The 115792-nt window shown below is 43.3% G+C and overlaps 6 protein-coding genes and 1 pseudogene across 15 annotated transcripts; 1 reads left to right on the forward strand and 6 right to left on the reverse strand.

Moving 5' to 3' along the window:
- Positions 1-9100: 9100 nt before the first annotated feature.
- LOC112220948 (E3 ubiquitin-protein ligase RNF38) lies at positions 9101-17092 on the reverse strand. The gene is given in 13 exon segments (XM_024382947.2): positions 9101-9911; positions 10102-10201; positions 10322-10525; positions 10752-10855; positions 11014-11175; positions 11327-11515; positions 11696-11836; positions 11982-12100; positions 12103-12359; positions 12516-12727; positions 12842-12891; positions 15511-16089; positions 16728-17092. Coding segments are annotated over 12 exon segments (1869 nt in total). The 5' UTR covers positions 15779-16089; positions 16728-17092; the 3' UTR covers positions 9101-9848.
- A 10255-nt stretch (positions 17093-27347) lies between these two features.
- Positions 27348-43527, forward strand: LOC112220951 (signal-transducing adaptor protein 1). 4 transcript variants are annotated; one of them, XM_024382957.2, is made up of 11 exons: positions 27419-27440; positions 27661-27725; positions 41102-41173; positions 41274-41390; positions 41519-41575; positions 41728-41900; positions 41993-42124; positions 42328-42397; positions 42588-42690; positions 42817-42993; positions 43106-43527. In XM_024382957.2, the coding sequence occupies exons 3-11, from the start codon at positions 41162-41164 to the stop codon at positions 43129-43131; spliced, it is 867 nt and encodes a 288-aa protein (XP_024238725.1). In that variant the 5' UTR covers positions 27419-27440; positions 27661-27725; positions 41102-41161; the 3' UTR covers positions 43132-43527. The 4 variants fall into 4 exon arrangements, with proteins under 4 accessions (XP_024238723.1, XP_024238725.1, XP_024238724.1 ...); XM_024382956.2 differs by having other exon boundaries at positions 27422-27440; positions 27661-27730; XM_024382955.2 differs by lacking the exon at positions 27661-27725 and having other exon boundaries at positions 27348-27440.
- ankrd13d (ankyrin repeat domain 13 family, member D) lies at positions 43526-53320 on the reverse strand. The gene is made up of 16 exons (XM_024382952.2): positions 52211-53320; positions 51934-52069; positions 47830-47954; positions 47679-47724; positions 47398-47541; positions 47126-47315; positions 46924-46990; positions 46717-46798; positions 46574-46635; positions 46333-46463; positions 46031-46188; positions 45731-45844; positions 44894-45066; positions 44680-44768; positions 44336-44569; positions 43526-44127 (listed from the first exon to the last, which is right to left on the reverse strand). The coding sequence occupies exons 1-16, from the start codon at positions 52292-52294 to the stop codon at positions 44064-44066; spliced, it is 1899 nt and encodes a 632-aa protein (XP_024238720.1). The 5' UTR covers positions 52295-53320; the 3' UTR covers positions 43526-44063.
- A 134-nt stretch (positions 53321-53454) lies between these two features.
- Positions 53455-65241, reverse strand: kdm2ab (lysine (K)-specific demethylase 2Ab). Of its 2 annotated transcripts, none has more exons than XM_024382949.2 (23): positions 65056-65241; positions 64175-64213; positions 61635-61773; positions 61361-61439; positions 61160-61206; positions 60864-61042; positions 60622-60728; positions 60340-60433; positions 59978-60131; positions 59772-59887; positions 59421-59547; positions 59036-59346; positions 58430-58507; positions 58037-58288; positions 57817-57957; positions 57507-57596; positions 57117-57359; positions 56961-56993; positions 55798-56855; positions 55515-55678; positions 55263-55409; positions 54813-55028; positions 53455-54687 (listed from the first exon to the last, which is right to left on the reverse strand). In XM_024382949.2, exons 2-23 carry the CDS (start codon positions 64208-64210, stop codon positions 54506-54508), a joined length of 3993 nt encoding a protein of 1330 aa, XP_024238717.1. In that variant the 5' UTR covers positions 64211-64213; positions 65056-65241; the 3' UTR covers positions 53455-54505. The 2 variants fall into 2 exon arrangements, with proteins under 2 accessions (XP_024238717.1, XP_024238718.1); XM_024382950.2 differs by having other exon boundaries at positions 65011-65241.
- An 847-nt stretch (positions 65242-66088) lies between these two features.
- stx3a (syntaxin 3A) lies at positions 66089-86524 on the reverse strand. 5 transcript variants are annotated; one of them, XM_024382962.2, is made up of 11 exons: positions 86125-86523; positions 76318-76392; positions 76126-76225; positions 75948-76022; positions 75772-75842; positions 75536-75644; positions 75371-75444; positions 75174-75308; positions 74008-74118; positions 66911-67001; positions 66090-66798 (listed from the first exon to the last, which is right to left on the reverse strand). In XM_024382962.2, the coding sequence occupies exons 1-10, from the start codon at positions 86152-86154 to the stop codon at positions 66924-66926; spliced, it is 858 nt and encodes a 285-aa protein (XP_024238730.1). In that variant the 5' UTR covers positions 86155-86523; the 3' UTR covers positions 66090-66798; positions 66911-66923. The 5 variants fall into 5 exon arrangements, with proteins under 5 accessions (XP_024238729.1, XP_024238730.1, XP_024238727.1 ...); XM_024382959.2 differs by lacking the exons at positions 66090-66798; positions 66911-67001; positions 74008-74118 and adding exons at positions 71629-72617; positions 73280-73398; positions 74456-74566 and having other exon boundaries at positions 86125-86519; XM_024382961.2 differs by having other exon boundaries at positions 66089-67001.
- An 8862-nt stretch (positions 86525-95386) lies between these two features.
- Positions 95387-100059, reverse strand: ran (RAN, member RAS oncogene family). 2 transcript variants are annotated; one of them, XM_024382963.2, is made up of 7 exons: positions 99940-100059; positions 99002-99068; positions 98792-98876; positions 98236-98361; positions 96276-96463; positions 95930-96100; positions 95387-95762 (listed from the first exon to the last, which is right to left on the reverse strand). In XM_024382963.2, the coding sequence occupies exons 2-7, from the start codon at positions 99032-99034 to the stop codon at positions 95718-95720; spliced, it is 648 nt and encodes a 215-aa protein (XP_024238731.1). In that variant the 5' UTR covers positions 99035-99068; positions 99940-100059; the 3' UTR covers positions 95387-95717. The 2 variants fall into 2 exon arrangements, with proteins under 2 accessions (XP_024238731.1, XP_024238732.1); XM_024382964.2 differs by lacking the exon at positions 99940-100059 and adding an exon at positions 99417-99495.
- Positions 100060-100350: 291 nt separating this feature from the next.
- Positions 100351-105075, reverse strand: LOC112220524 (annotated as a pseudogene).
- Between the last annotated feature and the right edge of the window lie 10717 nt (positions 105076-115792).

The raw sequence follows: 115792 nt of genomic DNA on the forward strand, positions 1-115792 counted from the left end.
CCCTCTGTGGAGGGAGGGGGTGCAGAGGAGGACTGAGGGGTGCAGAGGGGGGGGGGGGTGAGAGGGAAGCAGAGGGGATCATAGAAGGGTGGGGTGAGTTTAGAATGCGGCTTCAATACCCTCCCTCAGAAAACACTGGAGGCGAGACATTGCCTGTATGCCAGCTGACCAATCATATCAGTCACTGTCAGAGGAAGTGGTCACGAAGCAAAGGGTACGGACAACACAAACACACTGTGAAATAATAACATACACTTCTATACCGTCTTAAACACAGTGTGCAATGAGTAAGATGCCACAAATAACAAACACACAATACAGAATCCTCACAAATAACACACACACAATACAGAATCCTCACAAATAACACACACACAATACAGAATCCTCACAAATAACACACACACAATACAGAATCCTCACAAATAACACACACACACAATACAGAATCCTCACAAATAACACACACACAATCAGAATCCTCACAAATAACACACACACAATACAGAATCCTCACAAATAACACACACACAATACAGAATCCTCACAAATAACACACACACAATACAGAATCCTCACAAATAACACACACACACAATCAAAATCCTCACAAATAACACACACACAATACAGAATCCTCACAAATAACACACACACAATACAGAATCCTCACAAATAACACACACACAATACAGAATCCTCACAAATAACACACACACAATACAGAATCCTCACAAATAACACACACACACACAATACAGAATCCTCACAAATAACACACACACACAATACAGAATCCTCACAAATAACACACACACACACAATACAGAATCCTCACAAAAACGCACATGGTGAATAACAAAAAATAAAAATCACAAACCGCACGCACCCACACTCACAAAAACATGAAATGCACAACGATACAAAAGGAGAATAGGATTAGGAGAGCGAGTGAGAGAAAACAAAACCATCCCAGGACTGTTATCATTCTCCAGAAATACACATTCATCCAGTCATCAGAGGGATTGTACTGCTGTTTTGCACAGAAGTAACAGACTAAAGTGTTGAGACAAAGCGGTAAAACCAAACAGGAACAAAGAAAAGCCGAGCTGGACCCATTGTGGATCCCAGGGGGAAGCTGGTGCATCATACCTCTGTACTCGTTCTCATTCTGGGGAGGTGGAGGTAGCACAAATATCTCTCCCAGACACTTTGGGTTTGTTCAGGATTCACACCATGCCTGAGAATGGAGACATCTTATCTTGTGGTAAAATATTCATAATAATGTTATATGGACACAACCTAAAAAAAACACAGTCCCCTACAGGCCCCCGCAGGCCCCCACAGTCCCCTACAGGCACCATGTGATAAGCTATATTTTTTTAAATTTTGCCTTGCTCCCTTCTGCTGCAGCAAAATGCATCAAATTGAAACTTCTCCTAACTTTCCTTCTCCCCTGTGCTTCTCCTTTCTTGCTCTCTGCTTGCTCCCTCTACAAACACACACACACACATACTCACCTCATGTCCTGGGGGTAACAGTGATGGCTTGTGACAGCTCAGAACATGATGACATGGACAGCAGTCACAGAGCATCCAGTGGGGGAAATCCCCCTGAAATAAATATTGCACACACACGGTGAGATACACACACACTCACTGTGACACTAACTCACACACACATCATACACCCCTCACTCTGGGAGATGAACACACAGCTAAGACAGGCAGGGAATGAAGCATCATAGACCATAGACCACCATAGACCATGAAGCACCATAGACCTGCCCCACTGACGGATGTACTGTTAACTCTGAAACTGGTGTGTGTGTGTGTGTGTGTGTGTGTGTGTGTGTGTGTGTGTGTGTGTGTGTGTGTGTGTGTGTGTGTGTGTGTGTGTGTGTGTGTGTGTGTGTGTGTGTGCGTGCGTGCGTGCGTGCGTGCGTGTGTGTGCGTGCGTGTGTGTGTGTGTGTGTGTGTGTGTGTGCATAACAATACTTCTGGGGATCAGAAGACCTCACAAGAATAGTAAACAAACAAAAATTTGACCAAATGGGGACATTTTGTTGGTCCCCACAAGGTCAAATGTTATTTCTAGGAGCTTTAGGGTTAAGGTTAGAATTAGTGTTAGGATCAGAATTAGGTTTAGGGTTAGAAACTAGGGTTAGTTTTAGGGTTAGGTTAGGTTAGGTTAGGTTTTTGGGTTAACTTTATAGTTAGGATATGGGTTAGGGTTAGGGTTAAGGTTAGGTTTTTGGGTTAAGGTTAGGTTTTTGGGTTAAGGTTAGGGTTAGGGTACAGGTTAGGGTTAGGGTTAGACTTAGGGGTTAAGGAAAATAGGATTTTGAATGGGACTGAATTGTATGTCCCCACAAGGTTGTATGAATTGTATGTCCCCACACACAACTGCACAAGACTGTGTCTTGTCTCTGAAAGCACGAACCACCGCATTTAACCATGGCAAGGTGACTGGGAATATGGCAGAATACAGAGTAGTTATTACCTCTGCATTTAACCATGGCAAGGTGACTGGGAATATGGCAGAATACAGAGTAGTTATTACCTCTGCATTTAACCATGGCAAGGTGACTGGGAATATGGCAGAATACAGAGTAGTTATTACCTCCGCAAGGCAATCAAACAGGCAAAACGTCAGTATCCAGACAAAGTGGAGTCGCAATTCAACGGCTCAGACACGAGACGTATGTGGCAGGGAAAACCAGTCACGTCACGGACACTGACGTCTTGCTTCCAAATAACACAGTGCCACCGACGCGGCCAGCTACCAAGGACTGTGGGCTCTCCTTCTCCGTGGCCGACGTGAGTAAGACATTTAAACGTGTTAACCCCAGACGGCGTCCCTAGCCACGTCCTCAGAGCATGCCAGACCAGCTGGCTGGTGTGTTTACGGACATATTCAATCTCTCCCTATCCCAGTCTGCAGGGGCCCATACGCTTTACGATGACCAGCATTGTTCCTGTACCCAAGAATGCAGGTAACTGAACTAAATGACTATCGCCCCGTAGCACTCACTTCTGTCATCATGAAGTGTTTTGAGAGACTAGTCAAGGATCATATCACCTCCACCTTACCTGTCAACCTAGACCCACTTCATTTTGCGTACCGCCCCAATCGGTCCACAGACGATGCAATTGCCATCACATTGCCCACTGCCCTAACCCATCTGGACAAGAGGAATACCTATGCAAGAATGCAGTTTATTGACTACAGCTCAGCATTCAACACCATAGTACCCTCCAAGCTAATCATTAAGCTCGAGGCCCTGGGTCTGAACCGCGCCCTGTGCTAATTGGGTCCTGGACTTCCTGACGGGTGGCCCCCAGGTGGTGAAGGTAGGAAACAACATCTCCACTTTGCTGATCCTCAAAACTGGGGCCCCACAAGGGTGCGTGCTTAGCCCCTTTCTGTACTCCCTGTTCACCTATGACTGAGTGGCCATGTATGCCTCCAACTCAATCATCAAGTTTGCAGACGACACAACAGTAGTGGGCTTAATTACCAACAACAATGAGGCAGCCTACAGGGAGGAGGTGAGGGCTCTGGGATTGTGGTGTCAGGAAAATAACCTCTCACTCAATGTCAGCAAAACAAAGGAGATGGTCGTGGACTTCAGGAAACAGCAGAGGGAGCACCCCCCATCCACATCGACGGGACAGTAGTGGTGAAGGTGGAAAGTTTTAAGTTCCTCACGTACATATCACTGACGAATTGAAATGGTCCACCCACACAGACAGTGTGGGGAAGAAGGCGCAACAGCTCCTCTTCAACCTCAGGAGGCTGAAGAAATTTGTCTTGTCACCTAAAACCCTCACAAACTTTTACAGATGCACAATCAAGAGCATCCTGTTGGCCTGTATCACCGCCTGGTACAGCAACTGCACCGCCCACAACCGCAGGGCTCTCCAGAGGGTATTGCAGTCTGCACAATGCATCACTGGGGGCAAACTTCCTCCCCTCCAGGACAGATCAAGGACAACAACCACCCCAGCCACTGCCTGTTCACCCCGCTATCATCCAGAAGGCAAGGTCAGTAAAGGTGCATCATAACTGGGACCAAAAGACTGAAAAACAGCTTCTATCTCAAGGCCATCAGACTGTTAAATAGCCATCACTAGCACAGAGAGGCTGCTGCCTACACATAGACTTGAAATCATTGGCCACTTTAATAAATGGAACACTTGTCACTTTAATAATGTCAGTTTAATAATGTCACTTTAATAATGTTTACATATCTTGCATTACTCATCTCATATGTATATACTGTATTCTATACTATCTATTGCATCTTAGCCTTTGCCGCTCTGAAATTGCTCATCCATATATTTATATTTTATTATTCCATTTCTTTACTTAGATGTGTATGTATTAGGTACTTGTTATGGAATTGTTAGATATTACTTGTTAGATACTACTGCACTGTCGAAACTAGAACCACAAGCATTTCGCTACACTCACAATAACATCTGCTAAACACGTGTATGTGACCAATAACATTGTATGTGTGTGGGTGTGCATGCATGTAAGTGAATCGGGCAGAGCTTGGCGCTTCCTCTACTTTCTAAAGAGGCAGGATGGAGATTCCCTGTACACTATCAACCTGGGACACTGCAGACAGAGGCACACACACTCACACACGCACACACACACACACACACACAATGAAGGCAGTAGGATGCATAAAGGAGAAAAATAAAACCGAAGAAGGGAGACAGAATGAGAAGGATGGAGAGAGTTGAATGGAGAGAGGTAAGAGGGATATAAGAGAGATAGAGAGAGAAAGGAGGAACACATCCGTTTGTCTAGCGTGACATGAACCATGAGTCATAGACCCACTCAGTGACATGCCATCCTCAGTGCACCCCTAACAGTGCCAGAGGGTCTGCCCTAAAGGGTACTGTGACATCATACCACGTGCATCACGCCCATAAATCCAGCATGACATCACCAGTGACAGTATTTACTTTTAATCAACATTTAGATTCTTTGGGAAAGACGGCTGCACATGCACACAAGCATGAACACATACGCATGCACACCAGTGGAGACTTCAGAGGGGAGGACGGCTCATAATAATGGCTAAAATGGAGTGTAATGGCTGGAATGGAGTAAATGGAATGGGATCAAACACATGAAAACCCTCAAAAATGTATTTGATTCTCCATTCCGGCCATTATTATGAGCCGTCCTCCCCTCAGCAGCCTCCACTGATGCACACACACACACACACTCATTCACTCCTACATTTACACACACAACCAAATCTAGAACATGACATAGACAGAACGACAGGAAAAGTGTTTGTGTGAGGGACTAGCCGAGGAATCCAAGGTCATTCCGTTCATGTGTCTTCATATGGTGGTATGCCACCAATCAGGAAACAGCTAGAGGACATACAGCAAATCAGTGAACAGCTTGAGGAGAGCCAACCAACCAAAATCTTATGAGGAGGATCGGTAATTGGAAGCTGCATGTTGTAAGTTAATGTTGATTTCTCTATGTGTAACACAGAGATAATGTATCTGTGATAATGCTGCAACGGGGCAGTAGTTTGAAGGACAAAGTGACAACGTTTGAAGGTCTGGTCTGCACTGTTATTTGTGTCTATGTCTGTCAATGTGTTGATCTGTGTCTGAGTAACAGAGAGATAGAGTGCTTCTGTCCCCAACCAAGGAGGGCCTACAGCAGTACCTAGATCTTCTGCATAGATTCTGTCAGACCTGGGCCCTGACCGTAAATCTCAGTAAGACAACAATAATGGTGTTCCAAAGAAAGGTCCAGCTGCCAGGACCACAAATTCCATCTAGACACCGTTGCCCTAGAGCACACAAAAAACTGTACATATCTCGGCCTAAACATCAGCACCACGGGTAACTTCCACAAAGCTATGAACGATCTGAGAGACGAGACAAGAAGGGCTTTCTATGCCATCAAAAGAAACATAAAATTCAACATACCAATTAGGATCTGGCTAAAAATACTTGAATCCGTTCTAGAACCCATTGTCCTTTATGGTTGTGAGGTCTGGGGTCCGCTCACCAACCAAGAGTTCACAAAACGGGACAAACACCAAATTAAGACTCTGCATGCAGAATTCTGCAAAGAATATCCTCTGTGTACAACATGAAACACCAAATAATGCATACAGAGGAAAATTAGGCCAACACCCTCTAATTTTTAAAATCCAGAAAAGAGACATTAAATTCTACAACCACCAAAAAGGAAGCGATTCCCAAACCTTCCATAACAAAGTCATCCCCTACAGAGAGATGAACCTGGAGAAGAGTTCCGTAAGCAAGCTGGTCCTGGTGCTCTGTTCACAAACACTAACACACCCCACAGAGCCCCAGGACAGCAACACAATTAGACCCAAACAAATCATGAGAAAACAAAAATATAATTACTTGACACATTGGAAAGAATTTAAAAAACAAAGCAAACTAGAATGCTATTAGGCCCTAAACAGAGAGTACACAGTGGCAGAATACCTGACCACTGTGACTGACCCAAACTTAAGGAAAGCTTTGACTATGTACAGACTCAGTGAGCATAGCCTTGCGATTGAGAAAGGCCGCCATAGGCAGAACTGGCTCTCAAGGAAAGACAGGCTATGTGCACACTGCCCTCAAAAGGAGGTGGAAACTAAGCAGAGCTTCTAACCTCCTGCCAAATGTATGACGATATGAGAGACACCTATTTCCCTCAGATTACACAGACCCACAAAGACTATTAAAACAAATCCAATTTTGATAAACTCCCATATCTACTGGGTGAAATACCACAGTGTTCAATCACAGCAGCAATATTTGTGACCTGTTGCCACAAGGGCAACCAGTGAAGAACAAACACCATCGTAAATACAACCTATTTTTACGTTTATTTTCCCTTTTGTACTTTAACTATCTGCACATAATTGCAACACTGTATATAGACATATGACATTTGAAATGTCTTTATTCTTTTGGAACTTTTGTGAGTGTAATGTTTACTGTTCATTATTTATTGTTTATTTCACTTTTGTTTATTATCTATTTCACTTGCTTTGGCAATGTAAACATATGTTTCCCTTGCCTATAAAGCTGCCTTAAATTCCAAATGAATTGAGAGACAGACACTGAGATATAAGCACGGAGAGTGACACACAGAGAATGTGAAACCGTGCTCAGTGAATGCATTCGGCTTTAACTGGAGAGACAGTTTAGGCAGAAATCCCATATCTCTTCCATCTCATTACTCTGTGAGGGCTGGAGGATGGTTTGGACGGGAGGATGTAGGGATGGGTAGTGGTAACAGCGGAGGGAGGAGGGATGGAAGGGTATTTAGGGTGAAGGGCGTGGGAAGGGTTGCATCTCCTCTGCTTATTGTTCTGAGTCATCAAAGTCGGGCCAAAAGGCCTCCGATTCCATTAAACATGAACTCAGATTCACTCTCCTTTTGTCTCTCTTGCTGTCACACACACTCTCTCTCCCTTTGCTGTTTTGTAAGAAACTGTTTCTTATACCGTTGTATAATTGGTGAAAGTTAATTAAAGATAGTTGATAGAATGCTAATTCATCTTTAGACCTGCTCCTGCTCAGAGCGGAGTTGCATTCCTCCGTTTTAAGAAATAAACCTGCAGTTACCGTTGACTATTTGTCTCTCCATCCTCTACCCCTCTTTTACCGACCACTCCCCCCCTCTCTCGTTCTCCTTCTGCACATCCCACGACACACACAAGTCAAATGCAACGGTCTCCTGTGTCCAGTGTGTATGTGTTTAGATCCGTCTGCAGAGTTCCAGATGACCCCTGACAGTGTCTGTGACAGACAGAGGTGTGGATCCGTGTCAGGGTGTCTCAGAGGAAGGCTTCTCTTCCACAACAGGCCAATAGAGACTATATGCTAAACGGATCTCATTCACTCTCCATGCATCAGGCTACTTAGAGCCAGGGCATTCAGCTTGGAATAATAACCTCTCCCTCTTTAGCTGGTGAGTGGTCATGAATCATCAAATGCGATACGAAGAAAGGATAGTGAAACAAAATGAGAGGAAGCAAGGGTAGAGTAAGGGAAATGCCCAAAAGAGGGAGAATAGAGAGAGCAGAAGAGAACAATAAAATGAAAGAGTATAAGGAGTCAAATGTGAGTAATCCTGTATGGTTACATTACGCAGGTCAGAGGTCACATTGCCTGGAGACAGCCTGGTGAAAGGCTCACCATGAACAGACAACCCCTTCCATGTGATGGAGCTAACAGCCGTGCACTAGGCAACAGGCCAGACGCACGGCTATGTCGATGCTCCATATGGGGTCAGAGTAGACTAGCATAAGTGGGTCACCGGCCAGGGTAAACAAGTTAATGTGTTGATCATTGCATATATCATAGGTCAGACTGTGGAAAAATGTGTTGGTTAAAAAAAAAAGTGTTAAACACATCATATGCTGCCTTGTAGAACCGGTTCATTGTCTTTTGGGACTCATTTTATTATTTTGATCAAGTGCCTAGTCCTTAACCAAACCCTAATCTCTACCCTTAAACAATCTGAAAGAACTGGATGGTTGTGTCATCTGATTCTCATAGCCTGCGTTTACACAGGGAGCACAATTGTAATATTTTTTTCCCCAAATGGCAAAAGAACACATCGGGTTGGTCAAAAGACAAATAATTGAGCAAGAGATCAGAATTGGTCTCTCTGTGTAAAACACATCCTTCTGGCTTCCATCTGTACCCAGGAGTGAACCTTATAAGGATATAAGGAGAGGAAGCTTCTTTGAAACAGTGAGAGCCATTCCTCCCTCTCTAAAATAAACCACCATGCCTTAGAAAGAACTGTGACACCACCCTATGGCGGTTTGCAGTTATTACAGTTTTAAAAGGTGCAAATAAACAAAGCCAGCCACCAACTGAGAAGAAACACACCGGAAAGATTAACGGCTGAAAGTAGCAGGTGGCCGCGGCGTGCGAGCGATCACCTGGTGGGTGTTAACGAACACATGTAGTAGCGACAGGAAATTGATGGATCATGTTCTGTGGAGAGGCGATAGGATTGCCTGAGGGTGGGTGTCCTATACTCTGGTGCGTTTCCTCGACATGAAACAGACAGATCAGTGTACAATGTCTTTTATTAACGAACCACCACCTAAAGTCTAAACACATCCAGAACACAAATCAATTGAGCACAATCAAACCTAACTGCACCACAGCTCATAATACAAAAAAAAAAAAAACCTGTACAAAATGTGATTTAAAAAGTTAATGTCAAGCCTTTTATTTGGTATACAGATATTCATATATTTATACAGTATATATATTTATATATATATATGTGCCACTGCAGTCAGACAAACTGATCATATTTAATAAGGAACAAAAATAAAGAGAAATAGAATTAGAGAAACTTCAGAGGAATACAGTGAAACATGTTGTCGTGGTAACAATGAGCAACAGGAATGACGAGGTAAACAGCCAGGCAGAGAAACTGAACAAAAACAAACAGAAGTTCTACAGAGAGGCAGCGGAGTGGCATGGACCTTCACGTGTCAACTACATGGAGAGGTCCGTGTGGACACCCAAGTCTAAACACACACACGATCAGAAACACTAAAATACAGTATCATACACACACACTCATCGCTGGTCCATACCAACGCCAGGAATCATACAGATAGACACGTTCCTGCGCACACACTACACACACACAGCAGCTGAAGGACATTCAGAGCTAGAGAGATGCAATGGGTGTGTGCTGGACCAGTGGGAATGGAGTATAAAGAGAGGACAGAAGGGCAAGAGCGCTAAAGGAGAGATGGAGGGCAGTGCTACAAGTGTCAGCGTGGTTGTGCCCCCTGCTGGTCACTCCGAGTCTCGCTGGACCTCGGAGGCATCAGCCCTACAGATGGGACACGTCCTGTTAGCCTGGAGAGAGACAACCAGAGGGAGGGAGAGTGACAATGGCAGTTAACCCGCAGGGATGACTTGCTCATTACAGGGAAACAACTCCAGATTTGAGGGAACTAAGAATGAAGACGTTTCACAGCATCTAGGAAAGTACGTTTGCCAACTAGTTGATCCTGAATTGTGAAATACTGGAGCGAGAGAAACTCACCCTGAGCCACTTGTCCACACACTTCCCATGGAACTCGTGACTGCAGGGTAGAACCCGCAGCAGCTGACGAGACTCAAAGTCACTCATACACACCACACACCTGCAAATCAACAGTACATTGTGTTATTACAACAGAAACGCCAACACCAACAGTATGATCCGATTGATAAATGCGGAGGATAATATCCTCATATTCCATTCTGATAGGGGATGTACTCACAGAGTCTGTTCTGATTGGTGGTTGTTGGGGTTGAACCTATAGGAAGGCAGCTGTTCAATGTCTCCCTTGGTCAGTCCTCTGAGTTTGGCCTCTCCAAGACGCTCAGCCAGGTTGAGAAGGGCCTCATAGTTCTCCACCTCTCCGTCATCTACGTCCAGCTCCAGGCTGATGGCAGGGCCTGTTGGCTGGACTGGCAGCATGGAGCTGACAGAGGGAGAGAAACCCACTTACGTACAGACACTGTGTGCCTACACAGCGCATTAGAACTGAGGAGAGTGGCAGATACATGCTGTACATGAAAGCTCAGCAGTATTTACACAAATATGCTGTGCCACAAGGGTAGGTTTCTTCCACACAATATGGCAGCGTCTCCAGATTCTCTAAACTACAACTCCCATGATGTCGAGCTAGAAGCGGATGGTGGACTTACAGGAAGTAAGGCAGGAAACTGGGGTGGTAAGGCGAGGGTGGCAGTGGCTGCTGGGAGCGGTAGCGTCGTCCTGGGATACGTCGTGGCATGAAGCTGGGATACGACTGAGAGAAGATATGTGGCATCGTCAACATCGCTGGCAATACCAGATTTTAAAATAAAGCCAACAGCCTTTTAAAATGGCTTAAAAGATAATGATGCAACCATCACCCTGATGTGTGATAAAGGTGGTTTGAAGAGAATGGCAGAGAGAGACACTCACCACTCCAAAGAACTCCTGGGGCAGTGGATCATGGGAAAGGAAGTGGAGCTGTGTGGAGTGGGGGGGCAGGCCGGGGTGGCCTGCGGGGGGGTAGTGGAGACCCGCCCCTAAGGACAAGTGTTCCCCCAACAGCTCCACGTCATTCTCTATCCTCTGTAATGGCTAGGAGGGAGGGAGAGAGAAGGGGGGGGGTTGATTACATGAGAGCAAGTGGAGCTACCCAAATAGTTAAATGATTACCTACAACTTCAACTACTAACTGAAATACTGCTTTAAGTCGCTAATGGAGGTTCAAATTGCTAATGCCACTCACCGATCTGGCCTGCTGTGTGGGGTAGGGTCCAAACTGTCCTGGCTGGGGGAGGTGAGGGGGATGGTGGGGGAGGTGAGGGGGATGGTGGGACAGGTGGGGAGGGGGCAGGAGAAAGGTGGGGTCACTGGACAGCAGGGAGGGGAATGGGTAGGGCATGGGAAGGTGCTGCACAGAGCATGTCTGCAGAACCTGAGACCGAGATGGAGCCATTTAAAATACACGATTCTATTACAATATAGATGACAGATAATGACGCATTATGTACACATAAAAATACATGCTGATGGAAAACGGAGGGAATTAGACCCATATGAAGTAGGCATACCGTGCGAACTATATCAGACAAACAGACAGGGTAGTTGAACTCACCGATGGAGGAACACTGCAGACAGGGTAGTGTTGTCCACTGAAGACCACCGAGCATGCTGGGAGCTGCGGGGGGGCAGAGCGGGGAGACAGGCCGGGGGGTGCGCCAGGGGGAGAGACCGGATACGACACCTGAGAAGAACCCTGGGAGCAGAAGTCAAAAGGTCAGAATTCAAACCACCACGTCACCCGAACGCCCACATAGAAGGATAAAGATGCCTCTAATCACATTCAATAATGTTTGATTGGCAACTATAGAAACAAAATGGCTTCTTGTTTCCCCACTGACCTGGTCATGAAGGTCCAGCACCACACTGCTCTGCTGCTGAGGGGGGTGCTGGGGGTGGGCGGCAGGGTGCATCAGCCTGGGGGACAGGTTAGGAGGGTGGTGGAGGGGGCGTGGGGATAGGTTGGGGGGTGGTAGGGGCGCTCCTCTGGCCCCGGGGGTTGCTGGTTGTAGGGGTAACTCTGAGGGGGGACGGGGTGGCGGTAGTTCTCATCCTGAGGCCCTGCTGAGAGGCCGTGGTGGGGGTGAGAATGATGATGGTGCGGGTTGTGGTGATGGTGGTGGTAGTGGTGATGATGATGTTGTTGTTGGGGGTGAGAGTTGTGATGAGGGTGGGAGGTGAGACGGTCACGGCGGCCACGCTGGCGTCTCATTGGAGGACTGGGGAGAGAGGACACTTGACATTATTACATCACAATTTATACCAAACATCCTCATCCTATCACAACAGATAATGCCCCAAGGAAAAATTACTACACACGGATTCTGTGTCATTGACACACACACACACACACACACACACACACACATACATACCTGCGGCGGTTGCGAACAGGAGTGTGGCATCGCTCTGGCAGGTAGTGGGGGTGTGGCCTGCGACTGGGTGGGGGTGTGGCCCAGGTAGTGGGGGTGTGGGGTAGCTCCCAGGGACGAATGGGAGAGGATGGGGTGGAGGGAGGGGCAGAGCTCAGATCTAACATAGACTGCTGGGAAAGACGCTGTCGCTTTGGGCTAGGACTGTCCTCCATCTATAGATGAGACAGCGAGAGAGATAAGGGAGTAGAAAGACAGCATGGTGTTAAATAAGGCTACAGCATTCCTACTGCTGTGTTGGTACAACAGGGAGAGGTTAATATCCTCACCTTGTCCCGCTCATCACTGCAGATGTTATCAGGGTGGAAGTGCAGGACACCTACAGGCCACAGAGAATAACAGGAGGGTCAAGCCAGGCTATAGGCCCCACAAAACCTCAAAGCTCAGACTTGGGTGGGCCTGGCTAACAGGTAAACACCAGTAGTCATGCTCCTTTAAACCATGTCTGCAAGTACCATTTGTAGAGAAAGTAGCAGCCCAAATTGTGTCTACAAATATGCACGTATTATAGCTGGATAAAGTCTGCTCGGTCTAGGGCAGGGTTTCCCCAAACTCATGTTTTTTTTCTAGCACTACACAGATGCTTCAAATCTACACGTTTTGATAATTTGAATCAGCTGCGTAGTGCTAGGGGAAAAAACAAAAAGTGTACCCCTTGGGGACCCGAGGATGAGTATGGGAAACTGGTGTAGGGCTTCAAATTGCCTGGTTCAGTGTCTGCCACTGACAAGAGGGAGAACCACTCTAAGACGTAACAATAATCTTGCTGTTCTCAAATATAAAAACTACCCCCTCTGCTGCCTCAATCTTACACAGACACAATCCCCTCCAATCGCCAACAGGCAGAGATGCCCTTGAACTGTGCGGATGGAGTTTGCTTTAAAACAGTCCTCTGAAAACACCTCCCTCCCCAGCCTCCCATCTCCAAACTAGCCCCCTCCCTTCCTCAGTCGCTTCAGAAACAACAGATCTGAGAGCAATCCCATCGCTCCTCTCTGCTGCTCTGTGAAGTCAGGGGAGAGTGACAGCTCAAAGACGCCCCGCCAGCAGAACAGAACAGAGCAGCCAGGCGACTGGCGCTCAGCTCCGACAGGGAGGGACAGAGATCCAGACATTGGGCTGGGTGAGGATTGCCAGGTTATAAGGCGTAGTCCTAGAATCTGGGCCTCAGCACAGAGCCAGCAGCTGCATACAACCCTGGTTCCAGGATTGAGCCACTAGTCTAAGCTGCTCTTCCACGAGCCCAAAACAGAGTTTATCTGTTTGAGCTCAGAGAGGGAAAGAAACCGTGGACAAATGCACAGACATATTTTCAACACCTCCAAATCCAGTCCTAACACATTCCCCTGAAAGTGATGTTCAGAGGCGTGACATGCTGAGAGCTCTGCTCACAGAACACACAAATGGAAAATCACACACAGGGTATTCAAGTAGAGGCCTCTGCAGCTGCTTAGAGCAGGGAGTGTGTGTGCCACACAAGCATGTTCAAAAGTGTGCGTATGCGCAAGTGTTATTTTCGGTCTGGATGGCAAACATGCTATTACAAAAGCTCTCCATTAAAAGCTTGCATTCATAGGCCTTTCTGCCTCTAGGGAATCCACTCTGTTATAACTGTAACCTGTTTCTTCAGAGGTTAGTGGAAGCCACGATAGACTACTGGGTAAACACAGACTGACGTCACTGTTGAAAGCATGACCGAGTAACCATTACTGTTTGAACATGCCATTATGGCTCACATGGGAAACTCTTCAGTGTGTGTTCCATCCCACCATAGGTGGCAGTATTCTCATAGCTCATTGACATCTGCCTCAGTGGTTGGCGATATCCAGATATTCATAGTCATACCATTTCTGTACCACACCAGTGTATATGGTATTACCGAATGTGCACACAAGGGGCGCCATTTAAAAAAAATATGAAATGCAAATGCAGGCACAAAAGAATTTAGGCAACAGGGATGTTGATCCAGGTGGTGGTTGAATGTCTCTGCTGTAACCAAGAAGCTTGATCTAGACATCTAGCCACTTCGCTAACAAACTAAATGCATAGCTGGAACCCTGAGCTGGATATCATCTGACACGTCTTAGATTTCTTATATAATTACTGAAAATATAAAACGCAACAAGTAACAATGTCAAATACTTTGCTGAGTTAGAGTTCATAAGGAAATCAGTCAATTGAAATATATTAATTAGGCCCTAATCTATGGATTGCACATGCCTGGGCATGGATGCAGGCATGGGTGGGCCTGGGAGGACATAGGCCCACCCACTGGGGGTAAAACATGGGACCAACACTTTACATTGAACAAAAATATAAAACGCAACATAAGCAGTATTATGAAATACCCTGGTGTACAGTATATCTCCCAGGCCTACTGCCTCAGACGTATATTACTACAACATAGAAATTGTGTAGCACAAAACATGAGTATTTTCTTTTCTGGAAAACAATTTAGGTTATCAAGCCATAACACACATTCTGCACACCTCCATATGCTAATTTGCCTTGTCCACAACTGTCCTGTCCAGCTCCCTCACTCACCATTTGTTCAAAGCTCCCTTAAATGCTCTGAGAAGGTGGCATGAGCAATCTTTCAATAACTGAAATGTGTTCATGTTGTTTGGAAATCTAAGCAATTTATAGGTTAGGGAGACTGGATGGATGGGCCATTCACATAAGCAGTGAGGAAACTACTATCTGAGTCACAGCCCATTCCTTGCATAGCCACCTGACTACAGACAACACTGGAGGTTCAAATATGGTTGTTGGCATCTTATCTTTTTAGACAAAAGGCTAGAACATTGCACTGACGAGGAGGAAGACTGCACTGTTTACATGTCAAGCCTGGCACATGCTAAATCACAAAAGGTACACTAATGTATGCACGGGGTGTGCTACATCTAGATTCGTATGGAAAGGGAGCCTTGAAGCTTACCGGTGCCGGGGTGTCTGTGTGCTCCGTGGGAAGGGTGGCGTTGGGCCCCACCGGACAGGTAGTTCCCCTGGGTGTGCTGGTTCTCCGAATAGCTACCGCGCGCTCCGTGCGGAACCCAGCCGGGGTTGTTCTGTTGAGGGTAATTCACCCCGATCCCTCCGCTGGCATTCATCATGTTCCCATTGTTGATTGTGTTATTGCCGTTGCCACCACCGTTCATGCCATAATGAAAGAAACCTGAACGTGACCGAGTCCTCGGCGGATCCATGGCTGAAGGAGGCGGTGGTAGGTGGGCGTAATGGAGGTATATCTGGGAGAGATGGTTTGCCGTAGCCTCCCTCTCGCCTGGCCGCCACTCCTTGCTATCTTCCTAATCGGCCTGTTCTAGAGAGTATCTTCTTTCGCATGAACCGCTTGGTTTGGGGCGTAGGTAAAACGGAAAGCGGAGGGTGTACGAGTAGTCCTCTACTGTCGTTCGTACACCATCAGCAGCGATGGGTATTTCCTGTCAGCTCTCCCCTCTGCCGGTGTTGCGCGTCACTGTCAGTCAACACTCCAAAAACGGCTTTATTTGTATCCCTAGAGGTCGATTTGGTATGTTAGTTTGTTCTGTCATTGCAATACACCGTGTGCAATCGAAATAAAACAAACAATACAGATAGGTACATTATAACAAAAACTTTAGTGAATGTATCTGGGCTGTACCCCTTCGGGTGTTTTCTATTGTCTCATCAGCTATGAATCTTGGTTGGCGACTAACGTTACTGGCTTTCTACTTTTCCTGGTGAAATGGCACGCAAGCTAGCCAGAGTTCACATTCAGTTAGCTAGTTAGAGTATTTGCTAGTTTGATAACGTTAACACACAGCTGGCGTTGTAATAATATTAACTGTCGCTAGCTAGCCAACAAACTTAGCTTGCTGCTGTTTAGCATATTATAGCTAGCTGGATCGCGGGCTAGCTTACGTAAGCTAACAAAACCACGGTTCAGAAGTGCTAAATTCCTACATAAAACCTTCCTGTAATATTTATCTGATTCTACATTACTAACTACGCTTTGTTACTACTAACATTTTAACTCAACCCGTCGTTAACGAATTTATTGCTAACATGAAAGCTATCTTGGCTAGCAGGAGGAAAACAATTTCGCTGCCGACATTACCAAGCCTTACAGAGAGTTAGCAAGAATGTCTGCTCATTGGCATGCATGCTGCTAACCTTTTTAGACGATGTTGGTTGATCCGAGATAGGCGCGGTCGAATGCCTTTCTTGATCTTCAAATAATGTTGTTCTTCATACGATTTAAATCCCCACCACGAAATGTACATTCACGGCTGAAGCTAGTGGTGTTTTCTCTGGAGATGTCAGTGGGGAGCGTAAACGGAGATCAATCATTGGGATTTTCAGATCTCTGGTCAGACTGATCTAATCGAGTACATAAATCTCTGACGTTACATTGTGCAAAAATCCTCAAAGACATACCAGACCTAGAATATATTTATCAGTGCATATGTTTTATTTCAAACCAGTGGTGTCTTTTTCAGGACATATTGTTGATTATCCCGATAACAAAAGATCACTGCATTGATTCGCTTTGTCTGGTAAACGACTGGGAAGAATCAACCTAATTAATAATTCAGTAGTCTTGTTTCAGTACTAAGGAATTGGGTTTGGTATCAGCCAGTCAAAAGTTTGGACACACCTACTTTAAGGCTTTTTCTTTATTTTTGCTATTTTCTACATTGTAGAATAGTAAAGACATCAAAACTATGAAATAACACATATGGAATCATGTAGAAAGAAAAAAAGTGTTAAACAAATCAAAATATATTTTATATTTGAGATTCTTCAAAGTAGCCACCCTTTGCCTTGACAGATTTGCACACTCTTGGCATTCTCTCAACCAGCGTCATGAGGTAGTCACCTGGAATGCATTTCAATTAACAGGTGTGCCTTGTTAAGTCAATGTGTGGAATTTCTTTCCTTCTTAATGCATTTGAGCCAATCAGTTGTGTTGTGATAATGTAGGGGTGGTATACAGAAGATAGCCCTATTTGGTAAAATACCATATTATGGCAAGCTTTGCACACTCTTCACATTCTCTCAACCAGCTTCACCTGGAATTATTTTCAACATTCTTGTAGGAGTTCCCAGATATGTATATTTATTATGGATCCCCATTAGCTCTTCCTGGGGTCTGGCTAAATTAAGGCAGTTATACAATTACAATACATTCATTACAGAATTCACAACACACTAAGTGTATACCCTCAGGCCCATACTCCACATCGCAAAATCCATGTGTATGTGCGTGTATGTTATTGTTACGTACACCTCTAGGAAGAGGGAACGCAACACTCTGCTACAACTCAACTCCCCCTGGAGTGAAAGAGGTATGGGACTGTAGGTGCGAGTAAGGATGACAAAGGCAGACAATGATACTGTTTACAGGGAATTTATTCCGTCACACAGTAATTTTGGGGAAAGGGGGCTGGACGGAACCAAATCAAAGAAATTAAGTGTCAAAGCCCCCTCTCATACCTTACCTGCCTACCCACTACTTACCTATCTTAGCACCACCTGGTGCGCTAACCAAAATACAGGGGGTGGTCCGCCCAGGTCTTACCTAGTGTGTATAGACAGTAAATATTACGGGTTATGTATGCCCACAGGCCTCTTGCCTAAGCACTCCCTAGGTGCCTTCCCTTTCCCCCCTGGGAACAAAAACAGAATAACAAGAATTTAAATAATCAAAACACTGTGTCCTATTTACACACAGGAAATACTAACCTCTCTCTCTTTGCAACAACCAACATAGGACATACAAATCAGCTCTCTCAACAACAACCAACTCAGGACACACTCATCTCCTTTCTGAACAACAGAACACTGGCTTATATAGATTCAGAAAGAGTTGGTAATTGAAGACAGCTGCATCCTCTGATGAGAGGGCGGGGTCAGCTCCAATTTGCCATGGAGTCGACAAATCAGTTGCTTGGGGGATTTCAGGAAGCCATTTCCTGAAATACATACATACAAATACACAAACCACGACACAGAAACTGTGAAACGTAACAATTATCATGTGTTTGTATGCATGTGTCTGTGCCTATGTTTGTGTTACTTCACAGTCCCACTGTTCTGTGGTTTTTACATCTAATTCTTCTGCTTGCATCAGTTACCTGATGTAGAATAGTGTTCCATGTAGTCATGACTCAATGAAGTACTGTGCACCTCCCATAGTCTGTTCTGGACTTGGGGACTGTGAAGAGACCTCTGTTGGAATGTCTTGTGGGGTATGCATGGGTGTCCGAGCTGTGTGCTAGTATTTTAAACAGATAACTTGGTACCTTCAGCTTGCCAACAATTCTTACAAAAACAAGTAATGAGGAAGTCAATCTCTCTTCCACTTTGAGCAATGAGAGATTGACATGCATGTCATTAATGTTAGCTCTCTGTGTACTTTTAAGGGCCAGCAGTTCTGCCATGTTCTGAGCCAACCGCAATTTTCCCAAGTCCCTCTTTGCACCTGACCACCCGACTGAACAGTAATCCAGGTGCGACAAAACCAGGGCCTGTAGGACCTGCCTTGTTGATAGTGTTGTTAAGAAGGCAGACAGCGCTTTATTATGGACATACTTCTCCCCATCTTAGCTACTGTTGTATCAATATGTTTTGACCATGACAGTTTACAATCCAGGGTTACTCTAAACAGTTTAGTCACCTCAATTTGCTCAATGTCTACATTATTCATTATGATATGTAGTTGAGGTTTAGGGTTTAGTGAATAATTTGTCCAAAATACAATGCTTTTACTTTTGGAAATATTTAGGACTAACTTATTCCTTGCTACCCATTCCGGAACTAACTGCAGCTCTTTGTTAAGTGTTTTCGTCATTTCAACTGCTGTAGTAGCTGACATAGTGTTGAGTCATCAGCATACATAGACACAATGGCCTTACTCAAAGCCAGTGGCATGTCATTAAAGATTGAAAAAAGCAAGGGGCCTAAACAGCTACCCTGGGGAATTCCTGCTTCTACCTGGATGATGTTTGAGAGGTTTCCATTAAAGAACACCCTCTGTGTTCTGTTAGACAAGTAACTCTTTATCCACATTATAGCAGGGGGGTGTAAAGCCATAACACATACGTTTTTACAGCTGCAGACTATGACTGATAATGTCAAAACCTGCACTGAAGTCTAACAAGACAGCCCCAGCAATCATTTTATCATCAATTTCTCTCAGCCAAACATCAGTCATTTGTGTAAGTGCCATGCTTGTTGAGTGTCATTCCCTATATGTGTGCTGAAAGTCTGTGTTGAGCACTTGTTGGCTGCTTTTCCTTCACTCTAAGGTCCATCTCATCCCAAACCATCTCAATTGGGTTGAGCGCTGATGATTGTGGAGGTCTGGTCATCTGATACAGCACTACATCACTCTCCTTCTTGGTAAAATATCCCTTACACAGCCTGGAGGTGTGTTGGGTCATTGTCCTGTTGAAAAACAAATGATAGTCCCACTAAGAGCTAACCATATGGGATGGTGTATTCCTTCAGAATGCTGGTTAAGTGTGCCTTGAATTCTAAATAAATCACAGACAGTGTCACCAGTAAAGCACCATCACACCTCCTCCTCCATGCTTCACAGTGGGAACCACATATGCAGAGATCATCTGTTCACCTACTCTGTGATATCTCACAAAAACATGGCGGTTAGGACTCATTAGACCAAAGGACAGATTTCCACCGGTTTAATGTCCATTGTTCATGTTTCTAGGCCCAAGCAAGTAACTTCTTCTTATTAGAGTCCTTTAGTAGTGGTTTCTTTGCTGCAATTTGACCATGAAGGCCTGATTCACGCAGTCTCTTCTGAACAGTTGATGTTAGATGTGTCTGTTACTTGAACTCTGTGAAGCATTTATTTGGGCTACAATTTCTGAGACTGGTAACTCTAATGAACTTATCCTCTGCAGCAGAGGTAACTCTGGGTCTTCCTTTCATGTGGGTTTCCTCATGAGAGCCAGTTTCATCATAGTGCTTGTTGGTTTTTGCGACTGCACCTGTTAATTGAAATGTATTCCAGAATCCCCATGAAGCTGGTTGAGAGAATGCCAAGAGTGTGCAAAGTTGTCATTAAGGCAAAGGGTGGCTACTTGGAAGAATCTCAAATATAAAATATATTTTGATTTGTTTAACACTTTTTTGCTTACTACATGATTCAATGTGTTATTTCATAGTTTTGATGTCTTCACTTTTATTATACAATGTAGAAAACAACACAAATGAAGAAAAACCCTTGAATGAGTAGGTGTGTCCAAACTTTTGATTGATACTATATATATATATATATAATATATATGGCCTATCATATATATCAAACATAAAGATATAAATATATATATATATATATATATATATATATCATATAAAAAATATATATATATATATATATATATATATATATATACAGTGCCTTGCGAAAGTATTCGGCCCCCTTGAACTTTGCGACCTTTTGCCACATTTCAGGCATCAAACATAAAGATATAAAACTGTATTTTTTGATATCTTTGAAGAATCAACAACAAGTGGGACACAATAACCATGTGTATGTGACAAATAAAATTTGATTTGATTTGATTTGATTTGAGGTCGCAAAGTTTAAGGGGGCCGAATACTTTCGCAAGGCACTGTATATATATTTTTTTTATGATAGGCCATAGGCCTGTGAAATAAAACATAATCATATCTGTTATACTAATCTATAATGAGCCTTGGCTGATCAGTGGGCAACGGCCGCCCCCTCCACCAAGATGGGGCAGCCCGATTTTATGATGGGCTGAGCAACAGTCATGTAAACTCACGTTCAAAATCAAACGCGGCATCAGCAAAGAGACCTTCTCCGACTGTCATCAGTTACGCAGCCAAGATCATGGATCTTAAAAAACGTAAAGCGTGCCTATAAACATAGAAATAACACATTCTATATTGTTACCTCAATCAAAAGTGTACAACATTGGGCAGCTAAAACCATGATTTGGTAAACCAGTAAGTGCATTATTCTCATGATTCCTGTAATGAAAGTGTGTGCCTGCTGCTGTAATGAGCGAACCACTCTCCTCTCCCCCATGCGCTCAAGAGAAAAATGTGTTCTGATTGTATATAATTCAAATATGCAATTGTGGGAAAAAACACGGCTTTGGAGGCATCGTCCACTTGTCGCTGTTGAAGAGGAGGGACTTAGCTTCATGTAGGTATTACACTGAACAAAAATATAAACAGAATATGTAAAGTGTTGGTCTCATATTTCATGAGCTGAAATGAAAAATCCCAGAAATGTTCCATATGCACAAAAATATAATTTCTCTCAAATTGTGCACACATTTGTTTACATCCCTGTTAGTGAGCATTTCTCCTTTGCCAAGATAATCATCCACCTGATAGGTGTGGAATATCAAGAAGCTCATTAAACAGCATGATCCTTACACAGGTGCACCTTGTGCTGGGGACAATTAAAGCACACTCTAAAATGTGCAGTTTTGTCACACAACAACACAATGCCACAGATGTCTCAAGTTTTGAGGGAGCATGCAATTGGCATGCTGACTGCAGGAATGTCCACTAGAGTTGTTGCCTGAGAATTGAATGTTAATTTCTCTACCATTAGCTGCCTCCAACGTTGTTTTAGAGAATTTGACAGTACATCCAACCGGCCTCACAACCACAGGAGTAACCACGCCAGCCCAGGACCTCAACAACCGGCTTCTTCACCTGTGGGATCGTCTGGGTGCTGAGGAGTATTTGTATCTGTAATAAAGCCCTTATGTGGGGAAAAACTGTCTCCACAGTGAGTAGGCCTGACTGCCAAGTGCCAAGTCATTGAAATCCATAAATTATGGCCTAAATTATTTATTTCAATTGACTGATTTCTTCATCTGAACTGTGACTCAGCAAAATCTTTGAAATTGCATGTTGCGTTTATATTTCTCAGTGTATTTCTCAACTCTCAATTTTCAGCTCAATAGCAACTATTTTACAACCAATATATTTGATAAGGCTGTGAGATATGGAGCGACGCACGTGCAAAATGCTTACTGGCCATTGCGAGACATATTTGTTTCCATGTGTAGTAGCCTACAACTGCAAGTTCTTTTTTTAGGACATTACATTTACTGTTGGATGATTACATGGCTACTAGAACTGGATAATTTTTGTTGCCATATTTTTTTTTTTAAGAAACTCAGCAAAAAAAGAAACATCCTCTCACTGTCAACTGCGTTCATTTTCATCAAACTTAACATGTTTAAATATTTGTATGAACATCACAAGATTCAACAACTGAGATATAAACTGAACAAGTTCCACAGACATGTGACTAACAGAAATTGAATAATGTGTCCCTGAACAAAGGTGGAGGGTCAAAAGTAATAGCCCTCTCCCTCTGATCCAACAGGTCCCAGACATGCCCAATGGGAGTAAGATCCAGGCTCTTTGCTGGCCATGGCAGAACACTGACATTCCTGTCTTGCAGGAAATCACGCACAGAAAGAGCAGTATGCCTGCTGGCATTGTCATGCTGGAGTGTCATGTCAGGATGAGCCTGCAGGAAGGGTACCACATGAGGGAGGAGGATGTCTTCCCTGTAACTCACAGTGATTGATTGATTGATAGATTGCCTGCAATGACAACAAGCTCAGTCTGATGATGCTGTGACACACCGCCCCAGACCATGACGGACCCTCCACCTCAAAATCGATCCTGCTCCAGAGTACAGGCCTCGGTGTAACGCTCATTCCTTCGACAATAAACGTGAATATGACCATCACCCCTGGTGAGACAAAACCGCAACTTGTCAGAGAAGAGCACTTTTTGCAAGTCCTGTCTGGTCCAGCGACGGTGGGTTTGTGCCCATAGGCGACGTTGTTGCCGGTGATGTCTGGTGAGGACCTGCCTTACAACAGGCCTACAAGCCCTCAGTCGAGCCTCTCTCAGCCTATTGCGGACAGTCTGAGCACTGATGGAGGGATTGTGCGTTCCTGGTGAAACTCGGGCAGTTGTTGTTGCCATCCTGTACCTGTCCCGCAGGTGTGATGTTCGGATGTACCGATCTTGTGCAGGTGTTGTTACACGTGGTCTGCCACTGTGAGGACGATCAGCTATCTGTCCTGTCTCCCTGTAGCGCTGTCTTAGGCGTCTCACAGTACAGACAATTTATTGCCCTGGCCATATCTGCAGTCCTCATGCCTCCTTGCAGCATGCCTAAGGCACGTTCACGCAGATGAGCAGGGACCCTGGGCATCTTTCTTTTGGTGTTTTTCAGAGTCAGTAGAAAGGCCTCTTTAGTGTCCTAAGTTTTCATAACTGTGACCTCAATTGCATACCGTCTGTAAGCTGTTAGTAGTGTCTTAGCGACCGTTCCACAGGTGCATGTTCATTAATTGTTTATGGATCTGTAACGGCTGTCCTCTTCATCTGAGGAGGAGTAGGAAGGATCGGACCAATATGTAGCTTGGTATTCATTAAACTCATTAAACTCTTAACACTAAGACCAAAATAACAAAAATAGACCAACACAAAACAGTTCTGTCTGCTGCAGGCACAGAGACAGAAAACAACTACCCACACCCATAGTGGGAAAACAGGCTGCCTAAGTATGGTTCCCAATCAGAAACAACGATTGACAGCTGCCTCTGATTGGGAAGCATACCAGGCCTAAACATAGAAAGCCAACACCTAGACATACAACATAGAATACCCACCCACATCACACCCTGACCAAACGAAAAATCGAAACATACAAAGCAATCTAGGGTCAGGGCATGACAGGATCATTGAACAAGCATGGGAAACAGTGTTTAAACCCTTAACAATGAAGATCTGTGAAGTTATTTGGATTTTTACTAATTATCTTTGAAAAACAGGGTACTGAAAAAGGGACGTTTGTTTTTTTGCTGAGTTTATTCAGAACCCGTGACTTTTTCCACATTATGTTACAGTCTTATTCTAAAATTGATTAAATTGTTTTTTTTCTTCATCAATCTACATACAATACCCCATAATGACAAAGCAAAAACAGGTTTTTCAAAATCTTTGCCAATTAATATTTTAAAAAACAAGCTTGGCACATCTGTATTTGGGAAGTTCTCCCATTCTTTTCAGGTCTCTCCAGAGATGTTCGATCAAGTCTGGGCTCTGGCTGGACCACTCAAGGATATTCAGAGACTTGTCCTGAAGCCAATCCTGTGTTGTCTTGGCTGTGTGCTTAAGGTCGTTGTCCTGTTGGAAGGTGAACCTTCGTCCCAGTCTGAGGTCCTGAGAGCTCTAGAGCAGGTTTTCATCAAGGATCTCTCTGTACTTTGCTCCGTTCATCTTTCCCTCGATCCTGACTAGTCTCCCAGTCCCTTCCTCACAGCATGATGCTGCCAACACCATGCTTCACCGTAAGCATGGTGCCAGGTTTCCTCCAGATGTGACACTTGGCATTCAGACCAGTGAGTTCAATCTTGGTTTCATCAGACCAGAGAATCTTGTTTCTCATGGTCAGAGTCCTTTAGGTGCCTTTTGGCAAACTCCAAGTGGGCTGTCATGTGCCTTTTACTGAGGAGTGGCTTCTGTCTGGCCACTCTACCATAAAGGCCTGCTTGGTGTTGTGTTGCAGAGATGGTTGTCCTTTTGGAAGGTTCTCCCATTTCCATAGAGGAACTCTGGAGCTCTGTCAGAGTGACCATCGGGTTCTTAGTCACCTCCCTGACCAAGGCCCTTCTCCCCCGATTGATCAGTTTGGCCGAGCGGCCAGCTCTAAGATGAGTGGTTCCAAACTTCTTCCATTTAAGAATGATGGAGGCCACTGTGTTCTTGGGGACCTGCAATGCTGCAACATTTTTTGGTACCCTTTCCCAGATCTGTGCCTTGACACAATCCTGTCTCAGAACTCTACGGACAATTCCTTCGACCTCATGGCTTGGTTTTTGCACTGACATGCACTGTCAGCTGTGGGACCTTACATAGACAGGTTTGTGCCTTTCCAAATCAGGTCCAATCAAATTAATTTACCACATGTGGACTCAAACCAAGTCATAGAAACATCTCAAGGATGATCAATGGAAACAGGATGCACCTGAGCTCAATTTCGAATCTCATAGTAAACAGTCTGAATACTTATGTAAATAAGGTATTTCAGTTTTTTGTAGTGTAGAAAATAGTAAAAATAGTAAATATAAACAAAAACCTGTGAATGAGTAGGTGTCCAAACTTTTGACTGGTACTGTATATATTTATTTATTTACACCTTTCAAAATCTTCCTTGACCCAAATTTTGGTCAGTAGTGGAGAATCGCTGGATTAAAGCATTCTGTGGGCTACTTTTCATGTTAGGATACCTCAAATCAAATCAAATCAAATTGCATTTGTCACATACACATGGTTAGCAGATGTTAATGCGAGTGTAGCGAAATGCTTGTGCTTCTAGTTCCGACAATGCAGTAATAACCAACAAGTAATCTAACTAACAATTCCAAAACTACTGTCTTATACACAGTGTAAGGGGATAAAGAATATGTACATAAGGATATATGAATGAGTGATGGTACAGAGCAGCATAGGCAAGATACAGTAGATGGTATCGAGTACAGTATATACATATGAGATGAGTATGTAAACAAAGTGGCATAGTTAAAGTGGCTAGTGATACATGTATTACATAAGGATGCAGTCGATGATATAGAGTACAGTATATACGTATGCATATGAGATGAATAATGTAGGGTAAGTAACATTATATAAGGTAGCATTGTTTAAAGTGGCTAGTGATATATTTACATCATTTCCCATCAATTCCCATTATTAAAGTGGCTGGAGTTGAGTCAGTGTCAGTGTCAGTGTGTTGGCAGCAGCCACTCAATGTTAGTGGTGGCTGTTTAACAGTCTGATGGCCTTGAGATAGAAGCTGTTTTTCAGTCTCTCGGTCCCAGCTTTGATGCACCTGTACTGACCTCGCCTTCTGGATGATAGCGGGGTGAACAGGCAGTGGCTCGGGTGGTTGATGTCCTTGATGATCTTTATGGCCTTCCTGTAACATCGGGTGGTGTAGGTGTCCTGGAGGGCAGGTAGTTTGCCCCCGGTGATGCGTTGTGCAGACCTCACTACCCTCTGGAGAGCCTTACGGTTGTGGGCGGAGCAGTTGCCATACCAGGCGGTGATACAGCCCGCCAGGATGCTCTCGATTGTGCATCTGTAGAAGTTTGTGAGTGCTTTTGGTGACAGCCAAATTTCTTCAGCCTCCTGAGGTTGAAGAGGCGCTGCTGCGCCTTCTTCACGATGCTGTCTGTGTGAGTGGACCAATTCAGTTTGTCTGTGATGTGTATGCCGAGGAACTTAAAACTTGCTACCCTCTCCACTACTGTTCCATCGATGTGGATCGGGGGGTGTTCCCTCTGCTGTTTCCTGAAGTCCACAATCATCTCCTTAGTTTTGTTGACGTTGAGTGTGAGGTTATTTTCCTGACACCACACTCCGAGGGCCTTCACCTCCTCCCTGTAGGCCGTCTCGTCGTTGTTGGTAATCAAGCCTACCACTGTTGTGTCGTCCGCAAACTTGATGATTGAGTTGGAGGCGTGCGTGGCCACGCAGTCGTGGGTGAACCTCACGTAGGCCTACCCTCCAAATTCAGAATGTAAACAATACCACAAACATACACAAGGACATTGAATATAAAATATGTAGCATTGCATAACCAAGCAAAAACCTGTAAGAGGCAAGACATGATAAACTCCACACACAAACATATCAGCCACAATAGTGAGGAGGCAAACCACCACAACACCCATAGGGGGAGCCAAAGGATCTGGAGGAGCAGGGAGAGTAGAGACACGAGTGTCCAGATCACTCTTGGCAGAAAGAGACCATCATGCTGGGTAACCTTGAAGAGAAACAAAGGTAGGATTCTGGAACAACCAAGACATACTTCCATTCTTTTGTTATTTTCGTTCTCTCTGAACCCAACACACACAGTGTAACACAACAACAAAAAAGGTGTTTTATACTGCTCTGGACTGAATGTGGTATGTGGCTGGAGAGGGGACCAAACCTGGTTTGGGATGTCTGAAGGGTGGATTTCCAGCTGCATCTGATAATCTTCATCTGCGATCTTCCAAAGGGAGTACACTTTTACTGGGGAAAGAGTAAGAAGAACAGATTGAAGAGCACAGTCAGTACAGGAAAGTAAAGTAAAGGAAATTTATTGAGTTATTTCCTGTGTGGGAGTGGCCTGTGTGCGCCTTTGTGTATGTGTGTGTGTGTGTGTTTAGGATTTAAGCAGATTCCAAGTCAACCTAATACAGGGACGGGCAACTTTTATGAGGGTGCAATCATGTCATTTTCATGAGAAGGGAATGCAAAATGCAATAATTATTTAATAACTTTGTCCAATCAACGCTGCAATACTTAAGTTACAAATGTTTAACAAGCATTACAATGTATTATTCTAGACATGATCAGAGGGAGAGAGAAAGCATAGCGTGAAAGGCCACGCCCTCCTGAGGAGGAGAGCGACAGAAAGAGAGAGAGTATATCTCACCAGTGTCAGGAGCCAAATAGAAAGAGACAATTAATCTACGAGCATTTTATAGGCATCTGATCTGTTTGGATTCAAAATCTGACTTGTTGACTAATGGCATTACTACTGAGTTAATCCGTTTTGCATGGGCTGCATCTCAATCGGTGGAAAATGGCAGAGCTACAGCACTGCTTGTCAGACTAGGAGACATCACAAAAATCGGTCTTCTCGCGAAAAAGTATGTAGCATCTGACCGGTTTGGCCTACAAAACTAATATAATTCTATGGAAAGATGAGACTCTCACGAACAAGATGATCTTCTCCGTTTTGCTCCACGTCCCCCACAAGCCCCACGGGAATTGTCGGTACCGCCAATGTGCCAACTTCTGTCTGTAGCGTCTGAACCGTTTGGGCTACCAACTACACTGAACTAAAATATAAACACAACATGGAAAGTGTTGGTCCCATGTTTCATGAGCTGAAATGAAATCTCAGAAATGTTTTATACGCACAAAAAGCTTATTTATGTCAAATTTGTGCACAAATGTGTTTACATCCTTGTTGCGCAGGTGCACCTTGTGCTGGGAACAATAAAGGGCCAGTTTAAAATGTCCAGTTTTGTCACACAACACAATACCACAGATGTCTCAGGTTGAGGGAGCGTGCAATTGTCATGCTGACTGCAAGAATGTCCACCAGAGCTATTGCCAGAGAATTTCATGTTAATATCTCTACCATCATTTTAGAGAATTTGGCAGTACGACCAACCGGACTCACAATCGCAGACCACATGTAACCACTCCAGCCCAGAAACCTCCACATCCAGCTTCTTCATCTGGGGAATGGTCTGAGATCAGCCACCCGGACAGCTGATGAAACTGTGGGATTGCTCTACCAAAACATTTCTGCACAAACTGTCAGAAACCGTCTCATGGAAGCTCATCTGCGTGCTCGTCGTCCTCACCAGGGTCTTGACCTGACTGCAGTTTGGCGTCATAATCTACTTCAGTAGGCAAAAGTTCACCTTCAATGGCCACTGGCAACTGTACCAGGCAGATGGCATTGTGTGGGCGAGAGGTTTGCTGATATCAACGTTGTGAACAGAGTGCCCCATGGTGGCGGTGGGGTTATGGTATGGACAGGCTTAACCTACGAACAACAAACACAATTGTATTTTATCAATGGCAATTTGAATGCACAGAAATACAGGGATGAGCCCCTGAGGCCCATTGTCGTGCCATTCATCCGCCGCCGCCACCACCTCATGTTTCAGCATGATAATACATGTCACAAGGAAATGTACACAACACCTGGAAGCTGAAAATGTCCCAATTCCTCCATGGCCTGCATACTCACCAGACATGTTACGGATAGAGCATGTTTGGGGCGTTATTTTGTTTTTCCTATCTATATATTTATATGACCAAAATTATATGGACACCTGCTCGTCGAACATCTCATTCCAAAGTCATATGCATTAATATGGAGTTGGTCCCCCCTTTGCTGCTATAACAACCTCCACTCTTCTGGGAAGGCTTACCACTAGATGTTGGAACATTGCTGCCGGGACTTGCATCCATTCAGCCATAAGAGCATTAGTGAGGTTGGGCGCTGATGTTCGTCGAATAGGCCTGGCTCGCAGTCGACGTTCCAATTCATCCCAAAGGTGTTCGATGGGGTTGAGGTCAGGGCTCTGTGCAAGCCACAGAGCCCTGACTAAGGGGCCTAGCCCAAGTTGTTTCACACCGATCTCGACAAACCATTTCTGTTTGGACCCCGCTTTGTGTACGGGGGAATTGTCATGCTGAAACAGGATAGGGCCTTCCCCAAACTGTTGTCACAAAGTTGGAAGCACAGAATTGTCTAGAATGTCATTGTATGCAGCAACGTTAAGATTTCCCTGCACTGGAACTAAAGGGCCTAGCCCGAACCATGAAAAACAGCCCCAGACCATTGTTCCTCCTCCACCAAACATTACAGTTGGCACCATGCATTGAGGCAGGTAGCGTTCTTCTGGCATTCGTCAAACCCAGATTTGTCTGTCGGACTGCCAAGCCTGACGCTTGGCATTGCGCATTGTGATCTTAGGCTTTTGCGCGGCTGCTCGGCCATGGAAACCCATTTCATGAAGCTACTAGCTTCAGCACTCGCCTGTCCCGTTCTGTGATCTTGTGTGGCCTACCACATTGTGGCCAAGCCGTTGTTGCTCCTAGATGTTTCCACTTCACAATAACAGCACTTACAGTTGACGAGGGCAGCTCTAGCAGGGTGAAAATTGTACGAAAAATTGTACGAATGACAGTGCTATATTGAAAGTCACTGAGCTCTTCAATAAGGCCATTCTACTGCCAATGTTTGTGTATGGAGATTACATGGCTGTGTGCTCGATGTTATACACCTGTCAGCAATGGGTGTGGCTGAAATAGCCAAATCCACTCATTGGAAGGGGTATCCATATACTTTTGTATATATAGTGTCTCCCCTTGATATGAGACACTTCAAAACCTTATTCTTTATGATTACAATTTTTTTACTTGCGGTTTTGCCATTAATTAAGGTGTTATTCAATTACATTTTTTATATATTTTATTTTATACCTACAGGTGTCCTAAAATTACAAATAAAATCACTAAATGATACACGGTATGGCCATTTAAAAACAATTCCAAATGTTAGTTTAGTAGAACCCCCCTCACAAAGGCTAGACAGTGTGGCTAGACGGTATGGCTAGACGGTACACTGTCCCTCTCTCAGCACATATCAAAGCTGCAGGCTAAAGTTAAATCTAATCTATCTTGGTTTCCTCTATCGTAATCGCTACTCTTTCACCCCAGCTGCCAAACTAACCCTGATTCAGATGACCATCCTACCCGTGCTAGATTACGGAGACATAATTTATAGATCGGCAGGTAAGGGTGCTCTCGGAGTGCCTAGACGTTCTTTACCATTCGGCCATCAGATTTGCCACCAATGCTCCTTAGAGTACACATCACTGCACTCTACACTCCTCTGTAAACTGGTCATCTCTGTATACCTGTCGCAAGACCCTCTGGTTGATGCTTATTTATTAAACCCTCTAAGGACTCAGTCCTACCTGTCTGAGATATCTACTGCAGCCCTCATCCGCAACATACAACCCCCATTCTGCCAGTCACATTCTGCTAAAGGTCCCCAAAGCATACACATCCTTGGGTCGCTCTTCTTTTCAGTTTGCTGCAGCTAGCGACTGGAATGAGCTGCAACAAGCACTCAAACTGGACAGTTTTATCTCCATCTCTTCATTCAAAGACTCAATCATGGACACTCTGACTGACAGTTGTGTCTGCTTTGTGTGATGCACACACTGTACATAGGTTTTTCTATTTTCTATTTTTTTTCTTTTCTATTGTGTTATTGACTCGACGTTTGTTTATGTGTAACTCTGTGTTGTTGTTTTTGTCGCACTGCTTTGCTTTATCTTGGCCAGGTCGCAGTTGTAAATGAGAACTTGTTCTCAACTGGCTTACCTGGTTAAATTAAGGTTTAAGAAAATTAAAAATAAATAACTTTAGACTTTTCGGGGTTAACTTCCAATCAGATACAGTTTCAGACCTACAGGATGTAAAGACAACAGGACCTCTGCTACCCAGACGTGTGACAAAAATGGATGTTGGAGAGATAATGCAGCATTCCTGAGACAACACAAAGGAAAACCTTCCATACAGTTGATAAGAGTCACTTCGGAGGTTGGGCACAGTACCTAGTCATGTGAAGGGGGCAGTTGTGCCAGTTCCAGGTCTAAAGTGCTAAAGGACGCCCTAGTACCTCGAGGTTCTACTTTACACACTCTGTAAATCACTGCACTGCTTCCTCATTCCCTAAGTTCAACCAGCCTTATACTGACCAAGGACTGAGGGAGAGAGAAAACGATAAGCTAAGTCAATGACTCACACAGACAGATAAAACAACACTAAAAGTTCTGAGGTAATTAGATCAAGTGGTGGACAGAGCCACAGGGATCTGGATCTATATGTATAGTGGTTTAAACTTAAGTCGAACTTAAAGTTTATGTGAACTGAACTGGGCTAAACAACACAGAGTTGAGCTAAGCAGGACCAGGACAAAGTGGAAACATGACAGCAACCACTAGACAGGTTTACAAGAGGAGGGAGACCATCACAGCCCTTCCTCTGTATTACTCAGGACAGCTGCTGAAGAAATACACTGGAGAGAAGGTAACGAACAGGACACAGAGAATGGGGGATAGGCCAATAAGGACTGGCAGAGAGAAAATTACAGAGTGACCCTTACAAAAATAAAGTCAAAAAATCAATATATTTAACATCACGTAATACATGTAAATGCAATTAGCATTTTTGTAATGCCTGACAATATTCCTGAAATGCATGGCTATGGCATCTAGTCTACCTGGTGGCCAAAGTGGTTCCTAATGCAGCTTCTTCAATTACTCTTTACGTATTGATCAATGGAGATATGAATTTAAATGTTTTATTTAACCTTTATTTAACTATGCAATTCAGTTAAGAACAAAAATCTTATTTACAATGAGGCTCCCAGAAAGCAAAAGGCTTCCTGCGGGTACGGGTGTCACGCCCTGACCTTAGAGAGACGTTTTATTTCTCTATTTGGTTAGGTCAGGGTGTGATTTGGGGTGGGCATTCTATGTTATCTGTTTCTTTGTTTTTGCCCGAGTGTGGTTCCCAATCAGAGGCAGCTGTCCATCGTTGTCTCGGATTGGGAATCATACTTAGGCAGTCCTTTTTCCCTCTTTCATTTGTAGGATCTTATTTTTGCATTGGTTGTTATTTTGCCTTGCAGAACGTCACGTTCCTATTTTGTTTTGTTGTTGTCGGTGTTCATTATAAAATAAATAGAATGAACATGTACCACGCTGCGCTTTGGTCCACTTCTTCCCTTGATGATCGTGACAACGGGGGCTTGGATTAAAAAGAAAAAAGAAATAAAAAATATAGGACAAAACACACATCACAACAAGAGAGACTCTACAACACTACATAAAAAGAGACCTAAGACAACAACATAGCATGGCAGCAACACATGAAAACACAGCATGGTAGCAACACAACACGACAACAACATGGTAGCAACACAACATGTCAGCAGCACAACATGGTAGCAGCACAAAAATAATGTACAAACATTATTGGGCACATACAACAATACATCACACAAAGCAGCCACAACCTTCAGTAAGAGTGTCCATGATTAAGTCGTTGAATGAAGAGATTGAGATAAAACTGTCCAGTTTGAGTGTTTGTTGCAGCTCGTTCCTGCGCTAGCTGCAGCGAACTGAAAAGAGGAGCGACCCAGGGATGTGTGTGCTTTGGGGACCTTTAGCAGAATGTGACTGGCAGAACAGGTGTTGTATGTGGAAGATGAGGGCTGCAGTAGGTATCTTAGATAGGGGGGAATGAGGCCTAAGAGTATTTTATAAATAAGCATCAACCAGTGGAGATAATTGTTTTGCCCGCCAAACAAAACTTTGGCAGTGATATAATTTAAATTGTAAATTTTGGGGGGGAGATTTCAACTAATTTTAGGCTGTTTAAAAAATATACATAAAAATATATTTTTATGGATTTAAACATGAACTATACATTGTACAACACTTCACAAAAAAGTGCCTTCAGAAAGTATTCACACCAGTTGACTTTTTCCACATTTTTCTTTGTTACGAATTGGGATTAAAATGGATTTGATTGTTTGTTTTTTCAACGATATACACAAAGTACTCTGTCAAAGTGGAAGAAAAAATATTTTGAAAAAGATGAATGAAAAATAAAACACAAATATATGCTGATTAGATAACTATTCAACCCCCTCGGTTAATACATGCAAGATCACCTTTTGCCAGCGATTACAGAAAAAAAAAGAGTCTTTTTGAGTAAGTCTCCAGAGCTTTGCACACCTGGATTGTACAATACTTGCCAATTATCATTTTTTACACTCTTCAGGCTCTATCAAGATGATTGTTGATCATTACTAGACAGCCATTTTCAAGTCTTTCCATAGATTTTCAAGCCGATTTAAGTCCGAACTGTAACTAGGCCACACAGGAACATTTAATGCCGTCTTGGTAGGCAACTCCAGTGTATATTTGGCCCTGAATTGAACTTCTTGTCCTGCTGAAAGGTGAATTGGTCTCCCAGTGCTGGAAAGCATACTGAACCAGGTTTTCCTCTAGAATTTTGCATGTGCTTAGCTCTATTCCGTTTCTTTTCATCAACAACAAAAAACTCCCTAGTCCTTGCCGATGACGAGCATATCCATAACATGATGCAGCCACCACCATCCTTGAAAATATGAAGACTGATACTCAGTGATGTGTTGTGTTGGTTTTGTCCTAAACAACACTTTCTATTCAGGACAAAAAGTTAATTTCTTTGACAATTTTTTGGCAGTATTACTTTAGTGCCTTATTGCAAACAGGATGCATGTTTTGGAACATTTTTATTCTGTACAGACTTCCTCCTTTTCACTCTGTTAATTAGGTTAGTATTGTTGAGTAGCTACAATATGGTTGAGCCATCCTCAGTTTTCTCTTATCACGGCCATTAAACTCTGTAACTGTTTTAAAGTCACCATTGGCCTCATGGTGAAATCACTGAGCGGTTTCCTTCCTCTCCGGCAACTGAGTTAGGAAGGACACCTGTATCTTTGTAGTGACTGGGTGTATTGATAAACCATCCAAAGTGTAATTAATAACTTCACCATGCTCAACTGGATATTCAGTGTCTGTTTTTTATACCCATTTACCAATAGGTGCCTTCTTCTTTGCAAAGCATTGGAAAACCTCCCTGGTCTTTCTGGTGAATCTGTGCTTGAAATTCACTACACGGCTGATGTGTGGGGTACAGAGATGCGGCAATGATTTAAAAATATATATGAATCGATATTATTGCACACAGAGGCTGTAACACAACAAAGTGTGGAAAAAGTTAAGGGGTGCGAATACTTTCTGAAGGCTCTGTATTTCAAAGTGTAGGTCTAGGTTTTGTGCATCCAATGAGCGGTATGATACGGCTCTACAGTGTTGGGTAGCAGTGTTATGGTGCGTTAGTAACCAAGTGAGAAGTGGGAATTTACCACATCTGGGAAAAATCCACTTGGGCGGCCCTCCAGGTGGTAATTACTAGTTAAATCAGCCATGAATCCTCATGACAGGGAGAATGGAAGGTTGTTGTGTATTACAGGGAGGGGCAATTGAATGCAAGTTTCACAAAAAAAAGTAAACATTTCTAGCCTGTCTATCTATGCGTGACAGGTCACACATCCTGAGTGTTATGCTGTACCTGCTCAGTTTTTCCCCACAAAACACCAGAAAATGGCCTAAAAGAGTAGAACCAGCTCACCTGGTTTTATACTATGATTTCACTATTAGATGTTCAATGTTTCTTTTAAAATAAATGTTTAAAAAGGAATAGTTTCACCATATTAAAATGAGAGTTCAGTTCACATAACATAACAGGGTTGACCTTCAAATGAGGGACAGAAGTAAATTAATCATTAATCACATAATCTTTCATAAATAACTTTGTCAAAGCAACAAAATAACTAGGGTTATACAGTGATGGTGAAAACTTGGACACACATATTCATTCAAGGGTTTTTCTTTATTCTTACTATTTTCTACATTGTGACTACATCGATACTATGAAATAACGCATATGGAATCATGTAGTAACCAAAAATGTGTTAAGCAAATTAAAATAATTTTTATCTTTGAGACTCTTCAAAGTAGCCACCCTTTGCCTTGATGACAACTTTACACATTCTTGGCATTCTCTCAACCAGCTTCACCTGGAACGCTTTTGAAACAGTTTTGAAGGAGTTCCCACGTATGCTTTTTTCACCTTTATTTAACAAGGTAGGCTAGTTGAGAACAAGTTCTCATTTACAACTGCAACCTGGCCAAGATAAAGCAAAGCAGTTCGACACATACAACAACACAGATTTACACATGGAATAAACAAACATGCAGACAATAATACAGTAGAAAAAGTCTATATACAGTGTGTGCAAATAAGGTAAGATAAGGGAGTTAAGGCAAAAAATAGGCCATGGTGGCGAAGTAATTACAATATAGCAATTAAACACTGGAGTGATAGATGTGCAAAAGATGAATGTGCAAGTAGAGATACTGGGGTGTAAAGGAGCTAGATAAATAAATAAAAATACAGTATGGGGATGTGGTAGTTGGATGGGCTATTTACAGATGGGCTATGTACAGGTGCAGTGATCTGTGAGCTGCTCTGACAGCTGGTGCTTAAAGCTAGTGAGGGAGATAAGAGTCTCCAGCTTCAGTGATTTTTGCAGTTTGTTCCAGTCATTTGCAGTGGAGAACTGGAAGGACTGGTGGCCAAAGGAAGAATCGGCTTTGGGGGTGACCAGTGAAATATATCTGCTGGAGCGCGTGCTACGGGTGGGTGCTGCTATGGTGACCAGTGAGCTGAGAAAAGGTGGGGCTTTACCTAGCAGAGACCTGTAGATGACCTGGAGCCAGTGGGTTTGGCGACGAGTAAGAAGCGAGGGCCAGCCAACGAGAGCGTACAGGTCGCAGTGGTGATTAGTGTATGGGGCTTTGGTGACAAAACGGATGGCACTGTGATAGACTGCATCCAGTTTGTTGAGTAGAGTGTCGGAGGCTATTTTGTAAATGACATCGCCGAAATCGAGGATCGGTAGGATGGTCAGTTTTACGATGGTATGTTTGGCAGCATGAGTGAAGGATGCTTTGTTGCGAATTAGGAAGCCAATTCTAGATTTAATTTTGGATTGGAGATGCTTAATGTGAGTCTGGAAGGAGAGTTTACAGTCTAATCAGACACCTAGGTATTTGTAGTTGTCCACATATTCTATGTCAGAACTGTCCAAAGTAGTGATGCTGGACGGGCGGGCAGCGATCAGTTGAAGAGCATGCATTTCGTTTAACTTGCAATTAAGAGCAGTTGGAGGCCACGGAAGGAGAGCTGTATGGCATTGAAGCTCATCTGGAGGTCAGTTAACACAGTGTCCAAAGAAGGGCCAGGTGTATACAGAATGGTGTCATTTGCATAGAGGTGGATCAGAGAATCACCAGCAGCAAGAGCGACATCATTGATGTATACAGAGAAAAGTGTCGGCCCAAGAATTGAACCCTGTGGCACCCCCATAGAGACTGCCAGAGGTCCGGACAACAGGCCCTCCGATTTGACACACTGAACTCTATCAGAGAAGTAGTTGGTAAACCAGGCGAGGCAGTCATCTGAGAAACCAAGGCTGTTGAGCCTGCCGATAAGAATGTGGTGATTGACAGAGTCGAAAGCCTTGGCCAGGTTGATGAATACGGTTGCACAGTACTGTCTATTATCAATGGTGGTTATGATATCGTTTAGGACCTTGAGCGTGGCTGAGGTACACCCATGACCCATAGATACAGGTCTGTAGCAGTTTGGGTCTAGAGTGTCTCCCCCTTTGAAGAGGGGGATGACCGCAACAGCTTTCCAATCTCAGACGATACGAAAGAGAGATTGAACAGGTTAGTAATAGGGGTTGCAACAATTTTGTCAGATAATTTTAGAAAGAGAAGGTCCAGATTGTCTAGCCCGGCTAATTTGTAGGGGTCCAGATTTTGCAGCTCTTTCAGAACATCAGCTATCTGGATTTGGGTGAAGGAAAAATGGGGGAGGCTTGGGAAAGATGCTGTGGGGGGTGCAGGTCTGTTGACCGGGGTAGGGGTAACCAGGTGGAAAGCATGGCCAGCCGTTGAAAAATGCTTATTGAAATTCTCAATTATAATGGATTTATCAGTGGTGACAGTGTTGCCTAGCCTCAGTGCAGTGGGCAGCTAGGAGGAGGTGTTCTTATTCTTCATGGACATTAATGTCCCAGAACTTTTTTGAGTTTGTGCTAGAGGATGTAAATTTCTGTTTGCAAAATATAGTCTTAGCTTTCCTAACTGCCTGTGTACTGTATATTGGTTCCTAACTTCTCTGAAAAGATAATGCTAATGAAGTACGCCACAGGATGTTTTTGTGCTGGTCAAGGGCAGTCAGGTCTGGAGTGAACCAAGGGCTATATCTGTTCCTGGTTCCTGTTCCTGGTTCTACATTTTTTGAATGGGGCATACTTATTTAAGATGGTAAGGAAGGCACTTTTAAAGAATAACCAGGCGTCCTCTACTGACGGGATGAGGTCAATATCCTTCCAGGACACCCGGAAGGAAAGGCCTGCTCGCTGAAGTGTTTTAGGGAGCGTTTGACAGTGCTGAGCCCTTGTTGGCTGCCTTTCCTTTACTCTGCGGTCTAGCTCATCCCAAACCATCTCAATTGGGTTGAGGTTGGGTGATTGTGGAAGGCAGGTCATCTGATGCAGCACCATCACTCTCCTTCTTGGTCAAATAGCCCTTACACAGCCTGGAGATGTGTTGGGTCATTGTCCTGTTGAAAAACAAATGGTAATCCCACTAAGCGGAAACCAGATGTGATGGCGTATCGCTGCTGAATGCTGTGGTACCCTTGTTAAGTGTGCCTTGAATTCTAAATAAATCACAGACAGTGTCACCAGCAAAGCACCCCCACACCATCACACCTCCTCCTCCATGCTTCCCGGTGTGAACCACACATGCCGAGATCATCCATTCACCTACTCTGCATCTCAAAAAGACACAATGGTTGGAACCAAAAAATCTAAAATTTGGACTCATCAGACCAAATGACAGATTTCCACCGGTCTAATGTCCATTGCTTGTGTTTCTTGACCCAAGCAAGTCTCTTCTTATTATTGGTGTCCTTTAGTAGTGGTTTCTTTTCAGCAATTCGACCATGAAGGCCTGATTCACTCACTCTTCTGAACAGTTAATGTTGAGATGTGTCTGTTACTTGAACACTGTGATTCTGAATATAGACTTTTTTTTCTACTGTGTTATTAACTGTATGTTTGTTTATTCCATGTGTAACTCTGTGTTGTTGTTTGTGTCGCACTGCTTTGCTTTATCTTGGCCAGGTCGCAGTTGTAAATGAGAGCTTGTTCTCAACTATCTTACCTTGTTAAATAAAGGTGAAATAAAAAATAAATAAAAATAAAAGCATTTATTTGGACTGCAATCTGAGTTGCAGTTAACTCTAATGAACGTATCCTCTGTAGCAGAGGTAACTCTGGGTCTTTCCTGTGGCGGTCCCCGTGAGAGCCAGTTTCATCATAGCGCTTGATGGTTTTTGCGACTGCACTTGAAGAAACTTCTTGAAAGTTCTTGAAATGTTCCTGAATGACTGACCTTGATGTCTTAAAGTAATGATGGACTATCCTTTCTCTTTGATTATTTGAGCTGTTCTTGCCATAATATGGACTTGGTCTTTCACCAAATAAGGCTATCTTCTGTACCCCACCCCTACCTTGTCACAACACAGCTGATTAGCTCAAATGCATAAAAGAAGGAAATCAATTCCACAAATTAACTTTTAAACTTCTTAGGGCTGAAATCCCGTTAACGATATCGATATGACAACAGCCAGTGAGAGTACAGGGCGTCCAATTCAAAACAACAGAACTCTCATAATTAAAATTCCTCAAACATACAAGTACCTTATACCATTTTAAAGGTAATCTTGTTGTTAATCCCACCACAATGTCTGATTTCAAATAGGCTTTACAGCGAAAGCACCACAAACAATTGTTAGGTCAGAGCCAAGCCACAGAAAAACACAGCCATTTTTCCAGCCAAAGATAGGAGTCACAAAAAAGCAGAAATAGAGATAAAATTAATCACTAACCTTTGATGATCTTCATCAGATGACACTCATAGGACTTCATGTTACACAATACATGTATGTTTTGTTTGATAAAGTTCATATTTAAAAAAATCTCAGTATACATTGGGCGCTTTATGTTCAGTAGTTCCAAAAACATCCAGTGATTGTTGAGTGAAAATACAAGTGTTCTGCATGGAATTAAATATATACTTCTCCTTAATGCAACCGCTGTGTCAGATTTCAAAAAAGCTTTACGGAAAAAGCAAACCATGCAATTATCTGAGTACGGCGCTCCAACAACAAATACATATATCCGTCATGTTGGAGTCAACAGAAGTCAGAAATAACATTATAAATATTCAGTTACCTTTGATGATCTTCGTCAGAATGCACTCCCAGTTCCACAATAAATGTTTGATTTGTTCGATAATGTCCATCATTTACGCCCAAATAGCTACTTTTGTTAGCGCGTTTGGTAAACAAATCAAAACTCACGAAGCGCATTCACTAGTTGCAGACAAAATTTCAAAAATCTTCAGAAAAGCAAAGGAACGTGAGATACCTCTCATGTGAAATGTGTGTAACCAGCATGTGACTGCTGGCAGACCTCTGACTCATTCAGCCCCCCTTCATAGTAGAAGCATCAATCAAGTTTCTAAAGATGGTTGACATCTAGTGGAAGCCTTAGGAAGTGCAAGATGACCAATATCCCACTGCATCTTCTATAGGGGCTAAGTTGAAAATCGACCAACCTCAGATTTCCCACTTCCTGGTTGGACTTTTTCTCAGGTTTTTGCCTGCCATATGAGTTCTGTTATACTCACAGACATAATTCAAACAGTTGAAGAAACTTCAGTGTTTTCTATCCATATATACTAATAATATGCATATATTAGCAACTGGGACTTGAGGAGCAGGCAGTTTACTCTGGGGACCTCAGTCATACTGCCCCCCAGCCATAAGAAGTGTTTAACAAGACACACCTGTTAATTGAAATGCATTCAAGGTGACTACCTTCTGAAGCTGGTTGAGAGAATGCCAAGAGCGTACAAAGCTGTCATAAACACAAAGGGTGGCTACTTTGAAGAATCTCAAAGATAAAATATATTTTGATTTGTTTAACACTTTTTTTGGTTACAATTTCACAGTATTGATGTCTTCAGTATTATTCTACAATGTAGAACCTTTTGACTGGTAAAGTATACTTATCAAAGTAAATCAATTCATTTGGGCATGTTTCTGCAAGTGTAGAGCAATGGACTTCATGTTGACTCTGGTTTGGCCTTTTCCAGGAATTTAAGAACTTTTATGCAGAGCTCCGTGGATCAACACTCTTTCTGTACACAGACGAGATGCATGACACAGTAAGAGAATAGCTGCACTCATCTAATCTCTTGGTTGTATTGTATCAAGTTTTTTAATCTATCTATGGCTTGACTAATCAGATACGTAATTCCCTATCAGTACTCAGAGAAACTGGACCTTCAGATGTGGAAGTCGATGTCGATGGATTCTCCTTATCAAAACAACAGGTCAACCATCTACACTCTCACCCTGACCAATGAGGAAGTGCAGCTAAAGGTCGTTTATGTTACATTCAGTCAAGTTATTACCAATCCTAATCAGAACGTGTTACTGGCAAATAGCCATAAAGTGGTTGCACAATCCTGCAGATTTACGAGACAGGTATCTGTTGATATCTGATCTAGGTGGATAACCCCAACACAGGAGAGGAGTGGAGAGGCTTCATCATGACTGTGGCCACTGTATGTAACACACATACACATTGGGCTGTCAGGGTTGAATACTCATTCTGACTCATTTTCCTGAGAGTTAAGTAAGAACAGAGAACTTGTAGATTAAACTAAAGAGCAAAGTAAATATAAGCTTGCAATTTCTTTGACGATGTGCCCTGTAGAAGGAGATCCCCAGTAAACTGCAGCTGCTCCCAGGTCAGATGCTGAGGCTGGAAGAGGTTCTGTCTGAGGAGAAGAAGAGACAGGCCCCACCTCCTCCCCTACCTTACACCACCTACCATATCCATCCCTCCTCAGACGACACATATGACGATGCCATCTCTGGAATCCCCCTGTGAGAATTGCCATGTTTCTATTCATTATTTTGATACAAAATGTATTTCTATCTCGTCTCCTCTCACCCTCCTTTTCTTCTCCTCTCTCCAGCTGTTTCTTTCCTGTGTCTCGACAGAAGGCAGAGAAGATGTTGAAGGAGAACACAGAGTACGGCAGCATCATTCTCCGCCCCTCGACTGACAACACTAACTACGCCATCACCTTGAGACAGGACTACCCCAGGTCTTGAACTTAAACATCTCACCCCTGACCTTTAACCCTGAACTCCAACACCCTGTAACTTACAGGCCTCAAGTTTCTCCCCCCTTCACTAAACAAGCCTTTATTGACAACAGCACCCTAGTCCTATCATACAACAGTGTCTCTGGCTGAGGGAGTAGAGAGGAACCGAGTACTCTTGAGATTTACCAGACTCTATCTTTCAGTGGCCCAGTGATGAAGAACTACAAAGTGCTTTCCATAGACACAGGCTTCGTCATTGAACTAGATGCCCCGGTGAGTCCTGCTCTGGCAGCCTGATTCCTGTACTGAATGTCTGACTCTCATCCCATCAAAATGGGCTCAAAACACAGCACGGATATGAGACGACACTCTGTATATGCTTAGTGTCTTGACAGCCCTTCAAGTTTGTCCGATATCTGCTTTTGATAGGAGGTAACATCCTAATGTCTGTCCGTTTCATCAGGTGACTGTCCCTTCCCTGGGGGCAGTGCTAGATCACTTCCTGAAGGCAACAGAGTTCCGTCTGCACCCATACCTGGTTCCCCAGACCTACGACACCTGCATTGGTGAGAGAGCGTCACAACACCACAAATAAGTTGACTCACCACTGAAGGCTAAGCTTATCCCCATAACAATCATATCATTACTGCTGTATCGTACAAGGTGTGTAACTTGTGACCTGTGCCAATCAGATTTGCCACTCGCATTGCCCTGTTTTCCACCCAAACCGGTCCCCCGGGCGAGAGTGGCACCGATGATCCACACAAAGTCCCCGAAAGGGAGCACCCCTCCCTCCTTTCCCAAACTCCCAATCAAAGACACAGATACAGGAAAAGAATATCAAGACGCAGATGAACTATTAAACCCAGGTGTGTGGGTCACAATCAACTTCAGAGCATCAGTGTGTTTACAATAGACGTGGGTGCAGTCTCAGGCTTGTAAGTTCTCTTCAGTCCGTCTACTCTGTTTTCGTCTCTCCAGACCCCAGACCTGAAGACCTGAATTAGGAGCTCCGCACAGCAGTACCGAAAGGGGATGAAACAGACCTACACAGGGGAACAGTTTTCACACACTACACACAAATCACACACACACACAGTGCAACAACGTCACGAATGAACACACTTGATCTATAGCATCTAGCAAGTTTTTATTTCTCTGTGGTTTTGTACCCAAATGTCACGTTGGCGAGGAAACAACCTGTCGATCATCCTTGTAAAGATGTGAACACTATAGTAAATGCACTTTTTTTTTTGAGCTCATGCTTGGCTCCAGTTAAAAATTTGCCAATGAGATGTAGATTTGAAATAATACAATGGTGCATAAAGATTACTACTGGCCTAGATATCTGAATTGTCCGCTTCTGACCTTTGCACACACAGAAATAAACTACCACACAAATGCTTCAGGATACATTTATTTTCCAAGTCACACGCAGGAGTCAACCAGCATAATATATTTTTTATCAATAATCTTATATATCAGTATTTTATAAATCATATCACTATTATCAGTTTGTATCATAGGTGAAAGGTTAAAGGACTTATCACTCAATGACAGCTGGGTTGTGAAAAATAAAGCAAAATAAAAGTGTTCTCTCCATCCATTCAGGGCCTGAAGAGCGCTCTTACAGCAGCACTGCTAGTTTGACCATCTTTCCCTCCCAGTACCCCTCATCTCTCAAAAAAAACCTTCCCACTGGTGACAGCAAATACAGCAGGTGCCCACTGGTGATTGGAAAGTAGTTTCCACCATATTGCTTTTACCCACCTTGAGGCCAGTACCATCTCTACCTCCCTCCCTGCAGTCTGGTCCCATACTCTAATGCCCCATTATTAAGACATCATAAATTAAAACTAAATAATAATAATTTAACATTGCAGGATAAAAAAACTAAAACAATAAGTTAACATGTTTGTTCCCCAATCAAGACACGTGGCTACTTCTCTAAAAGTGACAGCTGAAGGATCCTTTCCAGCTCATCCTCTTCCTCCTGCCTCACCCTGTAACAGGAAACAGAATTAAGTCATTAGATCCCAGAAACTGGCAATCAAGCTCCCCAAATCCTTTCCTCATCCATCCTTATAATCCCACTCTGCATGGCTGTGTTCAAATACTCTAGAACGGGTTCCTCTCCTCATCCCTTTGCTTGGTCAGAAAACAATGGATGATCAGAGAAAGAAACCCTACAAGCACTCATCCCTCTCACACCTGTCCATCTCTTCCTGTTCCCTGCACGAGAGGTCCATGGCGATGCGTAGCTGCTCGTCAAAGCTGTTTCCCCCGGGAAATGGCCTCGGCAACCGCGGCTCAGCCACTGAGCTGTAGGAGGGAGGGGAGTAGGCTCCGGGGTGCGACGGCGAGACTGACAGGGGAGGGGCAGGATCTGCAGGCTCTCCTTCCTTACCACCAGCCAATGAGATCGACAGGGACTCCTGGATGGCCCTATCAGAGAGAGGTAGCGGGATGACGGTTTAAAAGCTAATGCCAGAGAGTGAAAGCCTTATAATATATTATCCGACATGAACAAGTTGAAAAGGATGGACGCTTCTCACCTCTCCAGCTGAGAGTCATCCTCATACAGGGGTGACTGTATTTGCCCAGAAACAGGACGACTGTTAGTCAGAGCCTCCCATATAGTCACCTACAGAGAGATAGATTTTACTGAACTTCCGTGGCAATCGTAATGAAAACCTAAAGCTGATAAATATTTAATTTGTGGATCAATGACTTCTATTAAGAGTAAACCATGATTATTTCCTGTCTCACCTGGTCGCTCTCTGTCCCTGCGTCCAATAGGCTCTGCTGGATGGCAAACTGCAGCAAGTTATCATCCTCATCTCTCATTGGCTCGCTGCGGCCCGGACCAAGCGTGGTGTAGTCTGGGGGTGGTTCAAATACGGAGGGGTCCACCTCGCAGTTAAATGGATGCAGGGCCTGCCCTGGGAGCAGAGGGACAGGGAGATACGTTTCCACACCTTTTTTCTCGAGCAACGTGCACCTTTTGGTAACACGATACCTCACCCATCCAGACTCCCAAATAGCAACATTCACAAGGGGGCAACAGAAGTTCTTGTTGTCTTCTCATTTGTTGTGAAAGCAAAAGAAGAGTCTTGTCTTCCCTAGCTAGCAATTTGGCTAAACACTGCAAGATAGCTAGCCTTTTAGCTTCCCACATTGTTTCACATGGCATTTGATTTAATAATAAATCTGATTGACCTGGCAAATACTCTCAAAACTTGCCGGTGTAACCTACAACATTATCGAAATGTCATATGCTGCTCCTATGTATTCACTCAGCTAAAAATAGAATGTCGTGTTTTGGTCACAGAGAAAATAGTTATTACTTCTAAACAAAATACATTCTAATTAAGGCTACAATGTTGTTTGGTTAATTGTCTGAACAGTTGCTGAGATTATATACACAACACTTCCCCCATGGCTATGCAAGGAATGGGGCACAGGACTACGTAGAATATCGGTGCGCACTACAAGGAGCTGCCCCTTTTGGGGACGAAAAACGTCACTTTGACACTGCACTACACTCCGTAGGGTCCGTCTCCGTAGGGTATAAATAGCCCTTTAGTATGTGTTGCGTGTGGTTACCAGCCTCGGGGGCCTCCTCAGGTGTGTGTACAGTAACCGAGCTGACAGGCTCATCACAGCCACACAGGTTACTGAAGGTCACTCTGGCATTCAACACATGGAACAGAGGGATCTCTGAGAAAGAGAGAGAGAGAAAGGGGAGATCTTCAAACTCTTGTCACTTTGTTTAAGCTTAAATTGTAAAGCATGTCCTTTTTCTTCTGATAGCACCTGCTCCTCTCCATGTCTTCTCTTTGGGTCTCTGTTTCAGATCCTGCCTAGAAGGTAGGGACTAGGGGTCAGTTTGGGATTAAGCCTCACCTATTTTGACCGGGAAGCCGGGGGGCAGGCTCAGAGTGATGAAGTCACGTAGTTTGGCAAAATGGGCGTTGGAGATGGCCATGAGGTCAATGATGGGCGTGACCTGCTCAGCCAATGACAGAGGGTGAGCCTCACTCAACCACAGATGGGCCTTAAACCTAAAGAGAGAGAGAGACAGAGAGAGCAAGAGAGAAAAATAAAGACACTTGCATTAAACATGGCAGTGATCTTGTGCTTCTCCAAGCTTGACTGTGCGTTGCTACGGTGATCCCGGCTATCTGTTGCCATGGCAACAGTGGTACCTCTGGACTTTGCTGGTGAGCTCCACGGGGCGTCCGATGTCTCGCTCATTGAGTTGGAACTCTGGGTCAAAGTATTCCTCAGCGGTGATGGCTGTGGGGTTATGGGGGCTGGCACACTGAGAAACATTACTCTGAGAGACATGGGAAGAGAGACATCATTGACCACATCCAGTCAGTCAGTCCATCAAAGCATCTATCCACCACATATAATATGAGGTGGAGGTATCTTTCTGAAACTCACCCCATTAGGAGCAGTATGCTGCTCAGCTATCCCCAGGAAGGACTGAAGCGGAGTCTTGGTGCCTGGGAGGACAGGAGGGATTGAACCATGCTGTGCCTGTACATACACTATGACCAAATAAAACATAAGTGTTCTGTGTGTACCTTTGCTCTTTGACTTGTCCTGGTCCGACAGGTGCTCTGTTCTTGATCGAGTCACCAGCTCTACATTAGTGGCGCTGTACACCTGAAAACAAACCAAAGGGAAAAAAACATGATTCAATAAAAATAAAAAATGTTTGTTTTTTTAAAGGCCAAGAAACACTTTCTATTAGAAACATTTTTTAAGTCCAATGGTGCCTCTGGGCTCACCTTTGCTTCGTAGCCACTGACTGCCTCACTCTTCTCAGAGCGCCAGCCCCAAATGCCAGACTTGTTCCTGTGCAGCAAAGAGCAGGAGAGAAGAATTAGAAGACAGACCAGGTAGGTGAGTATGTTGTGTGTGAAGTAGCTACCTTTCGAAGGCGAAGTTGAGTGTGTTGAGGTGTGTGAAGACGATGCGTGTGTGGGTTACCTCTCGAAGGCGATGTTGCGTGTGTTGAGGTGTGTGGAGACGATAGGGGAGGTGAGTCTCTGGGCAGTGTTCTCCTGGGTGGGCAGCATGGCAGCCAGGAGAGACGGAGCGTCCCGCAGGGAGAGAGACAGAGGCTCTGTGTACACCACCTGCTTGTCATGGTCCACCTCCATCACCACAGCGCCATTCTCTATAGAAACACACATTACCATGGAGACAACACACATTCACAATTCAAACACTCTATGGGGACCATACCACCAGTGTTATACCTTCGCCCTTAAAGATGTAGCTGCGACGGCCCTTGAGCCAGGTCATGTGCTCAAATCCCAGTAGAGTGGTGTCCACCCGCAGACACGAGCCACTCTTCCACACGCGGTACACATCACTGGGACACACCTTGGAGACCAGGGGGACTGAGAGTTTGGGGGGGGGTTAACCACCATAAACACTTCAGTGCATCACAGTGACAGTATAACTGGGAGCTGTTCATCTGGTGCTGAAACCGACCACAGTGAGCAGATATGAGCCCTTCACGATCACACACACTCACCCCAACTGGTGAACTCCCATTTCATCTCCACGTAAAAATCCCGGGCCTGAAAGAGGTGACACAGCATCGTGAGTTTCAGATATGTGATTGACAGGTGTGCTACCGGTGTTTGTTATATGGCTGAAGCGAAGGCTGCAAAGCGTTACCTTACCCGTCTTAGCTTGCTCAGCAGTTCTGGGATGCCGGCCAGTCTCTCTGTGGCTCGCTTGAAGTCTCTATACTGCAGCACCAGCTGACAAAGCTCAGGGTCACCTGTGCTCACTGCCTCCTGCAAAACTGGACATCGACATGCCATCAAACCACACACAGTGCCTATAGAAAGTCTGCACTCAATTGAAATTCTCTCACATTTTGTTACATTACAAAGTGGGAGTGAAATATTTTAATTGTCATGTTTTGTCATTGACCTACACAAAATACGCCATAATAACAAAGTGAAAATACATTTGACAAAATTATAAAAATGTTATAAAATAATTAGTTGCACAAGTATTCACCCGCTTTGTTTTGGGAAGTTGAGCCGCACACAGACGCAATAATGTAACAACGTTTCGACAGCCAAGCGGTCTTCATCAGGGTATAATGACTAACACGGTGGGTCACTCGTTTATGTCGAGTTTGAAAGCCCTTGCTCCCTTTGGTCTCAACGTAGAGTTTGATCTGAAGTCCTTCTTTCGCTATCCATTGTAAATAATGTTTGTAGGCCTACGTAGCCACATTGGATAGGATCATAGATACATTCATGCTTTTTTCCCCGTTCTATCTATATATATATATATATATATATATCTGTAAATCGACCAATGAAGTCAAGCCACAGCTGGCCATGATTACAGACACCTGTGTGTGTACTTTCAAACTCTATATCAATTAGTGACCCGCAATGTTTGTCATTATACCACGATGTAGACAGCGTGTCTGTCGAAACATTATTAAATTACGTCTGAGCTCCGAGAGTGTGAGGCTCTCCTTTTCATTTTCAAGTGTTCTACTCCGCTAGCCAGCACCTTGACAAACCAGGTGTGAGTTTTAACCGCCTCCAGATTGAACACAGAAGTCAAATTTGGCATAACAAATCAGATAAATTACATGGAAGAAATAAGAGTTGGCATGATTTTTCAATGACTACCCCCTTCCTCTGTCGTCCATACATACAGTGCCTTCAGAAAGTTGTCACACCCCTAGACTTTATCCACATTTTGTTGTCAGACTGAATTTAAAATTGATTACATTTAGATTGTGTGTCAATGGCCTACACACAATAACCTATAATAACAGTGGAATTTTGTTTTTAGTAATATCTTAATAATGAAAAGGCAAAATATCTTGAATCAATAAGTATTCAATCCGTTTGTTACGGTACGCCTAAATAAGTTCAGGAGTAAAAATGTGCTTAAAAAGCCACATAAGTTACATGGACTCACTCAGTGCAATAATAGTGTTTAACATGATTTTTGAATGACTACCTCATCTCTTTACCCCACAAGTAAAATGATCTTTAAGTTCCTTCAGGCGAACAGTGAATTTCAAACACAAATTCAACCAAAGACCAGGGAGGTTTTCCAATGCCTCGCAAAGGGCGCCTATTGATAAATGGGTAAAAAAGACATTGAATATCCCTTTGAGCATGGTGTAGTTATTAATTACACTTTGGTGTATCATTACACCCAGTCACTACAAAGCTACAGGGGTCCTTCCTAACTCAGTTGCCGGAGAGGAAGGAAATCGCTCAGGGATTTCACCATGAGGCCAATGGCGACTTTAAAACAGTTACAGAGTTGAATGGCTGTTACAGGAGAAAATTGAGGATGGATCAACATTGTAGTTACTCCACAATACTAAGCTAAAAGACGGCATGAAAGCATGGAAGCCTGTATAGAATAACAAATATTCCAAAACATGCATCCTGTTTGCAATAAGGCACTAAAGTAAAACTGCAAATTATGTAGCAAGGAAATTAACTTTATGTCCTGAATACAAAAGTGATATGTTTGGGGCAAATCCAACACAACATTACCGAGTACCACTCTTCACATTTTCAAGCATGGTGGTGGCTGTATCATGTTATGGGTATGCTTGTCATCAGCATAGACTAGGGAGTTTTTTAGGATAGAAAGAAACGGAAGAGCTTAGCACAGTCAAAATCCTAGAGGAAAACCTGGTTCAACTGCAGTCTGCTTTCCAACAGACACAGAGACAAAGTCACCTTTCAGCAGGAAAATAACCTAAAACAAGGCCAAATAGTGGTTTGAGCGTTGGGTCGGTAACCGAAAGGTTGCTGGATCGAATCCCCGAGCTGACAAGGTAAAAATATGTCGTTCTGCCCGAGCAAGGCAGTTAACTCACTGTTCTCTGGGAGCCGAAGACGCGGATGTCGATTAAGGCAGCCCCCCGTACCTCTCTAATTCAGAGGGGTTGGGTTAAATGTGGAAGACACATTTCAATTGAAGGCATTCAGTTGTACAGCTGACTAAGTATCCCCCTTTCCCTTATATACATTGGAGTTTCTTACCAAGACGACATTGAATGTTCCTTTAGTGGGCTCATTACAGTTTTGACCTTAATTTCCTTAAAATCGATGGCAAGACTTGAAAATGGTATTGAACAACAACCAACTTGACACAGCTTGAAGAATTTTTTAAAGAATAAATGTGCAAATATTGCACAATACAATTGTGCAAAGCACTTATGAGATGTACCCAAGAAGACACCAAAGGTGTTTCTAACATGTATTGACTCGGGTGGGGTGAATACTAATCTAATCAAGGTTTACAATGCATTTGGAAAGTTTTCAGACCTTTTACCACATTTTGTTACGTTACAGCCTTATTCTAAAACAGATCAATTAAAAAATGTTTCCTCATCAATCTACACAAAATACCTCATAATGACGTAGTAAAAACAGGTTTAAATTTTTGCAAATGTATATAAATAACATTTACATAAGTATTCAGACTCTTTACTCAGTTGACAGTTCATGTCAGCTCAAAAACCAAGCCATGAGGTTGAAGGAATTGTTCGTAGAGCTCCGAGACAGGATTGTGTTGAGGCACAGATCTGCAGCATTGAAGGTCCCCAAGAAAACAGTGGCCTCCATCATTCTTAAATGGAGGAAGTTTTGGAACCACCAACACTCTTCCTAGAGCTGGCAGCCTGGCCAAACTGAGCAATCGGGGGACAAGGGCCTAGGTCAGGGAGGTGACCAAGAACCCGATGGTCACTCTGACAGAGCTCCAGAGTTCCTCTGTGGAGATGGGAAAACCTTCCAGAAGGACAAAGATCCTGCAGCACTCCACCAATCAGACCTCTAAAGTAGTGGCAAGACGGAAGCCACTGCTCAGTAAAAAACACATGACAGCTAGCTTAGAGTTTTCCAAAAGGCACCTAAAGGACTCTGACCATGAGAAACAAGTTTCTCTAGTCTGATGAACCCAAGACTGAACTCTTAACCTGAATGCCAAGCATCACGTCTGGAGGAAACCTGGCACCATCCCTATGTTGAGCCATGGTAGTGTTCGCATCATGCTGTGGCAATGTTTTTCAGCAGCAGGGATTGGGAGACTCGTCAGGATTGAGGGAAAGAGAAACAGAGCAAAATAAAAAGTGATCCTTGATGAAAACCTGCTCCAGAGCGCACATGGACATCAGACTGGGGCGAAGGTTCACCTTTCAACAGGACAAAGACCTTAAGCTCACAGCCAAGACAACACAGAAGTGGCTTCGGGACAAGTCTCTGAATGTCCTTGAGTGGCCCAGCCAGGGCCTGGACTTGAATCTGATCGAACATCTCAGGAAAGACCTGAAAATAGCTGTGCAGCAACGCTCCCCATCCAACCTGACAGAGTTTAAGAGGATTTGCAGAGAAGAGTGGGAGAAACTCCACCATAACGATAAAGCTGGGTATTGTGTGTAGATTGATGAGGGGGGGAAACTATTTAATCAATTTTAGAATAAGGCTGTAACATAACAAAATGTGGAAAAGGTCAAGGGGTCTGAATACTTTCCGAATGCTCCGTATTAGAGTTTTATTCTTCATTAATCTTAACATTTTTAAAAAATCCAGAGTTGTGTGTAGGTAGATCCTTGACAAAACAAATGAAAAATGCATTTGAATTCCACTTTGTAACTTATGAAAATGTTCAAGGGGGTGTGGACTTTCTAGAGGCACTGTATCCTTCAAAAACTGTACAGCAATATGTTTTAGGAAACAGGTGATTTGTATTCTTCCCATTCATTCCTCTGTGTATCCACTCACCAGTCCAGCTCTGAGCGTTGCAGTGCGTTGGGTCTGCGGAGTGTCTGAGCAGCACACGGGTTGATTCCAGGTGGCCCAGACACACAGCCAGCTCTAGCGGGGTGCGCCCCCGCGGGTCCAAGCGATCCACATTCTCCTGTGGAAGAACAGCACTGGTGTGTCATGAAAGCTGGGGCGCGCCTTCTGAGCGGTGCGGTATGGGACGCAAAGCTGTCAAACTCAAAACGTGAACGGTTGAAAAGAGAGAAACGTATGTTGCTACCCCAGGTTGACCTACCTCGTTTTTTTGTAGTTGCCGTTCAAGCTCAAGGTATTGGTTGTTCCAAACCAGAAAATGAAAAGGAAACGCCTCTTGAGCCATTGTTTATCAAATGTAGCCAGCAACTTGCTATACAGCTTTCACCGTTTCTCTTCCAGCAGCAGCAAAAATGTTCTCTCTCAAGAGACGTGTGAGGACGCGTGCACAAACAATTCCCGCAAGGTAGCAAGATTATACTTTATAAAACTGGTAAATATTTAGCAAAGTAATTAGCAATAGGATAGGAGTAGGTGCCGATTAAAATACATAGGAAAGGAAAGCCAGGAAAGCGGCTAACTGGCTAATAACATATGACAGCACTTATTTTCCATTCTATCTTGCTTGTTAGCTAGCTGGTTAACATTGAACTAACCATGTCCATTTCTAGTCTAGCAATGCCGTTTGTTTGTAACAAACGACGGTATCATGTCCTGCTGATGTGCTAACAAGCAAACAAGTCCATATCGTCACCCACTCGCTTTCGCGATGGGTTTTTTTCTGATCCTGTGCAGTCAAAATAATAGACCGAGATACGGCCTATTTCGAATACACATCCAGGTCACTCGAGTATATAACACGTCCGATGATAGCGATGTCAATTCGGATGCTGTCAATATACCTTGTCGGTGTTCATATTCCAATCACTAACATTCTGGAAACAACAAACCACTATTGCACAGTCCGGTATTCTTAACAATAACGGACTGCAGCAGCTGAGACAATATACACACCCCAGTTTGCATTATTTATTTATATTTCACGTCATTTTCAGCGTCGCTTTAGTTCCAGGTTATTGCTTGCAGCTGGAGTGGGTGAGGAAGGAAGGGCGCGTAATGCATGTTGCCATACAATCATTGATGGGTAAACAACTGTTCTATCCCCACTTCTAATGCCAGATGTCAAGTAGAGTTGTGGGGCAATGGTGAGAATCTCCAGCTGATGACCACGGGCTCTTTGCGCCCAATAAAAAAATAAAAATAAAAAAAGGTATTACATGTACACAGCGAATCACCTGACACCGTAACAAAAGCCTGCACAACCTGTAGATAAGATCCCAAGGATCAGATTTGTAAAACACTGGGCTAAGACAAGAAGCCGAGTACCATATTACTCAAGTATTCTTTATCAATTAACCAATTGTGAAATTAGGTTCTGCAGAGTGCACATTTGTGGTCCCGTTCTCACAATCTCAGCACTCAAACAACCCAAAAAACACATACATCTGGAACAGTTAACCTTTAATTTTCTCTTTTTAATTTATTTAATAACAAATTAAGTGAAAAAGCTTCTGAAAATAATTACAATGCTACAGGATTTTTTTTTGTCATCTAACAGAGGGAAACACATTTACACAAAAGTATATATTTATATTATTTTTTAGATGTGGCAAGGTGGGAAGGAAAAGAAGGATCCCTCAGAAGCACTAGACCGAAGGGTAACAGGACAGAATAATGACAGCAAATATTACATTTATACACTGAGTCTTATCAAGTAAAAATAAACTGTAAAGGGAACTCACATTTTATCCATGGGAAACAGAAAATGCATCAAAGTAGGCTGAAGGGTATTTCCTAGAATAGAGACGGTTGTCATAGATTGATATTTGTACAAAACAGGGAGTTTTGGGAGTGATAGCACCTGAATTCTAACGGTTGTTTGAGATCGCGCCATTTACCCTGTCTCCGCCCCTTCCACCCCATTTCATTCATACCCCGTCCTTATTTAGGAGTGGTCTGGTCACCATGTCGATTGCCCTCGCACCTTCCCCGAATCCCTTGTCTGCGCCCCTCTGTCTCAGGGTGGGGCGACCTGACCAGAGTACACCTGGAGGAGTTAGTTAGTCCAGAGCCAACACCTTTGGTTAAAGACAGCCTTAGAACTCCCAGGGTGAAGAGAAGAACCCAATCTGGGATGACTGACCCACCCCACAATCTCCTGCCACCCTCACAAGAACCCGTCTAACCTCTCCCCTCCACATATCATGGAATTCACTTCCCACCCCAACTAAATCATGCAGCGTAGGCACCTAAACTCAAACTCCTGAGTCTCTTGTCTGGTTTAGTAAAATATATATATATATATACACACACACACACGCAACTGGAAAGAAATCCTGCTCCCACTAAGTGCGCAGTAACTAAGTGCTTTCCATTCCTGCTCCCTTCAGAGGCAGCAGGTGCTTTTAAGCCTCCCTGTCCTACAGTCTTTTCTCTTGTCACACAGATGTCCCCAACCTCTCCCTGTATCCCCTGTCCCAGACAGAGGAGGCAGGCTCTAGGATATCCTCTGGATCAGTTTGTCTTCAGATAGGCAGTAGAGGGTGTTGACAGACAGCTCAGAGATGAAGGCCTCGCAGGCTTTGCGGGACACACTCTTGCATTCCCGCAGGTCCAGCAGGGAGAGGCAGGAAAGCCGGCGGAGGTACCGCAGACACGAGTCTGTCAGCTTACTGCAGCCTGGGAGATAGAGAGACCGGGGCTCAACACTAACAACAACTCAATATCAAGTACTAGTCACAATTGTGTGTGCACACTGCTCCAAGTCTCAGCTATGGCTGTGTATGCGTGAGTCAAAGTCTTACCCCCCAGGTTGAGCTCGGTGAGTGTGTTGCGTGTGGAGGAGCCCACAGCAGTGAGCAGGTTGATGGACTGGTCAGTGAGGGCTCCACAGTGGGACAGGTCCAGACGGGTCAGCAGGGGCATGTGTCTGATCACCAGCCTCAGAGTAGAGTCACTGATCTCCAGCCCCGCCAGACGGAAAGACTGCATGTTCCTCAGCTGACTGCGGTTATCACAACCTAGAGAGAGATGGGGTAAACAGGAATTAGGGTGAGAAGAGGGGGGGAGAGGCAGAGGAGAAAGAGAGGTGACAGGAGGAAGACGGTGGAAGGGAAAAAAATTGAAAATATCTGTCTGATGTGGACTCCAGCGGGACGCAGCTAATTCATTTGGTATGACAAGGGATTTATCCAAACAGTATTTAACTCAAAACAGAAAACGGTGGAGGAAAGGAGCAGGATGTGTTGTCTCACCTGGTGGGTTGAGCAGGTCCCTGATCTGTCCGTCTTTGATCCCGTCGGCCCATCGAAGGTCCAGCGTGCGCAGGAGGGGGCAACCGGGCGAGCTAAGAGCCGAAATTGAAGACCAGGAACAGCCAGACAACATGAGATCCTTCAACCCTGTGTCGGAGAGAGAATAAGTTACATCTCCAGAGTGAGTAGTTGTCCAACTGTGTGAGGGCATGTTTGGTGGCATGACTGTGTGTGTGTGTGTATTGTGTGTACCAGGCAGGCGGTTGATGAGCCAGGTGAGTTGTTTCTTGGAGATGGAGGTCCAGGAGAGGTCCAGGGTGACTGGTTGGCGTTTGATGATACCTGACAGAGCTTGAGGACTGATGGATTTAGACACGCTCAGATCGACCCGCATCCACAGCCTCTTATCCAAGCTCCTACACAAGAACACACACGTTTTAATTGGTTATCAAGCTCCTATACACTCTTGTGCATGCAGACACATTCATAGTGTGTGTGTGTATAAAATGCATTCTAAATAGTTTTTGTCTCTTACCATTTGTGCCAGTTCTTGCAGACGGCCATGCAGACACAGAGCTCGGCACGAGTCAGGTAACGGAAGACAGATACCCACACCTCCCTCTCACAGCCCGGCTCGCTCCCTCCATTCGCAACTTCCCTCCCCCCATCCTGTAAAGCCGACAGAGGGAGGCGTAGAGGAGGAACAGGAGAGGAGGAGGAAGCACTGTTGTCTGTTCTCTCTGCTCTGCCTGGCCTCATTCTCCTCTCGTCTGGATGAGAGCCCCGTGTGTGTGTGTCTGAGTGCGAGGGTGCAGCGTAGGGGTCTGGGGCGTGGTTCCTGAGGGGTGGTCGGGCCAAGTTCTTGCGTTGGATGCAACTCTGGCCGGGAGGGGCAGGGCGGGGGGCGACTGCAGCCTCCAGTTTCGGGACAATGGCCCCCGGATCACGTTTGGCCCTCGACGGCTGTAGGGTTACTGTGAGATACGAGCCCTTCATGAGCTCGTCGCTAAGGTCCGACACTACGAGGACTGGTGGCTCCATCTGTGCCTGTCCTCCTTCCCCCCCGTCTTCATCCATCTCTTCTCCATTTTGGTTGGACTCCTCACTCTGTTCCTCTTCCTCATCTTCTTTGGCTGCTCCTCTTCCTCGTCTCTGTGGTCGGTTCTCTTTGTTCCGTCTGGCCCGCACGCCGTTCTCCCTCTCCTCATCACTACCACTACTACTACTACTACTGCTACTGCTGCTGGTGCTGCTGCTGCTACTACTGCTGCTATCACTCTCTTCCTCTGCTCCTCCGTGTCTCTGTCCTCTTCTTCCTCTCCCTGCTGCTCCTCCTCTGAGCCGTACTCCTCTCCCACTCCCTCGCTCCCTGTTCCCCTCTCCCCTGCCTGCAGGGGCCAGGCTGATGGAGGGTTGGTGGGGCTGAAGGCGAGCCCCTGTAGGGGAGCGGTAAGGGGAGCCTCTGAAGGACCCACGGCCCCGGGACAGTCTGCCAACAGGGGAGCGGAGGCGAGAGGACACCCCTCTCTGGAGGTGGGCTAGACCCTGGGAGCACAGGAGCTTAGGAGAACGCTCCAGAGACAACGTCTGCTTCTGTAGAGGATAATGGGTAAATGGATTAAACAGTGCTTTGGTTTGAATAATCATGCACTGGTTTGGAGAATTACTGTGCTTTAAAATAGGACTGCATGTGCTTACCGATTGTAAGATTTTGCTGCGCTCCAGTTTGATCTGCAACAAAGAGTAGAAAGAGATTTAAGAGATTACTTTGTGGTGAGGAATGATTGTACAATAGATGTAGAGCTTTAACACAGACCTCTAACCAAAAAGCACTCTAGCAACCCCCCCCCTCACCCTCTTCCTGAGTCGTAGCTCCAGCGCTCCGGCTCTCTTCCTGTTTTGTTGTTGCTGCAGTAACAGCCTCTGAGAGGGAGGGGGCACTCTCCGCTGGGACAGAGAGGATGTCAGGGGGGGTCTGCCACGTCGTCCCTTCCTCACCCCACTGCCTGCCTCCCCATCTCCTATCCCCTCTCGGTGGGCATGATTTGACGTAGAGAGAGAACCTGTAGACGCCATGCTGTCCTCACTGCTGGACGACTGAGACCGAGAGGGAGAGTGAGACAGGGGGCATCATCATGATCACTAAACGGGTATCAATAGAGTAGATGGGTATTGTCTTATAGGGACATAGAGGAAGAGTGAGACAGACTGAGAAATGGAGAGGAAGAGGAAGAATTGGGGTACCTCCGATGAAGAGCCTTCTTTGCCCTGGTAACATTTGGGACACTCCCAGCAGCTGGGCAGGTCCTTGTTGATCCTGCCCTCCCCAGGAACCTGAGAGAGAATTAACAACAGTTATAACACCTGCCATACACACAGAGGACTATTATATACAGCCATAACACCTCAAATCATCACATCACCGCCATTTGAGTTTTGTGGGATACATACATTGTTAAGAAAATGTGTAATGGAAGTATGTTGCACAAGAAGGATTTTCCATGTGGATTGTAGTACAGCTATACATGTATCTGCTAGTGCGAGGCCTGGTCACCTTGATGCAGTCAGGGTGGGCGATCTGAGCACAGTTGGAGCATTCCATGAGGGTTGTGGAGGAGGGGCTTTCATCTGAACACTCCTGTTTCCCCTGGCCCGCTCCACACAGAGCACAGACCGCTGAGTTAGGCAGGCCAGGCTGGAGACGGAGAGAGACCAGGGTCAATATACTACACACACCTCTCTCTGCGTAGGAAGGCACTGCACTGGCTACTCACAGCGAGACACTGCCTCATCATGCAGCCCTTCTTCATACGCCCGGGTCCTCCGAACCTCCTCATATCTTTGCAGAAGTTGCATTCGCCGCACTCCTTCCTCTGGCAGGCTGCACAGTGTTTGCAGCGCACGCGCCTCCGTCTCAGAGCCGAGATAGAGGTGGGCTTGGCAGGGCGCGGGACCACGGCCTTGTGGGGCATGGCGATACGAGGACGGTATACCACTGAGGGGGGAGGGGGCTGGTACCACGAGGGCTGTGGAGGGGGAGAGGAGACTGGAAAGTTAGTCTGTCTCTGTGTTGTTGAGACCTTGACTCTGGTGAGTAAATGTATGACACCTGTATGTTAGGTGGATATTTGAATGTGTGTATGAGAGGCATGTGCTCTCTGGCTCACCCTCTTGGGCCACTTGACAATGGGCTTTCCGGTATAAGACAGCTTGGGGTCATCGTTGCAGTGTTCCTCCAGAAGAGCCTGAAAACAGCAGAACATTAGCCATGTCAGGATCATGTCTCACTGTATCACAACCAGCCATGACCGGGAGTCCCATAGGATGGCGCACAATTGGCCCAGTGTCGTCCGGGTTAGGGGAGGGTTTGGCCGTCATTGTAAAATAAGAATTTATTCTTAACTGACTTGCCTAGTTAAATAAAAAAACATGCAAGACTTGACTGAGCAGATTACAAATGGATGCAGACAGTTGGATACTAATAGGTACCATTCCAAAATCTACAGTAGCATACCATTTAGAATTAAGCTATTGGCCATGCACGGGAAGTTGTATGCTAGTGTGGATATTGAAACGTAGCCAGAGACTGATGTAAATAGCTAGTGCAGCCATAGACACATCCTGTGTAGCTCAGTTGCAACCTCAGGATCATGGGTTTGATTCCTGCTGGGGCTAACCATACAATGTATGCATGCACTACTGAAAGTGGCTATAGATGAAAGCAACTGCTAAATAATATATTATTATATTGTAGACGCGTGTATTGTACCCACCCGTATGTCATGGAGAAGGGCGGGGGCATTACGGATGCCTGCGGGGACACACTTTTTGTGGGTCGGCAGCTCCTCCAGCTTCCCCAGCAGGTTCCACAGCCCCTCCAGCTCCAGGGGAGTCAGGTTTACTCTCACCCCCGGCTTAGTGACACCAGGAAGGGGGAAGGAATCGTCATCAGACTCTTCCATTTGGACCTTGGTCTCACTTTCCTCCTCCTTTTCTTCCTTATCATCGTCTCCCTCTTTCTTTTCCTCTGTGCCATTTTTCACATGGCCGTTGAGTTTGTTCTCCGAGTCTTCACGGGTCAGACCTGACAGAAGGATAAACTCAGAGGAATTAATATTGAGAGAAAAGATAAGGAGGGGAAACAAATGGTGTACTCACCAACACCAAGTGAGTGCTTCTGGAAGTCGGGGGTGAGGTGGGAGGTGTTGGTCAGGCAGTAGAGGTATCTTTCCAACACGTACCAGCACATCTCGTAGTAGAAGGGGTATCGGAACTTAGCCGGGACCTGGAGAGGGGACAAGGACAGCAGTACACATGAGATATTGGAAGTCAACCATTAATTTTCCCCCTAATCAAGTAGTACTCATCCAAACTCATAGATCTGCAATACAGTAGTGCATTTCCATACGGTAGTGCGTTACCATACGGTACAGTAGTGTGTTACCATACGGTACAGTAGTGTGTTACAGTACGGTAGTGTTACAGTGTGCAGTAGGGTACAGTACTCACTCGTGTGCGGTCCTCAATGTTGTAGATGTTGAGCTGCATGGGGATGTTGAAGCTGTGGAGGAAGTTTCCTCCAAACACCAGTGTGTCCTCGGGGGTGTACACAGCATGGATCCAGCCTAGGCAGTTGGGGAGGTTAGATTATGTTTGTGTTGGAATGTCTGTGTCCGGGTGTGTCTGATGGTACGTCTCAATGTGTGTGTACATACCGGAGGGGATCATGAAGGTGTATCCCTGCTTCAGTTCTATCCTCTGACAGTCCTGGGCCTTGTCCCCGAGGAAAATGTCTCCCTGTTTCCCTGACAACACCCAGTTCTCATACAGCTCCAAGTTCTGGGGTGTGGGCGGGATAAGCCAAAACACCTACAGGAGGTCAGAGGTCAGGGTTGAAGAGAGAGATAGACAAAGATAGAATAAAATACTAAATTGGCTTATGTCTGAAACCTTCATAACTCTAGAATGTGCTGATAATGGCAGCCATCTTGGTCAGGGATAAATTATGTTCTATTGAATTCTGTGGTGATTCAAATGTGACACATCAAGGATCTACTTCTCCTGGGTGTTGTCTCACCTTTCCCCCCCGCAGGATGTGGTACCAGACCGACGTACCGCCAAAGTCAACGTGGAAGTCTGTGAAGCAGCCCTGAACACTCATCAGACAGTACCTGAAAGAGAGAGATAGAGGGAAGAAAATACATCTTTACATCCAACATCAACCAGCACTGAAACAATGTAATAAAGATATTATATTCAATCAACTCATGCTTCCACCCACAAACCCTGCATGGGGTAGAATTAATCAGTGTGGTTGAGTACATGAGGAAGGAAGGCCATGTAAAGGCACGGGTCTCACTTCTGCACTTTGGGATACTGCATTTCTATTATGGAGTTGGTTGAGTCTCTCTGTCTCTCCTTTAGGTGCCTTGGCCACATGTTGTCCACCCAGTCTATCAAATCCACCTGGGGAGAAAAGGTCAGTAAAGACATACATCACTGGCTGTCCAGGGCTCTGTGGAAGTGATAGCCCAGCGTTTACAATGGTCAGACTCCCAAGCTTGCCATGTGATAGTTTGGTGTTATGTGTGTATATCTTACCGAGGCGGGTCGTTTCACCAGGTTCTCCAGCTTGGTGTGACTGAACTCCAGGCTGATGACGTTATAGAGCTTATCTCGCTCCGAGGGCGGCGTCTCGTAGTACCGCCGCCATTGGGCCATGGACATCTCGATGCCCTTCTGAGTGGTCACGTCCATAACATCAACCATCCTCCGACTGCCTATGAGAGAGGGAGACAGGCAAGGGGCAGGGAATATTGTTCACAGGGGCTGCAGCACTGTTAAATCAGTTGAAATCAGCAACTGTGAGTTCATAGTGTTCATAGTTTGGACCTTACCTACAAACAGCTTGACATCACTCACACTGAAATCAGAGTCTGGCATCCTGAAAGAATGAGAGCGAGAGGGCGTAAGAGCGAAAGAGAGAGGTTATTAAATACATCTGGAAAATCAGAGTGAACCAACTGTTATATTTCTATCCAGGCACAGATATGCAGTGAGGAAGGTCGGTTAGATAATTAGAAAGAAGCGTAACCTACTCTAAGCCAAGGCCATCTTTTTTCTCAAAGACGATAGGGTCTCTCAGCCCCTCCCTCTGGATGTACTCGAATGTGAAGTCTGCAGAGAAACACGTTATAGACAATGCAGGGTAGGCACACCAAGAGTAATCAAAAAAATAGAATACACCATAATTAGGGACATGATTTTTTTGCCAGATAAAAAAAAAAACATTTTTCCAGATCAAGATCATCACAACATAAGAGAAACATGGTTAATGCCTCTAAGGGATATTACAGCGTGGTTTGACCCGACCTTTTCCATCCATGTGTTTAACCAGGTAAGAGTTGAACCTGTCACTCTGCAGCTTCTCATCCAGGTCAAACGTCCTCTTCCCTTCAATCTCATCGTCCGAGATCCCGTCATCCTGGTAGCGCCGCCGCGTCCCTGTACGCTAGTGACACAAGGCAGAAACTCAACTTGTTGTATCATTTTGAATGAGTTTTCTCCTGAGACCATGCATATGTAAAATCTGGCAGTTTTTTGACCGTTCACTCTTCGGTCTGCATGGTCAATGCAGCAGATGCAACGATATGCAGGGCTTTTTTTCTGGATCAAAAAGGGGCTTAGGTGGTGGGCGAGCAATGGGCCCAATCAGTCCAGCTGGACTTTAGAGACAATTTTAGAGGTCCCCATCTTGGCAGTGTAGAGACATTTTTAATACTTATGCAAATGTCCTTAAATTCTACAAATTTCTCCATGTAACAGATAAATTGTTTCAGTTTTAAAGTGAATTTCCTGTATTATACACATTTTGCCATAGAGCTGAGAGAACATCTTGCAGTTTTTAAGCTAATATTCTGCAATTGTAAATATGTCACTGAAGCTGAGAGAACTTAGCTGTTTTTAAGCTAATTTCCAGCAATTCTATGCATGTGGCCATGGCTAATGCTGTGTTATTTTGCTGTGTTATAATGTTCAAACATTATTCAAACGAGACAACATTCCATTATTATCTATAATTCTATGGATTGTTTTTAATGACAGCAGATGTTATTTTGTTAAAACATAATAACAAACATACTGCTAAATGAATTGTTTTGGTAAGTTTCGATTCTCCCCGACTTTCCTAGCTTTTATTTAGCTGATTGTTCATTTCTCAAAGGTGATATTATTTAAAAATATAAAATCCCTGATATGACGACAACATCGATGCTGCTTTCCACTCTGTACTTAATATAAATCCAAACGTTCTATAATTACACTATTAGTTTGTGTATCTTTCTGTCTCCAAGCAGCTAGTTGACCTTTTCTTAGCAAGTTGTGACTAAAATAAAATGTGTTAGCTAGCTAATAAATTTAGAGCCAGTCAGAGCAAACATAGCTAGCTAATACACCCGATACCAGTGCTGGTGTAGGCCTATATCAGCATGTTGTTTGTACAACAGTATCTTCTAAATCTGATACGAATAAGTGAAGAGAAAACATTTAATGTAGCCAAAGATTATAGGGTACCCACCCCTCTGGTAAACACTTTGGTTCCTACCCTGTCACAATTACACCTCCATAGAGATCCTGATAGTATTATAATTCTTAATCATACAAATGCCTCCCTGGCTTTTTCATTTTTTGTCAAACACTGTATTCGAAGTGCCCACTATTACATTCTAACTATAGAATTAGAATAATCCTTCTATTTCCATGATTTCAACAGTTCACCCAAGTGTTTTGATTTAAACAGCAATTGCAATATTTGGTTAAAAATAAGGCCTCATTTATTTATTTTTTGCCCATATCATGCAGCCCAACATGGCAGTGTGGAAATTAACTTAAATGAGATCAACTTTTGGTTGAAGTTTGATTGAACAGCATAACCCAATCAGAATGGTGAAAGCCCCATTGAATTGATGTGTTAATTACAATGTATGTGTTGCCAACCTAAGTAGGGTCATGCACAACTCCAAGCACATTTTGAACTTTTATTATTCAAAAACATTTTTTTTAACGTGTAACATTGTGATATTTTTTGCCCATATCACCCAGCCCTATATAGATTCATAACAGAAAGATTTGCAGATGAGTCATTCGGTCACTTAATGGTCCATGTGGGCATCACAGGAGGGGCTTATCCTACTATGACCCCATTCCCCCTATGCTCTCATAGTTTGGCTTGACAGATGGGTCCAGCACAACAACCCCATTCACACCCCCCCCAACCATATCTCTACTCAAAACACCAGGCATGCGGTTTCCTAATCAGCTGGACTGATCCATTCTCATATATTGATTTAACCACAGTTTGAAAGACACAAGACAACATTCCATTATTATCTATAATTCTACGGATTGTTTTTAATGACAGCAGATAAAACAAAATCACACCCCTTAGAATGGCCTAATGGTTCTACAAAGGATAGCTGTGTCTGTGGGTTGTCACAATTGAATACATGTCCTTGGCCCTTGGGGTTTTATGCTGGGAATCTGGATAAGCACTTTGTGACAACTGCGGACGTAAAAAGGATTTATAAAATACATTTTACTGAATGATGTCCTCTGCTCTAAATTAGTCACTGCACGAGGACAAAAAAGTTAAACGTAATGTAAGGTACACGAGTAGGACAACACTAGTGAACTTGAACCTACTGACACACATTCAGTATTTCGTCATGCCAACAAATAAGCAAACACTATCTATTGATTGAGCTCGTTAACGATGCAAATGTGGTTTTGATTAAGGAAACTATCATTTTCTTATTGTACACTTGCAAAATAGTGCAACTTGGCCAACTCCAGAAGTATATTGGTTAAGTTAGTATGCCTAAACATATCTGGTAAAACGAACGTTAGCTACTTACCAAGCGCTTGCTGTAACGAGGGTTTTGGTCTTCCATAACCTAGGTATGCAATGAGACAGGTTTAGGAATATGAAGATAAAATACCGGTAAGAGTTCTGGCACTTGGATTGACAGTTTGCCAGATAATATAGGACCAATAATGATATAGTTCTATAGTTGGCGACAAAATGATCGATGAATAGCGTAACTCCTAACTAGCTGGTTATCAGCTACTAACGTTCATTTGGCTACATTGCTAATATAGGCTAGCTAGGGTTTTTGTATTTCACTAGGCAAGTCAGTTAAAAACAAATTCTTATTTACAATGACGGCCTACTGGGTACCAGTGGGTTAACTGCCTTGTTCAAGGGCAGAACGACATATGTTTACCTTGTCAGCTCAGGGATTCGATCCAGCAAACTTTAGGTAACTGGCTCAAAGCACTAACCTACCTAACCCTAGGAACAACCGATAACGTTGATAGCCAACTAACGTTATTCTTTTACCTAAAACAGCAAAAATATTTAGCAACAAATTCGAATTTTATTTGCAACAAAACCAGTGAGTTCGATGGTTGTGCTTGGCTTATGGTACAGAACTGACCGACTTGCAGCAGACGTTGTTGTTATCTGGCTAGCTAGAGTGAATCTTAGCTGCCAGAACGTTGCTGGCTAACGTTAACTAGCTAACTTTGGCGAATACATGCGTGTGTCTGGTTGTCTCCTGTTCAAACGCAATAGCCATGTTACGCTACATTTATGTGGGGCATTTCTTTAAAATATGTACAATAACTAGCGACTTCATTCACGGAACGTTAGCACGCTAGCTAGCTACCGTTAGCTAGCCATGTAACTTACATTATCTAGCTTACTATTGGGAAAATGCTATTATTTTCACTGTACCACTGAAATAACTCCTGGGGTTGTTGTGGTCTATACGTTGTCCTGTAGAACTGCTTTTATGGGTTATCCTTGAAGTTGGTATCCATTTTATATAATTTTAGCTGTGTAGTTTGTTATCCGTGTTATTGTGCGATAAGTTAAAGCGATCGCTTCGGGACGCCATTTTCATCTGAGCACAAAACACACAGGGCGGATTCTATTAATCTGAGCGGCTAAGCACCGTCTATGGCCGGTGACGTCAACGGGCAAAAGCGGTGAGGGAGGAGCGCAACTCAACTCGAACAGTAATCTGAGCTGCTCGGTCATGTTGTCAACCAGGCAGCATGGTGCTTCGTTCAGAAACATACCACATCTCCTTTCCATTAAATATATGTTAGAATGTTGTTTGGGAAAGATGATAAAGCGTTTTTATCTAAATCAATCCTACTCATTACTCCCCGTCCTAATTATACGTGACGTTTATTTTGAGACGGTTTTGAACGGGGCTGCTGGTTTATGCCCGGTTCCAAAACGAATGGAATCAACGTTCATCCATTCAAAACGTCTACCCTGACGCCCGGGACAAATTAATCGAATCCCCTCACACGCACACCCCTTCCCGATCGAGAACGATCCGCCTCCAATTTACACTGACCTCCAATAGTAAATTGATAAATCAACATACGAATGTTGTAATTGGGCAAACGTTATGTAATTCCGTGAAGCAGGAGGAGACCACGTGGTGTGTAAACCTATGGCCGTAGAGACCACTGACGTAGGCAAAACATCTATTCGCTGGAGTGTCCAAATTGGGTCAACAAAAGAGCCTATCATCAGACCGGTATGGGGAACAATTTACGTACATAAACCAATCATATCGGACTCGAACTATATTGAGACTGAAGACTCCCAGTAAAGACCGAATGATTCAAGGACAAGGGGACAATAGTTGTCCCATTCAACTCGTCTGAATAGCACCTGCCAACGGAAAAAAGCCATATTATTTCAGATGAGTACAAAGAGAGAATCAAAGACAAAGACGAGAGGCGCACTAATACGATGCACACACAATATTTTATTACGTAACAGATTTTACTAGGCTGACCCACAACCACACTGACTGAAACCCCTCATCACCGAAAATACCATCACTAACAATTCAGCACAATACATGACACAGCATACCGTGAAAAATTGTATGACTAACAACAACATACAACCTTATGAAACAAATACACATTCAATAAAAGACATGCCTGGGGAAATTAAGGATTTTGACGATGAATCACGGCTATAACTGTATTTATAACTTGGAATTTGGTGCTAAAATATAATCTATATTTTATTATGCACATATTTCATTGATACCTTTAATTGCATCATTGATACCTTTAACCAAATATACCCCCAACATATTTTGCATACAGATGATACTCTTACAACGTCCTACTGTCATGGCCAGGGGCGGAAATCTCAGTTCATAGGTCTACGGGATTTTCATTTGAGTCCTAGGATGGAATATCACACTGACCCTATGTCATCAGAATGAGAAATTGAAGCAGTGAGCTAAATAAATACACATTTAAAAAAACAATAAGACATTTTACTACAGGAAGAGGACAGAGAGAACCAGGTCAGGGAGCATGGGAGGCGGAGTTAAGTAAAGGTTATTTTTACATTTATTTTTCGATTTCGAGTAATAAGGAAGAAACAGACACCAGTCAAAAAGGTTCTATGGGAAACGCAGGCCATTCTTCTATTCATCTGAAAGCAAGGGAAAGGAAAAATGAAAAAAGTGGAAACAGAGTTTTCCATTGATAGTCATGTGGACCATAATCTAAATGATGCTAGATGGATAACCATGTGTGTCCTTTACCTGTTGTAAACCTCTATGAGAAGAAACTATACAAATAGGAAAACCCAACGATCCCGATAATGGCACAGCACAATGTGATCATCATCTTCTTCTGTAGATCAAAAAAACCAACAGAGCAAAAGAAGTGAGAAAAAAAGAAAAAAAAAGAGGATAGGAACCCATCATAGCACAGTTAAAATATAACAGAACGGATTGCTGGTCCCTATTGGACTTAATCAAAAACACTTATGAAGTATTTACCAAATTCGTTATGTACAACCTACAGTATGCACTACCGGTCAAAAGTTTGAGAACACCTACTCATTCAAGGGTTTATCTTTATTTTTACTATTTTCTACATTGTAGAATAATAGTGAAGACATCAAAACTGTGAAATAACACTTATGGAATCATGTAGTAACCAAAAAAAGTGTTCAACAAATATTTTATATTTGAGATTCTTCAAATAGCCACACTTTGCCTTGATGACAGCTTTGCACACTCTTAGCATTCTCTCAACCAGCTTCACGAGGTAGTCACCTGGAATGCATTTCAATTAACAGGTGTGCCTTCTTAAAAGTTCATTTGTGGAATTTCTTTCCTTAATGCATTTGAGCCAATCAGTTGTGTTGTAACAAGTTAGGGGGGTATACAGAAGGTAGCCATACTTGGTACCTTCTGTATACCCCCCGTTTTCTCAAATAAGCAAAGAGAAACGACAGTCCATCATTACTAACACAAAGGTCAGTCAATGTGGAACATTTCTAGAACTTTGAAAGTTTCTTCAAGTGCAGTCGGAAAAACCATCAAGCACTATGATTAAACTGGCTCTCATGAGGACCGCCACAGGAATGGAAGACCCAGAGTTACCTCTGCTGCAGAGGATAAGTTCATTAGAGTTACAAGCCTCAGAAATTGCAGCCCAAATAAATGCTTCACCGAGTTCAATTAACAGACACATCTCAACATCAACTGTTCAGAGGACACTGTGTGAATCAGACCATGGTCAAATTGCTGCAAAGAAACCACTACTAAAGGATACTAATAAGAGACTTGCTTGGGCCAAGAAACACAAGCAATGGACATTAGACTGGTGGAAATTTGTCCTTTGGTCTGGAGTCCAAATTGGAGATTTTTGGCTCCAATCGCCGTGTCTTTGTGAGACGCGGTGTGGGTGAACGGATGATCTCCGCATGTATATTTCCCACCGTTAAGCATGGAGGAGGTGTTATGGTGTGGGGGTGCTTTGCTGGTGACACGGTCTGCGATTTATTTAGAATTCAAGGGACACTTAACCAGCATGGCTACCACAGCATTCTGCAGCAATACGCCATCACATCTGGTTTGGGCTTAGCGGGACTATAATTTGTTTTTCAACAGGACAATGACCCAACACACCTCCAGGCTGTGTAAGGGATATTTTACCAAGAAGGAGAGTGATGTATCAGATGACAAGACCTCCACAATCACCCGACCTCAACCAAATTGAGATGGTTTGGGATGAGTCTGACCACAGAGTGAAGGAAAAGCAGCCAACAAGTGCTCAGCATATGTGGGAACTCCTTCAAGACTGTTGGAAAAGCATTCCAGGTGAAGCTGGTTGTGAGAATGCCAAGAGTGTGCAAAGCTGTCATCAAGGCAAAGGCTGGCTATTATAAGATTCTCAAATATAAAATATATTTTGATTTGTTTAACACTTCTTTGGTTAATACATGTCTTCACTATAATTCTACAACACAAAAATAAAGTAAAACCCTTGAATGAGTAGGTGTTCTAAAACTTTTGACCGGTAGTGTATCATTTTGAAAATGTGAAATTTTATCATCAGTAATAGACATTCTGTGCAAAACAAGGTAGATAGGACTGTAAACATCTCATCAAAACTCCAATGGAAGGAGACAGTAACCCATAGGAGGATGACATACGAAGGACCATGTTAACATGGGAGAGCAGGGGGAGGGTGTGTGTCTGGGTCAGTATGGCCTGTTTTTTGTGTGTGTGTGTGAGAGAGTGAGAGAGTGAGACAGAGAGACAGAGAGAGACACACACATACCTGCTCTTGATTGCTTCGATCACGTGGACTGGGATATGTTCCGCATTGCGTCAACGAATACGCTGATTCGGTGAGCGAGTTTATTAGCAAGTGCATCGGACATGTCGTAGCCACAGCAACTATTAAAACATTCCCAAACCAGAAACCGTGGATTGATGGCAGCATTCGCGCGAAACTGAAAGCGCGAACCACTGCTTTTAATCAGGGCAAGGTGACCGGAAACATGACCGAATACAAACAGTGTAGCTATTCCCTCTGCAAGGCAATCAAACCAGCTAAGCATCAGTATAGAGACAAAGTAGAGTCGCAATTCAATGGCTCAGACACAAGAGGTATGTGGCAGGGTCCACAGTCAATCACGGATTACAAAAAGAAAAACAGCCCCGTCGCGGACCAGGATGTCTTGCTCCCAGGCAGACTAAACTTCTTTGCTCGCTTTGAGGACAATACAGTGCCACTGACGCGGCCCGCTACCAAAACCTGCCGGACTCTCTTTTACTGCAGCCGACGTGAGTAAAACATTTAAACGTGTTAACCCTCGCAAGGCTGCAGGCCCAGACGGCATCCCCAGCCGCTTCCTCAGAGCATGCGCAGACCAGCTGGCTGGCGTTTACGGACATATTCAATCATGCCTTATCCCAGTCTGCTGTTCCCACATGCTTCAAGAGGGCCACCATTGTTCCTGTACCCAAGAAAACTAAGGTAACTGAGCTAAACGACTACCGCCCCCGTAGCACTCACTTCCGTCATCATGAAGTGCTTTGAGAGACTAGTCAAGGACCATATCACCTCCACCCTACCTGACACCCTAGACCCACTACAATTTGCTTACCGCCCCCAATAGGTCCACAGACGACGCAATCGCAACCACACTGCCCTAACCCATTTGGACAAGAGGAATACCTATGTGAGAATGCTGTTCATCGACTACAGCTCAGCATTTAACACCATAGTACCCTCCAAAATCATCATCAAGCTCAAGACCCTGGGTCTCGACCTCGCCTTGTGCAACTGGGTACTGGACTTCCTGACGGGCCGCCCCCAGGTGGTGAGGGTAGGTAACAACATCTCCACCCCGCTGATCCTCAACACTGGGGCATCACAAGGGTGCGTTCTGAGCCCTGTCCTGCACTCCCTGTTCACCCACGACTGCATGGCCATGCACGCCTCCAACTCAATCATCAAGTTTTCAGACGACACTACAATGGTAGGCTTGATTACCAACAACGAGGAGACGGCCTACAGGAAGGATGTGAGGGCCCTCGGAGTGTGGTGTCAGGAAAATAACCCCACAATCAACAAAACAAAGGAGTTGATTGTGGACTTCAGGAAACAGCAGAGGGAGCACCCCCCTATCCACATCGACGGGACAGTAGAGGGTAGTAAGTTTTAAGTTCCTCGGCGTACACATCACGGACAAACTGAATTGGTCCACCCACAAAGACAGCGTGGTGAAGAAGGCGCAGCAGCGCCTCTTCAACCTCAGGAGGCTGAAGAAATTCAGCTTGTCACCAAAACACTCAAACTTTTACAGATGCACAATCGAGAGCATCCTGTCAGGCTGTATCACCGCCTGGTACGGCAACTGCTTCGCCCACAACCGTAAGGCTAGTGGGTAGTGAGGTCTGCACAACGCATCACCGGGGGCAAACTACCTGCCCTCCAGGACACCTACACCACCAATGTCACAGGAAGGCCATAAAGATCATCAAGGACATCAACCACCCGAGCCACTGCCTGTTCACCCCGCCATCATCCAGAAGGCGAGGTCAGTACAGGTGCATCAAAGCAGGGACCGAGAGACTGAAAAACAGCTTCTATCTCAAGGCCATCAGACTGTTTAACAGCCACCACTAACATTGAGTGGCTGCTGCCAACATACTGACTCAACTCCAGCCACTTTAATAATGTAAAAATTGATGAAAAATGTATCACTAGCCACTTTAAATAATGCCACTTCATATGTTTACATACCCTACATGACTCATTTCATATGTATATACTGTACCCGATACCATCTACTGCATCTTGCCTATGCCGTTCTGTACCATCACTAATTCATATATTTTTTATGTACATATTCTTCATTCCTTTACACTTGTGTGTATAAGGTAGTTGTTGTGAAATTATTAGGTTAGATTACTCGTTAGTTATTACTGCATTGTCGGAACTAGAAGCACAAGCATTTTGCTACACTCGTATTAACATCTGCTAACCATGTGTATGTGACAAATCAAATTTAATTTGACTTCACAGTACCTTTAACCCAGACTCTAGGTTAGGGTTCCCCAACTAGCAGCTCCCTGGCCAAATTTGGCCTGCGGGTGATTTTATTTGGCCCCCAATGTTCAGAGAAAAAAAAACCTTACATTCCATTTGCAGTCTACAAATTATGTTACTGCTCCATGACCATCCACTCAAGAAAAACAGCCCACAGCTAATTCTAGTTGATGATCCCTGCTCTAGGTGCAGCCATTGCTGTAAGAGATCTCATTCGCCACTTGCTGTATTACAATATAGCAGATTGATAATTACCTATCACCATAAATATACATTTCTTCAGAGAAACACATGCACTTAGTCAAACAAGATTCCCTCACACACTGCTAACTCAGTATTGCACAGCGCAAATTTCAGCAGCATAAGTCACAAAACATAGAAAAACAAAGCAGTCTCAACCAAACCATTAAAAAACTAAATATTTTATTCCTTCATTAAAATCTCTGGAATCCATCATAATACTACAGTGAAGATTACTTTTAAAATGTTCAGCTTGAAATTTCCAGACCCTCAATGTCCCATTTAGAGCCTCGTCATTGGCTACCGCATCTGAGGTGTGGGGTGCATGAAATGAATTTGATTGGACAGATTGTAAAGGAAGGCATAAGAAACAAATCAGATGTTCGACGAAGATCTCTCCCAAACTATTCAAGTGGCATCAAACATGGACAGAGTCATTGATTTCACATAGATTGAAATGAAATCCACTCGTGTCCCTCAATACAAGAATCATAGGGGAGTTAAACAATGCACCATTCCTTTGTGGGCTGGAGGAGTCTACTTTTCAGCTTATGGGTTCAGAATGGCAAGACAACAAGGCAAGGGTGGTGGCGGGGGTCATTAGGTTTTTGTAATGGGGAAAGGAGTGTCAGGTTCCCTTAAGTGCAGATCAAGATCAATCAAATTATTAACATTATTGGAAAAATAGAAATCAGTTCAGAGAATTTAAATGAAATGTTGCACGGTGTCCATTTAGTTGTGTGTGAGGGTGAAGATTTCCACTTCTTCAGATTCCCTTTTTGTTGAGCTTTATCAGGGGCTAATAACCAGTCTCAGCTTTGGTCCCCTTGTTTCTCTCCCACCTGGTGCTCATCCTCTCAGCCACCTCAAGGGGAACACCAGCCTGCTCCAACTAGGAAGTCCTACTGGCTGGGCATTTTTCTATAGTTACAGTAAGAGAGGGGGAGTGTCCAAGGGCAAGGGAATGGATAGGTTAAGTCTTCATCCCCCTCTTTGGCTTCACAACTGGAGGAGGGCAAGATTGAGTGATGAAGATGAATGAAGAGGGTGAGGTTAGGGGGCGTGGTCCCTCGATTACCCTACTGTCTGTGATAGGATGATGGCGAGGATGAGGACAGCGAGCACAGCACAGACCACTGCTATAATGATTGTCTTCTACAGAGGGGGAGAAAAAAAGGGGAGAACAAATACATCAGTATTTAAGGTAACAAATGAGATGGTGTTAGACAGACAGAGGTACTGAGGGAAATGAAGCTCTTATAACATGATGGGCGGGAATATCATGCACTGTCAGCCATCATCAGGTCATTCTGACCAATGAAGGCTCTTTGATGCAGAGCGTTTATTGTCCGATACGGGTCAGTGATTGACAGCAAATGAAGATCCCGCCCATCATAACAGTGAATCATCATCACATGTATAGTCAAACAGGACACACTACACAGCCCAAAGACCCCAATGAGAAACTAAAACCCACATATACAATCCCACACAGCCCAAAGACACCATTGAGACAGACACACACCGTGCCAATCAGTGACCAGGCCATAGAGCTAAATAATGTCATTTCTATGGACCCAGCCCTTAACATAGGCAACAAGAGCACTTGTGTTATGCTTAGCAAGAACTCCTGATAAGACATGCAGTACCCAGAGATAGTCCAAACGCACCCCATAAACAGACCAAGGAGCATGAACACATACACATTTGACCACCTTCACACACACAGCCGAAGGCAAGGAAAATGTAAAACGTTGCCAAAGTTCCAGATCCCACTACACCCACTAACACTCCAGAGACCCACCAACTTTACTCACCCTTTACACAACTCTTATTTGCACACGTCTCATTTCTCCTTCAATCCCACCGACAACCCAATAATCAGAGCCACTATGGCCAGCACGATAACCAGAACTGCCACTATTATCACCATTTTCTGTGGGGAACAATGAAGTGTCTGCTATGAAGACCATTTATTGTGGGCAACATCCTTAATAACAATTTTATAATAAACATTTTTAAACATCCTAAAACATACATGCATGACTCAGAGCAAAATGTTACATAAAGTGACCATAAATCACTCTTAAACACGCAAATCTACAGTCAACCACCAAATCAAGGGCTCCCGAGTGGCGCAGCAAATTGAGGGACTGCATCTCAGTGCTAGAGGCGTCACTACAGACCCTGGCTCGATTCTAGGCTGTATCACACAACCGGCCATGATTAGGAATCCCATAGGTAAGCGCACAATTGGTCCAGCATCATTAGGGTTTGGCCAGCGTAGGCCGTCATTGTAAATAAGAGTGTTCTTAACTAGTTAAATAAAACTAGAAAACTAGAAAGGAAGCAGAAAATGAAGAAAGAGAAAGGTGTGTGTGTGTGTGTGTGTGTGTCCTCTGTTGAGGGGTATTGGTCCAGATCTGGAGAAGGAGGGTTCAAGGTTTTGGATGGGGATCGTTGGGTACCAGCCCAATAGATGCTGGTCAACGGAGCAGGAGGAAAGGCCAGGGGGTGGGACTTGGGCCTTTTTATTGCCACTCACACGACGGGCCTCCTGCTGAAACTTGGCGGCTTTCTTAGTGTCAGCTACCGCCCGCTCCACGAAGCCCACCGATTGGTCCATGTTGCTCTCAATCCTTTCAATCATTCCACCCTGACAGAGGGCAGGACATTGTAGGAAAGAGATGTGCAGAGGAAGTGACAGAGAGAGACGGGTGCAGAGAAAAGCAGAAAAGACGACAAACGTAGATTGTTTTACGGTGGTGTGTGTGTGATCAACAGTGTGTGAGGGGAGTGTATACGGTCCTTAGAGTGCACGTGGTTTACTAATGTGAAGGTGTGTGAAAATGTTGATGTGCTTCAGAAATTGCTGCATACTGTACAGAAGCTTCCTAGAAACAGGGACAGTTACCTCAGTAGAATCAGGTTAAGGTAGTTAGTAGACAGTGTACTTGATGATTCATATCAGGGTGTTGGATGGAGTGCAGTACCTTGCGTGCTTTGCTCTGGTACCTGATGGCTTTTTTGGTCTCAGTCTTAGCCACTGCTATGTGGTCCTGCGCTTTACACACTTGAGCTTCTATATTGTTTACAATGTCACCCTGAAACAAACAAAACACACACAGTGAGTATACAGACATAGAAAAAACAATAAGAAAGCAGGAGTATCTATTCAACTCCATGGTAACAGAGAGAATCAGACAAAAAAAACAACGTCACAAAGAGGAATATGTTAGGAAGTGGTAAGATGCTTACCTTGCACACGACTTCCCCTCAGACAGCATAGGATAACCAACAAGATACATGTGGTTACATAGAGTATATGTAGCTGTGGTGACTATACAGTATGGGGTTGTGTCGATTCCAATGTGGCTACGTTAAATGTGACTCTTACTAAGAATGGAGACTCGCACTGAAGATGAATCAGTTATGGGAGGGAGAGAGATGGACACAGAAACAAGGAGAACTCTGTCCCAAAACATGGGGAAAGGAAAGCACAGCAGAAGAAGCGGAGGAAGGAACAAAGAACGACCAGGAGAAAGGGAGAGGTTACTGGGAAATAGAAGGTAAAAACAGCACGGTTGACAGACAAAGAGGGAGCGAACAGGAGAAAACAACGTTAGACACAGTGGGGTTAAAATGTAGGGTAGAGATCTGAGATAATGATGGATGGATGACTGAATAGATGGCTGAGACAGAGGAGTGTACCTGGCTCTCCACTAGCATGGCGATGTCCACGAACATGTCATGTAGCTCTTTGATGCTGCTCTCCAGACGCACAATGTCTTTGTGTCGCGCCTCGATCTCACTGAGAGCCTGCTTCGAGATCCCAGAGTCCATGATCTAAAGAGAGGAGACCCTTAGTACACGCACTCGCACGCGCACACACTCACACAATTTCTTACCCCTGAAGTGAAAACGGCCGAGTTTCCACCCTCTAACATCTCTTCAAGCTCCTCGTCTGTCGTAGCTTTGCCAGCTGAGAAACAGAGGATCATTTTAGTACATACATTAGGTTATGGTCCACTTGTGTGCATATAAAACAGTGTGTAAGACTGTGGGTAACTCACTGATCTCTAGTTGTCTCTGGATGCGTCCTTTACTCCTCTCCCTGAAGTCCAGCTGGGCCTCGTTGTACTTGGTCATCACGTCTACAAACTTCCTGGACAGCACTGCATGCTGGGAGGACATGAAACAGACAGGGCCACAAGATATAACAATCCAATAGTTATTAATTTCTATGGTAACATTGACAGTTAGGCACCGGGTTACGTAAAGGGTTAGGGGAGAATTTTCAGAAGCTGACCTGTGATTTGCGTATCCGCATGTCGGCTGAAATCCTCTCCTCTTCCTCAGACTCCAGATTCCTCTCGATGGCTGAGAACCAATCAACATGATTCACCAATCAGTATTCACCCATACCCGAATTAACCAATCAGCATTTAGTCTGTCTGTGATTCGTATCATGTGTGAGGGTCTTACTTTTGAGTTTGTTGCGGGCGTTGTTAGCCATCTTCTTGATGTCGTTGGTGACAGCCTCCAAGTCATCCTGTGTTTCTGGAGGAAAAAACAAATGAAAACAGACACACTGACAGTAACAGGCAAAAGGTAGAAAAGATGGGGGGGGTTCATAGAGAGTAGCAGAGGCAGTATGTTTTACTCTGGTCTGATGTGGGGGCAGACAGTATGACTGAGTAGAGCTTCTTGACTTCAGAGACATTCTCATCAATCTTATCAATACTGTTCCTGATGTCCTCGATCTGAAACAGAGTGAAAAAAATTGTTACACACACACACACACCCACACACACACACACACACACACACACACCCCCATTTCAAAAACACTCACCTGAGAGAAGAACTCATCCATAAAAGCTGCATTGTCAATAGCAATTTCCACTTCCTCATCGTCATTGTCGCATGTCTATGAGGAAAAGCAGAAGGCAGCATGAGTGGATTATGTACTGTATTCAAACAGTGGATCAACCACATATGCACACTGACGTCACAACTGTAAATAGAGAGCATAGAGAGCATAAGTACAGAGACCACAAGGCTTGGTGATACCGACACTGAGAAGGGCGAGAAGGGCTGAGGAGGAAACAGAACCAGTTTTTAGCTGACCACTCCTGCATGAATAAACGTCAGACAAAACGAGTAAAACAGACAACACCATGTCTGTATTGTCAGCTGACCTGAAGGGGGGGGGGGAGACATAATATTTAAGTGCCTTTGAACAGGGTATGGTAGTAGGTGCCAGGAGCACTGGTTTGAGTGTGTCAAGAACTGCAACACTGCTGTTTTTTTGAACGCTCAATAATTCCCTGTGTCTATCTATCCCTGTGCCCATCACCCAAAGGGTCATCCAGTTTGTACATGTGTACATGCAGAGTATGTACACACACTTATTACATACATACACACTCAAACGTTTGGGGTCACTTAGAAATGTATTTGTTTTTGAAAGAAAAAACACTTGTCAATTAAAATACCATCAAATTTATCAGAAAGAGTGTAGACATTGTTAATGTTGTAAATGACTATTGTAGCTGGAAACGGCTGATTTTTAATCGAATATCTACATAGGGGTACAGAGGCCCATTATCAGCAACCATCACTCCTGTGTTCCAATGGCATGTTGTGTTACACATCCAAGTTTATCATTTTAAAAGGCTAATTGATCATTAGAAAACCCTTTTGCAATTATGATAGCACAGCTGAAAACTGTTAAATAAGAAATAAAACTGGCCTTCTTTAGACTAGTTGAGTATCTGGAGCATCAGCATTTGTGAGTTCGATTACAGGCTCAAAATGGCCTGGGAAAAAAAGCACTTTCTTCTGAAACTTGTCAGTCTATTCTTGTTCTGAGTAATGAAGGCTATTCCATGCGACAAATTGCCAAGAAACTGAAGATCTCGTACAACGCTGTGTACTACTCCCTTCACAGAACAATGCAAACTGTCTCTAACCAGAATAGAAAGAGGCGTGGGAGGCCCTGGTGCACAACTGAACAAGAGGACAAGTACATTAGAGTGTCTAGTATGAGAAACAGACGCCTCACAAGTCCTCAACTGGCAGCTTCATTAAATAGTACCCGCAAAACACCAGTCTCAACGTCAACAGGTAACTTCAGGATGCTGGCCTTCTAAGCAGAGTTGCAAAGAAAAATCCAAATCTCAGACTGGCCAATAAAAATAAGAGATTAAGATGGACAAAAGAACACAGACACTGGACAGAGGAACTCTGCCTAGAAGGCAAGCATCCCAGAGTTGCCTCGTCACTGTTGACATTGAGACTGGTGTTTTGCGGGTACTGTTGTGAGCATGCCTGCTCCATTCTGTGCTCTCGATGACAACAGGCCATGAAATGTATCAACATTGCTCGCTGCTCCAATGTAACAAATGTACAAATTTAACTGAACAGGAGACTCATCAGGGTCTGCATCCCCGCTCGCCATCACGGCTAAATTATATATATTTTTTAACTGATGTTGGTAGTATTGTATGAGACGTTTTGGTACCAGTACACCGTGCAACACTACTCTGTACCAGACATTATTACTAAGTAGCATTAGTCTGAAGTCCACTCAGTGTTCAATTTAAAAGGGTTATCCATTTCATGTCAACCAACATCTGTTATGATGCATGTAATTCAGAATGACTATTTAGTCTTGTGATTCAGGAAGCATCACTTGCTATTAGCTTTTTCTCTATAGGCCTTTGCCTTTAATCCAACATGCCTTTTAGGCATTTGCTCTTTAGCCACCATGCTTTCAGCCGCTGTTAGCCACTAGGGCTAAAACACCAGCATGTTTAGCCTCTGGTGCTATTAGCCTTTTCATTTTGACATGATTAGCTACCTGTAGCCTGGAAGCTCTTTTTACTTCAAATTTGACTCAAGTCTCATCTCCTCTTTACCTTTAAAAAGAGTCAACTTTGCCATTGCAGAATTCAATCTACACCTCTCTGCATGTTGTCTTTTTTTCCCCCTCAGCTAACAGCTAAACAGCTAAACTGAACGTCAGTGTTTGTCTTAGAGTGCTACTGTATGACGAGAGTCCAAAGTCCGAGTGCTTTACGTTCCTTGTCAAAAAGCAAGATCAAAGTCGAGACAAAGATGTGGCACCTCTTGTTTTTCTCCTCATTCCCAGTCCCTCCCTCCCCCTTGCTCAGTCATTCCACAAATGCATCAGCTGAGTTCAAGGTCTCGGAGTCAACGGATTCCCCTGTCAGTCACACTGCATACAGGTTGGACACACCAAATGCAGTACTTTTTAAATCATAAAACTGGAATAGAGAGCGCTTCCAAGATAATGATTTTTGGTGGGGAATTAAATTCACCAGGATATATGTTTTATGATGAGACAAAGCGGGGTATAAAGATTCACTCATGATTTACACCAACAAAAGCTCTATACATGTAAAGACATACCTATGGACACTCACATGACTAGTGAGACACAGACACACAAACAGTCTCACTCTCTTACAGTGGTAATGCTGCGGCAGTGAGATAAGACTATGCGCTCTTGTCCTTCCTGTGTACTCACTCAGTCTCTCAACAAAAACGAGGGAGGGGGAATAAAATATGTGGAAGAGTTGGGTTTGTGATGAAGTGTGTCAATTTAACACGGAGACCACTCGGTTACAAGGGTGGCTCAAGCTCTCTCTTTAGTCATCTGTCGGTGAGAGAACCTTCTCAACCAGGCTCACAAATGTAGCTAACTCATCTTGTGATTTATGACTCCACTGCCCTTGAGAGGATTCTGAACATGCAACTCGAGACATACAATACCAGTCAAAAGTTTGGACACACCTACTCATTCAAGGGTTTTTCTTTATTTTTACTATTTTCTACATTGTAGAATAATAGTGAAGACATCAAAACTATGAAATAACACATGTAATGTAGTAATAAAAAAAAATTGTGTTAAACAAATCAAAATATATTTTATATTTGCGATTCTTCAAAGTAGCCACCCGTTGCCTTGACAGCTTTGCTCACGCTTGGCATTCTCTCAACCAGCTTCATGAGGTAGTCACCTGGAATGCATTTCAATTAACAGGTGTGCCTTCTTAAAAGTTCATTTTTGGAATTTCTTTCCTTCTTAATTAGTTTGAGCCAATCAGTTGTGTTGTGACAAGGTAGGGGTGCTATACAGAAGGCAGCCCTATTCGGTAAAAGACCAGGTCCATATTATGACAAGAACAGCTCAAATAAGCAAAGGGAAATTACAGTTCACTACTTTAAGACATGGTCAGTCAATGCGGTAAATTTCAAGAACTTTGAAAGTTTCAAGTGAAGTCGCAAAAACCATCAAGTGCTATGATGAAATTGGCTGTCATGAGGACCCCCACAGAAAAGGAAGACCCAGAGTTACCTCTTCTGCAGAGGATATAGGGTTGTCTAACCCTATACTTCTATGATTTCAATAGGTTTCCTATGGAGGATTGATAGTATAATTTAAAAACAGGTACAGTGCCTTGCGAAAGTATTCAGCCCCCTTGAACTTTGCGACCTTTTGCCACATTTCAGGCTTCAAACATAAAGATATAAAACTGTATTTTTTTGTGAAGAATCAACAACAAGTGGGACACAATCATGAAGTGGAACGACATTTATTGGATATTTCAAACTTTTTTAACAAATCAAAAACTGAAAAATTGGGCGTGCAAAATTATTCAGCCCCTTTACTTTCAGTGCAGCAAACTCTCTCCAGAAGTTCAGTGAGGATCTCTGAATGATCCAATGTTGACCTGAATGACTAATGATGATAAATACAATCCACCTGTGTGTAATCAAGTCTCCGTATAAATGCACCTGCACTGTGATAGTCTCAGAGGTCCGTTAAAAGCGCAGAGAGCATCATGAAGAACAAGGAACACACCAGGCAGGTCCGAGATACTGTTGTGAAGAAGTTTAAAGCCGGATTTGGATACAAAAAGATTTCCCAAGCTTTAAACATCCCAAGGAGCACTGTGCAAGCAATAATATTGAAATGGAAGGAGTATCAGACCACTGCAAATCTACCAATAAAAAAATTATAATCTGGGCTATTTACTTCATGTTTCAGTTTGAAAAAAAACACATCATTTGAAGAACAAACATGGCGGCATAGCAATTAATATATTGGAGTAAATCTGTAAATAAAACTTTAATTTTCAAGAGTTAAAAGATGCTCAAAGTTTTTTCATACCTCACCATGAGACATCAATGTCTTTATCATTGGAAAAGATAAACAGTTGAGATATAATTTTAAAGCTTAGAAACAGGGTTATCAAACTTTTATAATTTCAGGAATAAAATAAGTATAATATATTCTGTCTTTTTTCCCCCATCTTAAACAGCAATTATTTAAAAACGCGTAATGTTGATATCATTTTCATAGCTTAGACCTTATTTTACATTATGTAGAGGTGTGCGTTGTGTCTGCCATCAGCTGAGACTCAACATGGTCTTGAATACAGACATGGTGGGTTGGGTTGGCCGATGTATATGTACATATATATACATACATATATACATACACACAGTGGGGCAAAAAAATTATTTAGTCAGCCACCAATTGTGCAAGTTCTCCTACTTAAAAAGATGAGGCCTGTAATTTATCATATGTACACTTCAACTATGACAGACAAAATGAGAAAAAAAAAATCCAGAAAATCACACATTTGGTCACCTACAAACAAGGGACCTCACAGACGTGTAACTTCTTCTTTAGGCTCCTCTGTTTGTTACCAAACCTGTTTGAACTTGTTATCAGTATGGTCCACAACCTCAAAAAATCCAAGTATTTGATCAAATAACAAAAAGTTTTTTCCAAGACCATAATTTGCAAATAGTCAAAATGATCCCAAAAATCCCAGAACCAATGTGATTTTCATTGAAGATGAAACGTGGCTGGGTCTTTCAGCATGACAATGATTTTTCATTTCATCCTTTGTCTGTCATAGAAAATCTTTGAAGTTATGCCCAGCAACAGCCTCCATCACTGCTCTAGAGAAGATGAAAATTACAGGCCTCATCTGTTATTTTTAAGATAAAGTTATTGATCAAAGAACCATAATTTTGTCCCTACAATGTGATTTTCTGGATTTTTTTCTCATTTTGGTCTGACTGAAAATACAGGCCTCATCTTTTTAAGTAGGAGAACTTGCACAATTGGTGGCTGACTAAATGCTTTTTTTGTCCCACTGTACACACACACACACACATCTTTTATGTTATAGGTACAAAACAATTTAGGCAACAGGAATCTTGATCCAGGAGGCAATTCAATGTCTCTGCTGTAACCTAGAAACTTGATTCTGACATCTAGTCCCTTAGATAGCAAACCAATTGCATAGCTGGAGCCCTGAGCTGGATATAATTTATTTGACACATCTTAGATTTGATAGTTATACTTAACTTACAGTTAGTTATAAGCAGTGGCTTAGAACTTACCCACAAACACCTCCCATCAGTATTTTCAAAATACCCCGGTATACCACAGGAGGCTGGTGGTACCTTAATTGGGGAGGATGGGCTCGTAGTAATGGCTGGAGAGGAATAGGTGGATTGTTATCAAATACATGAAAGACATGGTTTCCATGTGTTTGGTGACATTCCATTCACTACATTTCAGCCATTATTCTGAGCCGTTCTTCCCTCAGCAGCATCCTGTGCTTCATAACCCCAGACCATGTGTAACCACACTAAGGTCCTCCAAATCAGTCTTCACCTGCAGGATGGTCTGAGACCAGCCACCCAGACAGCTGATGAAACTGTGGGTTCTTGGAGTGTCACCGAGTACCCAAGGGATGCGTGTCTGAACCCTCTCTGGTCTTTACGGTTCAGTACAGAATGCTGTACAACAACAAAAAAGCCAATCTATGGAGAGATCAAGCTAGTTACTACAGAAACCAGACTGAATATAATATGGTGTTCTCAAGAGACATTATCCTCGGTTTCCTGTTGTAGTCTGTTCTCCTGTCTACTGCACCAGTCAAGTGGTCTGATTATGCACTGAGCATGAACAACAATACAGCCCCACCAATTTAACATTAAGGAAAACAGCAGAGAGAGATAGAAAACCATGCAGAGGTCTACTACTGCCTCCACAGTCTTGGTTTATGTAAATAGCCGTCCCATAAAAAAACTGCCACACCATTTTGACTTTACTTCCCTTCCCAGTAGAAACCCATTGTACCTGCGAGATTGTCAATTGCTGCGCCGAGGCATTGGTAAACTAAACATGGCAAATATTTGGCCAACAGTAAGGGGTGGCCATGGTAACAGATCCTGACGCGGCTGGATTGGATCAGCAGCGCCTCACCCAAAAGGGAACCTTACATTCTTCAACAGGACAGAACATCCTGTTAGAAACTAAGCTATTAAGAGAGATAATATTTTAAAATACTCAATAAAATGGTTTTAGGCTAGTAGGTCCACTCCAAGAGGAGTAGACAGACCAAAGACATAGTGGAAAGAGATCGGCGATGTAGAACAATCTCACCATCATAGGCCTTGCATTACGCTACTGACTTAATTAGTATAGGTGTCAGTTACACCTGCAGTTTAATTACAGGAAACAGATGTATAAATAGATGTGGGAGTTAAATAGCCTACAACCGTGTCTGCCTAGGTGCTTTTAGCAACAAAGGGCTATTTACATATACTAGCGTTGATTTCTCCAATCAAAACCTTAGTGAAATGCTTACTTGCAGGCCATAACCAACATTGCGATTTTTAAGTAAAAAAAAAAAAAAAGGTATTAGGTGAACAATAGATAAGTAAAGAAATAAAAAACAACAGTAAAAAGATAGTGAAAAATAACAGTAGCGAGGCTATATACAGGCACCGGTTAGTCGGGCTAATTGAGGTAGTCTGTGGGAAAACAGAAGTTAACGGGGGGAATTTGAGACAAAATATCTAAAGGATTGTATGATTAAAAAGACTTTCCAAACATGGGTCTGTTGTAGACCAACTTCCTGTCTGCTTACCTCATGTCAAAAAAAAAGCTACAATTTTTTGTGTCCATATATGGCGCACTTGCAGGACTTTTATTTTGGAATGAGGTAAGCAGAGAGAAAATGGGTTTATGGCAGACCTACGTTTGAGAAGTCTGTTAATAATACGATCCTTTAGATATTGTCTCAAATTCCCCTTGTCATAATAACCAACAGTCCTGCCCACCGGCACAATAAGTTGAAATGGAATTGTATTTAACTTCTGGCTTCCCACTGTACAACCCAAAACCATTGAAAGCAGTGCTAGTGCATGTAAATAGTGTTGCTAGGACATTCTGTTTAATTCCATTAGATGTTTTCTTCTCAAAGCCCTCCAGCATAAGGACCAAGCCTACAGACAATCGACAGAGTAAGATGAAATTGAAGTTGATTTAACTTCTGGCTTCCAACGGACTATTGTGTTTTTATGCAAGCTAATTCCCAGCAACACTAGTGTGTAAATAGTTGTGTTGCTAAAAGCAGCTAGGTCACTTGACAGCACATCCCCCCTTGAACATCCCATTGGTTCCTGCTTGAGCGCCACTGCGTATCCAAGTCCTCTTTGCTAGCTGGCATCATTCGCTCCTGCCTGCCTAACACAGAACCCAAACCGGCTGTGCGTGTGCACCATAGTGCATACATTTATTTTGTACCCCCACACCAAACGCGATCACGACACGCAGGTTAAAATATCAAAACAAACTCTGAACCAATTACATTATTTGGGGACAGGTCAAAAAGCATTAAACCTTTATGACAATTTAGCTAGCTAACTTGCACTTGCTAGCTAATTTGTCCTATTTAGCTAGCTAATTTGTCCTGGGATATAAACATTGAGTTGTTATTTTACCTGAAAAGCACAAGGTCCTCTACTCCGACAATTAATCCACACATAAAAATGGTCAACCGAATCGTTTCTAGTCATCTCTCCTCCTAGGCTTTTTCTTCTCTTGACTTTATATTGTGATTGGCAACTTTCATAAATTAGGTGCATTACCGCCACTGACCTCATTCGTCTTTCAGTCACCCACGTGGGTATAACCAATGAGGAGATGGCACGTGGGTACCTGCTTCTATAAACCAATGATGAGATGGGAGAGGCAGGACTTGCAGCGCGACCTGCTTCAGAAATAGAACTTACTTCTATTTTACAGGCTGACTACACCGCTTGCATCGCAAAATACATTTATAAATATATATTATTCAATTATTGCGCACGCCAGCGAGCATCTGCGTTGCCAAGGGCTGAAATAGAAGTCAGTTCTATTTGTGAAGCAGATCGGGCTGCAATGCTTTTCGACCTGTCCCCAAATTAATATAATTGATTCAGAGCTTGTTTTCATATTTTAACCTTTGTGTTGTGATCGCGTTTGGTGTGGGGAAACAAAATACATTATGCACGATGGCGCACGCGTGCAGCCGGTTTGGGTTCCGTGTTAGCCCTTGGCAACGCAGACGCTCGTTGGCGCACGTGAGCAGTGTGGGTGCAATAATTGAATATAGATTTCTAAATTAATTTTGCGATGCGAGCGGTGTAGTCACCTGCCCTCAGCATTGTTAACAGAACTGTGGGAAAACAGTGACTAACAAGCTGGGCTAAGGACACTGTACCGTTCGCCCCCACCTCCTCCTAGCACAGCAGGCGGGAGCGACACCAGGTGCTAACAAGCACGGTCTCCCCAGCCTCCCGCCTGCTGTGTACTGGAGAAAAATGCTAGCTACTCCGGTACACAGCAGGCGAGAGGCGGGAACGACACCATGTCCTAGCGACACTGTGTGTTCGCTAGCTAGCACATGTGTCACCCACACATTGCGCCTTCTGTGTATCGGAGTCCTCCTTAGCACTAGCTGGCTAAGCTAGCACAGTGTCCTTCGCTCCCTCCCGCCAAATACCTGCCCTCACCATCGTTAACAGAACTGCGGGAATATAGTGTCTGACAGGCAGGGGCAAAGGTCACTACTGGTGTGTACTACCTATAGCTAGCTACCATTGTCACCCTCAACTCTTCTTCTGTGGGGTTTATGGGCAGTTGGCATCCAACGTTATTGTGCATTGCCACCTACTCTTCTGTAGTGCCCCTGCCTATGTACTGGAGTCATAGCTTAAAAATGTGCCAATAGATATATAAAGAGGGGTTCCTGTAGGTGCAGGAATGCCCACATGCAAGAACGCCCCGAATTGCGGGATGCAGTTGCACCTTTCTCCCACATTCTCCAATCCCTTGAGCGTGCAAGGACACACTGTATGACACCTGTGGTCCCATTACCTTGTCCTCAAACCCAACCCCCACTGTCTGACTGCCGCAGAGAACACAAACATGTCCCCAAGAGACACAACGCAAAAACATATCCAAATTGATCCAGTTCATACAACCTTACACTATTCTCTTTGCATTGCCTCTCATTTAGGCAATCTCTTGATTTGTAAATTAAGGCGACTAATTTTGTAATCAAATAGCGTCAGTCGACCACAGGCCTTCGGATAGGATGTTGACTAGTTTGTACACTACCAAATAAGACCAATAATGAGGTAAAACATAGTTGTGTCGAATTATAGACACTCGTTTTTTTGCAAACCATTTGTAATTTGCATGCTGCACCGGAGGTAATAACATCTGTCTAGCTCTGTGAAAGGTGCCTCTGTGTAACATATCCCAGACCCCACTTACAGCTTTGAGTTGTTCCAATCGGTCCTTCATCTTGCCGACTGTTAATAAAACAAGCTAAAAGTAAATATAGTATTCTCTAATTTAAAAAATATATACGATCCCCAATCTGTGAAATTCGTCAACCAGCTGGACTGCTGGCTAATGAACGGAATCCCACCGCCAGTGAGTTGAAAATCAACTATCTCAAAGTCTTGGCAAGGTTCTTCTTGAAAGTGTTTTTTTCCTTCTGCTTTTTCCACCAAATGTCCATACAATATGGCTGCTAGGGGAGAAACCCGTGGGTTTTTTTTTTGCTAAATCTCTTCGCTCTGCGGATTAAAACAACAGTTGTGTACAGCCCACATAATCTCTTTCGCTCGCTCTCCCCCAGTAATCATCCTAAAACGCACTTTCTCGCTCACGCATGCGTAAATGCCTTCTCGTATACGGGGCCACGCCCTGGCCAGTGTGATACCTGTGTGTGTTGGCCGACCTGCCATGCCATTTAAAGGGGACGCACAGTCGCTGTGAAGTTCATGAATTCATGTTGACAGGGTCAATATGATGAAGCCTACATTATTCTCGAATAAACAACTGACCCGTATGATAATGCGCACCAGTCTCCGCGTATTTACGCACAGGTTATGTGCGTGTATTTGTTTGGTAAATACACAGGATCTATGTTTCTAGCCTATTCTGCCTACCCTCCAAACCAGAGGGATTTAACATTCATTAACAAATCCCCCTCTCCATCGCCCTCCTCTCTCACACATTCATTCACAGTCTCACACAGATCATCTGTCATCTCTCTCTCTAATAGGAAACGGTTTATTACGGCGAACCTTGACCGATAGCTTGACAGCTGTTGTTGTTTGGCACCCCTACGAATGAGAGTAGGCAAAAAAATAAGCAAGTCTCGGTCATAGACAGACACGCACGCACGCATGCATAGCCAATCAACACAAATCCTATTCAAGTGAATTTGAGGAACTGTGGAACATTCGTTTATGTTGACCATTGACTGTCATGAGTTCACACTATAGACCAGGGGTGTCAAACTCATTCCACGGAGGGCCAAGTGTCTTCTGGTTTTTGTTTTTTAATTTAAACGAAGACAACCAGGTGAGGAGAGTTCCTTTCTAATTAATGACCATAATTCATCATCACGTATAAGGGAGGAGTGAAACCCCGCAGACACTCGGCCCTCGGGGGAATGAGTTTGGTACGTGCCATAGACTATGTACAGTACCAGTCAAAAGTTTGGACACACTTACTCATTCAAGGGTTTTTCTTTATTTAGACAATTTTCTACATTGTAGCATAATAGTGAAGACATCAGACTATGAAATAATGTAGTAACCAAAAGTGTTAAACTAATACAAATATATTTTATATTTATCCACCCTTTGCCTTTATGACAGCTTTGCACACTTTTGGCATTCTCTCAACCAGCTTCATGAGGTATTCACCTGGAATGCTTAATTCTTAATGCGTTGCGTTGTGACAAGGTAGGGGTGGTATACATAAGTTAGCCCTATTTGTCAAAAGACAAAGTCCATATTATGGCAAGAACAACTCAAATAAGCAAAGAGAAATGACATTCTGTAACCACTCCCTCTTCATATCAGGGCTGATTGAAAAAAGCTGTTCATAAGAGGACATTGTATTATCATTTCTTTGTACTCCCTGATGAAGGCCATGCAGTCGAATGGGGTCGGGTGATTGTGGAGGCCAGGTCATCTGATGCAGCACTCTATCACTCTGCTTCTTGGTAAAATAGCCCTTACACAAGCCTGAAGGTGTGTTGGGTCATTGTCCTGTTGAAAGACAAATGATAGTCCCACTAAGTGCAAACCAGAAAGGATAGCAGTATCGCTGCAGAATGCTGTGGTAGCCATGCTGGTTAAGTGTGCCTTCTAAATAAATCACTGACATTGTCACCAGCAACGCGTCCCCACACCTTCTCCTCCATGCTTCACGTTGGGAATCACACATACGGAGATCATCCATTCACCTACTCTGCGTCTCACAAAGACACGGTGGTTGGTACCAAAACTCTCTAATTGGAATTGTCAGACCAAAGGATAGATTTACACCGGTCTAATATCTATTTCCCGTGTTTCTTGGCCCAAGCAAGTCTCTTCTTATTGGTGTCCTTTAGTAGTGGTTTCTTTGCTGCAATTTGAACATGAAGGCCTGATTCACATGATGTTGAGATGTGTCTGTTTCTTGAACTCTGAAGCATTTATTCGGGCTGCAATTTCTGAGGTTGGTAACTCTAATGAACTTATTTTCTGCAGAAGAGGTAACTCTGGGTCTTCCTCTCCTGTGGCGGTCCTCATGAGAGCCAGTTTCATCATAGTGCTTGATGGTTTTTGCAACTGCACTTGAAGAAACTTTCAAAGTTCTTGAAATTTTCCATATTGACTCACATTAATGTCTTAAAGTAATGATGGACTGTCGTTTCTCTTTGCTTATTTGAGCTGTTCTTGCCATAATATTTTACCAAATGGGGCTATCTACTGTATACCCCCCGCCATCTTGTCACAACACAACTAATGCTCAAACACATTAAGAAGGAAATAAATTCCACAAATTAACTTTTAACAAGGCACACCTGTTAATTAAAATGCATTCCAGGTGACTATCTCATGAAGCTGGTTGAGAGAATGCCAAGAGTGTGCAGAGCTGTCATCAAGGCAAAGGGTGGCTACTTTGAAGAATCTCAAATATAAAATATATTTTGGTTTGTTTAACACTTTTTGAGTTACTACATGATTCCATATGTATTATTACATAGTTTTGATGTCTTCACGATTATTTTACAATGTGGAAAATAGTCTTGAATGAGTAGGTGTGTCCAAACCTTTGAGTGGAACTGTATATACACTGCTCAAAAAAATAAAGGGAACACTAAAATAACACATCCTAGATCTGAATTAATGAAATATTCTTATTAAATACTTTTTTCTTTACATAGTTGAAAGTGCTGACAACAAAATCACACAAAAATGATCAATGGAAATCAAATTTATCAACCCACGGAGGTCTGGATTTGGAGTCACACTCAAAATTCAAGTGGAAAACCACACTACAGGCTGATCCAACTTTGATGTAATGTCCTTAAAACAAGTCAAAATGAGGCTCAGTAGTGTGTGTGGCCTGCACGTGCCTGTATGATCTCCCTACAATGCCTGGGCATGCTCCTGATGAGGTGGCGGATGGTCTCCTGAGGGATCTCCTCCCAGACCTGGACTAAAGCATCCACCAACTCCTGGACAGTCTGTGGTGCAACGTGGCGTTGGTGGATGGAGCGAGACATGATGTCCCAGATGTGCTCAGTTGGATTCAGGTCTGGGGAAAAGGCGGGCCAGTCCATAGCATCAATGCCTTCCTCTTGCAGGAACTGCTGACACACTCCAGCCACATGAGGTCTAGCATTGTCTTGCATTAGGAGGAACCCAGGGCCAACCGCACCAGCATATGGTCTCACAAGGGGTCTGAGGATCTCATCTCGGTACCTAATGGCAGTCAGGCTACCTCTGGCGAGCACATGGAGGGCTGTGCGGCCCTCCAATGAAATGCCACCCCACACCATGACTGACCCACCGCCAAACCGGTCATACTGGAGGATGTTGCAGGCAGCAGAACGTTCTCCACGGCGTCTCCAGACTGTCACGTCTGTCACATGTGCTCAGTGTGAACCTGCTTTCATCTGTGAAGAGCACAGGGCGCCAGTGGCAAATTTGCCAATCTTGGTGTTCTCTGGCAAATGCCAAACATCCTGCACGGTGTTGGGCTGTAAGCACAACCCCCACTTGTGGACGTCGGGCCCTCATGCCATCCTCATGGAGTCTGTTTCTGACCGTTTGAGCAGACACATGCACATTTGTGGCCTGCTGGAGGTCATTTTGCAGGGCTCTGGCAGTGCTCCTCCTGCTCCTCCTTGCACAAAGGTGGAGGAAGCGGTGCTGCTGCTGGGTTGTTGCCCTCCTACGGCCTCCTCTACGTCTCCTGATGTACTGGCCTGTCTCCTGGTAGCGCCTCCATGCTCTGGACACTACACTGACAGACACAGCAAACCTTCTTGCCACAGCTCGCATTGATGTGCAATCCTGGATGAGCTGCACTACCTGAGCCACTTGTGTGTGTTGTAGACTCCGTCTCATGCTACCACTAGAGTGAAAACACCGCCAGCATTCAAAAGTGACCAAAACTTCAGCCAGGAAGCATAGGAACTGAGAAGTGGTCTGTGGTCACCACCTGCAGAACCACTCCTTTATTGGGGGTGTCTTGCTAATTGCCTATAATTTCCACCTGTTGTCTATTCCATTTGCACAACAGCATGTGAAATTTATTGTCAATCAGTGTTGCTTCCTAAGTGGACAGTTTGATTTCACAGAAGTGTGATTGACTTGGAGTTACATTGTGTTGTTTAAGTGTTCCCTTTATTTTTTTGAGCAGTGTATATATACTGAACAAAAATATGAACGTAACATTTAAAGTGTTGGTCCCATGTTTCATGAGCTGAAATAAAAGCTCCCAGAAATGTTCCATACGCACATTTCTCTCAAATTTTGTGCACAAGATAATTTACATCCCTGTTAGGTGAGCATTTTTTCATCCACCTGACAGGTGTGGCATATAAAGAAGCTGATTAAACAGCATTACACACCTTCTTCTGGGGACAATAACAGGCCACTGTCAAATGTTGTCACACAAGACAATGCCACAGATGTCTCAAGTTTTGAGAAAGTTTGCAATTGGCATGCTGACTGCAGGAATGTCCACCAGAGGTGTTGCCAGAGAATTTAATTTGAATTTCTCTATCATAAGCCGCCTCCAATTTGGCAGTACGTTCATCCGTCCTCACAATCGCAGACCTTGATAACCACGCCAGCCCAGGCCCTCTATATTCAGCTTCTTCACCTGCGGAATGGTCTGAGACGAGTCACCCAGACAGCTGATGAATCGGTGGGTTTGCACAACCTAAGAATTTTGGCACAAACTGTCAGAACCCGTCTGTGTGCTCATTGTCCTCACCAGGGTCTTAACCTGACTGCAGTTCGGCCTCAAAACTGACTTCAGTGGGCAAATAGTCACCTTCAATGGCCACTGGCACGCTGGAGAAGTGTGCTCTTCACAGATGAAGTAAGTCGGGTATCAACTGTACCGTGCAGGTGGCAGACTTCATGTATTGCGTTGAGTGGGCGAGTGGTTTGCTGATGTCAACGTTGCAAAGAGCGTGCCCCTGGTGCAGTGGGGTTATGGTATGGGCAACTTGAATGCACAGAGATAACGTGACGAGATCCTGAGGCCCATTGTCGTGCCATTTCTGCCGCCATCACCTAATTTTTCAGCATGATAATGCACAGCCCCATGTCGTCAGGATCTGTACACAATTCATGGAAGCTGAAAATGTCTTAGTGCTTCCATGGCCTGCATACTCACCAGACATGTCAACCCTTGAGCATGTTTGGAATGCTCTGGATCTGTGTGTGCAACATTATGTTCCAGTTCCCGCCAATATCCAGCAACTTCACACAGCAGAAGAAGAGCGGGACAGCATTCTACAGGCCACAATCAACAACCTGATGAACTCTATGCGAAGGAGATGTGTAACGCTCCATGAGGCAAATGGTGGTCCCACCAGATACTGACTGGTTATCTGATGCACGCCCCTACCTTTCTGTAGGGGCATGCATCAGATTTCTGTGACCAACAGATTAATATCTGTATTCCCAGTCGTGAAAGCCATAGATTAGGGCCTAATGAATATATTTCAATTGACTGATTTCCTTATATGAACTGTAACTCAGTAACATCTTTGAAATTGTGGCATGTTGCATTTATATTTTTGTTCATGTAGCCACACTCAGAGCCTTGTGGGGATAGTTACATATGTTGATTACTCTGAGATGCAACAAGGCTGACACTAGGTGGTCTTTGAGACAAACTGCAACCTAATATAGTTGTGTGGCGACAACACAGCTTCAGGCCTGTGTTGGTAGTAGCACTAGCACCTCATACAGGGTGTCTCAAGAAAGACCTGCCAGGAGTCTGCAATGCAGCCATCCTCCGCAAACTGGATGTGCTAAATGTCCTCACATATTTGAGTAGCACCATTTAATACAATCGGGGTGGCAGGTAGCCTAGTGGTTAGAGCGTTGGACTAGTAACCAAAAGGTTATGAATATAGTAACCAAAAGGTTACTAGATCAAATCCCCGAGCTGACAAGGTAAACATATGTCTTTCTGCCCCTGAACAAGGCAGTTAACCCACTGTTCCTAGGTCATCATTGAAAATAAGAATTTGTTCTTAACTGACATTCCTAGTAAAATAAAAAAATGTTTTAGTTCACTTTATCTTACCAGATGGTAGATATTCCCACTAGGACTTGTACATCAGTATACAGTATTTCTTAGATCAGGGATATTCAACCGAGGGGCCACGGTCCCCTAGGTGGCACTGCATGGGAAAGAAATATATATATATTTACACTGAACAAAAATATAAACGCAACATCAAATAAAATGTTATTTGTCACATGCGCCGAATACAACAGGTGTGAAACCTGTTATAAGCCCTTAACCAAAAATGCAGTTTTAAGAAAATAGAGTTAAGAAAACAATTACTAAATAAACTAAAGTTTAAAAAAAAATGTTTTTAAAAATTAAAATAAATCATATATACAAAAATAACACAATAGAATAACAATAACGAGCCTATATACAGGGGCACTGGTACCGAGTCAATGTGCGGGGATACATGTTAGTCATGGTAATTTGTACATGTACGTAGGGGTAAAGTGACTATGCATAGATAATAAACAGAGAGTAGCAGCAGTGAAAAAACAATGGGGGGTGTCATTGCAAATAGTCCGGTTGGCCATTTGATTAATTGTTCAGCAGTCTTATGGCTTGGGGGTAGAAGCTGTTAAGTAGCCTTTTGGACCTAGAATTGACACTGGTTCCCGCTTGCCGTGCGGTAGCAGAGAGAAAAGTCTATGACTTGGGTGACTGGACTCATTGCCAATTTTTTGGGCCTTACTCTGACACCATCTAGTATATAGGTCCTGGATGGCAGGAAGCTTGGCCCCAGTGATGTACTGGGCTGTACGCACTACCCTCTGTAGCGCCATACCCGGCGGTGATGCAACCGGTCAGGGTGCTCTCAATGGTGCAGCTGTTGAAATTTTTTAGGATCTCGGGACCCATGCCAAATGTTTTCAGACTCCTGAGGGGGAAAAGGCATTGTCGTGCCCTCTTCGTGACTTTCTTGGTGTGTTTGGACCATGATAGTTCGTTGGTGATGTGGACACCAAGGAACTTGAAACCCTCAACCCTATCCACTACTTCCCTGTCGATGTGAATGGGGGCGTGTTCGGCCCTCCTTTTCCTGTAGTCCATTATAATCTCCTTTGTCTTGCTCACGTTGAGGGAGAGTTTGTCGCCCTGGCACCACACTGTCAGGTCTCTGACCTCCTCCCTATAGGCTGTCTCGTCGTTGTCGGTGATCAGGCCTACCACCATTGTGTCGTCAGCAAACTTGGTGTTGGAGTCGTGCTTGTCCACGCAGTCGTGGGTGAACAGCGGACTAAGCACGCTTATGGCCTTATATAGCTCGTTGGGTGCGATCTTAGTGCCAGTGTCGGTTTGTGGTGGTAAATAGACGGCCACAAAAAATCTAAATGAGAACTCTCTTGGTAGATAGTGTGGTCTACAGCTTATCATGATTTACTCTACCGCAATACCTTGAGACTACCTTAATATTAGACATCGTATACCAGCTGTTATTGACAAATAGACACACACCCCCACCCCTCGTCTTACCGGATGTAGCTGTTCTGTCCAGCTGATGCACGGAAAATCCAGCTAACTGTTTATTATCCGTGTTGTCGTTCAGCCACGACACAGTGGAACATAAGATATTACAGTTTATAATATCCCGTTAGTTGAATAGTCTCGAATGGATCTCATCCAGTTTATTCTCTAGTGATTCTCACAAGGCACCCTGATCTCTGCCCCCTGCATTTTCTTCATGCGAATGACAGGGATTTGTCAACATTACGTGCAAAATATGTTAAAACAATGTGAAAATACACACAAAATAGCACAATTGGTTAGGAGCCCGTAAAACGGCAGCCATCCCCTCCGGCGCCATTATCATACATGCAACAATTTCATAGATTTTAGTTACAGTTCACATAAGGAAATCAGTCAATTGAAATATATTAATTAGGCCCTAATCTATCGATATCACATGACTGTGAATACAGATATACGTTCACCTTTCAACAGGACAACGACCCTAAGCACACAGCCAAGACAGCGCAGGAGTGGCATTGGAAGAAGTGTCCTTGAGTGGCCCAGCCAGAGCCCGGACTTGAACCCAATCGAACATCTCTGGAGACCTAAAAATAGCTGTGCAGTGACACTCCCCATCCAACCTGACAGAGCTTGAGAGGACCTGCAGAGAATGGGATCAACTCCCCAAATTACACCAAGCTTGTAGCATCATACCCAAGACCTGAGGATGTAATAGCTGCTTCAACAAATTACTGAGTAAAGGGTCTGAATACTTAAATGTGATACATTTAACATTTCTAAAAACCTGTTGTCATTATGGGGTATTGTCTAGATTGAGTGGAAAACTTTTATTCATTTTAGAATTAGGTTTTAACAAAATTCTAAGTCAATGGGTCTGAATACTTTCAGAATGCACTGTATTAATTAGGTATGTCGTAGTTGCAATGAATCTTGGAAAGACGGCGCCTAATGAATACAAGCACTTTTTTTAAATGGCAATTATGACAACTGGTTATTTGCATGACAATGACCAGTTACCCATAATTCCATACAATCTTCACAGCCCCAGTTTAGGCTCCGTTTACACTTACGAACTTACGAGTTTACACTCACCAATTACGTGGGGAGGTCAAAATAATGAAGTGTATATCCATTTTAAAATAGTCCTTGTTATTATCATTCACCGGATGATTAAGACAAGATCAGGGAAATAAACATTTTGTCAACATGAGGGGGGTCCCCGTGAAAGAAAAGGATTTAGACCGGTCTTGCATCAAATCGCTTAATTCTCCAGTCTAATTGGTAAGTCATTTATGAAGGAACCTGCAGTAAGTTACAGACTTTAAAATGGAATTTACCCCAAATCTTAAGTAGCCTCTTATCAGCTACTTAAGATTTGCGCCTACCGTGCCTAACGTCTACCCCCTAGCCACACGTTAAAACATTTAGCAAAACAATGAATAAGAACTGCATGTTATATTGAGAATGTTTTTATTCAAAGTTTATCCCCCCCAAGTGCTTCCGGTCAGTCGGCCTTAGCCCAGCGTGTGTGCCGGGGAAGGGCAGAGGGTGGTGCTTGATGATGGTGAGTAACATTGCCATGCCAACACTAGGGCGGTGTGTCTTACAGTGAAACTAGAGAACCACACGACTTCACCATGTTTGTATTTCTTTCCGTTTTAAAACACAAGCAAAACAAAAAAATAGAGTTCAAAAATAAATCTGCAACGGGATTTTACAGTAAAGGGGCCAAACTCAGACAACTTCCTGCCACGCGGGGGTAGGGGGGGGTCATATGTAACAGGTTAAAGGTCATCATCTTCATCTGGGAGCGCTGTTTCTGATGCAACCTGGAGGGCGGAGAAAGTGAATAACTTATGACGATACACCATTTACAATCAGCAACATAACAAAAGACATTGATAGCAAATCTGATCCAATTTCATCTGATAACATTTTACAGTTTGGTCTCTATGCAGTCCATATACCTGTGCTGGGCCACTATGGCTCTACTCACTTTGAGGTCGTGCTCGTACTGCGCAGCGAGGGAGGGGTCCATGAGGATCTCTGGGGGGGCGAGGGCAGGCATGGCCACAAACTCCAGGTTGGGGTCTCCAATCAGCTTCCGTGCTAGCCACAGGAAGGGCTTCTCAAAGTTGTAATTACTCTTAGCAGAGATGTCATAGTACTGAGAGAGAAGGGGTGAGAGAATGAGAAGAGAGGATTATCATCACCTTGCTGTGGTGCACACAGTCACAAATGTTGCTTGTTTACCCATTATTTCCATCAGGGCTAGTCTTTCAGTTTGCACAGAAACACACTGCATAAGAACAGTCTACTGTAATAAAGTGTGTAATAATTACCTGGAGGTTCTTCTTGCGATGGAATACGATGCTCTTGGCTTTGACTTTACGGTCTTTGATGTCCACCTTGTTGCCGCAGAGGACTATGGGAATGTTCTCACAGACACGCACCAGGTCACGATGCCAGTTAGGTACGTTCTTGTAGGTGACTCGAGACGTGACGTCAAACATGATGATCGCACACTGGGCTGGAGAGTGGAAAGTGAGAGTACAAAGTAGGAGTGGAGAGAAAAGTGGATGGAGTGAAGAGTCAACAAAAGCGAGAGAAGGATGTAGAGAGGGAGAGTCACATCATGAATCTTCTCAACACAGCATCCTTAGAGGGGGAAGTGGTTACTAGAGATCAACCGATTAATCGGAATGGCCAATTCATTAGGGCCGATTTCAAGTTCTCAAATCGGTAATCAGCATTTTTGGACGCTGATTATATTGCAGTCCACGAGAAGACTGCGTGGCAGGCTGACCACCTGTTATGCAAGTGCAGGCAGCGAGGAGCCATGGTAAGTTGCTTGCTAGCATTAAGCTTATATGAAAAACAATCAAACTACACATGTTGGTGATATTACTTGTTTAACTAGCTTGTCCTGCGTTGCATATAATCAATGCGGTGCCTGAAATTGTGTCACTTCTCGTGTTCAGTCTAAGCAGAGTCGGGGTATATGCAGCAGTTTGTGTCGCCTGGCTCGTTGCGAACTGTGTGAAGACCATTTCTTCCTAACAAAGACTAATTAATTTGCCAGAACTATACATAATTGTAACGGATGTGAAATGGCTAGCTAGTTAGCGGTGGTGCGGGCTAATAGCATTTCAATCGGTGACTCGCTTTGAGACCTTGGTTCCCCTTGCTCTGCAAGGGCTGGGGCTTTTGTGGAGCGATGGGTAACAACGCTTCGAGGTTGACTGTTGATGTGTGCAGAGGGTCCCTGGTTCGCGCCCGGGTATGGGCGAGGGCACGGATTAAAGTTATACTGTTACATAATTATGACATAACATTGAAGGATGTGCAATGTAACAGAAATACTTAGACTTTGGGTTGCCACCCGTTCAATAAAATATGGAACGGTTCCGTATTTCACCAAAAGAATAAACTTTTAATTATTATTATACGTTTCCGGGTTTGACCATATTAATGACTTACAGCTTGTATTTCTGTGTTTATTATAATTAAGTCTGATTTAATATTTGATAGAGCAGCCTGACTGAGCGGTGGTAGGCAGCAGCAGGATCGTTAGCATTCATTCAATCAGCACTTTCTTGCGTTTGCCAGCAGCTCTTCGCAATGCTTGAAGCACAGCTCTGCTTATGACTTCAAGTCCATCAACTCCCAAGATTGGGCTGGCAATATGTAAGTGCCTATAAGAACATCCAATAGTCTATGAAATACAAATGGTAGAGAGAAATAGTCCAATAACTACAACCTAAAACTTCTTAACTGGGAATATTGAAGACTTATGTTAAAAGGAACCACCATATGTTCTGAGCAAGGAACTTAAACTTTAGCTTTTTTACATGGCATATATTGCACTTTTACTTTCTTCTCCAACACTGTTTTTGCATTATTTTAACCAAATTGAACATGTTCCATTATTTGAGACTAAATTGATTTTATTTAAGTATGTTTGTAATTGGTTTTATTCAGTATTGTTGTAACTGTCATTACACACAAAAAAATAAAAATATTTAAAAAGACTGATTAGTCGGTATATGTTTTTTTTTGTTCCTCCAATAATCGGTATCGAAAAATCATATTCGGTCGACCTCTAGTGGTTACCCATTATGAACTATTGTCATTCATTAGTTCCTGGTTGTAAGAACTGGCCAGTGACCTTCCATACAAAGCTCTGTATCCAAGTATTTTTTGTTGAGCAGGGAGTTATTTTTTAGTAACTAGAGTTAGAGTTCTTCCTCCTGGTCATGAAAAACTCTAGGATAAGCTAATAAGTACCGTTTTATTTCATACCTTGGATGTAGTAGCCGTCTCGGAGCCCTCCAAATTTCTCCTGCCCGGCTGTGTCCCACACGTTGTATTTGATGGCCCCTCTGTTAGTGTGGAAGACCAGCGGGTGCACCTCCACTCCCAGAGTGGCTAGAAGAAAGGAAAGGGGAGAATAGAGGGGAAACCCAAAAGGAGAAAAGACAGGACAGATAGCAAGAAATAAGGGAGAGAAAGGTGGGGTGCAAAGGAGAAATGGTGAGAGGAGAAAGACAGTTTAGTAAAACTGGCGAGATTAGAAGATGCTAGAATGGTGGCTGTTTGTTTCATTCAGTGTCACACCCTTGCTGCACATTGCCATCTGGTGCCTCCATGTATCCTCTCATATTGGAGGCCTCTGCATTCTGACAGTTGAATCTGCCAACACGGCCCCCTCCCAATGACAAATTCTGATTAAGCATTCTACTATTACAGGCTGTGTGCAGAGGCCTAACACCCATTTATCATCCCATGTGGCTGTGTTCTCGCTTTAAAAACGGTGTGTTGTTGTTTAAGTAATTACACGCCGATGGGAGTGACTTACCAACATATTTCTTCTCAAACTCTCCCGTCAAATGTCTTTTGACGAAAGTAGTCTTTCCCGTTCCTCCATCGCCAACCAACACAAGCTGAGAGGGGAAGAGGGATAGAAGTTGAAACATAGGTGAAAACAGCAGCTAACTACTCATGACCAAACATATAATTGATTTTCACACAAACCGTTGACGTCTGAGATATAAGTAATAGCCCTCACCTTGAACTGGACCTGTGGCTCGCCTTCTGCCATTGTTAATAAATGTGTCGTGGATTTTGATGTTCTCCTAAAAACAGGACAAGGCGCCGGAATGGTTACGTTAACTAGTTACATAACCCGTGTAGATGGGTCAACTATCTACAGATTTAACTGGTTTTCTAACTATTTTCTGATGATGGGATCGCTAAACTACAACAACCTAACTTTCGACATATCGAGACAACAGCACGCGCCCAGGAACTAGCTGCTAGCTAACACTTGTTTTTGGGCGGTTTTAATTCTATCAACTTCTTCCAAATACATTGCATATTTTCAGACATCTGACAACACGATATTTAAACGTGTAAACAATCAGAAGTATTACAACCTAATTGCAGGAATATACGCTTACTAAATAAAATAGTTTTATTTGTACCTAGCACAGCATGCATCCTCAACGCAGACTGGCTAGCTAACAGTTAGCATTTGATGAGTACGCCATTGATTCAGCAGGCTGAGGCTGCCGCACTTTTCTAGTTTCGACTGGAACAATGTCTGTGCAGCGCTAAAATCTGTCCCCCGTTTAGCTAAAAGACTAACGTCAGTTTGTTAGACAACAAACTCCGTCTCAAAGCAAACAACTAGACAAATGTTATTTGGATTGACAATAACAATAGTTCGTTTCAATTGCAGAAACAAATTAAGCAAAGTCTCGCAATCCAGTTAGCTAGCATTCAGCCAACAGAACCACTTATCGCAAAGCTAACGTTCGCTAGCATGGGCTTGGAAAACAATAAATTTGTCTAATAACTTCGCATACTATTAACATAACTACGAAACTGAGTGTATAAGTACACCAACAACGTACTTTAGCGTCTCAGATTAAACCAATTTTTATTCACAATGATTAAAATTTGAATGTAGACAAGCATCACATCAGGAAAAATGTTCAGACTCACCAGCGTTGAAACGAAGAGAAAAAGAGTAAATGGCTGCGTTCGCGGGAGATTCAGCGTGGAATTGAGTCAGTTTCCGCCCATGTCATGTGACTAATGCCAGCAATACAATGCTTTTTGTTACAACTCCCGATGATATCATACAGGTACAGATGTAGGATCTTAATTTGAGCCAGTATGCTAGAACAGAAAAATAATCCTGCAGCAACAGGAAATGCATATTAGTATGTCGATTATAATTAATGGATATTTTTGTAGGGGTTGATACATTTTTCATTAGTGCAAATCAAGCTACAGTATCTACAGTGCCAAGATATCACTTTTAAACTTCTTCCAAAAGTGGATGAAAAGACACACAAAAAGAGGCCGTCAAAAAACATTTATTTTCTTCATACAAATACATAACCTACAATTTCATCTACAGTTATAATACTTTAACGTTTTTGTTAATGACAAAATGTGCATGAGGTATACACGGTCATCAAATAATGATTCATGTACAATTTGTGTGTGCACTTTCACGCTTGTGTTTTTTTTCCCCCTCCGACAATAGGCCCACTGGCTCTCCATGTTAAAAGTATGATCTAAGGCTTTGTTTGTGTAATATTCATTGACATTAGATTGTCTTAGTGTTTACGGTATGCATAGTATATGTAGTTAGGTTGGTTTGCCAGTACGATGGTCTATCTATAGAGGTAGTCTGCCTGTATGTTGGCAGCAATCTCCAACTTCCACTGATCTCCATTGTTCAGTAGCTTCTCTTTGTTGTACAGCAACCAGTGAAGAACAAACCCCATTGTAAATACAACCCATATTTATGTTTGTTTATTCTCCTTTTTGCAATTTAACTGTATGTACATCATTACAACACAGTACATAGCCATAATATGACATTTGAAAAGTCTCTATTCCTTTGAAACTTTTGTGAGTGTAATGTTTACTGTACAATTTTATTATTTATTTAACTTTTGTTTATTATCTATTTCACTTGCTTTGGCAATGTAAACATGTTTCCCATGCCAATAAAGTCCATTGAATTGAAAAAAAAGAAAGATGGGTTGTCAGCTGTTTACCTCCACAATAGCATCAACAGGACAGGCCTCCTGGCAGAAGCCACAGTAGATGCACTTGGTCATGTCGATGTCGTAGCGAGTGGTCCTCCTGCTGCCGTCTGCACGTGTCTCAGCCTCAATGGTAATGGCCTGTGGCAGACACAAGGGGCAGCAGAGAGAGGACTTAATGAACATGAGGAGGGAATGTAAACTCTTTGGGGCTCTATAGAGCTCTGCAGGAGGGTAGGAAATTACCTGGGCTTTATAGGGGTTACCTGGTTGGGGTAGCATTCCATAGTAAAGTATATGAAGTTATCTATACCCTGGGTAATGTTGTGGACTGCAGGTACATACAATCAAGTATTACTGATATCAAATCAAATCAAATTTTATTTGTCACATACACATGGTTAGCAGATGTTAATGCGAGTGTAGCGAAATGCTTGTAGTGTAGCGAAATGCTTATATAGGCCTATAAACAGTAGATTGTAGTACCAGTGTAAATAGTGACCAGGGCATTGAAGGCAGTATGTGTATAGGGTACAGTAGGTGTGTATAGGGTCACCTGGGCAGGGCAGACAGCCTCACACAGCTTGCAGGCGATACAACGCTCCTCTTCATTGGGATACCGGCGCAGAGCATGTTCACCACGGAAACAAGGAGACATGACCCTTCTCAAACGGGTAGTCGATGGTAGCGGGCTCGCGGAAAAGGTAACTCATAGTCATCCCCAAACCTGGAGGAGTGTGGGAAGACAGGTAAAGGAATCTAATAGAATTTATTAAACAAGAGACAAAATTGACAAATGCTACAGCACAACAGCAGAGTCATGTTTTAAGTGTGAAACTAATTAATTCCTTCTGGGAGTGCTTTGAAGTCCAAAAGTTATGGGCAGAGTTAGAAAGCTGGCTGTCAGTTGTACAATGTAAATGTACTTTTAAATCAGTCTATTGGCATACTTCAAGATATGGCAGGGATGCAGTGAGATACCCAATGGGATGGACAATATTATTTCCCTCACTTATATTGAAGAAGCTATTACTTAAACAATTATACTCCACCGTTAAGAGAATGGAAGAAGCAAATGCTTTATTATTTAAATATTGAAAAAAATCTGGCTACAGACAGAAACAACATAACACAATTTTAAGTCATATGGGGCAGTCTTACAAGTATTTGAAACAACATTGGGGATGGATATGGTGGGAACATGTGGGTGTGAGCATGTGTGATGTCATTAATGTTCGTGGAAATGTATGTAAACGTTAAGTTGTATGTCATTTTTGTCTATGTATGATTTTGTTGTAAAAAACAAATGTCACAAATTGTCAAATAAAAGACAAAAAAATAATTTTATTTAGGCCTATGGTGTGGGTGTGTGCTCGGTCCACATGAGAGTCTGAGCAGCTCGGTCTGTGATTGACCTCATATCAAGGGGCAGCTCTTTGGCATTCACATACTCTACATAGACAGACAGAGAGAGAGAAAGAGAGAGAGAGAAGAGAGGCAGATGATGTGAAAGGGAAAGGGGGGATGCCTAGTCAGTTGCACAACTGAATGCATTCAACCTAAATGTGTCTTCCACATTTAACCCAACCCGTCGGAATCAGAGAGAGAGAGAGAGAGAGAGAGAGAGAGAGAGAAAGTGCATTTGTTGAAAAATAAATGAGTCAAATAGAACAAATATTGTATTCTGACCGCAAATGTCCAGCAGCAGGAAAACCCCCTTCTATGTGACCTCCAGTGAGCACATCCTAAACACAGACGCTATTTGTGAGAGTGTGTAAAGCGGTGAACAGACTGCCAGGCAGCTGATTTACCCTGCACTTTCCTAATCTCCCGTCCCCAATCTGGCCCTTACATCCTACTGAATTTACAAATAAATTGCATAAAATTGTAGCCGCACCAACATTCAGGCCTGCAGCATAGGTTACTACTGTAGCATTAAATATGGTTAATGTCACTGGTAAACAAAGTTGAAAGAAAAAGCGTGCGGATCCTCGTAAATCACCCACAGTGGATATAACATTAACTGGCTATGAATTGATGAATAAACCTTAAGGAAAAACGGTTATAGAAGAAAAAAAAACGTTGAATAATAAGGCACGGTTGTCTATATGAGCGGTCTGTAGCTTATGACAGGGGAAGCGGGTCAGGTCAATAAAAATGACATGCTGTGCACTTGAATATCGCTGTTCAAACCGGACAGATAACTTCCCAAGTATCCGACAGGCGGCGCTCAGTATATCCTTATATTTTCTGAGCAATGATAGTTAATATCAGGAAATGCAGGAATACAGATTAAAAAACGAAATAAACATGACAAATTACTACTTTGTAATATATAACTGCAAACAGCATCAATCATTGTAAATATATATAAATAAACCCACCTGCTCCGACAACCTGCCTGGGCTGTGCAGACTCGAGGGGCAGCAGTCACAACTCGATCACACAGACATTGTGTTACGCGAAATATTATGCAGCATCATCTGGTTCTGTATGCAACAAAAGTTCAACATTCACCTTCAAGCTGTCTACTTATACAGTTTGACGCATACGTTCGATAAATCCAACATATGCACTGTAACTGCCTCTGCAACGCAATGCTGCAAGGCAAACGCAGCTTTTCATTGGAAATGAATGTAATGCTGGTGTACCAAAATGAAATGACCCTGTCGGTGTGGTATATGCATCAAACTGTATGCGTAGACGGCTTGACATAAAGGGTAGCAAAAGGTGAATGTTGAACTTTTGTTGCACAAACAGTACCAGTCAAAAGTTTGGACACACCTACTAATTCAAGGGTTTTTCTTTATTTTACTATTTTCTACATTGTAGAATAATAGTGAAGACATAAAAACGATTAAATAAACATTGGCAACCCATCATTCAGGGCAATTAGGGCAGAGCACTTTTTTTTGCATGTTATTCTGGCATTAATATGTGTCGCATATATCAGTTTGCAAACTATGTAGGAAAAAAGTATATAATTGAATTAATAAAGCCGCATACGAACATGGTCTCTGTTTGGTTGAGTAAGTCTGCTCCAAAATGCAGGTGTTTCAGCCTAGCTCAGTGCTTTCTGTGGTGGTGGGGCGAGCCAGCAGAAAATAGAAGCATTGCTCCTGATTGGCTCAGCGTTCTGTCACTCATGGGGACACTACCTCACAAGCCAAGTCTAAGTGCTGAGTAAGAGCAGACATCCGAAAATGTCAGCCCTTTGAGTCCTGCCATAGAGTTATATTATAAGTGCCCTTCCAAAAGAAGGCTTGATGTCATTGGCCACAGATAAAATGACATCAAATCACGTTATATGTACAGTAGCTTTGATTGGACTGATCATGTCAACATCTTACTTTCAAAATCTTAGCTAGCATTAATCAAGTCTACGATCTATTGGCAAATTATTTTTATTCTTTGTCATATGAAGAGAAATAATGAAGAGAATTTATAGATAAAACGTATCCTACGTCTTTTGCGAGTAAAATCCTTTTTCCAAAATTGATTTAGGTACATTTTTGTGAAGACCCTGCTGGACAGAAAGAGAAGGAGGAATCAGAACACGCTGCATTCAAATTCATGTCTTAGTTATTCCATTGTACTGGATCTAATACATATTATCATTTTATTTTACAAATATTTCCTAACACTTCGGATCCTTTTCTTGGACAGTTAGAAGACACAATGCATCAACAAAAAATGTATTACTAATTACTGTCCATGAGTAACCTCAACCTTGTGAGGAGAGAGACAGATAGGAGAGAGACAGATAATATCTCCTTTCGTTGTTAATATCAACCATTAAAGGAAAAGGGCAAAGTACGAGAGTCATGCTATTAATTGTCCAAAGCAGGGATAGAGAGTGAGTTAGTAAGGTAGGCTGCAGTGGGGTTGCTGGTCAATACATATACTGAACATGTAACCACAGTAATGGTGGCCAATAAATCAATGAATAAAAATGTAATATTGACAAATTAAACAGAAATTGTAGACCATGAACTGAACATATGGCTGTCCCACACAACTACATAAAAATAAATAATTTACATTTACTTTGAATTAAATGTCATTACATACCAGACATATTTAGTATATCCTCAGCCATTTCTTTTCGCAGTTGCTCCATGTGTTTTTGAAGGTTCCATATCAATTTGGGAAGGGATGTTGGGGAATTTCTGTGCAACTTCCTTGGCCAAATAAAAAATAGAGTTTTGACCTAATTGTCACATAACAGCTAACCATTCATTATTGAAAATATAACTATCAAACCTGCATTACAAAGACCCCACAGCTGAAGGGGTCCTGCTGCATGGTGTGAGTTATTTCCCCTCCTTTCCACTTTATGTCCGCCCAGTCGTCTTTTCCATGGCAGGATCTTCTCATTTAGAATTATTCTATTTTTTATGTAAAAATAATGGAAGTCTGATTAGTTATAGGCAAATGAATACACAAGCCAAATTTGTATGCCGTTTCCTTATCACTACAATCTAGTCGTAATTTATTAGTAGAGGTAATTTCCTTTATGCCCCATCCACACAGCCTAAATTATAGGCACTGAACCATTTACAGGACATTAATAAAAGTAGCATATAGGATCCAACCCTATTACAGAGTGAATAAATGTAGAGCGTTTGTAGACCTTAAGAAAAAAATATGAAGTGACCGTTTCATCAGTGCGTGCTTAAAGAAAGTTATATCACAAAGATCACAGAGGACAGTGCCCACCAAATCTATGACAATAGAGAATGAATTGTAAGCACCAAAGTGTGTTTGTCAAAATAATATCTGAAAATGTCAGTTGTTGAACATAATACTTCTATTTGCAATAGCAATTTATGATATATGCAGTGGAGGAATATTCCATGTACCAACACTACATGTAGGACGGACATAAGACGTTCCCATTTTTTATTTCACCTTTATTGAACCAGGTAAGCCAGTTGAGAACAAGCTCTCATTTACAACTGTGACCTGGCCAAGATAAAGCATAGCAATGTGACACAAACAACAACACAGAGTTACATATGGAATAAACAAACGTACAGTCAATAACACAATACAAAAGTCTATATACAGTGTGTGCAAATGAAGTAACACGGGGGCTGCGAGAGTGCGCCATCGTGCACCATAGTGCATACATTTATTTTGTCCCCCTACACCAAACGCGATCACGACACGCAGGTTAAAATATCAAAACAAACTCTGAACCAATGACATTAATTTGGGGACTGGTCGAAAAGCATTACACGTGTATGGCAATTTAGCTAGTTTAGCTTGCAGTTGCTAGCTAATTTGTCCTGGGATATAAACATTGAGTTGTTATTTTACCTGAACTGCACAAGGTCCTCTACTTCGACAAATTAATCTACGCATAAAATGGCCAACCGAATTGTTTCTAGTCATCTCTCCTCCTTCCAGGCTTTTTCATCGTTGAATTTATATGGTGATCGGCACCTAAACGTTCATAGTATTACCACGACTACCGGCAAAACAGTTGGTCTTTCAATCACACACGTGGGTATAACCAATGAGGAGATGGCACATGGGTACCTGCTTCTATAAACCAATGAGGACATGGGAGAAGCAGGACTTTCAGCGCGATCTGCGTCAGAAATAGGAAGAAGTTCTATTTTAGCCCTTGGCATCTCAGACGCTCGTTGGCGAGAGCATGCAGTGTGGGTGCAATAATTGAATAACATGGATTTCTAAATGTATTTTGCGACGCTTGCGCACGCGACATTTCCGGTCTGGTCAGCATGTAAGATTAGGGAGGTAAGGCAATAAATAGGCCGTAGTGGCGAAATAATTACAACTTCGCAAATAAACACTGGAGTGAGATTTGCAGAAGATGAATGTGCAAGTAGAGATACTATGGTGCAAAGGAGCAAAAAATATATATATAAATAACAATATGGGGATGAGGTAGTTGGATCGGCTATTTACAGATGGGCTATGTACAGGTGCAATGATCTGTAAGCTGCTCTGATAGCTGATGCTTAAAGAAAGTGAGGGAGATCTCCAGCTTCAGTGATTTTTGCTATTCGTTCCAGTCATTGGCAGCAGAGAACTGTAAGGAAAGGCGGCCAAAGGAGGAATTGGCTTTGGGGGTGACCAGTGAAATATACCTGCTGGAGCGTGTTCTACGGGTGGGTGCTGCTATGGTGACCAGTGAGCTGAGATAAGGCGGGGCTTAACCTAGCAAGGACTTACAGATGACCTGGACCAATGAGTTTTGCGACGAATATGAAGCGGGGGCCAGCCAACGAGAGCATACAGGTCGCAGTGGTGGGTAGTATATGGGGCTTTGGTGACGAAACGGATGGCACTGTGATAGACTGCATCCAGTTTGTTGAGTAGAGTGTCGGAGGCTATTTTGTAAATGACATCGCCGAAATCGAGGATCGGTAGGATGGTCAGTTTTACGATGGTATGTTTGGCAGCATGAGTGAAGGATGCTTTGTTGCGAAATAGGAAGCCGATTCTAGATTTCATTTTGGATTGGAGATGCTTAATATGAGTCTAGAAGGAGAGTTTACAGTCTAGCCAGACACCTAGGTATTTGTAGTTGTCCACATATTCTAAGTCAGAACCGTCCAGAGTAGTGATGCTAGGCGGGTGAGCAGATGCGGGCAGTGATCGGTTGAAGAACATGCATTTAGTTTTACTTGCATTTAAGAGCAGTTGGAGGCCACGGAAGGAGAGTTGTATGGCATTGAAGCTCATCTGGAGGTTAGTTAACAAAGTGTCCAAAGAAGGGCCAGACGTATACAGAATGGTTTCGTCTGCGTAGAGGTGGATCAGAGAATCACCAGCCGCAAGAGCGACATCATTGATGTATACAGAGAAAAGAGTCGGCCTGAGAATTGAACCCTGTGGCACCCCCATAGAGACTGGCAGAGGTCCGGACAACAGGCCCTCCCATTTGACACACTGAACTCTATCTGAGAATTGCATAGCGGAGAGGGTACGGCGGGATTCGAAATGGTCTGTGATCTTTTTGTTAACTTGGCTTTCGAAGACCTTAGAAAGGCAGGGTAGGATAGATATAGGTCTGTAACAATTTGGGTCTAAAGTTTCTCTCCCTTTGAAGAGGGGGATGACCGGAGCAGCTTTCCAGTCTTTGGGGATCTCAGACGATACGAAAGAGAGGTTGAACAGGCTAGTAATAGGGGTTGCAACAATTGCGGCGGATAATTTTAGAAAGAGAGGATCCAGATTGTCTAGCCTGGCTGATTTGTAGGGGTCCAGATTTTGCAGGTCTTTCAGAACATCAGCTATCTGGATTTGGGTGAAGGAGAAATGGTGGAGGCTTGGGCAAGTTGCTGTGAGGGGTTCAGAGCTGTTGACCGGGGTAGGGGTAGCCAGGAAAGCAAGGCCAGCCGTAGAAAAATAATCACGATAATCGTAGATTTATCGGTGGTGACAGTGTTTCATAGCCTCAGTGCAGTGGGCAGCTGGGAGGAGGTGCTCTTATTCGCCATGGACTTTATACTGTCCCAGAACTTTTGGGAGTTTGTGCTACAGGATGCAAAATTCTGTTTGAAAAAGCTAGTCTTTGCTTTCCTAACTGCCTGTGTATATTGGTTCCTAACTTCCCTGAAAAGTTGCATATCGCGGGGGCTATTTGATGCTAATGCAGTACACCACAGGATGTTTTTGTGTTGGTCGAGGGCAGTCAGGTCTGGAGTGAACCAAGGGCTATATCTGTTCCTGGTTCTACATTTTTTGAATGGGGCATGCTTATTTAAGATGGTGAGGAAAGCACTTTTAAAGACTAACCAGGCATCCTCTACTGACGGAATGAGGTCAATATCTTTCCAGGATACCCGGGCCAGGTTGATAAGAAAGGCCTGCTCGCTAAAGTGTTTTAGGGAGCGTTTGACTGTGATGAGGTGTGGTCGTTTGACCGCGGACCCATTACAGACGCAGGAAATGAGGCAGTGATCGCTGAAATCCTGGTTGAAGACAGCAGAGGTGTATTTAGAGGAGAGGTTGGTCAGGATGATGTCTATGAGGGTGCCCGAGTTTACAGATTTGAGGTTGTACCTGGTAGGTTCCATGATCATTTGTGTGAGATTGAGGGCATGTAGCTGAGATTGTAGGACGGCCGGGGTGTTAAGCATGTCCCAGTTTAGGTCACCTAACAGTACAAACTCTGAAGATAAATGGGGGCAATTAATTCACATATGGTGTCCAGGGCACACTGGGGGATGAGGGGGGTCTGTAACAAGCGGCAACAGTGAGAGACTTATTTCTGGAAAGGTGGATTTTTAAAAGTCGAAGCTCTAACTGTTTTTGCACAAACCTGGATAGTATGACAGAACTGGATAGTATGACAGAACAGTAGATTGCAACTCCACCCCCTTTGGCAGTTCTGTCTTGGCGGAAAATGTATACACATACATACAGACATTTTTCAGCTATGATTTTACCACTCAGAATCCAGAATGGATATGACAATGGGGCCAGCACAGGATGTAATACACCCTTACAACAATCTACTTTTTGATCTTCTTGACTTCTTATCTGGTAAACTGCTACTATGTGTCAAGAAAAGAGCCCCAATTAGGGGTTGGTGTACTCCAGTAAAAAGGTCTGGTTAGATTAAAAACTATTGCCCTGTGTCCCCATTCATAGGGGCATGAGAGACTAGTCAGTGGTAGAATTGAGTTGGCACTTTATTGGCACAAACACCCATAGACCCACAAGGTTGAGGTTACTCATGGACAGTAATTAGTAATACATTTTTTGTTGTTGCATTGATGCATTGTGTCTTCTAACTGTCCAAGAATAGGATCCGAAGTGTTAGGAAATATTTGTCAGACTGCCAGACTTTAGTCAGACTGCCAGACTTTAGTCAGACTACCAGACTGTGCACCACAGAGCCAATCAGGAGAGAATACGTATAGGTCAACGGTGCCAATTGAAAGTCAAGGGGTGTGTCTGTGCCTTTTGGATTACTATCTCTTTCCAGAGAACCCCTGTGGTTCAAGTCTGCTCTGCGCGTGTCTGAAAGTGACAGAGCCAGCAGCCAGGAGTGTTTTTCGCAGTATGTCATAAAATATTATTACACTTATGAATGTATGTAAAAATGATAATATGTGATCCAATACAATGGAATAACTAAGACCTGAATTTGAATGCAGCGTGTTCCGATTCCTCCTTCTCTTTCTGTCCAGCAGGGTCTTCACAAAAATGTACCTAAATCAATTTTGGAAAAAGGATTTTACTCACAAAAGACGTACAAATTTATTTTCCCAGTTAGAAATAGTAGGCCATGCGTCAAATAACTATTTTCATCAGAAAAACGAACCCTCAAATGCAATATTGCATTTTGTAAGTTGTCTGCAGGTGGCTTGTTGTGAATGCACTCAAATATCAAGTCATTATCAGGTTACGTAAACTGCGTTCTAATACTCAACGTAGAAGGATTTGTCTTAATGTACATTATATGAAAGTGATGCTATGAAAAGGATTCTTTCACATTATCAAGCTCACTCTGTCTGACAAATCACTGCATATTACTGTGATTAAAAAGAACATATGAAACATTGTTTTTCATGAAGCCTACCTGTGCACCTTCCTTTAAGCACCTCTGTATGAACACCTCTCCTGTCCTTGATCCATACCACATACAGCCATTTGTGGGTCTTTTCAGTGTCCATGTGAAAGATAGTTATTGTGAGGATGGAACATTTGTGGACATTTTTAACAGCCATGTAAAATGAAGGCCTGCAAAGCTTACAGATTTAAGTCTAATAGCATGAGATGAAAGTAGACAAACATCAGAGTGTGCGATATGAAGGTATAGTCAGTGGACATTCTGAACCTTATTTGAAGTCATTAGGTCACATGACCAAGGAGCTATTGAAATTCCACATTTTGACATTTAAAAAAAAAATCTTGTGAGATGAAAATGGATAAACTAAAGGGTGTGAAATGTGTAGGCCCATGGAGTAGACATTCTGAACCTTGTTTGAAGTCACTAGGTCACATGACCAAGGAGTTATTGAAATTCTAAATTTTGAAAAATGTATGTAAAACCATGTGAGATGAAAATGGACAAACTAAAGGGTGTGCAATATATAAGGGTAGACAGTGGACATTCTGAACCTTGTTTGAAGTCATTAGGTCACATGACCAAGGTGCTATTGAAGTTTTACATTTGGAAAAATTAATGTAAATACGTGTGAGATGAAAATGGACAAACTAAAGGGTGTGCAATATGTAAGCCCACTCAGTGGACATTCTGAACCTTGTTTGATGTCACTCGGTCTCACGACCAAGGAGCTATTTAGTCTTTACATTTTGAAAAATTAATGTAAAATCTTGTGACATGAATATTGACAAACTAAAGGGTGTGCAATATAGAAGGGTAGTCAGTGGACATTCTGAACCTTGTTTGAAGTCACTAGGTCACATGACCAAGGAGCTATTGAAATTTGAATGTAAGATAAGTTTGTACTTTGTTTACGCTCCCTAACGAATTAAACTAGGAACACAAAAAGCTGCTCACATTTCCACATGTTTATTAGCTTTGGAAAGCAAATTAACATCCAAATCATGAAAATAAGACCTGTGCAATGTTGTGGGAATTTTTCCAACATCATGACACTTATTTGGAGTCTGTGGCTCAAGTGGTTTGAAAGCTTTTAAGGTTTGAAAGCGCGAGTATCCTTCGAATATCCAACTTGAAACTGTCTTTACCTCGGTGAGTGACCGTGTGTTTTTTTTGAGTTCCCACCATAAATCTAGAGAATGCGAGACTTTGATGACAAAGTTTGATGACAAAATATGCCAACACAGGACCATCGTGCCACCTTCCTGTTTAAGTGAGCAAGGTGAGTCCAAAAATGTCTTGTATGCTGCTGCATATGTAATATGCCAGGGAGATATGTATACTGTAGCTAAGAAAGTAATACTAAGTGTATGTTGTGTAGTAAGCTGTTAGTAGCCCATGTGCCTCACTCTCATAATTTGGTCTATTTTCACCAATGCTGTATTGTAAACACATCGTTTGTGGCCGGTGTTTGCTTGTTTGCAGACTTTTTTTGTACAGCTTTGACAGTGCTACTGATAGTAGTGGTGGCGCTTGGTTTGCACATGCAAATTCAGCACACACAACATTCTATAATAGAACTGTGTTATTTGACCAGTCAAATTAGAATCTTATTTAACAAGTCAAATAGTGGTATTTCTTTTGTATCTTTTTTGACACACAAAGACCGAAATGGTGTTCAATGTGCCTGACCCTAATCATTTGGTCTATTTTCACCTCATAATTTTGCCTGCTGTTCTAACTTGGTGGTGCACATGTAGCCTATAACCTGTTTTAGAGAAATGTAATCATTGAATATTGTAAGAGCTTTCATTGTCTGCTTATATGCCCCTTTTACTTATCCTATGGTTCTGACTTGGTGTACAGGGAGTACACTGTAAGATCGGCCCATGTTCTGAATTCTTTCGCTGTACATTTCAAAAGTGCTGAACAAATAGTTATATTGACTATGTCCGTCGTCTCTCGCTCATTGTCTTAAACGAAATTACGGATTGCCTCTCATCCACTTGTTGTCCCCTTATGCCATAGTTTGTACATCTCAATTGTCAGTAGCAACCACATTTGTTTAAGCAAGTCAGCCACATCAGCTATGTTTTTTTTAAAGGCAGTAGATGAGGCCGAATCAACTTTTTTCGCTGCCAGACAAGGCTCCGCTGATAGCAGGTGTAGCATTGGTAAGGTGTTGGGACAGCTTTATGTAGGCCCTAACAGTTTGTGGGAACCGTTTGTCACCGTTATAGTGCAATTCATGTATTGTTTAGTGTTTTGTTATGTAGTGGATTTGCTTGCATGCATCCCATTTTTGGGGGGGTTTGCCCCACCAAGATATACATGTAAAATAACACATGGAAATAACACATATGGAATCATGTAGAAACCAAAAAAGTGTTAAACAAATAAAAACATATTTTATATTTAGCCACCCTTTGCCTTGATGACAGCTTTGCACACTCTTGGCATTCTCTCAACCAGCTTCATGAGGTATTCACCTGGAATGCATTTCAATTAACCTTGCTAAAAGTTAAATTGTGGAATTTCTTTCATTCTTAATGCGTTTGAGCCAATCAGGTGTGTTGCGACAAGGTAGGGTGGTACATACATACATAAGTTAGCCCTATTTGTTAAAAGAAAAAGTTCATATTATGGCAAGAACAGCTCAAATAAGCGAAGATAAATTATATTCTGTAACCACTCCCTCTTCAAATCAGGGCTGATTGGAAAAAGCTGCTCAAAAGAGGACATTGTATTATCATTTCTTTGTACTACTTAACGAAGACCATGCAGCCGAAACGCGTCTGAGTTTTTAAACTTTGTTTCCATTGAACATGCCATACATATAAAGGCATTTTAATTAATTATATGAAGAGTGCCTTGGTTCGTTTTGATGACAGTCCATCAATACACTAAGACATGAAGGTCGGTCAATGCGGATAATTTCAAGAACTTCAAAAGTTTCTTCAAGTGCAATCACAAAAACCATCAAGCGCTATTATAAAACTGGCTCTCATGAGGACCAACACAGGTTAGAAATTCCCAGAGTTACCTCTGCTGCAGAGGATAAGTTCATTAGAGTTAACTGCACCTCAGATTGTTCCCCAAATATATGCTTCACAGAGTTCAAGTAACAGACACATCTCAACATCAACTGTTCAGAGGAGACTGCGTGAATCAGGCCTTCATTGTCGAATTGCTGCAAAGAAACCACTACTAAAGGACACCAATAAATTATTATTATCAAATTTATTTATATAGCCCTTCGTACATCAGCTGATATCTCAAAGTGCTGTACAGAAACCCAGCCTAAAACCCCAAACAGCAAGCAATGCAGGTGTAGAAGCACGGTGGCTAGGAAAAACTCCCTAGAAAGGCCAAAACCTAGGAAGAAACCTAGAGAGGAACCAGGCTATGTGGGGTGGCCAGTCCTCTTCTGGCTGTGCCGGGTGGAGATTATAACAGAACATGGCCAAGATGTTCAAATGTTCATAAATGACCAGCATGGTCGTATAATAATAAGGCAGAACAGTTGAAACTGGAGCAGCAGCACGGTCAGGTGGACTGGGGACAGCAAGGAGTCATCATGTCAGGTAGTCCTGGGGCATGGTCCTAGGGCTCAGGTCCTCCGAGAGAGAGAGAAAGAGAGAATTAGAGAACGCACACTTAGATTCACACAGGACACCGAATAGGACAGGAGAGGTACTCCAGATATAACAAACTGACCCTAGCCCCCCGACACATAAACTACTGCAGCATAAATACTGGAGGCTGAGACAGGAGGGGTCAGGAGACACTGTGGCCCCATCCGAGGACACCCCCGGACAGGGCCAAACAGGAAGGATATAACCCCACCCACTTTGCCAAAGCACAGCCCCCACACCACTAGAGGGATATCTTCAACCACCAACTTACCATCCTGAGACAAGGCTGAGTATAGCCCACAAAGATCTCCGCCACGGCACAACCCAAGGGGGGCGCCAACCCAGACAGGATGACCACATCAGTGAATCAACCCACTCAGGTGACGCACCCCTTTCAGGGACGGCATGAGAGAGCCCCAGTAAGCCAGTGACTCAGCCCCTGTAATAGGGTTAGAGGCAGAGAATCCCAGTGGAAAGAGGGGAACTGGCCAGGCAGAGACAGCAAGGGCAGTTCGTTGCTCCAGAGCCTTTCCGTTCACCTTCCCACTCCTGGGCCAGACTACACTCAATCATATGACCCACTGAAGAGATGAGTCTTCAGTAAAGACTTAAAGGTTGAGACCGAGTTTGCGTCTCTGACATGGGTAGGCAGACCGTTCCATAAAAATGGAGCTCTATAGGAGAAAGCCCTGCCTCCAGCTGTTTGCTTAGAAATTCTAGGGACAATTAGGAGGCCTGCGTCTTGTGACCGTAGCGTACGTGTAGGTATGTACGGCAGGACCAAATCAGAGAGATAGGTAGGAGCAAGCCCATGTAATGCTTTGTAGGTTAGCAGTAAAACCTTGAAATCAGCAGTAGGTTAAAGTATAGTAGGTTACAGGATGATCTCCGCATGTGTGGTTCCCACAGTGAAGCATGGAGGAGGAGGTGTGATGGTGTGGGGGTGCTTTGCTGGTGACACAGCCAGTGATTTATTTAGAATTGAAGGTACACTTAACCAGCATGGCTACCACAGCATTCTGCAGCATTACACCATCCCATCTGATTTGCACTTGGTCCCTCTATCATTTGTTATTCAACAGGACAATGACCCAACACACCTTCAGGCTGTGTAAGGGCTATTTGACAAAGAAGGAGAGTGATGGAGTGCTGCAGCAGATAACCTGGCCTCCACAATCACCCGACCTCAACCCAATTGAGATGGTTTGTGAAGAATTGGACCACAGAGGGAAGGAAAAGCAGCCAACAAGTGCTCAGCATATGTGGGAACTCCTTCAAGACTGTTGGGAAAGCATTCCAGGTGATGCTGGTTGAGAGAATGCCAAGAGTGTGCAATGCTGTCATTAAGGCAAAGGGTGGCAACTTTGAAGAATCTCAAATATAATTTTTTATTTGATTTGTTTAACACTTGGTTACTACATGATTCCATATGTTTTTTTTCCTAGTTTTGATGTCTTCATTATAATTCTACAATGTAGAAAATAGTAAAAATAAAGAAAATCCCTTGAATGAGTAGGTGTGTCCAAACTTTTGACTGGTACTGTATATCCAGATGATTCTGCTTACCATTTTGCGCAAAAGCACTGTAGGTGTGGTCAAGGTATTAC

This window comes from Oncorhynchus tshawytscha, linkage group LG21 (genome assembly GCF_018296145.1).
Source record: "Oncorhynchus tshawytscha isolate Ot180627B linkage group LG21, Otsh_v2.0, whole genome shotgun sequence".
NCBI lineage: Eukaryota > Metazoa > Chordata > Actinopteri > Salmoniformes > Salmonidae > Oncorhynchus > Oncorhynchus tshawytscha.

Bases quoted from the DNA above. Each gene is read 5' to 3' on its own strand.
- stx3a (XM_024382958.2), bottom strand. From the start codon at position 86,154: ATGAAGGACCGATTGGAACAACTCAAAGCT. The intron at 75,309-75,370 runs GTAAGAAATTGT...TCCTCTCTTTAG, and splicing joins CGGCCGTTTTCACTTCAGGG to ATCATGGACTCTGGGATCTC. The intron at 74,119-75,173 runs GTACACTCCTCT...GCCCTCTGTCAG, and splicing joins CCATGCTAGTGGAGAGCCAG to GGTGGAATGATTGAAAGGAT.
- ran (XM_024382963.2), bottom strand. From the start codon at position 99,034: ATGGCAGAAGGCGAGCCACAGGTCCAGTTCAAG. The intron at 98,877-99,001 runs GTGAGGGCTATT...TTCCCCTCTCAG, and splicing joins AGCCACAGGTCCAGTTCAAG to CTTGTGTTGGTTGGCGATGG. The intron at 95,763-95,929 runs GTGAGTAGAGCC...TCCGCCCTCCAG, and splicing joins AGTACGAGCACGACCTCAAA to GTTGCATCAGAAACAGCGCT.
- LOC112220951 (XM_024382954.2), top strand. From the start codon at position 32,172: ATGACAGCAACCACTAGACAGGTTTACAAGAGGAGGGAGACCATCACA. The intron at 32,274-41,101 runs GTAACGAACAGG...GGCCTTTTCCAG, and splicing joins AGAAATACACTGGAGAGAAG to GAATTTAAGAACTTTTATGC. The intron at 41,391-41,518 runs GTCGTTTATGTT...TATCTGATCTAG, and splicing joins ATGAGGAAGTGCAGCTAAAG to GTGGATAACCCCAACACAGG.
- ankrd13d (XM_024382952.2), bottom strand. From the start codon at position 52,294: ATGGCTCAAGAGGCGTTTCCTTTTCATTTTCTGGTTTGGAACAACCAA. The intron at 47,316-47,397 runs GTATAACACTGG...GTGTTTCTATAG, and splicing joins CTACATCTTTAAGGGCGAAG to AGAATGGCGCTGTGGTGATG. The intron at 44,570-44,679 runs GTGAGAAGCGTC...TCTCTCTGATAG, and splicing joins GATGACTCTCAGCTGGAGAG to GGCCATCCAGGAGTCCCTGT.
- kdm2ab (XM_024382949.2), bottom strand. From the start codon at position 64,210: ATGGAAGACCAAAACCCTCGTTACAGCAAGCGCTTG. The intron at 61,043-61,159 runs GTAAGGTCCAAA...CCTCTCTCATAG, and splicing joins TGATGTCAAGCTGTTTGTAG to GCAGTCGGAGGATGGTTGAT. The intron at 55,029-55,262 runs GTGAGACAACAC...ATCTCTCTCTAG, and splicing joins GGACCTGCTCAACCCACCAG to GTTGTGATAACCGCAGTCAG.